This window comes from Hylobates moloch, unplaced genomic scaffold (assembly GCF_009828535.3).
Source record: "Hylobates moloch isolate HMO894 unplaced genomic scaffold, HMol_V3 SCAFFOLD_5, whole genome shotgun sequence".
Lineage (NCBI taxonomy): Eukaryota > Metazoa > Chordata > Mammalia > Primates > Hylobatidae > Hylobates > Hylobates moloch.
Window position 1 is genome coordinate 151326200 of NW_026652280.1, and position 144179 is coordinate 151470378.

A 144179-nucleotide genomic window follows, 5' to 3' on the forward strand; every position below is an offset into this window, starting at 1 on the left:
TCTACTCTCACTCCTCTCTCAAATTGTGATTCTTAGGTCTTCCAGGAATAAAAAATAAAACCAGCCCTTTAATAAAACATAGAATTTCTGTGGCTGTGCTTGCTTAGCTACATGAGACCTGACAGAAACTTTGAAATGCGCACATATTAAGGGCTGGATCAAGCACTTTCTATAAAGCCTCAACCTCCTTCCAGGAGGAAGGTAATGGGAGTTCCTTCTTCCAGGACTGGTCAAGGTTAGTAGGTTTTAATACCATCGTATAAACACAGAGTTAGTTTCCTAGAAGATGCCTTATAATTCATTAAGTTCAATATAACTCTATGCAAGGAATCCCTATAGAGTATTTGATTCCTCTTCTTGATCACTTCTAGAGATAAAGTATTTCTCTATCATAAATATTATCCATTTTTGGACTTGTCCCCTATAAAATGGGCCTAAAGTGTTAAACTATGCCCTTTCTCATAGGGTTTTTGTGACAAGATTTCTATTTGCTGTTTGGTTCTGGAAAGTTATTTCTTTTGCTGAGCCAAAACTCATCTCATACCTTCTCCTAATTATCTCCCACAGATCTTCTCAGTCTCTTCCCTCTTCTGCATAAAATCCTTTCTAATATTTTATGACATTGCTACTTTCCATGGTCCCGATCATGTTTACTTTAGACATCACCAGTTATTTCAATGCTTTCTCCTATGAAATAGTTTCTAGAGTGATCATCATTTTAATAAATTTATATTTTATATTGTGTTTTAAAAGGAAGTTCTTTTGTTTTGGAATGTTGAATGTCGTACCTAGCAGTAAACTAAACATGCTTTTTTCTATTTAATTTCAGGAGAGCTTGCACAGACAGAGAAAGTAATATATGCCAATAGGGCTGCTGAATTGCACAACCAGCCATGGGGGCCATCATTCCCATCATGGTCCATGTAAACAGTATACTCTGTAGTTGTGCATGCAGTGTGCAGCCTGAGTGACCCTACATGGAAGTCCCCGACACATCCCCGAGAGAAGTACCAGACACATATGCAGAATAAGCATTAGCATATTACCAATTTCCAGGGTGTAAGAAAGAAGGCAAGCAGTTCATTGCAAGAAGGAAGAGGTTGGTGGTATGGATTTCATTGGGGTGAGCTATAAATGTTTTGAGTTCTCCCTGTTCCTACACCTACCTGCTATGCATGGGAGGGAATGCTTCCCCCTCGCCTTAAACCAAATGAAGAGGGTTTTCAGAGCATAACTCAGAGAAAATGGTACTTGCCTCTGAATTTGGAGAATGCAGTGAAAAATATGTACTTTGAGATATAATAAGTCTGTCATATAAGCACAGTGTTCCAAACATGATCGGTCTGATGCAAAACACAAAGGAATTTTTATATCTGAGAGCATAAACCAGTATCACATTGATGGTTTTAGTCACCATGTCACAAAATTGCCTTATATTGAGTTTCCAAGCAACTAAAATGTCCAGGTATTTCCAGATGAACTGAAATTTGGTCACATATATTGATACTTTATATGGGCAAATAATTTTTTGAGAATAAAGCTGAAGCAACTTGCTACAGAAGCAGCGTCACTGAATGTGAGGATTTACAATGCCTTGGTTTGCATCTTACCTTGTTTACTTTGTTGGCCATTGATCTCTCTGAGCCTCAATATCCTCACCTGTACCATGAGAATAATACCCCCCCCAAGGAATTGTGGAAGTTAAATGAGACGATTTGTGTAGGTTGTTAGCACATTGGAAGCACTAGATAAGTACAAGCTCCCTTCTGCCTTCTTTGATGACACCCACAATTTGTGATTTTGCTCATCTCCAGCCACCCTCCATGGGACAATGTGACACAGGGACTGAGAACGGTTGCTAAGGAGGAGGAACTACTTAAAAGCATGTGACTTCAGGCAAGTTTCAATTCCCTGCTTCTCAGAACCTTTCTTCGTAAAAAGGGGGAAACAAAAGCATTTAAGCATAAGATGAGACGTGGCACTTGAAGCATCTGGGCACAGAGCCTGGCACACATCTTATGTTCAGTACTTTCTAAATTGTCATTACTCCTCCCCCAGCGACCATGACTATAGTGGGGTTTATTTGCTTTGATGGCAGGGCCCAAAACTGTCCTCCAGAAATCTGACTAAAGGGTGTCTTTGAAACACTATCTTTGTTTTGTTACAACTAAAGAGTCTTTAATTTAGTTAGTCTGGAAATCAATAGCCGATTTCTAGCAGGGGGTGGTAGAAGGAAGGATGGCCGCAGAACTCCGTTTTGAAAGTCTTATTCATTTTGACCCATGTCGTCTACAAAGTCTTTTGCCAATTTCTCTGAGAGACATCCTCCCCCAAATTCTAGGTGTTCTGTTCTGTTCCCCGTAAATGACAAGGTAACTTTGAGTCTGTCACTTTCATTTCACCTGTCAGCTCTTCCTTTTATGGAATTGACCTGAAGAGAAGTGGCTTTCCTCTTCTTTTCCCTGAATTCACTCTCTGGCTGGTTCCTCTACTAACACTGCGTTTTTTGCCATCCTCCCTTGGTCGTCACCTATGATGTTTCCTGCTGTGTTATTTCCCTGTACCTCTCAGGACTGCAGGGGACAACCTGGATTACTAGGAGCTAAGCTGCAAAGAGATGGAGAAATGAAAATTTACACTTGTACTGGCCAAAATTTAAGATTTGGGATACAGTAGTGTTTAACAACCTTTTTATAACTAATGGGCCCTTGTATAATTTTTTTGAACTACTATGAACGTAGTGTTTCGATAAAGATTACTTTTATGCAGGAAAAACAACAAATAATGTCTTCCTATGAGAAAGCCAAATGTACCACAATGAGATGACCCACTATAATTATTATAAAAAAGAAAAAAGCAATTTTTATTTGGCTTGGGCCATCTTGCCCTGTGTAACTCTCATTTCTTCTAGGCTTGTGGAAATCCTGAGAATAGGTTGCAAACCCATATTATTACCTTAATAAACCCTTAGGTGTTGGTAACCCTAGGTTGGGAATGACTGAGCATGGCTTTAGCTGGAATTATGAAAACAAAACCATTTAGTGATAAAGGTGCTTTGTCTGAAGAATATAATAATTTAAAATTCTAATTTATTTTCTTTTTATTTGTTTTTTAATGTTATGATGTTTGTCTTAATATTGTAAGTTCTCACTTATTTAATGATGGATTAGCTGCATTCTCTTAACAGAGGTAGCATGGTGAATAAAGCAAGAGCTTTGAATCAGAAAGATCTGATTCTTCCACCTATAAGCTGGTACCTTCATCAATCTGTAAACCTCTCTGAGGCGTGGTTTCATCATCTATAAAAAAGATCAAGAACACCTACTTTATAAGATTGGTGCGAGGATGAGAGATGATGTATGTACAGGGAAGATAGTGACTGGTACAGTGTAGGTGTCTAATAAAGTGTAGTTATTATCATGAAGATGGGTAAATTACCATTTTTGAATGCTTGCTATATACCAGATCCTCCTCATTTTCTGATTAGAAAATAGAGGCTTTGGGAAACTAGCTTTCTTGAAATCACATAGCTAATTTATGGCTGTATTCATCACCATAGGCCAGCTTTGCTGTGATAACCAGCAGCCCCCAGATCTGAATAGCTTTAATCAGCAAAGATTCATTTCTCATACATGTCATGTCCACCATGGGCTTGTGTGTGGCTCTGTGCCACATCATCCTCAGTGAGGAGGACAGGCTGAGGAAAGCACCACCACCTGGAATGTTGCTGGTCACTGGGGCCAATAAAAGAAAGATGAAGAATTCTGCGGGATCTTTTAAAAGATTCTACCCAGAAGTGACACGCGACACTTTTCATATTTCATTGGCCAGAACAAGTCACATGGCCATCCATGCCTAACATCAAAGAGGTGGAAACATACAAGCCTTCCCTATAACCCAAAGTGATAACATCTTTAAAGTGATTGAATTCTAATTCAAACCTAGATCACTGGTTTGCATATGGACAAAATAGGGGAACTGGAACCTCTTACTTCTTCTTAAATCCATTCTTCATAACATGGCCTTTTTGGTACATCTGAAAAAAATTCTCAGAATTTGCAATATCACAAGCATAACTACTCAACTCTTAAGTGCAAAGGTATAATGCCAAGCAAACTAGAGGGGATTTGTGGGTTTTCTACTTTTTGTGATTATGCATAATGAAACTATGCACCTTCCTTGTCGACTTTGCCTCTTTCTTTTTCATTTATTTGCCTTTTAAGTGAGTAAAGTTGTATATTCCCCTCTCGACTTCCTTTCCCTGCTTACAAAATATTTCTCCACATCATAGCACACTCCAGTGTTAACCACTTTGCTCTTTCCCCTTTGGCTTACAGCTTAAGAAATAGCCTTGGTTGCTGTGTATGAGTATGGAACACATTGGAAAAATGAGCACCATAAAATTTTGTGCTTCTCTTTCCAATGTTGCAGAACCTTGGCTCATCAGAGCATTTTTCTCACGTCCTATCTAACTGACCGTTTAGCGCAGGGATAAAAGCTCCCTAGGGTGACAGGCTTGCACAGGTGCAGAGAATAAACCCTGTAGTCATGATTCTTCCTCCTCAACCAAAAGGTGGATTTTGATGTGGCCTTTAAGTGAGAGAAAAACTTATTGAAAAAGAAGCCCAGAGGAACGAATAAACCCCACAATTCTGATCTTGGGTCAGCTATGGGGATCATATTACAAACTGTCAATTTATCAAGGAATCCCCAGATTTTTCTTTTCAAGTGAATCTGCGGAGCCTTAGGAGCAGGGTTATGCTAATTTAATCTGCCTATTTATTAATTTATTTTTACTGCTTTGGGATTTCTTGCAATTCACCAGTGAATAATCACTCTCTCCAAACTCCCACTCCAGAAATGTGTTTTTCTCTTTGTATTTTCTTTGATGTTTGTTTCACAACTTCCATTGAGTTACTGTCTTTATCATAACAAGAAATTCTCATTAGTTCAGAATTTCTTATCACTCCAACAGCAACAAAACTTTTTTTAACCTATGTTCCCTGAGGGAGGAAGTGTTGGCTAAGCAATTTACTGGTGAAAGCATGCTTGTCTGGAGAGTATTTAAGTCCTATGAGAAAAATCCAGGAACTCCTTTAAGCGTGCTTATTTCCATGAAACTAATATGGTCATTACCAAAAAGAATCTTTACCTAATCAATATCTATGTCTTAAAGTCCCATCAGGTGGCATTTCCTTAATCAAGTATGAGTTACAACATGAATGTGTAAGTAATAAAGTTATGTTTATTCTTTTTTTTTTTAAAGATAGTATAGGTCACATGGTTTGTTCTATGAGCTTGACTATCATCTACCTCCCAAATGAACAATCCTAGTCTTCTGTTCGAGACGATGAATCTACTTATAACCTAAGTTTAAGAATTGTAATTTTCTTGTCTATACAATTTAATTCAAAGGTTGTGGAGAGGAACAGAATAAGGCAATTCAGCCAGCAGTTTATGATGCAGGAATGCTTGAAGACCAGCGCTACTATGCTTCCATGGAAGAGCCAGCTCCAAAGTCATTTAAACCAAATGAAGCTATAAAAATATTTTGGAGATGGTGGCTCTTAAGGGTGAGAGGGCATGGAGTATACTATTTACTCTGTCAGAAAACAGATGTGTGGTAATGAATGAAATTCCTGCTCTTCAGTTTTGTTTTTCACCAGCCACATTATTCAGTCACTGTGAGTGATGAGGGTTGGGAGAAGAACAGTTGGCACAATTGAGAACAGCTTTTATTTGAGATCAGTGACCTTGCATTTATTACCTTCTCTTTGTGAGGTTATGTCTTCTTACCTCTTGGATGTGGGAAGCAATACAGCAAAGTGTTTAAGAGTGCGGGTTTTAGAAACATAGACAACGGGATTTGAATCTCAGCTGTGCCACTTAGTAGCTGGTATTTAATCTATCTGAACCTCAGCTTCCTCATTTGTAAAATAGTGATAAAAATAAAACCTACCTCACAGGTGCAAAGATTCAATGAGTATCTGATATATAGTAAATGGTCAATGGATATTTTCTGATCTTAGGCCAAGTGGAGCCTTAGTTCTGTGAATGCCAAGTGTAATGTCTATTTCTAATGGCAAACAGTAGTATCAGCCGTCTGTAGCTGTTTCAGAAACACTGGATCAAGTAAGCTAACCTACTCTTCTATTGGATCAGGCCATTGTGATGGCTCTACCAAGTTCCTCTCCCAAAATTCAATGCCTGTTGTTTAGAATGCATTTTTGGCTAGTGGTGGACAATCACAGACATGCTGAGCTCCTTAATATCTCTCAAGTTCACTCATACATTGGTGGCGCCAGAGCCAAAGAAATATCCTTTTATTACTCTTTTTATGTCACATTTTTCATGTCCTCTCCTCCAACTGGAGTGTCAAGGAAAACATGGATTACACTCTTTCTATCATTGTTCAAGAAATACTTGTTAAATACTTTCTAAATCATGGTAATTTTATTGATACCGAAGGAAAGAGCAGAAATTTATGCTAGGGTTGGAAGAGAGTAGACATGAACACCAACAACACAGTGTGTGGATAGGGGGCAAGAGTGACACAGACAATCCACAGTAGAAGAGGAGGCGACCTTGAAGCAGCAGCTTGACACACCTGAGCCCTGCTTGAATCCCATTTCCTTGATGAAGTTATCTCCGCCTACCACTTCTCTTTCTCCTCTCCTTTCCTCAGTTCCAAATCACAGCCTTCATTCATGTTCAGATTACAGAAGCAAGGGCAGGGTCTACAGAGACTAGTTGAGTCCACCCTCATCTGGAAAGTCTTTGATGGGGAGTCTTGGCTTGGGGGAGACTTGCCTCTTTTCCCCAACTTCCATCTCCCCAGCCAACTCTTACATATCTTTTTAGGCTCATCTTAAGCTCTGACTCTTCTGTGAGTTCTTCCTGAATTCTCTAGAGAAACATTTTGGGCTGGGGTGGGGAATGTATTCATTAGAAATATAATTATTGGAAAAAATGTAAAAATAAATGTCCCTTATTCTCCTTGGAGGTCTCTTAGTAGTTGTTTCTCTCCAATGATCTTTATGTTTCTCTCTTCTTTTCATCTTGTCCAGTCTCTTCCATCTCCTCGTATAGAATCTCTGGGACAGGATGGTAAGAAATAATCAGGGTCTCAAGGATAGAAGAAATAATAATGTGGTAATTGTGGAGTGATGTTTAGCATCAGAGTCAGTGGGTACATAGCTGGACCTGTTGTGGGGTGAGGGGGCAGGAACATTAATTAGAAGACACGTTACACACATTTGCATCACAGCATTAGGCATTTTGCTTTGTCATTCTTTGCACGTCATTTTACCCAATAGACTTCAAATTTGAGGGAAGACAGGAGTTCTGTTCATCTCTGAGACCACAGGCTTAGAAAATGTCATTGATTTCCCATGGCCACTAAATAAGTCAATTGACTGTCCCTATTCCAACTGATCGGTTTGCAGATTTGATGCAACTGAAAAATAGGGATAGAAAGATCTGGAGACAGCTTGCCATGTTGTTCAGAACTCTAAATTAGGGATGCACATTTGAGTTTGTCACTCTATTCATTGAATATGCCTACTTAGCCTTTCCTAGGTCTAATGCCATGCCTCACTAAATGGATCACTGGAATTAAGCTTATTGTCTTAGTCTGCATGTGCTGCTATAACAGAATATTAGAGACTGGATAATTTATAAAAAATAGAAATTCATTTCTCACTGTTCTAGAGGCTGGGAGTCCAAGATCAAAGCACTGGAAGGTTTGGTGTCTGGTGAGGGCTGCTCTCGGCTTCCAAGATGGCACCGGGTTGTTGTGTCCTCTGGAGTGGGGGAAAACTGGGTCTCACATGCCAAAATAGACAGAAGGCAGTGAACCCACTCTCTCAAGCCCTTTTATAAGGGCTTTATTCCCATCCATGAGGTTTCACTCTCAGGTCTTAATCATGTCCTAAAGACTCACCTGTTAATACTATCTCATTGGTGATTAAATATCAACACATGAATTTTGGGGGACATTCAGACAACAGAAAACAACTTCAGGGCAGTGCACCCCTTATTATCAAAGGTTGGAAGTTAAATTGTGTACATTGGCACTTCATTCTTCAGCCTCTCAATGTGATAGTTTTAAGCAACCCAAGCTAACATTGGGGGATGTAAGGTATTAGGAAACTCGCTCGTAAATTTAACCTTCTGCACAATGGAGCATGTCCTGATGAAATGCTTACCTTATTCGCCTCCTACTGAGGTTTTATATAATGCTGATAAAGAAAGTAGCTCTGGATCACATCAAATCATCATGCTTTAAGGTCCTGACACTCGTGGACTGAGATAGGAGTAGTAGCCTTGAAGATCTCCAAAATGCCTTTGGAATTACATCTGGGGAGAAAGTCTTGGTAACCTGAACTCTGTCTTTCAGGAGAATATTAAACACATGGAAAACTTATTTCTTCAATCTATTCATTAATTTCTTCATTTGCCTATTTATTCAGCACCCCTCTGTGAGAGGCACAGGGCATTTGGTACTGGGAATACAAAGGTGTGGTCCTTGTTCTCAAAGTCTGTGAGGGTAAGTTACGTCTCCAGTTGTGGTGATAAGTTAGGCCAGAGGTCAGCAAACTTCTGTAACGGGAAAGATAGCAAACATTTTAGGTTTCATGGGCCATAAAGTCACTGTTGCAACTACTCAACTCTGCCATTGTTACATGAAAGCATAGGTCATGTGTAAAAAAACAAAACAAAACAAAAAAACACCCAGGTGTGAGCATATTCTGATAAATATTTGTGGACATCAAAATGTGAACTTCATATAATTTTCATGTATCATATAATATTATTCTTCTTTTGATTTTTTTCCGAAGCATTTAAAACTGTAGCAGCCATTCTTAGTTTATAGACTGTACAAAAACAGGCAGTGGATCAGATGTAGTTGGCAAACCATACATTGCCTACCTCTGATCCGAGACATGGTCACTGCTACGGTTTGAATGCGTCCTCCAAACTTCCTTTGTTGGAAACTTAATCTCCAAATTCATATGTTGATAGTATTTGGAGGTGGTGCTTTGGGAGGTAATTAGGACTAGATAAAGTTATTAAAGTGGAGCCCCCAGTGATGACTCTGGTGGCTTTATAAGAAGAGGAGAGACCTGAGCTGACATGTTCTTGCCCTCTCATTGTGTGATGCTCTCCACGATGTCATCATGCAGCAAGAAAGCCCCCACCAGATGTGGCCTCTTAACGTCAGACTTCACAGCCTCCAGAACTGTAAGAAATAAATTTCTTTATAAATCACCTTATCTGTGGTATTATGTTATAGCAACAGAAAACAAATAAGACCGTCACCGATAGTTTAGATCTGTGATTGCTAAGTCCAGCTGCTGTTCACCCTAAATGAAGATCCAATCAACACTGTAGGTGTAATCCTTATCTCCCCACTGCCCTTCTACTTCTCTCAATCTCCTGACCCTGACTCTCACTCCACAGGTCTTTCTATAAAACTGAAATCTTTTTATAAATTTATGATACTTCTGGGGACATCTGGGGACTTTTTTTTCCCTGTGAGAAAATGAAAAGGATTCCAGTGACTATTTGGTCTTGAAACAGTTTAATTTAGTTTTTTTCTTTATTCCCTTTCCCTATCTCCATTCTAGAAATTAACATAAAAACTCATTCTGGCTAAATTCCCAATACATTTTCACAGGGAGCATTTTCTGAAGTGAAAATTGGTAGCTTCCTTGCAGTTTTCATCAGGAATGTGAAATTGTGGAGCTCACAGGGGTGGAGAACTCAAACCCCATTTATGAATTAATACATGCTGTTGAGGGTACCTCACTGTCTGCAGAGTGCTGGCGAATCTTTTCTACAGAATCCTGAGTATCTAAATAGTATGTTTTAATTTCCTTTCTCATTGAACGAGTGAGAAAATGCCATTTCCTCTTCGCAAAAATGAATTTTGTAACAACTAGTACCTATATAAGATTACATTATTTACACCATCCTTAGGGATTGGCAGCACCTGGGGCAAGTTACAATCTATCTTTCTAGTTCCTCCTCCTCCTTCCCCACTCCCGATTTTTATCCAGGTGAAATCTAGTTACAGTGAGCATTAAGGGCAACCTCAAATGGGAACCAATGTTAGTGGGGATAGACACACGGTAGAGGGGCACGGGGAGATGGCCTCTGCCTTAGTCTAGCTCTGGCCATTTGGGCTCTGAAGCAGCCTTGAATCCTTCAGTCTCAGGACCTAAGCTATTGAGCTAGCATCATATTTTTTTTTTCTTGGAATGGCTGTGGTCACTCAGGTCCAAAACCTGTAATGGTATAGAATATCTGGCTTCTCTGGCAATTTATAGGGGCCACGGAAAAGTAAATCAACTCGTAATTGTTAAAGGCATTTGTCGGCTGAAATCAAATAGATCTGGATTTGAATCCTAGTTTTTCCTGTTGGAAGCCACTGTAGATGTCAGAAAAAATAATTAATTTCTTTATGTATTAGTTTTGATAGCTATGAAATGGAGAAAAAAACTGTCTCATAAAATGAAGATGAGGATTAAATGAGATAGTAAATGCTCAATAAAAGGCTGAGGAGAGCATTTAGTAACAACTCATTACAAATGCTACCACTCAAGAGTTTCTTTTTTCCTTCACTCATGCTGCGAACATTTATTAAACTGTTGCTTCCTTCTGAGAATATAGAAAAATGGAATAGATGTACAAAATGAAATGGAGGAGCTTGCATTTGGGTAGAAAAGGCAGCATCTACTTCAGCAAGTGTTATACAGGGGGTAAGCATAAAACAGAGGCATATCCTGGCCAAGTGGCCCCCAGAGGCCAGAGTCATTAGCACACCTGAGGATGTCAAACAGGAAGTGTTCAAGCTAAATGTTCCAGGGTGAATAGAAGTTTTCCAAGTAGTCAAGGGTGAAAGTGTGTTTCCACTAGAGGGATAGTGCAAGAGTTTGGTTTTGCTAGAGTTTAAGGTAGTGGAGAAAGTGGTCACAGAGGCTTGGGAAAGACGCTGGGGCCAGGTGATGAGGGCCCCTGAATGTCACACCAAGGAGTTTGAACTCTGTCACACTCAGTGGGCCTTTACCACTTGAGGAAAAGCAGAATGATATTAACGAGGTGATGCTCTTCCCACCTCTAAATGTGGCTGACCCAGAATAGAGAACCTAGAAAGCTCAGTCACTACTGATGCGTCCAACCCTTCACTTATACGTGAGGAACCTGAGGCCCGAGATCAAGTCATTCTGCAAAACACCTGACCAAGCATGAACAAAACAAGAATAGGTTATCTGAGCCTAGTGCTTAAACTTGCTCACATGAAGATCCTCATTAAATCCAGGCTGCTTCATCTAAGCCCTGCATTCCATGTACCGGATTCCAATATAAGCACTGTTTCTGGGTGCTTTACTGAATAACTGCGTCTCCCCCATCTTCTGAAAGCCAGCACTGTCAGCCCTGCCCACTGGAAGTGGGGACCTCAGCTAGGAACAAGGATAGGGGTTTTCCAAGGAGAAAATGAGTCGATTGTAATGCCTTACAGATGCAGAAACAAATTCAAAACCCAAAACAGATTGAGATACGTCCTTCTTTCCCTCGAATTTGCAATCGCTGTTGTAGTACCATCGCATCACGCAGTAGCTGCTCCCTGCTCTTATTACCCTCAGCCGCTGCCCAGTCCTTCCTTCCCGAGGGCCTAGCAGGAAGCACGCCAGCCAAAATGTGTGCGTGTGCCTGTGTGTGTGCACGAGTGTGTTTGTGTTTTCATATTACAGATACCTGGGGAACTCGCGCCCCAGAGCAACGGAGCAAGTGCTTGCCTGGGTCTCCTCCGTATCAGGGCCCAGAAAAAGGAGTAGAAGCTGACTTCACTTCCAGCTTCCGCAGGCTCGGTTCCAGTAGCGCCTCCGCTTCTCCAGACCCTGGGCGCTTGCCTCTCTCCTCCCTTAGCAACCGGGAAGCTGTGGATACCAACGGAGGGTGGGAGCCCGGGAGGCTGCGGCTAGCCCGGGCGCTCAGGGGTGGCGGCGGCCCAGCCCAGGTGCCCGCGCACGGGGGACCTCAGTGCAGAGCCACCCCTCGAGCGCGACTGTCGCAGCGCCAGCGCGCACGGGGCCCCACGCACCCACCCTCCACACCTGCCGCGGGGTCCAAAAGGGATCCTGCAAAAATGAGCCATTCTCACCCCACTGGGTAAGTGACAACTGGAGCTTTTCCACGCTGTGGCAGGTGGCGGCTTCAGCCAGCTGCCCCTCCTCCTCCCTCCTGCTGCGGAGGGAAGGGGCGAGAGGGGAGCGAGGGGGAGGGCTGGGGAGAGGAAAAAATATACGAATTCTGGGTTGCAGCGAGGATGGCAGAAATCCCAGGCATCATGTCTCCTCCCTCCCCTTCTTCGTTTCTTTCACCCACGTTCGCCCCTTTTGAAATTTTCACCCTGGAAGGATTAAAAAATGGGTGTGAAAAACGCATACATTAAGCAAGGACCTTCGCTGGGATCAAGAAGATCCTGTGGTGTGGACCATGTGTGTTTAGATGCAAAAGAAGACGTTACCAAAATAAGCATTCGTTTGGAGATTTGAGACTGAGAGATGCATTCTCACCTTAGCTTACATATAAGCGAGGTGTGAGTTCATTCAGTATTGAAAGATGTTTCGTGGGGAAGAGGGGGTATTATTTCAGGGATTTTTTTCTGCCCAATCTCAAAAGGACCATAAGGGTCTTTAAAAAGTATTTTAATAAAGGAAGGTGATATGGCACAGGAAAAGAGAGGGAGGAGTTGTGTGCCTGTGCATTTTCTCATGACTTTCAGTTGCTTTAGGCAGGTGAACCCCTCAGAGGACGTATTTTGGCAATATTCAGTGTATTCTAGAAAGAACACCGTCATTATCAGCTGTTGCAAAAAAAAAAGTTTCTTTTTTTTATTGGAAGGGAGAATATCCAATTTCCTCCTGAATTAAACAATGTAATGCATATTAGACGGTTTTTTATTATGATACATCTAGTAAGAAGATAAATATCCTAGTCAATCTTGCAATTAAATTGAAGACAATTTCCTTTTTAATTGCATTTATTGCACATTTTTAGGAGGAGCAAATTAGCAGAGGACAACATATTTGAGATCATTTGGAGTTTGTGATGTTTGAAATACCACATTAGGCGTTGTGTTGGAACTTATACCCAAACTTCAAGATTTTACTTTTTAATGAATTCTCTGAGTGTAATGGCGTAAATGAAAATGTTTGAAAAAACTAAAGCCATATAAGTTGCCATGTTGGAAATCAGTTTCAGAACTTTTAGAAAAGTGATATAGCTATGACTAAATAAACTTTTTGTTTTATCTCAAGTTGAATTTAATTTAGGCACTTTTTAACATTTTGATGCTGAACTCCTGTGCAATTTTTAGTTATCTGTGGGTCATGTAAGACGCTACATAAGATGCAAATAGCACTATTTTTCAGCAGCTGATGTTTGCAGTATGTTTGCATTTGGGAAAATAAATGTGTCAGTCATGGTTGTCTTCCTATGTTTTTCAAGTTTTTGGCTAGTTAGAATCTGATTAGACCATTTAATCATCTATTTTAAAATGTGAAAAAAATGTAGCTATTTATTAAACTGTGCATGATTAAGATTTCAGAAACTGAAGTCAAATTTTTCTGAAGTTCCATTAGTTCCAAGCCTGTGGGGAAAAGGGAAATTTGTGATTTAATGCAAGAGTATGTTTCCTGGTACTCTTCAGGAAAGGTATTAAGATGGCAACAAATACCTTACACTTAAATGGTAAGCTCCTGAAAAGTAGGCACCATATTGTATTAATTTCTCTGCCCTCTTTACTTAGGACAGTGTTCAGAACAAAATAAAACTCAACAAATGTGTGTTGAATAAATGATATTGCTGGATGGTGCATCCAATCTAGAGATGTGTGTATTCAGAAATGAAAACTGTGTTAGAACTAAATATTTATTACGTGCATATGATGTGCCAGGCTCCATTCGAGTGTTTTATATGAACTACCTTATTAAATCTTCCCACTCATGCTGGTTTTTAGTCACCCTCATTATTACAGATAAGGAATTTGAGGACTTATTGGGGGAACCCACCCCCAATATTTCAACATACATTCTTTATATTTTCCATGAGTGTTGACCAGCTGAGAAATAGAGAGAGACAGTATAAAGAGAGGAATTTTACAGCTGGGCCACCAGGGTGACATCACATATTAGTAGGACTGTAATTCCCCCGAGTCTCAAACCAGCAAGTTTTTTATTAAGGGTTTCAAAAGGAGAGGGGGTGTAATAACAGAGAGTAGGTACAAAGATCATATGCTTCAAAGGGCAAAAAGCAGAACAAAGATCACATGCTTCTGAGGGAACAGGACAAAGGGCAAAAGCAGAACTACTGATAAGGGTCCAACAAAGATCACAAGGCAAAGGGCAAAAGCAGAACTACTGATAAGGGTCCAACAAAGATTACAAGGCAAAGGGCAAAAGCAGAACTACTGATAAGGGTCCAACAAAGATTACAAGGCAAAGGGCAAAAGCAGAACTACTGATAAGGGTCTCTGTACAGCGGTGCACATATTATCTTGATAAACATCTTAAACAACAGAAAACAGGGTTCGAGAGCAGAGAACCGGTCTGACCACAAAATTACCAGGGCAGAGTTTTTTCCCCATCCTCGTAAGCCTGAGGGTACTGCAGGAGACCAGGGCGTATATCAGTCCTTATCTCAGCCGCATAAGACAGACACTCCCAGAGCAGCTGTTTATAGACCTCCCCCCAGGAATACATTCCTTTCCCAGGGTATTAATATTAATATTCCTTGCTAGGAAAAGAATTTAGCAATCTCTCTCCTACTTGCATGTCCATTTATAGGCTCTCTGCAAGAAGAAAAATATGGCTTTTTGCCTGACTCCACAGGCTGTCAGACCTTATGGTTGTCTTCCCTTGTTCCCTAAAAATCGTTGTTATTCTGTTCTTTTTCAAGGTGCACTGATTTCATATTGTTCAAACACACATGTTTTACAATCAATTTGTACAGTTAACACAATTATCACAATGGTCCTGAGGTGACATACATCCTCAGCTGACGAAGATAACGGGATTAAGAGATTAAAGTAAAGACAGGTATAAGAAATTATAAAAGTATTATTTGGGAACTAATAAATGTCCATGAAATCTTCACAATTTATGTTCCTCTGCTGTGGCTCCAGCTGGTCCCTCCATTCAGGGTCTCTGACTTCCCGCAACAAGGACTGAGAAGTTTCTAGAGGTAGCATTGCTAGGAAGGGTAAGGGCTGGAATACAAAGCCAGACAATATAGCATCAGAGCCATTTCTCTTCACCATCACACTATGTTGCCTCACATGGTCAACAACTGAGATGTGCAGGAGCCTAAATATATAAAAATTTGTGTCTGGATCAGACCACCATCTGATAGAGGATGGCTGTATGTAGGTATCTAGTATTTTGATAGATGATTAGAGGCTAATTTTGTAATAGTGTGTGTATACATTTTTTGGTTGTAATTTATCAAAAGTAAATGAAAACAACAAGCATAAATACAACAAATCTAAATGTCTTAAAATTCACCCAAGAACAAAATTATTTGAAATGCTAAAGATTTTCCTCAAATAAAAGTAATGACTTTTTCTTGCTTATGTTGCCATTTGGAAATAATAAAAGTTTCAGTAGCAAATAAAAGATTTCATTAAAGCTGAGAAGGCTTTTCTATCATTACTGAAGCAGTTTGTACTTACTACATTTTAAGGGTAAAATGGTAATAAAGTGCAGTTATACACTAAAACAAAAATTTTAAATCCCTCAAATGCCACCAATCAATAAATGATGTCCTGATTCCTTCTCTTAGTGCTTCCTTTGATTTCCATTGCTTACTTAATTATAGCATGAAGCACTTGATGTAAAAATTGCAAAGGGCCTGTGCTGGCTTTGTTCAGATAGAGTTTGGAGTAAATAAAAATGGTTTTTAAAACTTCTGCCAAAGATAATAGAGATTTTGAATCTGAGCTGCATCATAATTTGGTAGAAGTCAACTATAAAATACCATTTCCAGCATTGCTATCTTGAATTAAATTGTTTTAGAGTGGAAAATTACAATTGATTGTCCTTCTAGTTTGCTAAATCTCACTCATGTTGCTATTTATGTGTGTGTTTGTGGGTTGTGCATGAGTTCTAGAGGTGGAATGGTGATTTTATATCCCTCAGTCATGCATGAGGATAAAATGATATGTCTCCTCTGGCTCCTTCAAAGGATCATCACTGAATTCATGTGAAGTTGGCTTTCTGTGTGAAAGATACACTTGAGTTTAAATAGAGATAGTCACACTCATCTGTAAATTTTCTTTGAGGAAGGAAGAATGAGAAGCATTATAGCTCATGACAAGAAAAAAATGCAGAAGACATATATTTTGAAAGACTGTTCAAAGGTTTAGAAGCATTTTTTGTTAGTTTAGACTTATTAGTTTATACCTTTTTAATGTAAAGAAGTGTTTCTGTAATGACAGAGTACACTGAAGCATGGTAAAGAAAGAATTGATACATCCTTAGTACATACTCCCTGATAACACAATCGTTTTTCATCAAAGGCAGATTAAAAACTACCGTTAGGTCAAGTTGTCAATTTTACATAGTATGTGTATCCAGGAGAGACAACAATGATAAACCCACCACATTATTTCCTAAAGAAACGTCCATTGCATTCTTAAGTAGCATACATTTCTTGCCTTCTGAGTTAGCAAACTGGGATGTACTTTGGATAGCTACAGTAACACTCTAGTCTGTTTGTTACCTGCTTGCACCACCAAAATTATCTCTTTCACACAGAATTTCAGACTTTAAGTCATTAAATATTTAAATTAAACTTTGGTAGTTTCTATTCACCCTCCCGTTAAATATTAACACATTAAAGGGTAAATTGATGGTGCTTAAATGAGTTGAACAGGCTCATTTGTTGTGGCTTCCTCTGTAAAGCATTTCATGTTATAGATTCTGCTCTTTTAAAAATATATATAGATGTCATTTCTTCTCTTACTCCTTTAACAAACATGTTCATGTAAGTAGATGGGAATGGAAAGGGGTTTGTTATGGCAATGTCATTTAATTCTTTCAATTCCTTCAGAGTTATAAGCCAAAAGTCACCTAGTGATCACACACAAAAAATGTTTTTGATGACCTTTCAAATGACAGCTCAATTGGTCCTTCTTCAACTATACTGAAAGCTAAGGATTGGAAACTACAGTGTTTGACTTGCAATTAGGTTTGTTGCCCAGTCATGAAAGTCATTTCTTGTATCAATACCTGTGCAATACTTCAAATTGTCTGTTTCTCAGATGTTTTTCTCAGCTCAAAACACTACCTAATAAGACCACCAGATGAAGAGAGATGTGTCTTTATGCTGGAAAATTCAAAGATAATTATAAAAAAGTAAGTGGAAATCAACATGACTGGAAGTGCATTTTTCAGGAAGATCAATTTTAGGGGAGTACAAAGCAAACTTGAGCAATGAAATTGATTCCCTTAGAACAATTGTATTGGCCCGTTCTTACACTGCTATAAAGATACTTCCTGACACTGGGTAATTTATAAAGAAAAAAGGTTTAATTGACTTATAGTTCTGCACAGCTGGAGAGGTCTCAAGAAACTTACAATCATGGTGGAAGGTGAAGGGGAAGCAAGGAACGTCTTACATCGTGGCAGGAGAGAAAGCAAGTGAAGGGGAAGTGCCACACTTTTAAACCATCAGATCTCCTGAGAACTTCCTCACTGTCACAAGAACAGCATGGGGGAAAGTGCTTCCATAATCCAATCACCTCCTACCAGGTCCCTCCCTCAACATGTGGGGATTAAAATTTGAGATGAGATTTGGGTGGGGACACAGAGCCAGACTATATCAACTATCCTTATCCAAGTTCCCCCAGGAAAGTCTTTGGGTTTCTCTCAGTTTCTGCTAAGAAAAAGCATCTCTAACTAGGAGGATAGGTGGAGATGTGCCTAACTTATTTTGATTATTAATAAATCCATGCAAGGTTTTCAGGGAGATGGGAAAATAAAACTTCTGATTTAATTCTGAATTTAAAAACCAGCCCCAAATATTCAGAAGCTGAGGTAAAGTTTAATTATTTTTGACATTTTTAATTTCCAGTGCTATCACTTTCAATTAAAACTTTAGCCACTGAAGGTAGTACTGAAATAATCTTCTAACCTTTAGTTATTCATTTTGGTACAGACCAAGAGAAGTGGTGTGCAGACTGAATTATTGGAATTTCCCTGCTATGGCTTACTCGCTTCCCCACACAAATAGTTGAGAATAGTGTATGTTATGGAATGACTCCATACATGTCAATCAGTTTAAATAAATCTGTCAAATTAGGTGGGGATAAAATTTGCAAAAACAAAAAATCTAAGATTAAATATTCATATTGGTTTGTAAGTGTCTTTGTCACCTTTTTCTAAACTGGAAATCCTAAATGATATATTATGTCAATGATTCATATAAAAAAAAGACAGAGGAAAATCAGCTGAGTCATAGACAAAATAAAGACCTTGGCATCACAAAAAATAGTGAACAGATATGTATTTATGCTTTTAATTAAAAAAAATTTAAGGTAAACGTATTCATATACAGTTATTTCATCAATTTTACTTTTTGTTTCACTGACTAGCTACTAATCCTGATTATATTGAATAGGAAGATTGTGCAGTGCCCTACTTGTACAATGTCTACATAATCAAGGGAGAATTATTTGAATCTGTGGGCACTGCATTTTGATGTTTCCTTTGTTTATTTCTTTGGCTTAGATCCATGGTTCTAAAACTTCAGCATACAAAAATTGCTGAATAGTACATTGAACACACAATCATGCGTATTACACTTCATGGGTTAAATAAGTGATTTTCAAGGATAGATTTTTTTTTTTTTAAACCAGGTAGTATATTTGCATATTGTGCTAACTAAAAAGTCGACCCAAACATAAGATAGGGTTTGCTATACCTCTGGGTTCCAGCAGAGCAGAAGTCATTTGGTTCTTTCACTGGCCAGAAGCTCTAAAATCACTCTCTTCTTACACAAGTCCCAGTAAGGAAACACATCCTTTGTTGACAACATCATTGCTGCAAATTGTCGTATCAGGAAATATACTTGGATTAAAGTAATTCACCTGAGAGCTTGCCTTTTTGGATTAATGTTTTTCTGGAGGAAAGAGAAAAAGATGTGACAAGTTGAACAGTGCAGCTTGACAAATCATACCTTACTGAGACTCTTTCAGTATTAGGATTAAAAATTTTTTGACAATTGTAAAATCATTGCTTTCACAGTGAGCCACAAGAAGCATACTTTAAAAGTGAAGAACATTGAAGAGTGTAGATATATAGATTTCATGTAGATCTGGATTCTTTAATAATTTCTTATTCTCTTGTGGGTCTACTTGCTCTTGCTGTCTTTGTCCCCTTGTCTCTTTTGTATGGTTAACTTTTTTGGTCGATGAGCAGGTTACTGTGAAGTGCAGTTTTTTTCTGACAGTGAAAGCATGGTTTCCCCATGCTCTGGGGACTCTCTTAGAGATCCTCATTATCCTCTTCTCTTTCTTCTGAGCTATCTACATGCACGTTCTGGGATGTAGAAGGTATCTATGCCCTTTTTTGATGGTCATCAATGATCTTTCTCTGTTTGCCAGCACAGATAATTCAGAATCAACGTATGGTATTTTGGGTTTTTATGTACTCAGAAAAGATGTCCCTTATTTCTTCTCTAAGTCCATGATACATACTTAGGTTGGTCACCTTTCTGGTTATTTCTGTGTCATGGACTTAATTGTGCCACCCTCCCTTCTTTCTGCCTCCCCCTCCCCCTGTAATTTATATGTTGAAGTCGTAACCCTCAGTTCCTCAGAATGTGACTGTATTGGAGACAGGGTCTTTAAAGAGGTAATTAGGGTTAAATCAGGCCAATATCTGGACCCTAATCCAATGTGACTGGTGTCTTCATAAGAAGAGAAGATTAGGACAAAAGCATGCTCACAAACATGGCCATCTGCAAACCAAAAAGAGAGACCTGAAACAGACTCTTCTCTCATAGCCCTCAGAAGAAACCAACCCTGCTGACACCTTGATGTCAGATTTCTAGAACTATGAGAAAATAAATTTTTGTTGTTTGAGCTACCTGATGCCTTGTTATGGCAGCCCTACCAAACTAACGCAACCTGTTTGTAGCTGTTGATGCTCTTCATTGCTTGGCTCTGCAAAGGCTGAAAGTGGTTTTTATGAGAAATGCAGGATCATTTAAAATAAATGATTGATTGATAACATATGGGAGTCTTGGTCAATTTGGGCTGTTAAAATAGAATACCATAGACTAGGTGGCTTATAAATGATAGAATTTTATTTCTCACAGCTCTGGAGGTTGGGGAGCCCAAGAGACATTTTCGGGGTCTGGTGAGGGCCTGCTCTCTGGTTCACAGATGGCCGTCATTTTTTTCTTTCTGTCGCCCAGGCTGCAGGTGGCCATCTTCTTGCTGGGCCCTCACATGGCAGAAGTGGGGAGAGAGCTTTCTGAGGTCTCTTTTTTAAGACACTAATTCCATTCATGAGGGTTTTTACCTACACCTAATCAACTCCTAAAGAACCCATCTCCTAATACAGTAACATTGTGGGTTAAGATTTCAACATATGAATTTTGGGGTGATACAGACATTAAATCTATAACATGGAGAATAGAGATTTGAAGCCAAAAGTTCAAAAGAGAGATAAAAGTCAAAGCTAACAAAAAATATGAGTAAAGGCTTAGTGAGGAGAAATAATTAAGGTAATAAATCAATGATCTCTACAGGTAAGTGTTGAACAGTTAAGTCTGATTAGTAATCAAATTACTTCCTACCTCTCGGTGCCTGATGCTGGTTGCAATAGAAAATTGAACATTTTAAGCTGGTGATCCATTTTTATGTGACTGTTATTATTTTTCTATAATAGTCATAAACATTTACAAATTAATGAAAATTCTTAGGGGAAAATATTGAAGCAAGGAAAGAAGCAGCAGGGAACTAAACAGACAATATAAATTGCACATAGTAGTTATGAAACAGCATTAAAAACTAAGGATTTTAAATTGAATCAAATCATAGTGTTTTATAGTAGCAGTTAATTTGGCATTCTCTATATGCCATGGATTGTAATATTTTATATTTGTGAATATTATTTGGCTCTCATACAAAGAAGCTGTTTCTCTTCATTGCTTGCTCCAAGATATTTAGCATGATATTGTTTCTGTTGTTTAGATTGAAATAAAATAATCTGCTGTAAATTAGAATAATAGAGTTAGAAGGAACTTCAACTCTCTGAGTACTAGGGATACAAGTGTTTGTTTTTTTTTTTAATCTTCCTCTTTGTATTTATCTGTATTCTGAATATTTTTTACTTTGAGCAGAAAAGTACCATGAGGAAAATCAAAATCATTTGAACTTCTACATCCATAAATAATTATAGTTTGCATTTTTATTATATTCCTGTGGATTATTCAAGTTGATTATTCTGTTTTTAGAACCATACTGATAAAGCTATACTACTTAAAGAGCTGCTTCTAAGACTATTTTGTCTTTAAAGTTATACCAACAAGTACCACACAGATACTTTCCTTGTAGCATTTGAATAGTTTTTATACCTCCCATGTAAATTGCAAGCTCCGTGGGGTGGAGACCATACGTGTCTACATCTTTGGGTTCTCATTGTATCCCAGGACTATGCCCCAAGCTTAGCTCAATAATTCCTACCGTATGTCTCTGACTTTAGTGACCTTAGGAATACATTCAGCTGAAAGTAACAGAAAGCCAAACTACTAGTGGCTTAAATAATAATAAAAGTTATTATTTATTTTACAAGTAGTCCTACCGGTAGGTGATTATATTTTTTAGTAATATCAGGACTTGGGCCTTATCTGTGCAACATTTTTTTTATTTTTTTCTATGTTAGCAAGATGACTACCCTAGATTCAGGCATTATATTCTTATCAAACCACTCCAAACCAAAAGGAAACAGATGCGTGAAAAGAAGGCTTCTTCTTTTTTTTTTTTTTTTTTAACAAAAATCAGGAAGGACACCATTTTTAGAACCCTTCCATTAGACTTTCCTTTATATGTCATGGACCATAACTGCAGCAATGGACATGCCTTGCTATAAGAGAGAGTAGGAAAGGGTGTATTTGACTTTCTAACTTCTACTATGCGAGATGGGCAAGGAAGACGAGTTTGGGAATGCCTTCTTGTAGCCAGTCAACCATGTCCACTACAGAGCTTTAGTGACTGGCTGCTACTGGACTTTAGCTGAGTTTTAGATTGTCATATTTGCCAGACAGTTGTTGTGTGACCCTAAGCATATTATATAATTTCTCTGATTCTTGTTTTTTTCCATCCTTGTGGGATTTATATCTGCTTTGTAGTTGTTGTTAGGGTTAAATTAGATGCTGTAGTACATTTAGCACAGGGCCTGACACATAGTATATGTCAATATGTTCGCTTGGTGTCTGGTAGCTTATAATACTGATGGTACATAAGCAGGCAGAGATTTCTATAGGACAACTTCCATACCTAAGTCATGAGCTAGATGCAGAGGTGGGTTAATTGGAGAAGGCATCCTGGAGAGATTAATTTGGGGAAAGAATGTTGAAGAAGGGGAAAGACATAAAATGATATATCTGGAAACATTTTTAATTTTTTTAGAGATGTGATTTCACCATGTTTGCCTAGGCTGGTCTCAAACTCCTAAGCTCAAGCAATTATCCCACCTTAGCCTCCCAAATAGCTGGGATTACAGGTATGAGCCACCATGCCTGGTTGGGAAACATTTTTAAATAGTAAAAAGCACTCTTTAAAAACATGGTATAATTTCTGTCATCACTGCAGTAGTCTATTGTGACTTCAAATAAGCGAGAGGAGACAGCAGCATTACTTGTTTATTTAGGTGACATGTTCTTAGAAGTAGGCAAGGATGCTTTAAAACCATGTGAAAGCTGGCCTGTAAGGAGAAGTTAATGCCTCTAATTAACTTTTGTTTTTAAGTTCTACTTACTTTGTGTTACTTAGTTTTTGGAACCTTGAGTAGAACACTAACTGTACATACCAGATTAGGATTTTTCCTTTTTTTTAACAAAATGATATTTGCCTTCAACTTTAAGTCATAAATTAATTTCAGATTTATTTCTGATCATCTCCTAAGCCTTTATAAAAATGAGTTTAAACATTTTTTTTTTCTGTTGAAGTCAATAGTTGGGAATCTCTCTGCAACTGCAACAAGTGAATATTTCACCACAATTCATAGGGATTTATGTAAGATTATGACTTTTAAAATCTTCTTTCCCATAGTTCTTCTTTCCTTTCAGTCAAGCTGGAGACATGGAACTTCAACTCATGCTGGAATCTTCCAGAACAAAAGCTTAGGGAGTGGGTGAGGCTGGCCTCAGGCTGCAGTGTGTGAAAAGGAATATTGAGATTCCAGTCCTTGGTGAGGAGATTGGCTGAGAAAAATTAATGGAAAGTCTGATGTTTTAGGGCCACATGCAAGAGCATGGAGCAGAAATCAAACTTGAGAATGCTGTGACAGGGAGAAAGAGAGCTCAGGCAGGGTGATTAAAAGACAGAGATATTCAGAAACTGTAGTCAGGAGTGTGGGCAAAAAATGGGAACACTTCAAAGAAGGAATGAATAAAATTCCAACTGTATGAAACTCATCTTTCCCATTTTTTTCTCTTCCTCTAAATTAAAAGGGTTGATACTCCAAAGAGAAAAAAATCAATGTCCAGTGCAAAAAACTATGAGATAAACATGCTACTTCAGAAGAGGATTTATTTTTGGAGTCAGAAGGATGTAGCTTTAAATTCCAGTTATGCTTTATGCAAACTCAGGAGAGTTAATTTCTGCATCTTATTTTCTTCCTTCAAAAATATGGGGCTAATAAATATTGATATACAATAGGTACTCAGTGAATGGCACCTATTGTGTATTTATTTTGATCTTTGTGTAAAGCATATGTTGCTTGAGTCTTTAGGATTTAATTCTTAAGGGACATAAACCCCAAATAAATAAAATATACAGTTCAAAATAAGCAGATATGTCCCAAGCTAATTGGAAGGGAGCATAGAGAAGGTGTTTCCAGTCAATAAATCACTTTCTTGTTCAATTAAACTAATTTCTTTTAAATGACAACCTGTTCTTAGATTCATGAATCTTTAGAAAGAAAATTAACATTGACCTACCAATTCATGACCCCTCAAAATGAGGTTGCTCCTTTAAGGAAATCATTCTCTGAACAACTGAGAACTTCAATAAAAATGGAAGCAATGACCCAGAGCATTTGTACCTCTCTAGCACACTTGCTCTTTTTATCAAATTTGAGAATTCAAGACAAACTCTTGAAACTGCATCATTGCTTTGACATTGACAAATGGTAGAAAGACTGGTGAAAATCTTATGGGATTATTTTTAAATGGTTGAGCATTTAAAATTTAGTCAACCTCTTTAACCTTTGCCCAGATGTCATTACCGTTTTAAATCTTACTACTGCGCATAAGAATTACATTTCAGGGCACTTAGGTTTTTAACATGGTTGATTATGTTTTCCTTCTCAACACACATAGTAAATTTATTGATTTGTTCCTTTTGGTGTCTGGCTTTTCTGTTTTGCTTTTTCTTCCCTTTTTCCTTTCCTTTCCTTCTTCTTCTTTTTTTCTTTCTCGTAGTACCTCACTCTGTGGGATCATTTCTGAACATTTTCCCATTGTACATTAAAATAGTACTATTCGCATTGAAAAGAATATGTGAGAGTTTTTTTTTAATTTGCCAAGTTTGATTCAGATAAGCAGATCCTATGACTTGCATCACAGAAAACTAGTGGAAATCACTGACAGCCATTAGGTACCATTCATAAGCATTTGTGGAAATACCCAAAGACTAGAAAATAACTGAAAATTATACATACATGTGTAAAAGTATTTATGTATATATATATATATATATATATATATATACACTTACATGTCTGAATGTATGCACACATGTATACTGAGCCTTCTTATAATCAATGGATGGTAGTTTAAAGAGTTTAAGTAGGCTATTCATATCTATAAAAGACTGTGTTCCAAGATCAAATGTAAATAAAGAGTGATCAGATTTCCAAGCCAACACAGCCCTCTAAAGTATATTTGACACATAATGGTAACTGCCTTAATCAACAATTTACAGTTTAATAATACTGTAAACTCAATTCCCTTTTATTATATTAATTTTATGTTAAATTGTATTAGTCTGTTCTCACACTACTATAAAGAATTACCTTAGAATGGGTAATTTACAAAGGAAGGAAGTTTAAAGAGGTTCCTGGTAAGGTCTCAGGAAACTTGCAATAATGGTGGAAGGGGAAGCAAACATGTCCTTCCTCACATGGTGGTGGGAAGGAGAAGTGCCGGGCAAAAGGGAAAGCCCCTTATAAAGCCATCAGATCTCATGAGAATTCACTCACTATCACAAGAATAGCATGAGTAGCATGAGGGTAACCCCACGATTAAATTATCTCCCACTGGGTCCCTCCCATGACACATGGGGATTATGGGAATTACAATTCAAGATGAGATTTGGGTGGGGACACAGCCAAGCCATAGCATAAATAATCAACAAATTCCTATTTGGGTGACAGAAACTTGTAATCTCTCTCTCTGAGACTTTGTGTATGATTTCCCTACCTCTTAGAATGAATCCAGACAGTACTTCTGTCCCCACAATTACCCACCCAAGTTTTACTTCTTCCCTCAACACTTGACTTGTCATTTAGGACCCATTTCAGATTTCAGTTCTTCTTGGATACCCTTCTTGTATGAGTATAATTTACTTATTTGTGAAATGGGATAATAATCTGATACATAGGATGTTGTGCAGATTAAGTGAGATTGTGCATGCTGCACACAATACACAGTTGCTGTTGTGATTGTAGCACACCATACTGCACTGCCATTCTTTCATTGGTTGGATTGTCCCTTCAGGGCAGGGACTGTGCTTATGCAGCTGTGCAGTTTTGTAACCTTGGGATAGTATGAGGCCAGGCACATAATAAGCACTTTGTGTTTATTGCACGAAATAACTATTCTAATCTCCTTTGTATCTGGCAGTAGGCATGCTGACTAACTACCCTTCTCTAAGTTTTACCCTCTGGCCTTTAAAAGACAGTGGGTGTCTTCTGTTTTTCCAACGGGGAATTTTGGAACTGTGCATGCGTGTGCACAGGCACACACACACACACACACACACATGCGCCTGTGCAACAGGGGTGGAGACAGTAGCAGGAGGTGCTTCTAGCAGGAGGACAGTGTAAAGATAGGCACCATAGTGCTCTCTTACCCCTGGACCTTTGCATATGGTAATCCCTCTTCCCGGAGCAAGCCTCTTGTAAGTCCCCGCACCTGCCCCTCAAATGGCCAGGCACTTATTCCGTTCTCTTCTACTGGCTCAGACTTCATTTCCTTCCTGATTGTTTAAATCATCCCCCGCTCCCAAGTCTCCTTACTGCACTTCTTCTATGATTCTAAACCATGGTTTATTTTCCTTTCAGAGCACAGGCAAATGTATATGTGGTTCATTTAAGAATAAAGCACTGCTAATAACACAATAGCAGCTAACAGTGTCATGCACTGCGCTAAGCTCTCTACTTGCATTATCATACTAATGCTTAACAGAAGTTCTATGATATAAGGCACAATTATTTTCCCCGTTTACAGATGAGGAAATTGAGCTTCATAGTGAGTAAACAATTCGTTGAAACTCATAGAGTACAAGTGTCAATAGAAGATTTAAAACTGGGTATTTCAGAGGGTGGGGGTAAGTGAACAACACACTGGTAAGATAAGATGATCTCAAAAATGGTTAGAAACAGCATGACTTTTTAAAAGAACCAGCTATTAGGAAATTAACCTAATCTTTAGTGGGAAAAAATGACAGGCATTGAATGAAGCTCTTTAGTACAATTTTGATTTTTTTCCTTGTATAATATATTCAATAATATATTTAGAAAATATAGCCTACACAGCAGCATTTTTTTTTCCAAATGTACAATTGCTGGTAGAACCCACCTATTAGGTGTTTGTTGATTGTTCATTGACAGAGAAGCACTACTTATTACAGAGTTCCCGATAGGTTGGCCAAGGGTTTGTTTGGTCTGTGTACGATGACTTCTCCCTCTGCTCAATGCTGCTTCCTCTCTTTTCCTTTCACAGGTGTTGATCACTAATAAACATCTTGTACCCAAAACTGCATTTCAGCATGTGTTTTGAACAAATCCGAGAATTGCTTTCCTCAAATTAGCTAAGATGGGAAAGGAGGACAAGGAATTGGGAAATGGAGGGGAAAAGGAAGAGCAGAAGGAGGAGGAATACCTCATAGAGAACATTCAGTTTTATGGTTAAAGCAGAACAATCCTGGTTTGAATCCTGGATCTGCTTTTAACTAGTTATGGACTAGTTATCTAACCATTCTACATCTGTTTACTCATCTTTGAAGAGGGAAGATAATGCTAATTCACAAGATTGAGTATGATATACAGAGTGTTTACGCACTACAAAAATTTAAGAAAGTACTCAATAAATGCTAGTGATAAAAATTCTTAGTTTCCAGAAGTTTCCATCCTGGTCACCTTTCCTCTGAACAGCCTCATTATCTCCCTTGGTTTGAATTTTTCTATTAATGCATATTTTTCAAGCTGCTACAATTTTTTTCTGTTCAAAGATGTAACATTATAAAGAGAAGAATTCACGGTATATGAAAGCATATACCATGTCTCATATGCAACTGGTCAAACTTAGTGTGTCTCAGGCCTACTGACTCCCATTCACTTCTTCCCCATTGCCTCATCTGTGAACACTGCAAAACTATCTTGCCAGCGGTCAGCACAGTTGGAGACCAGTCTTGTTTTTACTAGTCACTTCAAACCATCATATTAAGGCTATAAATAAAATAATATTATGGTTCTCATCTGGCTTCATTGTTAGAATAAGCTGAGAAAGATTGTAAATCAATATTTAGCATAATTGCTGAGATCTGGCAGGTTTGGATGCAAATAAAAAAGAATGAAGAATGTAATATAAAATCATTTATATGATATCATTTTAATCACCCCCATAAAGTGACAGGCTGTAGAGACTCTTGGTGTAATTGTAGTTGGCAGAGTTTTCTTATATAGGAATATAAAATAATTGACCCTCATGTCAATTGTTCTATATTTGTCTTTCATCAAGTTTCTTCAAAAGGACATATTTTTTCTGCCTCCCTGGGAACTATAGTTTTTTCTAATGCAATATGTAGCATGCCACAAAGGCACCATTTTTCAAACACAAGAAAAAACAAATGACAAAAACAAAGTTGTTAGTATGATCACTCAAAAAGCCAAAATACGTAAAACATGCTTCTGCCTTAGACTACTTCTATTTATTGTCCAGAAGCAGAAAAGAAAGGTGATTATTCTCACATGTGGATTTTAAAAAAGGATATATGTCAAGGAATTGGACCAATATGCTTCATTTCCATTAACTGATTTGTACATTCACTCAACAGATCTTGGCTGAGTTTGTGACAGTTTACTGTGTGCATGGCTCCATACAACACCTTGTAGGAGGGTGTACAGGAAGAGAATCTTACATGAGTCCGAAGAGAGTGATTAAACATGGGTGAAAGAAATTCTGGTGGAAGATGGTGAGACAAGGACTCTAGGAAAGAGATAGGTACAATTTTATGGCAACTCCTGTGACATTTTGGCATGTTCTTTATTGATTTATTGATGAACCCTTCCTACTTTTAGAACCTCAGCTTCCTGAATGTAAAATGAGGGAGTTTGCCAGATTCTATGTGGTTATTTCCACATGTGAATTTCTATATTTCCAAAATGATGAAGCTTTAAGCAAATATATTTCCAGACCAGTAAACTAAGATGTTCACTTCAGCGAGGAGTCCTAGCATTTTACTTGATGGATAATGGCTAGGTAAAGAAGATTGAATTATTGAGGCTCATGTATCTTATAAGGGGTAGAATTAGAATTGGACCTCAAGTCGAGGGCAAGGGGTCATGGGAATGGGTGTGCTCTCTTGCTCTTCCACCTTCTGCCATGTGATGACTATTTTGTGATGGAGTTGTTTCAAAAGTGGTGGTAGGGGAATTCCCACAAGGGAGGGCCTCAAAACATCTTGTGATGGGGCCAGTTGGGATTCCAAAGAAAGAAACACTAAACACCAAGGTGATCAGTCCGAAGCATTTATTAAGGAAACCTAGATGGAGGGTGCTGCAGCATATTCTCACAATGAACAGTGAGAGAAAAGGGATGTGCTATCTAGGTGTGTCCATGGTGAGGGGGCCAGGGTATATGGAGATTATATGAAATTTTAGGAAATTTGGTTCACAGCCCGGGCCAGTTTCTTTCTAGGAAACCCAGATAACTTTTTCAGTGCCTGGGAATGTTCAAGTCTTCAGTTTGAGTTCAGGCCTGCTGGGCAAAACCTACAGCTGGTTGGGTCATAAAGCAGTCAAGGCACTCTGATTTTTAGTCATGATACAGAAAAAAAGTGAAGTAACTGGGGAAACTTTCAATGACACAATGAGAAGGGAGAAGGCCCTCACCAGATGATGGCATCTTGATCTTGAACTTCTCAGCCTCCAGTACTGTGAGAAATAAATTTCTATTTTTTAATAAATTACCCATTCTGTGGTATTCTGTTACAGCAGCATCAAATGGGCTAAGACACAGTCCAATCACCATCACATTCAGTGTCCCATGTTTCTGCTCCTGGCATCAGGCTTATGGGAGAGACCTTGAAGAACATAGGAGAATGGCCCTCAAAGATGTCCATATTTTAGCCTTCGGAGCATGTGGATCTGTTACTTTACATGAAAAGGAGAAATAAAAGTTGCAGATGGAATTAATATTGTAAATCATCTGACCCAAAATAAGGAAATTATCCTGGATCAATGTGGGTGGGCCCCATGTAATCACAAAGGCCCCTAAATGGGGAAGAGGGAGGCAGAAGAGCCAGAACCAGAGAGATATCATTGTGAGAAATAGTTGATCAGCCACGGCTGCATTTGGCAATGGAAAGGGCCCTGGACCCAAGGCATGTGGGCAGCCTCCAGAATATTGAAAGGAAAAATAACTGAATTCTCCTTTAGATCCTGCAGAAAGAATACCACCTTAATTTGAGTTGTTTCTGTCTTCTGATCTCCAGAGCTATAAGATAATAGATTTGTATTGTTTTAAGCTACTAGTATGTGGTAATTTGTTACAGCAGCACTAGGAAACTAATGAACACTTTATTAATTCAGATGGAATAAGTAACAATTTGGGTTAAATAAAACTAACCTGCTTGAACCAAAATTATTTTTAATATCTCCTCAAACAAGTATGCTTTTGAGGAAATTTTTGGTGCAAAGCAGGGTGCAGGAATATATATTTAAGAGATTAGCTGAATTTAAGACTTCAGCACATTGCTTTTCTGCTAAAATCATGAAGGAAAGTTATGTATTTGTTAATATAAGTCTGTAAGAATTTTTATTTAAAAGGTTTCTATCTCTGTAGTGGAGAATTGGGTGGATTATATTTCTCTGTGAATATTTCGCCATTCACATTTTTCTATCATTATACTTAGCATATTGCAGTCCTCACATTAGCAAGACCTGATGAGTGGTGTTCACCAGGATTTGTTACATATTAGCAGGAATAAGCCTTAGGTTATATGATCTTTGGCAAGTGATTTAAACTAAGGCTTGTTTTTCTCATCTACAAAATGGGGACGATCATATCTTCTGTTATGGACTGCATGTCTGTGTCTCCCCAAAATTCATATGTTGAAACCCTAATCCCCAGTGTGATAGTATTTGGAGATGAGGCCTTTGGGAGGTAATTAGATCATGAGGGATTGGTGCCCTTATAAGAAGAGACACAAGAGAGCTTGCTTCTCTCTCTCTTCTCTCCCATATGAGGACACGATGAGAAGATTGTCATCTGTAAACAAGGGAGAGGGTCTTCTTCAAGAACGTAAACATGTTGGTACCCTGAGCTTAGACTTCCAGCCTCCAAAAATAGTGTTTGTTTAAGCCACCTAGGCTATGGTATTCTGTTAGAGCAGCCCCAAAGAAATTAAGAGAAATTGGTACTAACAGTAGGATACACATATCTAAAAATGTGGAAGTGGCTTTGGAACTAAATAACGGGTGGAGGCTGGAAGGGCTCTGCTGCGCATGCTAGAAATAGCCTAGATTGCCATGAGGCAATTTTTAAAGATGATTCTTGTGAGCACTCAGAAACGAGAGAAAACCTCCATCTTCTTAGAGAATACATAGATAATAATAAACAGAATGTTGGTGGAAATACAGATGGTAAAGGTCATTTTAATGAGGTTTCAAATGGAAATGAGGAACATGTTATTTGAAATTGGAGAAAAGGCGGTCTTATAATAAATTGACAAAGAATTGGCTGAACTGTGTTCGTATACTAGTGTTTTTGAAAGGCAGAAAAATTAAGGCAGAGCGTCACTTGTTCACAGTTATGGAGCCAGTAATGGTGGAGCCAGAATTGAAAGGAAGCTAGAGTTGGCATTTCTCTATCTCTTTTCATCCCCCAAGGTAATGTAGACAGTGTGGGGATGGGTAGTGTAGGGACAGATGAGGGTAGAGTTACAGGGTGCTTCAGGCCAGAAGAAATGACATTATCAATGTGATCCATAAAGAAATATTGCCTTAGGTTTTCCTAAAACTGACTCACATTAAGCAGTAATCTTGTTTTGGAGCTTTTCCACTTTAGTAAGATAAAAGAGCTGTAATAGTTAGATATTGTTCACATTATATGGGTCTAAAACAACTCGATGAGACTATGTAATCTGCAAAATGGAATATGGATATTACACTCCTTCCCCAGCTTAGCATTCAGTGCCTGACGTGGAGATACTTGGTAATGAATTAGCTTATGATACAGGAAGAACTCTCTCTCTCTCTTTCTCCTCTCTCTCTCTCCCTCTCTCTTTCTCTCTCTCCCTCTCTCTCTCACATACACACCCAGACACAGACACACACACACAAGTGCGCACACAGTATGTATATGTGTATCTCTCCACTAGATTGGGAGCTCCATGAGGGCAGTGTCTGTGCCATCTCTGTGTCCCCAGTGCCTTACGGAATAACCTAAAGTTAGTCATTAAACAATAAGAGTTTTGTGATTTAAAAAAGCTATTATAGTGCTTTTCCTTTTAGCTGGGATTTTTATATGGTAGACTATCTCTCTTTGGGATCAGGAGAAGGGATTGTTACGAATCACTGACTTCACTACAGAGCCACATTTATATATTACATGGTGGGAGGCAAGGGTTAGAGGGTCAAGTGCTGAAAGGCCGCGGCTGGGAAGGTTGCACCCCGGTCACTCAGCTTTGGCTCCTCCAAACTTCAGGCCCTGAAGGATGTGGTGTGTGCACTGAAGTGAGGCAAACAGGAACCAGCATGGAGACAAGGTTGCTCTGTTTTCTGGGAGACTGTTTTCCCCAGTGCACTGAGCCAGGAAGTGGGTTTTTCCCCACCTAGTGACCAGGGAATGGGTTTTTGTTCATCACATGAAGAAACAAACGTATTAGACTGGTCTGGCCAGTGAGTTGTGGGTCTTGGCATGACAACATAGCCTGCGAGTAATATGGTCACAATGCCCTGGAATCGATGAACAGGGTGCAGTGGAGGATCACAGGCCTGAGGCAGCACGACCAGGAAGTCTAGTGTTGACACTGGATGCAGAGCGTAACATACAAGCTGCAACACAATCACCGAGCCCAGAGCAAGGTGACCTTATTCAGCCCAGGGTTATGCCATAAGCAAGAAAAAAAAAAAAGAAAAGAAAAGTGAAGGGAGTAAGTGGCACTGAATGCAGAGGAAAGGGTGGAATTTCAGAAAAGCTCTACTAACCTGAGTTTGTGTTGGTCAGTGAGCTCTTGTAATTGGGTAAATGCAAAGGTGGGCTACAAGCCCATATCAAGTACAGGTGAAAAGGACCAGAACAGGGAGGATCAGCCAGACCACAGTGTAGCTGACACCGACCCACGCAGCATTTGACCATCTCCCTGGAAAGGAGTCTTGATGGTCAGAAAGATGGTCACATGTATATGTATGCAGTGGAAATGCTTGCACTGACCATCTTCCCAAATCTGTATATAATTTACTTTAGAGCAATTCCTTGATATCAAACAATTTAGTAATGTAAAGTTTCAGTTAAAAAAAATTCCGGCATTGTCTAAAAAGGAAATAACTGAGCCGGTTATTATTCAGCTGTCCTACCAAGCTAGTCATATGATGATAGCTGTGGAAGGAGTTGCTTACAAAGGGTATCCCAAGCAAGAACCCACATTTATTCCTAAATAGGAAAAGGTGATGTGTAAAAAGGTTTCAACCCAACTGGACCTGCTCAACGATTTGTAAGCCTGGACAGGCATCGTGCACACATTTGTTAGCAGAAGCTTGAGAGAGCAGAATTAAAATTAGGTGCTGTCAAAGCTGGCTAAGCAATTGTTATTAGGATGTAAATATTAAAGAAGTTACAGAGCCTGAATTAAGGAAGGGGTAATTTATCAGTCAATAGGGAAGTTGAGGTTTATGTGATCCCAACTTTTTGACCCCCACTTAATTTAATGGGGGTTTTAGCACTCCCAGCTATTCCAAAATTATTGATTTTTTTAAGAAAAAACTTGAGCCTGAAAAACAGACAAAAGACTATATATGATATCACTCTAATGATTTATCTTAAGAATCTGTGAACTGTGGAATCACGATTGTTAGGACTGAGAGACACCTGCTCACCTTTCTGAAATGAGGAGCTGAAAAGATATTCTGAGATTTAGAAAGGGTAAGGTATACAATGTTGACCTTTTGGAGACAGAAAACCTTTGATGAACTATAGGACACCAAGACAGTTCATTTAAAAGATGGTTTCAAAGCGTTATCCGGAGCTGGTTTTCTATGTGCCTTACTGAAGCTCTTGGGTTGTCTTTTTACATAAACCTAGTGAAATAATGGCTTTTGCAGTTGTTCATATGTCTGCAACCCTCATGTGGCACCTTGGTTTCTAAGCTTTGTAACTGCTTTTCAGTCTCTTTTGAGGATGAAATTAAACTTTTCTTACTGTTTGGCAGCATGGAACTTTCCTGCGATGGGCTGTTAAGGAGAAAAGAGGCATGAAGAAGTCACCCATATCATCTCCATATAATTAAGGAGTACACACTGTTAAATAAAATTGTTGCTAATGATATTTACTTGACTCTATGAGCCCCTGCTCTGATCTTAGAATGAATTAAGGATTAGCGGTTCATAAAATGTATAGATTATAAAACTTTGTTGCCAGTAATAGGGTATGCATTTTTTTAAAGACAGCTTTGTGTTTGGACTATCTTTAAGCTTTCTTGTTCTCTTTCTTTCTCTGCCTCTCCCTGACTCTGCCTCTATCTTCCTCTTTGTCTTTCTCTCTCTCTCTGTGTATATAAGTATACACACACACACACACACACACACACACACACACAGTAGTCCCCTCTTATCCGTGATTTCACTTCCAGTGGTTTCAATGACCTGTGGTCAGCCACAGTCCAAAAATATTAAATGGGAAAATTCCAGAAATAATTTATAAGTTTTAAATTGCATGCTGTTCTGAGTAGTGTTGTCAGATCCTATGCTGTCCTGCTCTGTCCTGCACAGGATGTGAATCATCCCTTTTTCCTGGGTATCCACGCAGTATATGCCACCCACCCTTTAGTCACTTACCAGCCGTGTTGGATATCAGATTGAAAAAAACCTAGTATACATAGGATTTGGTACTGTCCACGGTTTCAGGCATCCACTGGGGGTCTTGGAATGTATTCCCTGTGGATAAGGGAGGACTACTGTATATACTAACATGTATGTATATGTCTATGTATGAATGTGTATGTGCATGCACCATGTATACATACATATGTGCGTGCATGTTTTTGTAAGTTACTGAATAATTAATGAAGGATAGATTGAAACAGGAAATAGTGCTCAACTTTGACATACAGACTTAGATTGACAATTTACTAAGATATAGCATATAATCAACAAACCAATTTATCCTCTTTTAACTCTTAAAATAAAAGACCCTAAAAAATCAAAAATGATCTATGAATTATTGTTTTGGTGCTGGATGTGAAATTAATGCAAATGGCTAGATATATATGAGGAAGTTAACACTTCAAAATACTGAGCTTAAATTTAGTTAGGAACTTATAAGAATAAAAATAAGTCCCAAACAAAATCATATCTTTATTTACTGAGCACATTATTATTTCGATACATGACAAATAACATCAGTAGGGATACCAAGAATAATGCTCTATCCTGGCCTGGCCTTCAAATCTAGCAGAGGACACCAAGAAATAAACAATTACATATTATGTGATGAGACAGTAACTCAGGGTCTTATGGGGTAAGAGATGGGGAGCGGGAGTGGAAGGCAACACAGCACACCAGGATATATCAAAGAATGTTTCCTAAGAGAAGAGATGCTTATACACCACAGATATTATCTGCTGGCTGGCAGGTGAAGGAAGGGCCTTCACAGTTGGGAGACCACGTTGTATTCTGAACATGAGAGACAGCAGGTAAGTTTGAGTTACTAGAGTTTAGGGTATGTCATGAGAGGCTGGAAGAATCTGCTGAAGGAGCCCTTACTTTCCCATCAGGCCTCCTATGTGAAGCCCTTTTTGACAACTGGAGCTGGCGGCCTCCTTCTCTGTGCTGCCATGACTTTTTGCATATTTCTATTGTTGTACTTTCCCCATCCACTTTACTTGTTGATGTGTGATTTCCATACTTGTCTGTGGAATAATTGAAATCAGGACGATTTTCTAGGTCTTATCATAAGACTTAGAAAAGAGTAGGGACTCAATACGTGTTTATTAAATACATACATGAATGACTGGCAGGCTGCATGAGTGAATGATTTTCCACTATTTGGGGAAAAAGTAAAGAATTGCCTTGGTTATCAAACAACCCCTTGTAAAACCTTATTGGTTTTATTTTTGTATTTTAGGTTACTTGCTGCATATAATAGCCTTATGGATAAACACCTGGCTGGGTATTTTAACAATACAAGGATAAGGCGTCATCTCTTAAGATCAGGACTGGTAAGTTTTGGTTTGCTTTCCACTGACCTTCTTGTTTCATTAAGTCCAGTAATTCCCTATCTTTTCAGGCTTTCTCTTTGAGTGACATCTTCCACTTCCCCTCATTTTAGAAAAATTACTTTCTTTCCAAAGTTTTGATTTATGTATTTGAGGTAGTTTGAAAAGATAGGAAGGCAGGTCACAATGACTCCTAAGAAAACTTATAAATTATTGAGGAAAAGGCCCTGAGACTTTCCAACAGCATATTTCAATTGTTTGTTTATTCATTCATTCAACACATATTTATTGAACACATTGTATGAGCTAGAAACTGTTAGGAATTGAAGAGAGAGAAGATTTTACTGTCATCTTCGGAAAAAAATATTGCTTTTGATATTCACAGAATATGGTGTGGAAGACATGTACATTTCAACATTTCCACCAAATTTAAAAACAGTTATTTCCTGTGATGGTTTATTGATAATATTAGTGTATTTCATTAGCTTCACAACTGTTCTTTCCACAAAATTTCTATTCCTCTAAATGTATACAATGTGAAACCTTTTCAAAATGTTATAGTATTCCACGGAAAGAAAGAGATGTGGTTATAGAAGGTGTTAGCTGTTTACCTTCTTAAAACACAATGGGTTTCCTTAACTATTGTTGCCATGGTGTCGAAAGAGCACGTATTGCATTTCTAATTGTTGTTTCTGTGCTTGGCACTCTCGCTGACAGATCTCAGAGAGCTTGCTTTTCTCCTCCTGAGGATTTGTTATCAGACAGACCTGGCTGAAACCGAGCTTGCCATTTATAAGCCATAGAATCTTGAGTAAATCACTTTCTTAACTTTTTCAGCCCCAACTTCCTCAATTGTAAAATGAGAATGATGGCATGCAGCTCTCAGAATTGTTGTGGCAGTTAGAGATGTGCAATAAATGGGTGTTGTAATTATTGTTACTATTAACATCACTTCTTTGAATAACAATCTGTGAACTTTGCCTACAAACGGGAAGGACTTTGTATTTACTTATCAGCATCATTAACAAGCACTTATTGAACACTGGTTGCATGCATGGCAATTCAAATAAGAAAGATGCAGGCCTTTCTCTGGAGGTTCAAATACAGCCTCTCAGCTGGCAGTGTTCAGGGTCACTCAGAAACCTGACAGAAAATGCGAATGTGACACCTAACTGAATCAGAAGCTCTGTTAAGGGACCTATCAGTTTTTCACCAAGCCCTGCATGTGGTTCTGATGCATGGTCAAGTTTAAGCACCTTTGCCCTATTGGAGCTTCCCCTCTAGGTGGGGAGATCAGACATAGTTGCACAAAGACTGTAAGTGGGTTATTTGTAATTCCAAGCACACTTTCTATAGATATACCTCTTTCTTCCATTGGAAAATGTATTTACAAAAAAAGATTATCAATAAGCCATCACTTGTAGCACAACTCTGGTTGATCTTAATACTCCAGTGTGTTGCAACAGTAGTGTTAAAAACTGCAGTTAGCAGAATTAAGAAAAGTATGTGGCTTGCATGAAAGAGGGGAGCAAAGCTTAAATAAGTGGAAAAGAAGAAGGCGAACAATCCATATGGGTAATGCTCTTCGTTTACAGGGGATAGAGAACAATACAACAAATCAACAAACATGCCCACAGGAAGAATTAAAGAAAAGAAAAATAAGTAAATCCACAAGAAAAATGGCCACTCCTAGGACTTGTAATGATGCCAGTTGAGACCAATATTGAATATCTTCTATGTATGCTAATGCATCATCTGTAAAATCCTGAATCAAAACAACAAATTAAATTACACTTTGGGCTGGAGACTGGAGGGAAAAAAAAGCAGTAGGAAAACAAAGTAATGAAACCAATTATTTTTAAAGCAAACTGATGAGCTCCTCTGTAGCTCGCCTGTTTGCCCTTCAAAGTATTTCCTACAAGATCATCAGTCCTGTGATCACTGCTCCTGGTCATTGTTTCAAAGTAGTACCCCGCCCCCTTCCTCCAGGAAAGTGTTCAAAAGAGAAATGAAAAGAACACCTGGGTTCCATCAAGGGAAAATTGTTACTGTGATGAAAATCTTGTTTCAAACGTCAAGTGTACCACCTGTGTGTGTTTTCACAATGAAGGGTATATGAGACTGCCTTTCTCCTTTTTGCCTCACGAAATATTCATTAAAAGTGAAAGTTGATCAACCATAGTGATATATTCCTTTAGGCTTAAAAGCTACTGCTGCTTTCTCTCTCTTTCTCCCCCTCCTTGTTTTTTTTCTCTCTCCCTCCCTGCCTCCCCAATGCCTCTCTCTCTCTCTCTCTTTCTCTCTCTCTCTCTCCTTCTCTCTCTCTCTGTGTGTGTGTGTGTGTGTGTGTGTGTGTGTGTGTCTTCTCTACCCTCCAGCCTCCCTTTTTTGGAAACTAACACCATATTTTCTATTTTATATTTCTATGTATTTTATTTATTCATGACAGATCACAAGAAGTGGAAGAATACTTTCTGAAAAAGAATATAAACTAAATATTATGAAGCGGGATCATCAAAAATATATCCGGGAATGCTTAGCCCAGGCAATTTTTCATAAAGTTCTTGATATGGAGGTAAAAATATATACTTATTTTTTATTTTATTTTATTTTTTTCTACTTCCACATCACTGAAGATGGAGGTATAAATCTTTACTTTTTTTTGTAATTGATGTTGTCTAATATGATAATTAATAATGCTTTTGTACCTAGAAAAAGAGATACTCTTTCTGCATTTCATTAAAAAAGAAAATAAAACAAAGAAATACTCAATATCTCTCTGAGTAGCCAGGAGCCAGAAGTCTAGCGTAAGCTTTTCTTCATTTCAGTTGGAGAAAAATACGGACATCATTATATATTTTGTGATATTTAATTTTCCAAATGGGGATTTTTCATTCACAATGGCTACTCTAAAACATACCAGCCCTCACCATCTGTACCTCAATTTCCATTTGCTAAAAAAAGTGACATCTGTTTAAATATCAGTAATTCCATTGCCATGAATTATTTCAGATCTGTTATTCTTTTAAGGCTCTGAAGCTCAACCGTATGTTACATTTCAAGGAATAGGGATTTTAACATCTGCTGTCCCTCCTACCGCAGGCCACGCTGGTCAACGTAGATGCACAAACCAAGCATCAACAATATATTTTTTTAATCTGACAGGGTGTCTTAATGGGATATCTAGCTAATTTGATAAATTATTTCAGCCTTGCTCCATGGAACTTGTAGTTTCAAGCATCAACACCATTTTAATCTCTGTGAAAAGCATGTCACTTCTTGGCTTGACATACAAGCAGTAAATTAGAACACTTGGCTCATAAAACTATTGACCTGTGAGTGCAGTAAACATTTATGAACAACTGTAGAATCATCAGTAAACCAATAGTAAGTCTAGTGCCACTGAAAATATTTATTATTATGCTACATTAGGTAGATGAAGTGTTCACTTAAGATGTGTATGATCTGTTAACTTAGGAATTCACCTTGTGCTTCATATCATGCCCATGAATTACATAGAATTATTGTTTGTGGCCCTAAATTCTTGCTTATAAAAGTATTAGCTGTAATTTTTCTGTGAAAACAATAAGTAGTGCAGCATAAAATTAATACCTTGTTTCAAATTTACTGAATAGGTACTAAGTTCTCTGTTAGCCTTAATCCTTGAAGTCTAGTTTTCCAAAATCTCACTTAACACATTGTGACACATCGTAACTGTTGAATATGCTATTATTTAAGTCTTTGTGGATTCCTAGTTTTGAATAAATATTTTAGTTAAATGTTAATATGTAATATATTAAATAACATAATTGTTACATAATAGAATAAATAATATATAAATATAATAGAACAAACAATATTTATCTTTAAATTGTCACATTTGTCTCACATTTAGTTTATGCTGATGCTCCTTGCTAATACTGCTATATTCACACTCATGCATTCACTCATGCAACAAGCCATAATTGCAGGCTTACCACGTGCCAGTATGAGGCTGTGCGTTGAAGCTGCAAGGTAGAATTAAAAAAAAATACTGTAGAATGTGACTAAGTGCTAGAAGAGAGGAACAAATAGAGTGAGTTCAGAAAAGAAAAGGAGGATGACTTTTCTCTGTGGGAGTCAGAGGAAGCTGAACAGACGTCTTGCTGTTTGAAGACTGAGTGAGGGTTCCTGTGAAAACATGGGAAAGGTGTTCCCGACCTCAGAAGTTGCAGAGGTATGAAAGGACATGGTAGATGGAAAGGAACCCTCACTGAGGCCAGACAGCACAGTGGGTTAGTTGGCAGGAGTGGCAGGAAGTGACACTCTCCAACAAGTTGGTACCCAGTCTCTGGAGAGCCTTAAATTCCCAACTAAGTTTGGGGTGTAGGTGATGAGGCGATGAAATGCTTTTCAGCAGGGGAGGGAAAGAAATGAGCAGAGCTGTTTTAGAAAGATGATGTTGCTAAAAACGTGGAAGATGGATTCATGAGCTGGAAAAGATTGGAGTTGGGAGGTCAATCAGGAAGCTATTGCCAAAGGGTGTGGGCTAATAGCAGTAGGGGTAATGCTGGGAGATGCAGCTGTCTACAGAGAAGCTGAAGTGGGAGAAAGATTTAAGCTGACTGAATGGGAAGGAGTGAGGAAGAAGAAAGAGCTCAGAAGAAAGACTTTCTCACCTGGTTGGAGGTATGTGCACTGCAGGAGATCAAGAACAACAGCATGGGCTGAAAAGGAACCTTCAAGTGGTCAAAAACATGCCTGTTAGAATGGTATCCTGGAAGCTGGAAGGTTCTCACAAGCTGCAGAATGGTTAAATAAGACGAGCACTGGGGGAACAAAAGGAAATTAGGTTTGACCCAGAAGACAAAAACATTGGTGGACTTGGCAAAAGTAGTTTCAGCAGTAGGGAAGTGGCAAGTCAGTAGATGTGGATGACTACAGTGAGTTGGGAATAAATGGAAGGTGGAAAAAGGTTGATAGTGAATTGAACAGTTTGATGAAAAGTGGATAGGAGATCAGAGGAAGAGAGAGAGGAAAGGGAAGTGTTAAGAAGAGGACTGATGATAGGGAATTATTGAGTCTGCAGGGTTCCTAAGGCAGCAGGAGGGAACTAAGAACAGAGGGGAAACATTTTTTCAAAGGGCCAATGAATAAAACACTCTCATATATGTCTAATTAATTTCAATTTGCCTTTTAAGCAGGTTATTTTTACATGAGGCTTATTTTTAAATTATAGAATAATATATTACAAAAACTTGGGGGGAAGCATAAAAATGGGAAATAATTACTAAAATTCCTCCTTTCAGAGACAACTGCTGTTAACATGCATTTCTTTCTAGTCTCTTTTCTATTCATATTTCTACCTTAGTAAACTCATACTATGTTGTGACAGGGACAACAAGGTTTTGTGAAAAAACAAGCGGAAAAACAGGAAGTTAGTGTCAGATAGGCCAAGGTTGAAATTACAGCTCCTCCCCTGGCTGGGGATATGACCTGGAGCAAGTTCATTATCCTCTGCCTCAGTGCCTTTGTTTGTAAAATAGGGTGGCTTGGCAATTAGAGTTGTTCAAGAAGAAATAATGTATGTGAAGCACCTTCCTAGCACAGGGACAGATACACAATATGAGCCTGATAAATTAAATTGTATTTCTGTGAAATTCTGTATCCTGCTTTTATCCTGCATTATGTGCATTGTCCATTTTTTAGACAAAATCTGTGTGAACCTTGTTTAAATTATCAATTATATTTTATTCCATCATATGGATGTGCCAGAAATATAGCCATTCTCTTTATAGTTCATATTGTTTCTGCATTTTTTTTTTGCCTTGAAGAAAAAGGAAAAAAAATCTTTCAGATACTATCTTTGTGCATAAAACATTTTTAAAAATTACTTAGATTTCCCACAGGTTTAGAAATGAAATTTAAGGGTTAAAGGTTACGAACACTTTTAACTGCTTAATATATGTTCAAAATTGAATTTCCAAATAGTTGCACAAATTTATATTCCCACTTGTGCACTGATGCAGATGATTCTTCTCCATCTCAATGACAAGAGGAGTAATTGAGAATATAGTTAGCTGTTGGAATTGTTTTCCTCTAAACTGGTCTTTGCTATAACCGATATGGTCCTCTCCTTTATTCTTTCCTGTATACTTAGCGTTACCATCAGCTTGAAATAAAAAAGAAATTGGAGACCTTAGCTAGGAAGGAGCGAATCCAGAGGTTTAAGGTAAGGAGTTACGTAACTCTCTTTTACTTCATAGTATTATTTTATGATTTTAAAAAAAACAGTGAAACTATGATTCCAGTTCCCGGGGACACTTTACTTTTGGTTAAAAGATAGTTGAAGTCAATGATGGTTCCACCAAGCCTAAATCTTAGCCATCATCATTACAGAAGATTGTGACAAAAATAGGAGCTGTTTGTAAAAAATAAATTTTAATGAGGCACAAACCTTTCAAAGACAAACTTGAAAATGTTCTTGAAATTTTGCTTTTATATATTCTTGTGATAGAGGCCAAGGGATTTTTGTTTGTGTCTTAAAAAGGTAAAAATGGATGGTAATGTTTCCAACCTGATGGAAAACAGGGCTTTTTAAGAATGATACAATGACCCATTTTCATTTGAATGTGACCCACGGAAATACATGGTGGAAAGGATCCTCTTTAGCAAAAGAAAGCATGATAAAATGTAGATTTTGTAAAACGCATTGTAAAATTCCTTGTTTGTTTTCTGTTTTTAAAATATATCTTCTTTGCAGTGAACTCAGGAAATATAAACTTGAATCAAGAGATGAGATATTCAGTTAAATTCAAGATTTCCATTTAGGTTGGCAGTTTTACTCAGTTTCCTAAGTCATTTGTAATCACATGTTGTTCTTAATTTTCTGTGTACTGTAGTATCACAAATGTGTGGCCTAAGATACATTTCACAGACTGATGAATATTTGTAAAGCTTCTGTAGAATAACTTGCCATAAAAGACAGTAATTTTTCACCCTTGCCTGATGGACTCAGGTCTATTTTATCAGGGTGAGAAGATAATTTTGTTACGAAAATGTTTTCAAATGACAGAAGATGGGTCAGTTTTTCGAGATCAAAGAGTTGGTGTGTAGAGATTTGTGGTTAATCCAACTTTGCCAGTATTGCCCTACATCAAGGACTGAGTCATAGATTCTATAATTTATCTGCTGAAATGTTGATGGAGAAAATGTGGTTACTGGAAAAAAAAGAGTCACTCACACCGCATGAAGCAGGAAAAGTTGCTGTGTGTTATTCACCCTTGCCCAGGTAGCCAGACCCACTAAAGGAAGTACATGGGCATATTGTAGCATTGTCAGAGATTTGCTACCCTTGTGCCTCTTCATATGATTTTTATTTGAACAATTTTCACTTTATTACTGAATTTGGCACAAGATATATTTTAGCTCTCATTTTTTAAAACATGGGACACTTTTTGCCTAATGGAATTATTTATTTTTTAAGATAGAAAAGTACTATTTCTGGTAGTCTACTGATTGCAGTAGTAAAGCTCATTATGCCTTTTGTAGTGATCTGCTTGAAGCAAATTAACAAATATAATTGCTAAAATGGTGGATGCACTGCTTTTGTAGTTATTTCTTTGAGCACAACTAAAGCCAACTCAATTTCTTTCCTTTTACCACCACACTTAACTCCTTAACAAAAGTAACTCTTGGAAGAAATGAGAAAGAATTTCTTTAGTCATACAGTATTTCGTACATGTCATGCATAATCTAACCTAGATTACTAACTATGCATCTATTTGCTAAATTGCTTTCTTATTCTAGGGAGAGCACACAAGAAGGTCTGTTGAAAATAACATGCCAATCCTATCTCCCCACCCACCAGTTGGCCCAAAGACTAATCGTGGCCATAGTGTTCTGGTTGATGAAGGACATTCCAGTCCATTAGCACTGGTGAGTAATATTAAACACTTCGTCATGCAGTATCCCAGCTAATTAATTTATTATTTCTCATTCTCAGAAAGGATACTCTCTGGGAGCATGTCTCCATAATGCTGCCAGTTCTAGTGAATGAAAATATAGTCTTATATCTGTTCAACTCTGTGTCTTCTGAATATCTCACTTCTAGTCAATATCACTACTGCCAAATCAATTTTGCTCATTAATGCTAGATTAGTTTTCTGGAAGTCCAGATTACTTATGTTACTTACATACCCAAATACTTTCCCTGGCCTGTATTCCCTATAGAAAAGCTCAGACTCTCAGGTGACATTTAAGACCCTAAGCCATATGACCTCAAATTAGCTATTCCAAATTTTTTCTGCATGATTACTCTTTAGCACCCTTCAATGCAGCAAAATGGGACCACTATACATATTCTATATTTTCTGACCTCTGGATTTTTTTCTTGCTGTTCCTTCTGCTTCCACCTTATCTGTACATATTCAATGGTACCAAAAAGCATATTGGGCTAAATACTAACATTTGAGCTTGTGCTTAGAGTCTGTGCACATACTCTAAGATAAAAATAATTAAAGGTACAGAAATTCTATCTGAAGAAACTAAACACTGATATTTTATTCCAAGTTGATTCATTTCTAATCTAAAGGTGGTGTTTGCTTGAGGGAAGGTAAAGTACCTTGAAACAATATAGATACAGGAAAAGATTTATAGAACATTTGCTGGAGGTTGATGGTTTAAGTTGTAAATGAATTGCTTGATTATGTCTTTATTCTTGCTTTGTGTAGCCTAATATATTTCCTTGTTAACATGTACTTTTTCTGAATTGCAAAATATTTATGGAGAAATTGCAATGCTTTCACAGATTGTTGAAGTAGGTTCATCACATATAGTGTTAAGCTTTGACATTTTTCAAAGGGTAAATATGTTTTGACATTTCTTGATGAACAGCTCAAATGATGAAAAGCAACCATCTTTCCTTTGTTGTCACCCTATTTCCAGGTTTGATTTGAATATATATGTATACAAATTCTTTTATTGGATGGCGAATTAACTAGACTCTCAAAAGCTTAACCTGAGTGAAACAAAAGAAACAATCAAGTGCTGTTTTCTGTCTTCCCACCTGTTTCAGAGAGGAAAAATCCTTGAAAGGCTTTCTTTTCAATTTTCCAGCTGAACACCCTCAATAAATAGTTTATGATACATCCAGCAGATCTTAATGTAGTAGGAGTGAAAAAGTAATTTTAAAATTACAGGAAACACTGACACCAGCTTCAAAAACCTTTCTCTCTGGTAAGCCAGGATTCTTCATGTGGCCCGCCCTGATGGTGCTTTTACACTGTAAGGGATACCTATTGTGATCTTGGAATTAAATAGGTCCCATTTTACAGACATCCAAATCCCCCTCCCTTTTTTTTCCATCTGGATACATATTCTTTAAATTTGACTTATGATCTCCAAGTGTCCCTGAGATGAAGATAATAATCCTTTTGAGATATTGTCATTGATTTTTTTCTTTTTTAACTTTTTTAAGTGAATAAGGAAAGCATCCAATACAATGTTAGTGCCCTTGGTAACCTAAACTTTCAAAATAGTATACAGATTTTTAGCTGTACCACTCCCATTAAAACTATGGAAAATCATTTCAGCTAATTCTGCATATGCTTGGAACATTCACCCACACTGATCTACTAAGAATGAGAAATGCTCAGCTAAGCTAAGTAATCACCAGGTAGTTAATTTCAATTCATATTCTGGTATGGTTTTCAGAATGTTAAGCTACAATGCCATATTTATTCCAAGAAAATATATTACACACAATTTAAAATATAACAAATTTAAGGTGGCTTCTGATGTGAACTACAACAATTTGTAGCTCACAGCTGTTAGTTAATGGTGCAGATTTGCTTTTAGAGATAAATGTAATCAGTTAAACATTTGACTACCACATTCATCTAACTGAATGACATCTATATGCAAATGTAGGGAAGTAAAATTTAGAGAGCACAACAGCCAATAGATCATGTTCTAGTTTGCAGTAAACTGTTCTCTTAAATTTCTACCATAGATTTTTCAAGTTTTTGTGTTCAGTTGGATTATTTGACAGGAGAGATCCTTGAGGCATGTTTGTTTTACAAAGTTCAAAAGAATTATTTTGGGTGATTTGATTCCTTTGTTCAGAAACCTCTGTTCTAATTTCTCTTTGTGGGTTTTAAGACCTTTTACCTTTTGGACCATGTAGGCTTATTTTTTGTTTCTTTAAACCAAATCCTCCCAGCCTGACCAATATGGTGAAACCCCATCTCTACTATAAATACACAGATTAGCCGGACTTGGTGGCGCATGCCTGTAGTCCCAGCTACTCAGGAGACTGAGGCAGGAGAATCACTTGAACCCGGGAGGCGGAGGTTGCAGTGAGCCGAGATCGCGCCACTGTACTCTAGCTGGGGCAACAGTGTGAGACGCTGTCTCAAAAAAAAAAAAACAAAAAAAACCAAATCCTGCTTTAGTCAATCCACTTGGCTTCTCATACTGGTTGTGATATAGGTTTGTGTATGAAAACTGTAAATATAATAACATTGGCATAAACAAAAGGGTCTCCTCCCCATCTCAGCTTATACATGAGTCTCAGCTGGCATGCTATCTTAACTCTGTGAAGTCATCAAAAGCCCAGACTCCTTTTGTGTTGCTGATCTGCCACACTTAGGGTGTTGCTTTTATCCATAAAAGCCAAGATGGTTTATCACCATTTGGATGTTTCGCCAAAGAGAGAAGGGGTAAAGTGAGAGCACATATCTTCTCTCTAAGCACATGACCTGGAAGTGTCATGTGTCACTTCTGCTCTCATCTTATTGGCCAAAACTGAGGCATACATCTACACAGAATTCCAAGGGATGCTGGGAAATGTATCTTTTTTCATAATAACCATGTTCCCAGTGAAGAAAAGAAAACAGATATTGGGGAATATTATCTTTGCTACTCTTCCCATGTCTTGCTCACAACCAGCTTTCTTCCTGGTTGGATATTCAAATTTATCCTTCTTCTCTGCTTATCCACTTTCTTCTCTTGTTTACCATTGGGATAAAATCTAACTGCTTCTGTAGAACTTTAAGTTGTATTAGCCTCTTTGGCTTACCCTAAAGATTCTAAGAACTTTTACTTCTAAGTTCTGGTCTCAGGTGTTTTATTGTCTGTTTGGCAGTATTTGCGTGGTTAATTTGACACTAGTTGTTTTGTGTTGCCATTAGATGTTAAAAATTACTTTTTATGTTTTCATGGTTTCTATGGTGGGATTTCAATAAATGTTGACTTAACAAAATCAGAGATTTAGCAACATATGACATGCCTCTCAAGCCTAACTTCTAAGGCTGGTTTTTGGTAGTAGGAGCTGCCTTATCATCATTTTTTAAAGTATTTACACACACTTTTCCAGAGCTGAATATTTGTTGTTCACCATTCTTTAAAGTTAATGTATTAAACTCTTTTCATTAGTCACTTATATACCATCCTTGTCATCCTCCTTCCTAAATATGTATGTACTATTCTTGATAGACTTTCTACTATTTTATTGCATTCGAACAATTGGGTCAAAAGTCTCATGTATTCTACTTTGGACACATTGCTAATCTTTTTTTTTTTTTTTTCTGAGATAGCACCCCCCTCTATGGCCCAGGCTGAAGTGCAGTGGAACAGTCCCAGCTCACTGCCTGGGCTCAGGTTACCTCCCACCTCACGAGTAGCTAGCGCACATCATCACACCCAGCGAATTTTTGCATTTTTTGTAGAGACAAGGTTTCACCATGTTGCCCAGGCCGATCTCCAACTCCTGGGCTCAAGTGTTCTACCTACCTTGGCCTCCCAAAGTGTTGGGATTATAGGTGTGAGCTGCTGCACCCAGCCACATTGCTAATCTTTATACTAAACTAACAATATTCTTTCAATGCCCCAAAAGCACTTCTAATGCACTATAAAAGCACTTTTGGCATTTGCTGCAATATATTCTTGATTAGAAAATGCATCAGTCAGTGGTTCAGCAGGAGACAGACAGATGGCTCAAACAGTGTAATTAGAAAGTGTTTAATAAGCTATATGCAAAGAAGTAGGCAGGGCTAAGGAAAACCAACTAGGGATGCTAAGCATGCTAGGGTCAGCATATCAGGAGCCACAGCACCCAGGCCTAATCGGGGAACAGAGGAATTGGACACCAGAACCAGCTGCTAGTACCTGTAGCTGGGAGAGGGCTTCCCAGTAGGAGCTGTGGACTCTGGTAGAGGGACCCAGCTGGCCCATTATGACCCCGCAGGGTGAGTCAAGGAGAAGAAAGATCCTAATCTCATCTCCTGCTAGTGCCTGTCACTAGTGGACTCCAGCTGCAGTCCTGAGGTTAGTGGGTGTAGTCCCGAAAGGAGTGACCCCCAGAGTCTAGGTCAGGCCAGAAAAGGTGAATGGTAGATCTAGAGGGACAAATGGAAAATATCTAGCATACAAAACATATCCAATTTTATATACATTTTCCAAAGTTGCCAGTTACAATTTTTTTATTTTTGTTTTCCTAGTATTTCAAGGATGCCGTTGAATAAATTGTAATGCATTTCCTTTCCTCTTTTGTTTGAATTATACTGTCTGCTTTTACTTCAGCATCAGTCTTAAGGCTTAAAAGATTCAGAATAGCGTTTATATTGAAGACATTTAGACAGAAATGAGTCCATTCCAATAATATACTTTTAGACTCCTAAAATAGGAACATTATTCAATGTAACATTAAATTGAGCAAAGCCATTGTATGAAGAGCATAAATTAGTTATTGTCAGCAAGTTTGCAGTATGAATGAAAATACGGGAATGTAATGGAGGACATCTCCTTTGTCTAGAATACTCTATAATTGTGGCATTTAGTTATGTAGAGGACTTCAAAACCATATGTTTTAACAAATACTTTGGGTCATAAGGGTATGTATAATGGAAAGACATAATTCAAGTTTAATCTGTTCGGTAAAAAGGCACCATTAATTACTCTAGGCAATTTATTGGGTTATTAATTGGTTCTGGAAACATGTCAAGATACTAATTTAAATGGAATTTTTTTCCCCTAATTGTCTAGACAGCCCCTCGACCATATACTGCTCCAGGAAATATGCAGCCTCCAATTCGATTACAGCCTCTTCCCAGTAATCCTGCAGTAGAAACTCTTCCAAAGGTAACTTCAAGGTCCAGATCAAAAACCTCATTGCTGGAAAATGAAGCTCTGTTTCCCATTGGGGTAAATGTTATTTTTGTCAATAAATATATTTTAATTTTTGAGTAGATTATTATAGGTTATTACAGTGGTCAAGGTATTATGTTCGATTAAAATCTGCACAGTGAAAATTATATTGTATATGTATGAAACACTTACTACATACTTGTGATTATGTCTTCCTCAAATGAGAAGGCCTGTAATTTGTGTCATGGAGCGAAAAAGTAAAGAATAGATTGGTAATGATGCATGGCGATTCCTCCTTAGTTTACAAGGCTGATTGAAAAACAAAGGGGAAAACTTTTCCGAACCAGGTATGACTTCTATCAGAAAAGACCTAGTGTTGACTTCTTCCAAATTTTAAACACATGAAACCTAGAAAATGAAATTTTCCAAGAATAGGTTGGCATTTGCATGCCGACTTACTTTCCCATCAATGTATGAAATTGCTTCAAGTTTGACTTTTAGAAAGTTGAATATAGAAAGAATAGAATGTCCATCTTTAAAAAATGCTGAGTTTATCACACATAGGAGCTTGATTCTGCTACCCTCTCAAGGTTATATCTCAGATAATTTTCCCTGATTTTATTAGAGCACAGGAAGGAGGTATGGTAACCATGAAACATGAGTTACTTAAATAGGGAGGAAGAATTAGTACATTCACTAATTAGGGAAGGTACTGTTAATTTTTCTAAAATGAAGAAAATTTTGCCAGCTTAAGAAAATCCTGTGACATGAGTACAGTTGTCATTATGTTCAAAGGAATGATTATGTTTCATTTAAGAAACACAAGATATATGAAATTAAGATATTTTTATTTTTAATTGACAGATAACCTTGACACTAAGAAATTAATTCAGACAAGTGATTGTGTTTCACAGTAAAAGTATAAATACAAGTCTAAAAATAATAATATATTAATTTTCAGTTTCTGAAGTACTTTTCATAAATCTTATTTCAATTAATTTAAAAATAGTTTTCTAGAAACCAAGAGAAATTAATCCAAAAGTGGTGGTGCTTCATCCAGGGAAGACTGCTTACAGTCAGGCAGCAACTTATTGAGTCATATGTCAATTAGTTTGACACTTTCTAGGCTCTGGTCTCCACTTTGAAGATCCAGAGATTTCCTGTTTTAGCCAGGGTCCAGGAATAGTCACATCTTGTGAGATTGTCCAGGCTAACTAAAGGAACTCAAAACAAGCTCATTTCTCTCTAGATAATAAACGAAAATAGGCAACTCAATGATATTCAGGGGCTATTTATTCACCAAGAGATGTCATAGTCAAGGCTTATAGAAGAAGTGCATTATCCCCTAGTAGGCAGACATATATGAGAAGCCAAATCACAATGAGAAAGTTGCCTAGTGAGCATGGAATCAGAATGAGGGGAGATAGTGTAATAGAATGTTAATCGTATAAGGCCTATATGGCCTAATACACCCGTCTCATCTTGGGAATGCGCTAGCCAAAGGTACCGGAAAACTCAAAGGTCTTTGGCTAAAACCCTCTGTATCCTCCAGCGGTAACTTTGCCATCAGGACTAGAAATATTCAAAGTCCAATGAGTAGGATTTCCTCTTCCCTAGATAGTACTTGGATGGGTACTTTCCATGCTTGCCAAGGTGATTATATTATTTTTTAAGTAATATATTCCGTAATTATTAATGCTACTTTGATCAATACTTTGTCCCATTAGATATGTGAACACCATCAATCAGGTATTATTTAAGCTCTGCTGGCTGCGGAGCAATTGTTTTTTTTCCTTAAATGTGACTCTTCAAATCTGTTCTGAGCCACTGGATAGATTTACTAATTGAATCTTTACAGGGCCTTTTCCTGTTTCAAGTTTTTGGGGTATGTATTATTGAGAGACAGGCAGCTAATGGTAGCTCTCATGTGCTGACAAGATTGAGATAAATTCCACAATAATGTCAACTAGCTAAACTCACTTTTCATTTAGTAAATATTTATTGAGCATTTATGATGGCCTTGGTACTGCTTTAGGCATCAAGACAGACAAAAGTAACTTATTGGAGCTTACAGTGTAATGTTCACAGACAAAGTATACTGTGATTATGTCTTATCTGTAATTTTTTTCAATGGCATTGATGATGAAAATGATTTAATATAAAATCATACAAGAAGCTCCTAAAGAAGAATAATATCCTGTACATTGCTGAGTACGTAGCGAGCACTCAAAAAACTCTTATTGCTTTTTTAAAGAGTAAAGTATATACATATTGAAAGTACTTGAAGGTACAACAGATAGAAGTAGGTTGAACTTTGCTAAGTAGCAGGAGTGAGAGTCTTTAATTTAGGCAAAAGTGATTTGGTCAAAAACAGACTGGATGAGCTGCAAATGAGTAAAAATAATGACTTGATTGAAAATGAATGTTGTTAGAATGAGAGTTTCTCATGTATCATTGGTAGAAGTAGAAATTAGTACAAGTATTTGTGAAGGCAATATGGAAATATCTCTCACCATTTTAAATGAACATGCTCAAGCATTTTAACATGTAGGCATTTATCCTAGGAATACACAATATGGTAAAGAAACAGATTCAAGAATATTTTGTACTGTTGTGTTTGCAATAGTGAACAATTGGAAGATACCTAAGTAATCAGGTATTGTTTTAACTTGCTATGTTATATTAAAGTACATTTAAAAATATAATTACTTGCACTGGCATGAAAAGATGTCCAAAATGCTGTTGAACTAAAACAAGCAAGGTAAAGAACAACATGTTAATTTTTTTGAAAAACTGGTAAACCATTTTCAAAGAAGGCAGTAATTGATTGATGCCTACTCAGAAATAATTTTGTTTTAAATCCTTAAACACAAAAAGCTCTAGATTCATTGATTTTCTTGTCATTATTTTTTACTTATTTTTATTTTTTATTACAATATAAATGTACTCCATTACAGAAAAAATGGAAAATATAAGAAAAGAAAAATTAGAGCATGACAAAATGCAATATCAACCATTCTAACAATTATAAACTCCTTGGTGAATATCCACTTAAATCTCTTTCGGTTCATATGCTTTTTTAAATCAAAATATGGGCTATCCGTACCCTTCACTTACGAGTTCCTTTTGCTCATTTAGCAATGAGAGATATTTGGAGAGTGACTTTTCTTTCTACAAAATAATTTTTCACCAATAAGCATATTAAAATACAAAGTTGATCAAAACTTAATTAGAAATTTAAAAATAAACATAAGCACAATATAAATTCATATTGTAGAAATAGAAATAGACTGGTGCAAAATAGATAAACCTACTTAAATAGTCCTTAAAATTTGGAAAACTACCTCAGATACACAAAAATTACCAATTTGTGAAAATTCAGTGACTCACTTATACCTGACGAATGTAATTATTGACTATACCTTTGGTGTTTTTTAATGATTAAAATAACATATGCTGATTAAACTCTAAAACAATATGAAGGTATATCCCTAAAGGTAGCCCCACATTCAAATTTTTTCAGTCATTCTTGTTTTTAATCAGAATTCGCACGTAAATTATTTAAATTTATGGTCATACCATATGAACCTTTTTATTTCAGGATAAATAGATTCATGTTATTTTTGTTTAAGCCTGGTGAGATCTATCATAGGGACAAAGCAAGATTTAGTTAAACATCCTCCTATTGATGGACTTATATGATGTTACATTTTGTGCAACTAACTTCTTTATATATATGTGGGTGTGTGTGCATGTGTGTATATATATCCTTATACACATTTATATTAGCGAACTTGTATAGTCATCTGTGTAGGATTTATTCCTACCACTAGAATTTCTAGGTCAAAGGATATATACCTTAAAATTTTGATAAATATTTTAATTTTTCCTCTGTAAATGTAATAATTTACTCTAAATAGTACACGAGTTATTTATGCTAAACAGTACATGCCAGTTTGTTTACAGCTTTGCAAACCCTGCATATTCTAATACCTAGATGCTTGAAATAAGAATATGAAAAAAGTCCTAATTTCCTATTGCTAAGTGGACTAAAGGTCTGCTTTAAAGCACAACACTTCAAACTTCTTGATTTTAAATTGTTTAATTGTATTGGGTTTAATGGATTGTTGAAGAAAAATCCCAAAAGTACTATAAAAGTGTCATCACTTTATGTTAGTTAAAAAATATACCACATAAGGTTAGAATTTTTAATTTGCTGCAGATACTACAAAGTGTCATTTTTCAGCAGACTGGAGTGTTTTGAGTTTGTCTATCGATATCAGTTGTGTTTGCATGCAATGTCAATCATTTAGGCTTGTCTTTAAATTTGGATTACATTGAGTCACTGATTCTGTTTCATTGGTTCTTATGTGATGAAATATGATTACAGGGCAAGAAGGCAGTGATGAAGTTCAGGAACTCCATAGGCAATTCACAGAGAATGAATTCATATCAACTTCCAAACATTAACAGTTACATGATGCCTATTCCTCCTCCACTTCCCCCAAATGGGAAAATCACAAGAGAAAATAGATCTGACACATGGAGAAGGAGAAGATTTCGTCCAACCACTGCTCCAAATGGCTTAGAACCTCTTTTGACCAAGGTGATTATGGAACAAATTTTTCTTTTATGAATTTATCTCAGATTACATTGCACTGTTAGATTTCTAGGTTTGCAGTAAAAGAATTTGGAGGAAATTGCATGCAAAATGTTGTGTGTAAAGAAATACAATTTTATAAGTAAGCTTGAATGTATCTGAAACCAAAGGCTTGAGTAATTCAGCTGCATAATGAGTTTAGCACAATTAATAATAAAAGATTTAACAATTCTTGGGGTCAAATTTAATTTGACCAGTACCTATTTCCAAATCATTTATTTCCTTAAATGCACCTGTTCAATCACATGTTGTTAGAAATATCTTAACATCTAATTTGTGAAAATTCAGAAACCTTGATATACCTAAAAAACATAATATACTTTATTTGGAACAATTTATGGCGAATTGCTGTATCATACATAGAAAAATTATTTCAGTAATTTTTGAAGAGATTACAGTTTGTTGTACTGATTTCCTCAAAATACTAGTAGAATAAACAGTTTTAAGGCCTGTTGGACTTTATACACATACAAGCTAGTAAGAAGGCAAAATATCTCTTCATTTTTATTATGTTAAATATACAACCAATAGCAATTAAATGAAGGTTTTGTGATTGGCAAATAAGCTGGGTCAACATTTCACTGACTGACCATCAGGAAGTGAAGTGCCAGCGTGCACATAGATTCTTAAAAACCAACTTCACTTTCAGGAACCTTATTCACCCCATGTCCACATCTCACTCCCAGCAGCTGTCCTTACCTCTAACCTTCTCAGAAGATGGGGACCATCTTCTTCCTGCTTGCTTGAATTTCCTTTTTTCAACTCTACTTTTACCAATTCTCTCCCTTGGTTGCTGTCTTTGACAGGATGTTTTCTCTGTCATCCCCAAGGCCCACCCTTGCCCTGTGTCTTTGATCAGATACTCTTTCACTGTCGGTGGTAGCTCGTACTATCTGTCATTCTCTCTAATTTGGATTTGCTGCCTTCCTTTAATACTCATCTCTGTCTCTCAACATATCCAGGCCTTTGATAAAGGAGCAAATTATTTCCTCACATGCTGCAACCTTAGACTTCTGTTTTATCTTGTTCTTCATTAGTAAGTTCTCTATAGAGCAGTTCACTGGAGCTTAGTCTAACAACCCCATGCAACTCAACTTACAACAATATTCTTGCTCACAATTTTATCTACTGTTGGTCAGCTGTAATTCTAGGACCCAGAGTGGAGGAACAGCTCAGAATGAAGGAGTCTGGAATATGTTGGCCTCATGGGCAACAGAACCACAGAATGCTTTTAAGGTTCCACTCAGGAGTGGCACATGTCACTTACACTTGAATGCCATTTGGCAAGCCGTTGACCAAGACTGACCTCAATGGAGTAGGAAGTATCAGTCTCTCACAGAAAAGGGCAGTGAATATTTGGAACAATAATAGAATCTACTACATCTACTAACTTAATTTCTCACTCTGCATGCTGGCATTGGCATTGGTTTCTACCTGGCCAGTGAACATGCTCTCAAAAGATGTGGCTCACACTTAGCAAAAACAGTGACTTACTCATCATTCTCGAACACTTGGGGGGCAGGATTTGATTTTCTGATGTTAAAATATATTACTGGGATACATTCTACCTGTTCGTGCTCTTTTGAAACACAAGTTTAAATGTCTCATAAGCCCTAAGAGTATATAGTCTTATCTATATGTACAAGTTCAACAACGATAACCAAGCAAGCACCATGCACTCACTACACCTTCACGATGAACTCTACTATCATATTATATGCAAGAGCCCCCTTTTTCCTGCCCCATCATTCTTTACTTTTTTTCCAGAGCAGCCACCATGCTGACTTCCTTGTGAACTATGTCCCTGCTTTTCTTTAGAGTTCTATCGCTTATATGCATAAAACTTCAGAAATAAGCTCAAACCTATCATCGTATAAAAGGACACTATTTGTGGAAGAAAATAAGCTGAATAGAATCTTTGGGTCACCGCCTGGGTTTGGTTTTTAAACAGTTTTAAAAGCCCCTTCTGGGGAAGTCAGAGTGGTCAGGTCATGAGTGTGTCAAGGTATCTGGTGAGGTCCTAGTGTGAGCCAGACACTGGATGTCCAGCAGGAAAATGACCGGGAGAATGGGCTTCTGTAGCTGGGCATGGAGGAGGGAGCAGCAGCTTCTTCATCCCAGGGTCATGACAAGTGAAGCACAAATAAGCATCTGAGCCAGGTTCCCCTGGGATTCTGCATTCAGGTTAGAAGCACAGCATGGTGTCAGCAGGCATGCTGGCTTTGACAGACCTTATCATGTCTGTCTCCTGAGTCACAGGGCTTCAGTCTGACTTACTCTTTTTTTTTTCCAAGAAAAAAACCTTTTTTTCTCTCTTTCTGGAATCTCTATTTTGGGAATGTTAGAACTACTAGACTGATGCTCTAAGTTTCTTAGCTTTTCTCTCCTACTTTCTACCTCTGTGTCTTTTTGTTCTACTCGTTGAGAGTTTTTTTTTCAATTTTATTTTCCACACATTCTACTGAGTTTTTTCTCCTGCCATGTTTCAATTCTAAGAACTCCTTTTGTGCTCACTGAATGCTACTTTTAAAAATGCATCTTATTCTTGATCTGTGTGATTTTAACTCCTTCGTATTTGTGGAGACTTGCTTTGTGAGCTAATATCTGTTCAGTTTTGGGAAAGAATCATATTCTTTAAATGCTGAAATTAAGGTTCTATAAATGTCCAATAGATAAATGTTAATTATGTTACTCATATTTTTACATTTGTAGACTTTTTATGTGTTTAGTCTCTTAATTCTTGAGTTATAATGAAAATCCATTCTCTATAATTATGGATTTGTCAATTTGTCTTTGTAATTATGCCAAGTTCTGTTTTGTAAATGTTTAGAAAATCTTATATGCTCTCAGACTTAAGATTATTTTAATCTTACTGGTGAGGAGATCCTTTTTGTCATATTACTTTTTGTCTTAAAATCTATTTTGTCTAATAATACCTCTTATTTTCTTTAGATTAGTGTGTGTGTGTCTGTGTGTGTGTGCGTGTGTGTACTGTATATGGAGAGTTGACACTTGAATAACATGGGGGGAAGGGGTGTCATTTCTCTGCACAGTCAAAAATTTGTATATAAACTCTGACTCCCCCAAAACTTAACTACTTATAACCTACTGTTGACTGGAAGCCTTACCAATAACATAAATATTCAATTAACACATATTTTGTATGCTATTTGTATTATATACTGTATTCTTACAAAGTTAGAGAAAAGAAAATGTTATTAGGAAAACTGTAAATAAAAGAAAATACATTTATACTACTGTACTGTATTTATCAATACCATACGTTATGTCTTCTCTTTACAAAATGAATCGTCCACCTGTGAGGAACCTCAGCTAGAGAATTCAATTCAACCTTTTCTTGTAATGTCATGACTTTGCTTCTTGGAGTGCTTCTCCGAGTGAAACTTCATTGAGTCCCATGATGTTATTCAGTGTTTACAGTATTACGCTAAACACGATGGAATATATGTAAGAACTTCGAGGGATTACTTTTTACTCTGATAGGTGATTTACTAAAGAGATGAATTGCTCGTGTGGACATGACTGGTGTCACATGGCATTTTAAGTGGATACTCACAACACTTGAGCTCACTACAATGGCAACAGAAGGTGGCTATGAAATTATTACAGCAGTACAGTATGTGCTACAGTTAATTTTATGCAGTTATGATTTCATATTGCATCTTTATGTTTGTTTACATTTCTCTTGATTGTAAATGGCACCATGCATGGTCTGTTAAGAGTATGTGTAAGTTTTGATAAATCTTAACTTTTTATAATAGATTTCTGTGTATTTTATGGTAGTAAATGATAAAACAGACTAGCATCTACATATATTATATGCATTCATAACATGCATTTTTCTTATTTTTCAAAATATTTCTAGGCTATACAGTTTGTCTTCAAGTTTTTCAAATTGTTGTAAATCTCCAAAGAATTTTCCAATATACTTATTGAAAAAAATCTGCATATATGTGGACCCACATGGCTCAAACCCATGTTGTTCAAGGGTTAACCGTATATATACACATATGTATGTGTGTGTGTATGCATATGTGTGTACATATTCCTTTCACTTTTAGTCTTTTGGTGTCTTTACTTTTAAGCTTTAGGCTTTAAATATGTTTATGTAACATAGGGGTGGATTGTGTTTGATTCAATCTGAGAATCTCTGTTCTATTAATAAATGAGTTTAATCCAAGTATATTTACTTTGTTTAGTGATATATTTAGACTTATTTCTACCATCTTAGTTTTTTTTAACTTACCATAACGTTTCTTTGTAGAATTTTATGCTGTTAATTGCCTCTTCCTTAAACCTCTCCTCTCTTGCCTTCCGTGGCATTCTGTTTTCATGCTTCCTCGGGGTCTCCTTTTACCTCTTGTCCTACTCCTTTGCGATTATTTTTCATCTCCACCCATAAATCTACCCATCCCTAGAGGCTTCAGCCTTCACACTTGTTTTTCTATGCAAGATGTAGTCATCTTCACACATGATTCCATGCTAGATGTCTGCTGGAGTTGACTCTAGCCCTGATCCTTAGGCATCGAGTAAAATTGTCTCAGTGGGGAGAGTCACACACTTTTACATTAATACTTGAGTTTATTTAGATATAGAAAAGATTCATTTAAGGGGAGATGGCTGTTCTGACTAATTTACACATAAATTCATCTTTCCTTTTATGACTACCATCCAGCAAAGCATCTTTTAAAGGCTCTTTAAAAAAGGAAAGAAAGAGTAAAAAGCAATGAAATGTGGCTTGCTGGTAGCCACCACCTGCTCCTCTATGAAAGTGTAGAACAACGTGGTCTCTGGCTTCTGTGATTCATGTCTCTGGGGATGATCAGTAGAGCCAAATGGCAAGGTGTGGTAGGACTCACAGTCCAGCAAGTTGTCTCTGGACTCTGTTGCTTTGTCCTGTTTTGTTCTAGCACCTTCAGAGCTTTATACTGCATTTACAGAATCCATGAGACTAGTTACATTTTGCACTAAGGTTTACCTCACTCACCTCCAGACTTTTGTGTTCCCATTCAGGATTGAGGTAGTCTAACCTTACCAGTCACCTACTCTACACAGCAACCTGCTGAAAATGTGGATAGTTTCATATATAGCTTTTATAAAAGTGAAAGTACAGGCTTCCAAATAAGAACCTACTTAATGGTTATGTTTATCTATTTTAGAAACCAATAACAAAGTTTGCTTTTATTTTTTATACATTTTTTGAAAGAGAGGGCAAAAAGTTTATGACACTAGTTTGAGACTTTTCCATGAAAGCCCCCTCTCTACCTCCCAGGTACCAAATAAGCCCTATGCAATTACAGATGCCCAATTGATAGGTCCTACTGCTCCTCAAATTCAACATGGTTACAACTTAAGCCAGTTTCTCCATTCGGTTGCCTTACTTATCTTAAAGCACAAACTTTTGTCCTATAATTTGGCCTCAAAATCTATAATTTCTAATTCCTTGTGCATTGCACATCCAACTAGATGCTAAGTTCTCTAGATCAGAGATGTCCAGTAGAAACACAAAGCAAGCCACATATGCAATTCTAAAATTTTCTAATAGTCAATTTAAAAAGATAAAGAGAAACATGAAATAAATTTTAAGATTTTAATATATTTTATTTAATCAAGTATATCTAAAATATCATTTCCACATGTAATCAATATGAAAAATTTTAATTAAGTATGATATATTTTCTTATACTATGTCTTTGATATTCAATGAATATTTTATACTTACAGCAAATGAGCTACCTTTCAAATGCCCAGCATCCAAATGGGGGAAATAGCTGCTGTCCTGGATGGCACAGCTCTAGATGCTACCTGAACAGTGGCTCATGTACCTGATAATCCTTTTTCATCCTTACTGCTACATCTCTAGTTCAGGGGCTTGCTAACTAATCTCTTAATGGAACTACTGCAATCATCTATATACTTGTCCTGCCTCTAAATGAGAACATAGCTCAGTCCAGTTTTTGTTGATAATGGCAAATGATATGCTAGGTCCTGAGGTTACCAAGATGGGTAAGACTAAACTCTTTCTCTCAGAAAGATTGCAGTCTAGCAAGAGAGACAGATATATAGACAATTAACCGTGGTATATTGTGATGAGTACCATAATTGTGATATAAATAAAGCACAATAGAAACATAGAGGAAAGAAATATTAGTTTTGACTGAGGAGATTAGAGAATGCCTCCTAGAGAAGGTGGCATTTGAAATGGGCTGTGAATGATCAGTAGGAAGTTAGCAGATAGAACCAGGGAACTGAGATTGAAAAGCAGAAAGGGGAAAAAAGAATAAGCAAAATTCATCTCGGTTTTATTCGATTCTACATAATGGTGCTAAATTAAACTTTATGGAAAAACTCTCAACATGCTCCTCTACTGCTTGAAACCTTCACTAGTTGGCCCTTTCTTAATGAAAGTAGGTATATCGTTCTGCATGGCTATTTTAAAATGTGGGTTTTTAAAAATTATTCAGGTATGGTGAGACTTACAGATTAAGAGACAATTGCCATCAAAAAGATAGATTGTTACTCACAGTTCCTAAGAGGAGGGGACACACCACATACATTGGTCAGGGATCCATCCAGAATAATGTTTGCCAATCTGGGCATTGGAGTCCAGCTAAATTAATAGGTAAAATTAACCATCACAAGGCCAGGTGCAGTGGCTCACACCTGTAATGCTAGTGACTTGAAAGGCTGAGGCAGGAGGATCGCTTGAGGTCAGGAGTTTGATACCAGACTGGCCAACATAACAGGACCCGATCTCTAACACCTGTAATCCTAGCTATTAAGGAGGCTGAGGCAGGAGGTTGGCTTGGTCCCAGGAGTTTAAGGCTGTAGTGATTGCACCACTATGATTGCACCACTGCACTCCAGCCTAGGCAACACAGCAAGACCCCATCTTCAATAATATTAATAAGAACTCTTACACCACATCATGCAGAGCCACACAAGGAAGCACCAGAGTAGGTTAGGAAGCAGAGGGAGTGGGGAAGGCAATGTGAGCAGGAACCCTTTCTGTGGGAAGGAATAGGTGAGATAGACCCTGAAAAATGTAGAGCTCTGATGCCTCTGTGAGGATTGAGGTGTTTCTGGGCACGTTAGGAATAAGCATGAGATAAAGTTTACACAGTAGGAAGAAAAATGGCCCAAAAGGCAATGAAAAGAGAAACCATACTAAAGGCAAAGTGGGAGGCAAAACCAGAGAGAAAGAGAAGAGAAAGGAAAGAACATGTGTAATGTAGTGCTGTGAGGTTTTCATACAACCAGTTGCTTCCTAAGTCTTTGGGATATGAACACTCTTCCTCTGGCTTGTGTCAGATTTTCTCTCCCTATGGCCACCAGCATCAACATGAGGATTGCCACTCTTTATGGTCAGGTTGGTTTTGTATCAATCTTTATCAAGGCATGGTCACCAAATTCGGTGTTTGGTTTAACAAGACGCTGTGAATCAGTTTTCCTGTTCCGGTAACTATTGAGTTTCTATAAATGTAGCAAGCTTCCTATTTAGGGTAGAACCAACTTACTGCAGCTTTATCAGAATATGGAAAGGACAGAATATGGAATGCCTAATTATTCCATATCTGTGTCCAGTTGGATCAATGTTAATTAGGTCCTTACTAAGCATCAGAACTGGCAAGTTACTGGGGGCATGAAGATCAGCAGCACGTCCTCCTTATCTACGGAGAGAGAGATAATACAAGGAAATAGTTCCAATATCATGTGACTCATACAATTATAGAGGCCTGGGGATTAAAAGTAGTTGATAGTGTTTGGGCCACTACAAGCAGTTCAGCTGCTAGACATTTACATGTAGCATGAGAAATTGCAATCACTGGGAGATAGTAGGTATTAGAAAATATAACACATTTTATGTTGCCTGGGGAATGTTGGAACTTATCCCGTGGATAATGGGAATCACTGGACGGCTTTAAGCAGGAGAGTCACATGATCTGTTGAATAACAATAAATCACTCTGATTTCCAACAGGAGGGAGATTTTGAGGGATATCAGACTAGAAGTGGGGAGACTAATTCGTAGGGTGACCATACTTCTCAGTTTTCCTGGAATAGTTCAAAATTCTGCCCTTTTCCCCCCATTTCCTAATCATTAGTAACACTTCTTTCACTGTGTGTCCAAGTTTGGATGATAAATTTCACGGTCACCCTACTTGATGTCCAGAATTCACCAGGGCTTCGTGAAGAAGATGGAGAGGAGTTATTGCCCAACACTGTCGACAAGAACAGGCCCTTTGACACCTATACTGTTTGTGTGGGCATGGATAAAAGAGATTTCAGTGAAAACTTAGTATATCAATTGAATGCCAAATGTTGCAAATATATAATGGCTGATGAGTTAACCACTCAATGGGCTTGCTGTTTATTTATCAGCTCAGTTGTACTTGCCTGAGAAATCTGAAAAGAAATGAGAAGGAAAGTCATAAGCAACTGGTGAAGGAAGTCAGAAAGATGAGCTTTAGTTATGCAGGGGCATGGAGCCTTGCTCCTGTTCTTCAAATGGAACTGAATTTTCATGGAAGGTTTTGATACTTACTTGAGGATAGCAGAAAGGGCCAAGGAACCTTCTTAAAGTTTCGTTTGTCTCTGGTCATTATATCTTTGCAAGATGGTAAGTATAGAGGCAATTCAGTCAATTGAAAGAAACTACTGTTTGTTTCCTAGTGCATATGTTTAATCACGAGCTGTCACTTGGGCCTTCTGTTAGAACTCAGAAAAAATTTACTTGGTTGCAATAATTAGGGAATATTTTTTAAAAATAGAACAAAATAATGAGACCCAACGGAAAAGAGATGTTACTATCAGAAATAAGCTTTAGCAGAAAGAAATATGAAAAAGAGGAAATGAAAAGGATAAAGGGCTGCCTTTTCCTGTATTTTTCTCTTTAAAAGTTTCTCCTTCCAGTTTCTCATTTCATACACAGGACACAGGTCTTTCCGTGACTCTAATCCCACTATCACCTTGTATTTATATAGTGCTTATCTCCTGCAAACTCACAGGGCTACCTCTAAATCCATGCTGCTTCAGAAAGTATTGCTTAACAAAAGGGGGATGCTTTTATTTAATCAGTCACTTCATTAAAGGTGCTAGGCGCAGCTTGGAGCTGGATTTGCCTGAGGTCTGCTGATTGTGCAGTGGGCTGCACACAGGCATGTCACAGCTCCACAGTTGCCCAGGCAAGAGGAAACATGGGATTATGATTTTCCAAGTGGGAGCCAGACCTGCATCATCCCATTGCTTCAACTGTGATTCAGGGAGATGTTTCTAATCTGCAAGAAATTATCCAGTTTGCTGATTTACTTTCATGGCTCTTGATGCCCTATAATATGTCTCTTGATTATCTCTTTATTTGAGAGCTCTTCCTTCCAACAGGCAAGAAAATTTGCTTGAATTTTTAAATCTTGGACTTTCTCCCTCATTTATACTTTCAGACGGTTGCTAGCAGAATTTCATTCCATCAGATTTCTTTCCTCTGGTTTTTGCTTCAGAGAAATAGAATGAAATGGAAAAAAAAAATTATCTGAAGTGGAAGAGGATGAGTTTAGAGATGGAAATATTTTAGTAGTTCCTTGAAAAATGTTTGTTGCAGCTTTGTTATTCTTTAGAAAATGCGTGCTTCTCGTGCATCTATAATTTGACGGAATCAACTCAAATTACTGCCTTGGATCCACTTAAAGTTGGTCTCTGCACATTTTTTTCTAGCTTAAAATTGATTTTTAGAAAAGTGAAGTAGATGAGAAGGAAAGGCTGGCCTGTGTACAATTCTAGAGGCCTACAGTTTTCTTACTAGCCCCCCCTAAATTCTTTCAACCCTCTCAGCCTTTCTTATTTCTCTGCCTCTTCCTCCTTTCCTTTGTTCTGCTTCTACTTCCTCCTCTTCCTCGTAGAGGTCAGGCAAACACTGTGCTCATCCACTATTATGAAAATATTTCAAACAATTAATTAGGAGTCAATGCCTAGGACGTTGATTTTCTGGCGTACACATTTACTGCATATTTTATAAATAATTTAAATTGGGCAATGCCATAGGATATCAAATAGATTTTTGTAGTAATTTTAGAGACTTTGTTCGGTAGATTGTTTTGATACTATAAACAATATTGATATTGGATTTTCAATCAACTGAATGCCCCTGTGAAACTGGATAGTCCCAAGCACAAATTAGTGATGACCCCGACTTCAGAATGACCGTAGAAGAAATCATACATGTGCATCTCCCTCTCAGATGGAATAAGCCCAGGGAAGGATGTGTTGTCAGTGCTCAGTTGTAAAGATAAAGCAGCCAATTACAAAAACTGTTGCTGAATCTCTAAGTCAGTTCAAACTGAAACAAAATGATATTACTAATATTTATTTAGTTCATTTGTTTGGATTTTTATTGGAGAACCAGCTAAAAGAGCCAAAAGTTTCTTCTTGGTGTCATTGAAATTTTTGCTATATATAACAATCACACTCCCACACACCTCCCCACACACTTGCACTTAAAGCAAAAAATGACAAACTCTATCCAAATCCCCATTATTTACATTAAAAATACAAAGCCAAAACATATATGTTATAGTTATTTAGGAGGATTTATTTTGCAATGGGTTTGACTTTTTGTGCATTTGTAAATTGACACTTTATTTAGATTTTGTTGGTAGGTACTTAAAAATAACCTTCTTTATTCTTCATATTACAATGTCAGGTAAGAACTCTCATTAGAAAGTAATTCGTTCATAAGCCTCATTTTTTTGTTTATTTCAGGATTCAAGAAGGATTCATAAAACGTCCTTGCATAGTAATGCAGCTATTACAATGATCTATTTGGGGAAAAATGTGCACCTATCTTCTGATAATCCTGACTTCCGCGATGAAATTAAAGTTTATCAACAGCACTGTGGTGGGGAAAACCTTTGTGTCTACAAAGGCAAACTACTTGAAAAAGGTACACATAAAATGTGAATGTTTTTTAATTGCTTGGAGTTGATGCTATAGATAAGCTGCTGTTGATATAATATCAAAATGACTTCAATCACTTTATGAAATTATGCATATCCAGGGACTTATAAACCAGCTGCCTAAAAGTAAATCTAGATTTACTGCTCTATGATTGAAACTGAAGCAGCAATTACTCTCGCAGATTGTGGAAGAAAGGATTTGGAGTGATTTAACCTGGTAACAGATTAATTTTGGGATGGAGATATATGATCATTAAAATGTTGCACGAATAAGCTGTCCCCCAAATTACAAGTTAGCTATTTGGCTTGCCATAGTGAATTATACCATACATTATTCTAAGAGAAAAATACCAGATTGGCAATTTGTTCTTTAGAGGTATGTTGAGATAAAATCACAAATCCAATAAACTGCAGGGTGAATCACACCTAAATAACTTGGTGGAGAATTTGGCTAAATAGCTTTTTAGTACATTTTTGCTTTCATTTGATCATAAATCCACGTTTGTCAGCATAGGATAATTTTTATATGCAATATAGGTTTTTGCAAATTATACTGTAATGTTTTTCTTCAATATTTAGTTCAAGGGAGCAGCAGTGAAAAGAAATAGTGTTTACAGGGTTATATTGTTACTTCCCCGCTTAAGAAACTGGGTCCAAAAAGTAATAGCATTTTTACTAATTAAAAGAAATATATGTATTTGGATAATTTTGGTAGGAGTTAAGGGGAGAATTGGGGACAAACATGGAATTTTTACTTTTAGTCTTTCTGATTTCCCTCATTAATTGAAGACAGTGACTATTACTTAAATAAAATTCTAGTCCTTAAAGAGAGACTATAAATCCATATTGAGGAATTACATATGTAAAACTTTCCATCACAAAAATGGTAAACACTTAAATGCCAGTTTTAACTTAAAGTGAAACATAATACAATGCTCAATGATGTCAGAAACTGTTTCTTTCCATTTCCATTTTATATATTTGGTAGGAATGCAATTTACCTTGTTTATTTTGCTGTAGCATTCCAGAGTTCATTCCTTTCATTTTGTAGATGAGGAAAATGAGATGATTCCAGAGGTGGAGTGGCTCCCCAAGGTAACACCAGAGTCAAGAGCAAATCCCAAGCCCCTGGCTAGGTGCAAGGCCCTTGATCAGCTCCAGGCAGGCCCAGTGAGCTATTCTGAGTAGCATGGAGTTTCCTACATTTTCACGATACGAGTGGTATGAAACCCCTAATGATAGTGGCATAGATACATACACTTATTTTTTTAAAGTGTAACTTTCAGCTATTAATTTAGGAGAATGCTGAAATTAGCTGTAAAGTTGGAATTAACATGAAGAAAACTGTCCTGGACTTTAGATCACACTTTATTCAACAAAATGCATATATAACATCTATTTGCTGGAAAATGTGGTAGATACAAGTGAAAAAAGAATGAGGCTTAGCTAAGTGATTCTCTGGTAGACGACGTACACTCTGTGATGAGAGTGAAAAACCAAAGGTTATGGGAGAAAGGTTGTTACTTGGCTCAGTGTTATTTTGCATAAATATTGATGCTGGGACGTTTTGTTATGGCATTGGACAGTCTTGAATAACAGGATGGAATGGGGACTTAAATAATTGAATCCTGTCCATGCAATAATTTTGTCTCGGCTTGCCCTTGATTGCCAGGAAAGTAATTGTTCAAAATTGAAAAGTTGGGTGGCTCAGAGTTGACTTGTGCTTCAGCAATCTTAGCAATTTAGCTGGACTGAAAAGAATCTGCCCTTTCTACAAACCAAAGCTGTGCATGATTCCGTAAAATGTGAATAGGGTTTTAAAAGATTTCTGTTAACAAAAGTTGGAGGGGGAGCATTTAACATTGTGCTTGGAGCGGTAAACTCATTAAAATTTGGCTTTTGTTAATTCGTCTTGCCTTTTTATTAGAAGTAACAATAAAATTAATTATTTAGAAATGTGGCAAGTGCATCCTTTATTCCCAAGTAATTAATGATGTCTTGCAATTTGATTTTAGACTTCAAGCCACAAGCTGATTGTTTATTATATACACCTATGAAGTTACTGAATATTTTCTCCTACTCGTAGAGTACAATTTCTTCACAGGCATTTTTATTTGCCGTGTTTATCTTTTCAGACAATGCAAACCTTGGCTTCTTGGGTTCATTTTAAGTGCAAAAAAAAAAGTAACATTTTTTTTCTGGCTTTCTTAGAATCCCTTTCTTTTCTGCCCCATTTTCCTGTATTTCCATAACCGGATCCTATTGCATCTATCTGTGCATTCCTCATTATGCTCTGGCAAATACAGCTGCTTCACTGTCCCATACACACTATTATTTTGCCTCTGCTTGTGCTATTTCCCTTGTCTATAATACTTTCTCTTTTCTCCTTTTCAAATTCAAATCTGACCCATCTTTTAGGACTCAGATTACGGCTGTGCAGCTTTCTCTCTGACTTCTACTCTGTTTTATCCCAATAGCTTTCGGTCCACACTCAAAACTGAGGCAGTTCATTGTGCTTTGACTTACATTAACTGTTTTTCATTTTTTTCTTTTTTAAGAGACAATCTCTCTCTCACCCAGACTCGAGTGCAGTGGCACAATCATAGCTCACTACAGCCTTCAACTCCTAGGGTAAAGTGATCTGATCTCAGCTATGCCCAGCTAATTTTTAAATATTTGTTATAGAGATAGGGTCTTGCTATGTTGCCCAGTCTGGTCTCAAACTCCTGGACTCCAGCAATCTCCCTGCCTTGGCCTCACAAAGCATTGGGATTACAGGCTTTAGCCACCACGCTCAGCCCTGTTTCTTATTTTTCTTTTATTCATTGACTTTTTTTCAGTTTTAAAAAAATAGCTTTATTGAGGTGTAGATTAAATGCCATCAAATGTATTCACTGTAAGTGTATAATTCAGTTTCTTTTTGGAATTGTGCAGAGTCGTGCAGCCATTATCACAAACCAGGTGCAGGACATCTCCAGCACTTCAGGAAGTTCCCTTGTTCTCTCTGACAGTTGGTCCCTGTCTCGTAGCCAGCCCCAGGAAGACACTGATCTGCTTTCTGACTGTACAGATTTTCTTTTCTGGACATTTCCTATAAACACAATCATGCCATGGGTAGTCTTTTGTCTTTTTCCTCTCACTCAGCGTAATGTTTTTGAGAGTCACGCATATTTGTAGTATCAGTCATGGCTCTCTCTTTATATTGCTGAGTATGTTCCACTACATGGATATACCATATTTTAAAACATTTGTTCCCCAGTTAGAGGACATTTGTATTGATACTAGTTTGGGACTATGAACATAAAAACACAAGTTTTTGTGCAGACACATGTTGCTCTTGATTAGATTCCTAGGTGTGGTTTTGATTGCTTTTATTTCTAGGTATATGTCACATTTTCCCTTTTTTTTTTTTAACATGTCTTTTGATCTTTTGTTGAAAACTACATATTTGGGTGGTATTTTAAAGTTCCTGTGAATTCTGGATTCTGACTTTTCCCTATCAAAGGTTATTGTTGTTTCTGTTTTTTCCTTCTTTTTTTTTTTTTTTTTTTTTTTTTTATAGTAACTTACCAAAATTAAATCTGTGAAATTTAGCCTTCATCATCCTGGTGCAGAGCCAGCCATGTTTTGCTCAGATTAAAAAATATTATATTGCTATTTTTTAGTCTCGACTCTTGGGGTAGTCTCTGTATTTTTATAGCTCATTGCTAACGTCCCCAAAAGTATATCTGAAAATACCAAGAATTTATTCTCTCGTGGGTTTCTAGGCCAAAAGTCAAAAATGAAGGTATTGGCAGGGACACACTCTCTGAAAAGCCCCAAGAAGCATTCTTCTTAACTCTGTCAACTGGCCTTCCTTGGCCTGTGGTTCCGTCACTTCAATCTCTGCCTCTGTGTTCACATGCTATTCTTGTGTGTCTGTTTGTCCGCACCTCTTTTTATAATGACATCAGCCATTGGATTGAGGGCCAAACTTAAATCCAGGATGATCTCATCTTGATCCTTCACTAATTATATCTTTGAAAACCCTATGTCCAAACAAGGTCACATTCTGAGGTTCTGGGTGGTCGTGAATTATTGGAGGACACAATTCAGCCGACTACAGTGGGTTCAGGGGTACATTCAAACTTTGGGCAATTTTCAAGTATGCTCCAACTTTTATTTTCCACCAGGTTTTCTTGTGTTTCTTCTGTGCCTAAGGGAAAGCTACTGGTAGGCTGGAGATGTATGAAAAGGTTGAGCCCTCTCTGATCCATGCCACTTCCAGTTACCCAGGGAAATATAGGGAGCTTATCAAATGCTTCGACGACTGGCTTATTTCTTCTATCTTCCTTTTAAATTTTGAGTTGTCCACTGGCCTGTTGCTTGCCCTTATTAGAACTACAGTCATGGCTGGTTGTGATGGCTCATGCCTGTAACCCCAGCACTTTGGGAGGCCAAGATGGGCAGACTGCCTAAGGTAAGGAGTTCAAGACCAGCCTGGCCAGCAAGGTGAAACCCCATCTCTACTAAAAATACTATATATATATATATATAGAGAGAGAGAGAGAGAGCTGGCCATGGTGGTGTGTGCCTGTAATCCCAGCTACTCGGGAGGCCGAGGCATGAGAACAGCTTGAACCCAGGAGGCAGACGTTGCAGTGAGCCGAGATTGCATCACTGTACTCCATCCAGCCTGGGTGACAGAACAAGAATCCTTCTCAAAAAACCAAAACCAAAACAAACAAAAAAACCCAAAACTACAGTCACAGGCCCCTAGAACCTCTGACCTTCCCTGTTAGCTTGCCTCTGAGATTCCTGCTTATTACTGGTCGTACCACAGGCCAAGGGTTTTTCTCTTTGCACTCTAAATCAAGTCAGCCCCCACAGACAGCAAAACGGCTGGTTATCTGTGGCCTGGCCTACCCTGTTAGAACTGCTGTGATAAGGCAGTAGCAGATGCTGGGGATAAGAGCAGCCCAGGCAAAAATGCACAGATTCCTGTTACCTGAAGTTCAGTAATTTTTCCTGAATACATGCTTCTCAGTTTGTTTTAAGCCTTTAGTTCTTCTCCAGAGATAAAATTTCTTTAAAATCTCTTCTTTAAAGAGAGGATTTGGTGACTGCAATCCAGAAGACTGATATATTAATTTTGCCTCTCCTGTTTAATGATATCTTTTTGAGTGAGGAGAACACATTTGATATTTTTCAGTATTTTTGTTTCTCTTTTGTGCCTAAAATAGTGCTACCAACTGTCAGTGAACAATAAATAATTAACTGTACAAATATTATAATTATAATCATATATAATGCTTTCTAATATTTTACATTCTAAAATCTTTAAGACTGTGTTGTGGATAGACCAGCACATTCCACCCCCATCTCCGTTTTATGGGTGAAAATTCTGAAAGGCAACAAAGTTAAATGACTCACCAAGATACACTCACCTGTGCCATGGACCAAAACCTTCTAATTTCTAGACTACGTTCTTTCCACTGCTCCACGAAGAAATCATCAAGTCAGGATGGGGAGGTGTCACTGTATTTAAAATACAAAAATAAGTAAAGGAGTAAAGGCAAAGGGTGTCAGTTCTTGTTCTAGAAGTCTGAAAAACAATGAAAAAACAAAATGGAGTAATATCTGGATAGACCCTCCAGCTACGTGAGCATCCGATGGAAGGGCAGTCACTTGTAGGGGTTGATTTCCTGAGCCCATTCTCAACATTTCCTTAACTGCACTCTCTGCCTGAACTGAGAACTCAGGAAGTTATGGAGCATGATACTGCAGCAGAACGGTTTATATTACAGGAATGTAGAATCAAGCTTCCATAACAAAAACAATCAAACTTGCTTTCACCACCTGAGGAGTCCGTTCATCATTAAGATAAAAGGATTTTTAAATACATTGTATCCTAGTTTTCCCAGACTCTAACCTTTTTCAGCTTTCTCTTTCCTAGTTTAATTTTACATCAGAAATGCTAAAGTATAAATGACTGAATTACCTTTTTAATAAGTCTGTTCTTTAGAATGAGTTGCATCTAGTGTAGAGTTTTTTTTTTTTTTAGACGGAGTCTCACTCTGACTCCCAGGCTGGAGTGCAGTGGCGCGATCTCGGCTCACTGCAAGCTCCGCCTCCTGGGTTCATGCCATCCTCCTGCCTCAGCCTCCTGAGTAGCTGGGAATACAGGCTCCCACCACCACGCCCGGCTAATTTTTTTTCTGTATTTTTAGTAGAGACGGGGTTTCACCGTGTTAGCCAGGATGGTCTCGATCTCCTGACCTCGTGATCCTCCCGCCTCGGCCTCCCAAAGTGCTGGGATTACAGGCGTGAGCCACCGTGCCCGGCCGAGTTTTTTTTTTTTTTTTTTTAGGGAAAAAATGTGGTACACACAGTGTTTCTAAGTAACTGAAAAAAATAGATTAAAATAATAATTCACTCATTATTTTGGGGGAGCCTTCTATGCCATTGTGCTGCAATTTGGAGAAAAAAGATGCATCAACTTCAGCTCTTATGGATTTCACAAACATGTAAAGCAGCAAATATCTAGATTAGGATTCTTAGAAGGCGGTCCCTAGACCAATAGCATCAGCATCGCCTGAAACTTGTTAGAAATGCAAATTCTTGGTTCTTACCACAGACCTACTGAATCAGAAACAGAGGTAAGCCCAGGAATCCGTATTTTAACAAGCCCTCTAGGTGATGCTGATACACCATTAAAATTTGAAAACCACTGGTATAGCTACATCTTAATCTATTGTACTAAGTGCAACAATAGGAAATGTGTACATAGTAGAGAGGTGAAAATTGTTAACTTTATTAGTGGCAGATGTGGAAGGGTCCAGAGAGACTCTATTTCTTTTCTTTTCTTTTTTTAGAAAGTGACATAAGAAATATTCATGAGACACAGGATTTTGAGTCACTCTGTAGAGAATAAGGTTTCCCAGACTTAGGGTTTAGGACGTCTGTGGGGATAGGGTGGCAGGCTTTGCAAATAACATTATAAAGACTTGGAATGATTAAAAAGTATTAATTGTAAGCAGTGGTTCTAAATTTATTGGTGGGACTTTTGGGTGGATGGGGAAAACAAAGTGTTCTCAAATCCAAACAGAATTGTGTATAGCTTGGAGATGAAATAACTGCTTCATTCATGTATGTATTAGAATATTTAAAGTCACATCTAAAAATAAAAGCATTTTAAAATGTATTAATGAGCACACACTAGCCTTTTATTATTAACTGCTTTATCAATAGCACAGCAAGATAGAGGCATGGAATCTACAGAGATGTTTGGATTCAAACTCTAACTCTCCAACTCACTGTATGATCTTGAGTAAATTACTGAACTCTTCTAAGTCTTAATTTCTTGACCTAGAATCTAGTGATAGAAAAATTCCCACTTCACATGATTGAAGAATAACAAGATAATAAGGCATAATGCCTGGCCACAGTAAGTGCTCATATAACCTTAGGTATTATTATTTTATTACAAATCAAAGAATTTTTATAAAAACTTGGAGTATTTATTACAAATAAAAGTAATCAAATGCAATTTTATCATTAACGATTGTCCTCAAATTAAAAGATGATCTAGATCTAGCTTGTCCAATCCATGGGCCACAGGCTGCATGCAGCTTTGAATGTGGCCCTACACAAATTCGAAAACTTTCTTCAAACATTATGAGATTTAGGCAAGAACTTTTTTTGTTTGTTTTTAGCTCATCAGCTATTGTTCGTGTTAGTGTATTTTATATGTGACCCAAGACAATTCTTCTTCTTCCAGTGTGGACCAGGGAAGCCAAAAGATTGGACACCCCTGATCTAGATCATAATATTGTGTTTATCTAATAGAAAAACATGATTTAACAGATGTTAGTCCGAAGTCAGTTGCTTTCACTAATGTATTTCTATTTTAATTCCAGAGACCTTTCAGTTTATTTCCAAAAGGCATCAAGGTTTCCCCTTCAGTCTCACCTTTTTCCTGAATGGGATGCAGGTGAACAGGTTAAGCTCCTGTTGTGAGTACAAGCATCGAAAAGGTTCCAGGCTTGGAGGCAAACGAGGCTACTTTGGGTTTGTGTGTGTTGAGAGATCATCTCCTTGCTACAAGTATGGAAACAAATGTCCCTTGGTAGAGGGCAAGTTTTGCTACATTTTTCTTTGAATGCTTTTACTAATGCATTTCTCTTCACAGTTATTAAGGAAATTCAGTATAGATGGGCCTACAATATCTAGGTTCAGGGTTGTTTATTATAACATGGTGTGTTGAATTTGAAATTATAAGATATAAATCAGACTTAGAGGTGTTATATAAGGAAGATAAAAGCTAGTGCATCTTAAATTATTTCACTTTCTATCTCTCCTTTCTTCTCACTTTAAGAACTGTTTCTGAAGGGAAGGAGAGAGATATTTTTGTTTGCTTGTTGTTTTTGTTTGCGTGTCTGTTTTTCTTCATTCATCTTAGTAACTGGGTTTAGACTGAGCCTTAAAGTGTGTGCCAAGCATCTGACTTACATGACTGGACATTTTCGGTTATGCCTGTTAGAGGCTAGGTTTGCCTGCATCACTGTCTGACCCAATTTTCATTATCTCCCTTAGTTTCAATCTTGGGCATAACAAAATGCATGACAAAAGGTCAGTTTTGACTGTTACCAGCTTTCGTACTGAACATTCTGTTTGAAATCAGGAGTCTTGCTTGTGGGCTTTCACATTGTCTAAAAGTATTGGCTAGATGCCAAGCTAGAACACAAGAGTGAGTCAACTAAAGTATTTGTCTCCATGGAACTTATTCTAATGGAGGAAAAGCTAATAACATACCTACAAAGCAATTAATGTATGTGAGATGGTCAGCACGATGAGCACAAAACAGGGTCAGGGAGATACATGGAGTGAAGGGAGACAAGAGTCACAGGGAGTGTGTTATTTTATGCAGGATAGTTAGGAAGGGCCTCTCTGATAAGATGTCTTTTGAACAGAAACCAGAAAAAAAAGTTTCTTTCTTGAAATAGCTTTTGAGGTAGAGGAAAAGCATATACAGAAGGCATGAAGCAGGCACGTGTGTGTTGTGTCTTAGGTAGCTTGGCCAGCGCAAAAGGAATAGAACCATGAAATTGGAGATGAGGTCAGAGAGACCATGAGGCCAAGCCATGTAGAGCCCTGGGGTCATTGCAAGGACTTTAACTTTTATCTGAAAAGGATGGGAAGCTTCTAAGGCGGGTTTTGAGCAATGACTTATCATGATCTAATAGTAACTTATGGGAAAAATAAACAAGGGAGTGTGGTGAAAATGGCAGAAACTGCTTTAATCCAGAGAAGAGATAATGGTGGAATGAGTTAGAAGTAATTTTAAAGGTAGAGCTTACAGAATTTACTGATGAATTGGATGCAGGGAATGAGATAAAGAGCAGAGTCAAAGACGATTCAAAATTTTTTTCTTGAATAACTGGAAAGATGTCCAATTAACATGTAGTTAAGAGGAGACTGTGGAAGAAGCAGGTTTTTGGGGTGGAATGAAGCAGTTTTGGTCGAGGGCACGTTGAGTCTGAGACATGTATGAGATAAGCAAGTAGAAATGCTGAGTAGGCAGTTGGATATATGCCTCTGGGGTGAGGTGAGAGGTCCAGGCTGGAGATGCAAATCCGAGAATGGTTTGCATATAGATGACATGTATAAGTTTGCTTAAGAATTGAACATAGAGAAGATGTCTGAGTGATGAGTGTCACTCCATTTAAAAGGTGAGGGAGGTAAAGAGGAACTAGCCTAAGAAGGAAAGGCAGTGAATAGAAAGAGAACCTAGAGAGAGTAGTATCTTGGAAATAAAGCAAATGGTTAAAGAATAAGGACATGATTAATGAAGCTGAATGTGTGGATATGTGAAGTAAAATGAAGACTGAGGATTGGACATTGATTTGGTAGTGTGTTGGTTACTGATGATCATGGCACAAGTTGTAGTGCAGCAGCTGGGGTGTAAGCTTTCTTGGAGTGGGTTTAAAAAATAGTTGGAGAAAAACAAAGGCCAGAGACTATAGAGAAGTTTTTAAAAGAGTTTTGCTATAAAGAATGGTAATTAGGTGGTAGCCAGGAGGAAGAATGTAGTGGTTCAAGGAAGGCTCTTTATTTTTTAAGATGGGAGATACTACAATATGTTTATATGCTAATACAAACAATTGAATACAGAAGAAGAAACATGAAGTATGACATAAAGGGTGGAAATTTCTGGAGCTAAATGATTGGGTAGATTGGAAAAGATGAGATGTAGGACTCAAGTGGGGGTATAAGCCTTAAGAAGAGGAGAAACATTCTTGTATAGTAACAGGAGGAAAGAAAGAAGGCATACAAGATAGAGACGTGAGTCGCTATTAATAGATGTGCTGGGAACAACTGGAAGCTCTCTGCTGATTGTTTCTACTTTCTTAAACAATACATAAATTTATCAACTGAAGATAAGGCTGAGAGAAGAGGCATTGGGTGTTTTCAGAGAGATAAGAGCGTAAAAGAATCATCCAGAGAATGGAAGATTGAATGGCCTGGGCAAGATAGTATCAATGCCCAGCTGTACTTAGTGGCCACCTGAACTGCTTTCCTATTCCAACTCAAATATGCTGTCTCCGTATTTGAGGGCAGGTCATTTAACACAATTCTATTTAATTCCCAGGAAAGCTAATAAACATCTACAATCAGCCATGTGCAAATATATTGCATTCTTTGGGAGTTGTGGTATAAATCCAAGCTGTAACTTATTAGCCCTGAGCACTTTCTATGGCAGTTTAATAATCAGTACCAAAATCTGACTGATGGCATTTACTCTCCTATTCAACACCCACCAGCCTCTTTACAATTATTTCTCTGATGTCAACACTTGGTACCCTCTAGATTCTTTCTTCAACATTTTCAAATATTAGTATCAAAATGGTTAAAATATTAAAGAATAAGGCCTATGACTCTCAACTAAAATGCACAGTTCTTATAGAAGAATGGTTTTCAATTTTTTTGGTTAACTTCATAACCATTTTTCCAGTGAAATCTGTGAATGCCCAGAATAGAACAGTGCATTGTCATTGGATGTCTCCCTGTTGCAGGTCAGGTAAAAGCTGAGTGAGACTGGTTTAAATGGGACAGGGTTAGGTGAGGGAGTGCTAGAGCCTTGCTTGTTTGTCCACTTCCTCACCTGAGACTTTTCTGTTTATTCTAGAGACCATAACACTGCAGAACTCCATGGAGAGTTGAGAACTACCCCAAAGGAGACTGATAGCACTTATTATCTTCTGTAACCTTGGTTTTGTTGTCGCACCCATAATGATACTTTTAGTTATGTTAAGCAATGTACACTAATTCCTCCAATACATTCGAAATGAAATTAATTTTAATTTGTTTAAAAAATACCAGTCCCTGAAACATTTGTGATGAGATAAAGGAGGGCATGGTACAATAAAACAACAGAGAATTATATTTCTAAAATGATTAGGAATTACCTGTTTAAGGTCCTCAGAAAACAAGAAAAGCTGAGCAGTGGTCACTTCCAAAGTGTAAGGTTCCACAACTGTACTCATCTCTCAATTATAGGAACTGTTTGAAGAGGCATAGTAATTTTCAATTGCTAGCATGAAACATGGGAAGAATTGCCTAACCATGTAGAATGCAGACTGCTTTGAGCCTTAGTAATCATAATCAACACCTCAAATTATGTTCAGAAGTCAAATAGGTAGTCAGTGACGAGGACAGCACAGATGTTACTCACTTTGTTTGTCCAATTCCCTTCAGCAGATGGGCAATAAAAAGTCTGTGCATGCAGTAGGGAGGCATCAAAGCCTTTACACAGCCACAACATAAACTAAAAGTAACAGCATATCAGAGGCTCCAAATCAATGGATTTGGTGTTGCAATTGATAAGGGAAGAACAGCTTGAACAGAAGGCAATGCTAGTAATCATATTCTGTGATTCATGACACCTTTGTTCCAAGGAAAGCAATGTGCTAAGCACATCATCATTATAGTCAAGAAATATTTATCATGCTTAATATGGGTGAGATAAGTATAATCTCATTATCTCATTTTTTACAGCCTGATAGTTACTTTGAGTGCAAATCCTTTTAGCTTTGCTTTATGGGGAGATACTGAAAAGTTAAGTGATGTAACTCAGTTCTCATATTTGCTTGTCGGGAAAATTTATTAAGATCAATTCCTTTGCTATTTCTACACTGCAGATGGCTGAAATTTAGTGAAATCTTCAGTTTAAGAAATTGCCATTGGATTTGTTCAGGATGAGGCATTTTTCAGATTTTACATATTATTTCTATTCTTCTGGGACTGGCAAGTCTTGACTGCTTTCTGATCCCTTTCACCTGCCCACTATAAATTCAGTTCTCTGGTAGTTGTGTCACATGGAGAGAGGGGGACGTGAGTAGTTCTAGAGAAAGAAGACTGAAGAGACTGATAACTACCAGAAACATTTTTCAGATCATGGATTTTATCCAGGTCTTGCCAGAAACTTCTCCAGATTGTATTAGTGTCTGCTGAGAGAGTGTGAGTTCTTTCTTTGGTGGTAAGCTCAAAGTGTAACATTTGTCTGTGTAACTAGTCATCTCTACTAGTTATATCATAACTAGGAACTGGAGGCCTACACCTGTAATAGACCAATATGGTTGTGCTTCAGTATGATGTGATGGAGCCTAGCAGTCTTGAGCTAGAATCAGCTCCATCACCCACGTACTGGGTGACCTTGAGCTGCTAGAACCTTTTAAGCCTCGATTTTCTCATTTGTAAAGTGGTGATAATAGTTCTTAATTTATTGGTCTATGAGGTAATGAATTCCTTAAGATAATGGATACGGAGTACCCAGAAAAGAGCTTGGCGCAGAGAGAGTGCTCAATAATCTTATCATTATCATAATCATCATTTTTATTAATGTATATATTATTATCATTGGAATTCTTATGTTAATATCAACTTAAGAAATAGAAAGCTATAGAAGACAATTTATTCACATTACTATTGTTATAATTGATTTAAAAAGTTTTAATGTCATAATGCATTCAGATTATCTGCATGGTTCACCAGATTTGACTTGGAATGACTTCATAACCTCTATAAATTACTGCCATTTTTGAGGAATAAGAACTTATTACCAGCAAAAATCACCAGAAGACTGTAGTACAGACTTCAAAAGGCCATTCTAAAAACAATAATGACAGTTCTATGAAAAGTGAACAAACTCCTGAGTTATTTACTTAAAAGACGCAACAACATTTGACTGTATATATTTCTTTAAAAAATCAATCATATGTATTCAGAGCCAATCTTGTAAGTCTTTCGTTACTGTTGTTGTGTTGCTAAAATATAACTTATCAGGCTGAATGGCATGTTGCTTCTTCTGACCATTTTTATATCAGCTTCTCTATGTTTGTGAATCTGCATGTTCTATTATAATTCTCATTTAAGGACTTGAGATATATCTTCATGTATGTAAAATTATATACCTGCCTATATTTCTGTATCTATGGTACGTGTTACTGTTTAGGACCAAAAATATACTTGAAGAGACAGATTTTAGTCTGAAACTATAGTTCTTGGTTGATGAGTTATTTCATTTTATTATTGTGGATAACGTTATTAAGAATTTGTTGTTTGTTTACAAGATTTTAGTATCAAAAAAGAATAGTATATTTTTAATTAGTTTTTTAAATTGTTTATCTTTATTAGTGTATACTGTAATCAAAACATTTTTGTATCTTTTTTTACTAGAATAAGAGATAAGTGCTTTCAAAAGCTTTGAGGTTCCATTGTGCTGTCTATAAGGGTTAACAAACACTTCCTGTTAATATTTTTCATAGGTGCATTATTGCAATGGGCCTTGACCAAAAAACATCGTTGCCAAAATCTAGGAAAGAAAAGAGCACTGAGAAAGGAGAGGAACTGAAGAAGGCTGAGGGGAAAGTGAGGAAAGAGAGAGAGTATGTGATACCAAAAAGAAACGAGATCAAGGAGAACAAAACCTCTGTTTCAGCCAATTTTTCAGCTCAAGAAATAAAAACAGGGCTCAAAGAAGTGACAACTGCTGTGGAGGAAATGACAAGTAAAGGAAAACCAGGACAAGACGTCTTGGAAGACGACCAGGAAAATACTTTAAAATATGGTAATCAACAACACAAGTTTCTTTTGTAGTAGCTGCGGCTGTTTCGTTTGTCTTTGAAATGTGATTATCAAAATTTTCAAAAATACCCATTAAATGTTACCCAGCTGTGGGCTTTAGGCAGCTGTTACATGTGGGGTGCCCCGATCTCCTTCCTCTGCTGTTTTGTATGGAGTCCTGTGTCACCTACCTTAGAGGAGGGCACATCTAACCCCAGAAAGGTTAAAGGTTCTTGCTGCAAAGATGAGGAGAGAGAATGGAGTATATGTCAATATGAGTTAGAGACTCTATTGACTTCTGCGGAGACCATTTTGACCAAATAGAATTTTACCTATTTTAAAAGTTTTTGGATGTACTGTTTTTCATGAAATTGATGAATTGCTTTGACATCAGGTAGGTACAACCTATATGATTATATGGTGATTATATGGAGTATTTCATAACTAAAAGCAGTTGACTATAGGCTTAGGGTTGTGGAACCTATCTGTCTGCTGTTTTATGCTTTCTTCTTTTTTCTCTGTTCTCTCCTTCTTCCTCTCTCCTGCCTTCCCCTGCTTCTCTGTCTCCCTCTCTCCATACAAATACACCCACCCAACCACACACACACACACACACACACACACCCGCATTCATATATATACATACACACATACGTATGCAGGCACATCTCATTTTATTGTGCTCGCTTTATTGCACAAGCTTTGCAAATATAGCACTTTTTGTAAATTAAAAGTTTGTGGCAACCCTGCATCAAAGTCTATCAGCATCATTTTTCCAACAGTATGTGCTCACTTCATCTCTGTGTCAAACTTTGTCAATATTTCTAACTTTTTCATTATTATGATATCTGTCATGGTGATCTGTGATCAGTGATCTGTGTTGTTACTATTGCAATTGTTTTGGGGTGCCATGAGCTGTACCATGTAAGAAAGTGAACTTAATCAATGTTCTGACTGCTCCAGTGACCAGCTGTTCTCCAGTCTCTCTCCCTCTCCTTGGTCTTCTCTGTTCCCTAACACACAACAGTATTGAAATTAGGTTAATTAATAACCCTACACAATACACTCTAAATGTTCAAGTGAAAGGAAGAGTCTCACGTTTTTCACTTTAAATCAAAAGAAACGATTCAGCTTAGTGAGGAAGGCATATCAAAAGCCAAGATAGGCTAAAAGCTAGGCCACTTGTGCCAAACAGCCAAGTTGTGAATGCAAAAGAAAAGTTCCTGAAGGAATTAAGAGTGCTACTTCGAGTGAACATGTGCATAATAAAAAAGAAATCCTTATTGCTGATATATAGAGAATTTTAGTGATCTCGATAGAAGATCTAACTAGTCACAACATTCTCATAAGCCAAAGCCTGAGTCAGAGCAAGGCCCTAACTCTCTTCAATTCTATGAAGGCTGAGAGAGGTGAAGAAACTGCAGGAGAAAAGTATGAAGCTAGCAGAGGTTGGTTCATGAGGGTTAAAGAAAGAAGCCATCTCCATAGCATAAAAGTGCAAGGTGAAGTAGCAAGTGCTGATGTAGGAGCTGCTGAAATTTTATCCAGAAGACCTAGCTAAGATCATTTATAAATGTAGCTACATTAAACAGCAGGTCTTCAGTGTAGATGAAAAAGCCTTATGTTGGAAAAAGATGCCATCTAGGACTTTCATAGCTAGAAAGGAGAAGTCAACACCTGACTTCAAAGCTTCAAAGGATAGGCTGACTCTTCTTTTATGGGTTAATGCAGCTGGTGAATTCATGATGCTCATTTAGCATTCAAAAAATCCTAGGGCCCTTAAGCGTTATGCTAAATTTTATCTGCTTCTGCTCTGTAAATGAAACAAACAAAGCTTGGATGACAGCACATCTATTTACAGCATGGTTTGTAGAGTATTTTCAGCCCACTGTTGAGACCTACTGCTCAGGGAAAAAGATTTCTTTCAACATAATACCACTCATTGACAATGTACCTGGTCACTCAAGAACTTTGATGAAGATATGTAGTGCGATAATGTTGTTTTCACGCCTGCTAACACAACATCCATTCTCTTGTTATCCTTATGGATCAAGGAGTAATTTCAGATCTCATTCTTGAAGGAATATATTTTGTAAGGCTATAGCTGCCATATATAGTGATTCCTCTGATGGATCAGGGCAAATTCAATTGGGAACTTTCTGGAAAGGATTCACAATTCTAGATGCCGTTAAGAACATTCATGATTAATGGAAGGAGGTAAAAATATCAACATGAACAGGAGTTTGAAAGAAGGTGATTTCCTCATGGGTGGCTTTGAGGAGCTCAAGACTTTGGTGGAGGAAGTAATTGCAGATGTGGTAGAAATAGCAAGAGAATTAGTAGTGGGGCCTAAGATGAGATTGAATTGTTGCAATCTCATGGTAAAACTTGAATAGATAAGGAGTTGCTTCTTAGGGATGAACAGAGAAAGAAGTTTCCTGAGATGGAATCTACTCTTGCTGAAGATGCTGTGAACATTGTTGAAATGACAACAAAGAATTTATCATGTATAAAACGTATTAGTTGATAAAAGAGTGGCAGGATTTGAGAACATTGAGCCCAATTTTAAAAGAGGTTTTACTGTGCGTAAGTGCTATTAAACAGCATTGCGTGCTACAGATAAATCTTCATGAAAGGAAGAGTCAATAGATGTGGCAAACTTTATTGCTGTCTTATTTTAAGAAATTTCCACAGCCACCCCAGCCATCAGCAACCACCCACCCCGATCAGTCAGGAGCCATTAACATCAAGGGAATATCCTCCCCCAGCAGAAAGACGATGACCAGCTAAGGCTCAGATGATTGTTAGTGTCTTTTATCAATAAAGTGATTTTAGTTAAGGTGTATACATTGGGTTTTTAGATATAATGCTGTTGTATACTCAATAGACAGCAGCATAGTAGAAACATAATTTTGGATGCACAGGGAAACCAAAAAATTTATGTCACTATCTTTATTGCAATGGCCTGGAACTGAACCTGCAATATCCCTGAGGTATACCTGTATATTGAATATATATAGGTGTACATTCACAGATATAGGTATGCTTGTATATACTTACACGTGTATATAGGTATGCCTGTATATAATTATACCTAAAGCAGTAATAACAACAATAACAAAAGTGCCAAGCACTGAGCACTGAACTAGGCACTGTGCACACACTGTCTCATTTTATCGTCACCATTCAACATGGTAGGTATTATTACTACTTCAATTTTACAGGCTGGGAAATTGAGGCTTAGATACACAAAAAGAAAGTAGCAGAACAAGAATTTGCACCCAGGTTTGTCTAATTCCAAAGCTCAGTCTTTCAAACACTGTACAACCTTCTATTCTGTACAAGTTAGCCTACCCACTTCATGGTTGTGGATAATGTGTCCAAAGTACGAGAAAGGGAGAGCTGCCTGTGTGTCCCTCATACTCCAGAGACAAAGCTTGGATAGGGGGCACAATAACCATGGGTTGGGGTACCTGTGGAAGGGCTGGCTTCGGGAAAGGGACAACTTCTAGATATCTTCTTCCCCACCTCGTATTTTTGCAAATGTTTTGCAAGTGTTTCATAAATCCAAGAGAATAATTACAGGACTGTTATAGCACTAGACTTCATGTCTGATTATTACTGAATAAAGTGAATCTTTTACAAAAGATTTCACTTAGAACACTTTTACCAGCTCACCATTCTTCACAATCTCTTCTAGTCTTTGTCTTATCTTGGGATGAGAATTTTAATATATCTGCAGCAATAGTAATCACAGAGGTATTAACAAATAGGATGTGTTTTCATGTGTTTTAACTTTGAAGCATGGTGGTTTATGAAAGTCATGTTCAATGAAAGCTTTTCATTTTCTTTTTTTTCTTAAACTAACATAACTAGTGCTATGAGTGATGTACTTTATACTCATGATACCTGTGATAAAGCTTTTCCTGGAGTCTTTCTTCTGTGTTGGCTAGTTAATGGACTTTAAATGTCCATTTCCATTTTTAAAAATGCAGCCACAGCAGCAAGGGTTTAGCTCTCTGCATAATAGTCGCTGATGTAAGGGCAGCAAGAAGTTTGAATCGAGGTCAGCAAGAGAAGGTTGGGCTAGATTGATGTTGACCCAGTGTTGACTCACGTCCTCATTAGTGGGGATGGTAAACAACAAGCTAATTAAATTCTCTAGAAGAAGGCAAATGGGATGGGGAGAACAGAACAAATTATGTAAAAGATTTTAGAAAGCATGCCGCTGGTTTATTCATATCAAAAACATGAGTAGATGACACAAAGGTGGTGTGCTTTGAGCTATAATGACAGTTTGGAAGGCTTGTGGTTAACAGAAAGTTAACACTTAAATGTGATGATAGCAGGGATAGAATAAAGCCAGGGCAGCCTCGACTTTCATATTTGAGAGAAAACACAAAATACGATGCTGGGACTGTTCTTGTGGTTCACTTCGTGTTCCTTCACTTTCGTGCTGTGTCTCAATTATATAACTGTAGTTGTGTCCTAATTGCGGACACTTGTACTGCTCTGATTTTAATCAGGTGCCTCCACTAAAGTGTGTTGTTGTCAAAGGAGTACATATCGTGTGTGATTTCTCCTGTTCTATAATCTACTCCCTCCACTACCCAATCACAAGGACGATTACTACTAATCCATAATATTTATTATGCCGCTGCTATTCATGCACTGTGCTAAGTATGTTCCAGGGATTATTGCTCTCAATACTCACCACAGCCTTCTATTACCCGTGTTACCGATGGAGAAACTGAAGCTTAAAGACAAATTACCCAAGGTCACATAGTAAGTGTTTTAACTGGGTCTTGGGCACATGAATACCTGATTCCCAAATCCTCACATTCCACTACTATGTAACTCTATGCCTGGAGTTGCAGCAATCCACTAATATTCCTTCTGCTTATCTTATGGTCAGTAGCAAACCCCTGTAGTGTGATATATGTGTGTGTATTCTGCAGCTAACCTCACCTTCCTCTTTTGGGAAGTCTTCCATGAGCCCCTAAAATGACTTTCCATCCTTTCGTTCCATTCTGCTTACTTGACACTACTTCACGTAATTAATTATATGTCCTATCTAAAAATCCATAGCAATCCAGCCCAGTTGTATTGAGAAACACTACTGAGGATCACATATTAAAAACTACTATAAAGTGAGTACAGTATTTCTTGTGTACCTACATCTTATTTCCTCAATAAAAATTGGAGAGTCCTTCATGGCCGGGATTGTCTTATTGTAATGTCTTCTATCTTCTAATTTTATCCTCTTAAACATAGAAGATTCTCAAAAAATAGGCTTATTGACTGATAGTTAAAAGGGTCAGGTGAGGAATTATCCTATACCTTGGCAGGTAATACTTGGATCAAAATATTTACCTGTGGCCAGGCGCGGTGGCTCACGCTTGTGAGTCAAGCCACGTGAACCCCATCTCTATAAAATAAAAAATTAGCCGGCTGGTGGGGGCCCGGTCCATTACGAGAACCCGGGAGGCGGAGCTTGCAGTGAGCCGAGATTGCCCCACTGCACTCCAGCCTGGGCGACAGAGCAAGACTCAGTCTCAAAAAAAAAAAAAAAAAAAAAAAAAATTACTTGTTTTTATTAGTAGTTTCTGTTTGTGTCTAGCAATATAAAGCAAATTCTTCATCTTCTTGCTTATTTTACAATTTTGGTTTACTGATACGTATTTTGTATTTAAATGTATTAAATCTCTTTTGTGGAAACATTTTTGTGATTATCTAATTTTCTTTGTTATAGGTTTTGATTTCACTTTTCCCCTTACATCTCCCTCACCCTCTGTATTTACAGAGCTTTCTGCATATGCACAGGGCACACATTTCTAGATTAAGTTTCTTTCACTGGGTGGACAGCTCTCAAGTAAATTACCCGAGAGGCCCCCCACTCCCCCACAGAGAAGCCAGAATAGCTAATAACTAAAACACACAAAATTGAGAAACCTTTATTTTCACGGTAATTTTTATTTTAAGGATAATTGTTTATTCGCTTAATTGGTTCTGCATGAGATCCTTTTGCTCTCTGTCCTTGGCATGCTGTCACTTCAAGATTTTTAGTTTTTGGTGGAAGAAAAAGGGGAACAATTAAATATGAAAGGTGAAAAATTATAACCACAAGGGACAGCTGGAGTTTATCTGATGTGACAGTTTCCTTTTCCTGCTACAGATTTGTTGCACCTCTGCAGGGAATAAAGCAAATATGTGACTGTGACAGGAATATTCTATTTTGTATAAATTTTTATCATTGAAATGTAATTATTTCATTTCTTGTAGGAATGAATAATGCATGTGATTTCATTTCTGGCCTACGTATAGAATCCTTCATAATGCCTTTTCTTGATGTCCATTTGTTTCTTAAAGAATATGCTATTCACAGTGTTACTTCTCAGGGCTTTTGGAATTGATTAATTGAATTTTTCCACTTCACTATTCATTAAGTTGATATCCAAATATTTTGAACATTTTTCATATGAAATATGACCTCGTTGGATCTCCAAATTAACTTTCATTATTATAATCCTGTTCTCTTCATTTTTAATTTATTTCTAATTTATTGTTTTATATCAAGTTCTTCTCTTTCCATTTTGGTTATTTTAGATGATGATGTTCATTTGTAAATGAACTTTTATTAGGTTTCAGCCTTGTCATTTGGAGCTTCATTTCTCTTGTGCTCTTGTGTATGTAACTGATTGGAATCTTTGATCATTTGCTGTTAGTTTTCCATGTTCACTAATTGAACGAAAAAGAAGAAGCAAAGAAAGCCTCAGAGAAGAGAGGATAATGGAGTCAAAGTTCTCATTAGAGAGAAATAGGTTAAGTATAAGGGGTTCTATTTTCATTCTTATAGTGGAGATTTTCTTTTTTCAGAGTATGAAGAAGATTTTGAAGTAGATGAGGAGAAACAAGGTGAAAAAGCTAATGAAGAAGGACAGGCTGATGTTCAAATGAATGGAATACCACAGTCACCTTTGGATGATAAAAAAGATAATTTAGACCCTGAAAAAGAGAGTGAAACCTCATCACAGAAGGCACCAGATGCCCATGACAACGTGAAAGATGAGAATGATGGATGCTCTGAGAGTGAACTGGAAGAGGATAAACAAGGCGAGTTGTTCAACTTATCATGTAACATAGGCTGTTTACTGAGTGTGTTTACTGCTTTTCTTTGTTTTCTATTTAATGAGATAATCCTTTTTTTCTCTTGAATATATATTTTTTAACTTTTAAATAAGGGGTACATGTGAAGGTTTGTTACACAGATAAACTTATGTCATGGGGGTTCATCGTACATGTTATTTCATCACCCAGGTATTAAACCTAGCACATTAGTTATTTTTCCTGATCCTCTTTCTCCTCTCATGCTCCACCCTTCAATAGGCCCCAGTGTTTGTTGTTCCCCACTATGTGTCCATGTGTTCTCATCATTTAGCTCCCACTTATGAGAGTATGAGGTAATTTGTTACCTTCGCACTTTATTAATGCAACTTCAAAAACCTAATGAAAGAGGGACATAAAACAAATGTGTCTGTAACTATTTTAGAATGAATGTAAAGGAATCTTAAAAAGGACATTTACGACTATAGCCATATCCATTTCAATGTTCCAATTACATTGAAAATGTAACAAATTGTTTGGAAGGAAAAAGTTAAAAATTCCCTATTTCCACAGTTTGGTGTATCTTTCCATTGCATAAACTTACGTACAAATATTTACGTAATTTTTTACAAATATGTAAACATATAATTCATGTTACTCTTGAAATTGTTTTTTCAGTTTAACTGTGCACATATTAAGTATCCTAAGAAGTCAATACATGTATGAATAACTTATTATTGCTAACAGCAATATGAAAGTTTGTGGTATGCCAATTTATTGTTTTGGGTACTGATATTTCTGTATCTTTAGGCTAGATTTCCTTAAGTATTCGCTTATGTTAAATTTTAGTAAATCTTGGCAGATTGCTTTCTGAAAGGGTCATATAATTCACATTCCTAACAAGGATATAAGAGAAAGCCTGTTTTGTGATACACCCACTCACCTGGATTTCATTAATCTTATTTATGTTAATCTTATGGGCAAAAAAATTACTAGCTTCTTGTTTTAGTTTTTGTTACCCTAACTCCTGGTGGGTTGAGCATCTTTCCTTATATTCATTGTCCATTTATATTTCCTTTTCTGTGAATATATTGCTCGCTTTACTCATTTCTCTATTGGATATTATGGCTATTGGGGTGCTCTTTATTAGGGATAGTTTATCACGTGCTGTCATGCTTTCATTCAATTTTTTTTACTTCATTAATATTTGGTCATTCAGAACTTTTTGATTTTTATTACTCTAATCTATTAATCTTGTTTGTTATTGCTTAACAGTTTCCTTTCTAATTAAAAAGCCTTTTCCTAATCCAAAGGTTAGGGACATATTCCCAAATTTTCATCCATTTTCATTATTTAATTTTAATTCAGATACTTAATCCCTATGAAATTTATAAGTTTTTTTAAACGACTTGAGGTAAAGACTCTTTTCAATGCAAGACCATGAAATCCATGTAATAAATAGTACTAAATTTCGCTTTTAGCATAAGTTGAATCAATGATTTTTCACACATACCTCAGCATTTCAGAAATATAAGAAAGTATAATTTTAGTATTAGGTAAGATGGGAGAAAGAGAGAAAGCTACATATAAGAAAATATATGGAAAACAGCAGTAGGTAGACTTTCATGGTAAAAGAAAAAGAAATAAAAAAGTCCTAAGTTAGAAAAGAAAATGCAAGAGGAATAGAGAATGTTGGAGAGGATTGAAACACCAGTGGCAGATTACAGCATAAGTAAGTAATGTTCTCACTAGATGTTAGGAGCTTGGAAACTCAACAGATGTTCAGAGGATAGATACAGGAGAGGAGACAAAATGTCTGACTCTTTTTTGGTTCCACATGAATTTTAAAATAGGTTTTTCTAGTTCTGTGAACAATCTCAATGTTAGATTTAGGTTTTACTTTTAAGTCTTTAATACATCTTGAGTTGATTTTTGTATATGGTGTAAGGAAGGGGTTTAGTTTCAATCCTCTATATATTGACATAGCTGATTTCTCAAAAGATATTTTTTAAATATTAAGCAACTACTTGAATGCTAACACCAATAATACTAAGATGTTTTGGTTAGTGCCATGATATCTAGCTACATTTATGCTTTACAGTTATTGGAATTTTCAATGGAAAAAATGTATAATTAGCAATGTTGTATAGATATATAATATATAATATTTTAAATAGATATGCAATGAAAACTATAAGAATATATAGCTGGTTCACAAATTTTGGGAAGTTTAAGAGCCAAAATTAAATTGGCTAGCTATTTTCTTTTGTTGTTTCATTAATGATGTTATTAAGCTATGCTTTTAAAGGGCTCTTTTGCATGCTTGGTGTTTTAAAACAGTGTCATTCTGAAATCAAATCTCATTGCTGATTATGGTTTTTTTTTTACTCCATCGTCAGACTTTCTTATTTTCCATTCCTTTATTTTGATAACTTGCCTTTGTGTTATTCAAGGCATAAACATGCCTTTTAGTATGTGGAGTATCAGCATTAGAGATTTTATCCACCGAACAAGTAGCATGTATTAAAAATGATAATGACATGATGGATTCCTTGGAATACTCTGTTGAAAAGCCAGACAGCATTTCATTTTCAAAAGGGTGAGAGGCATATGTGACCACTGAATCCCAGACACCAGTACATCCTTTTTATTGACATGATTAAGAATCTTGCTGTTAGTATTTGGATGTGTTTCATTTGAACCTGCCTGCACCTGTTCCCAGAGGGCAAACAATTGCCCAGGCTGTCACTCTTGTGACAAGTCGGCCCCATTTGAACTGCCGGCTAACAATTGCGTCGGCCCGCCTTGATGAATACAGTGTGCTGAGCAGCCCGTGAGTGACAGAGTGCTACTGGCTGCAAGCTGACTAAGAGAGGACCCTGGTTTACGAATGATGTGTGAGACTTCCTATCATTTAAAAAGAACGACAGCTTCCTTTTCTCTGCATTTGTGTTGGCAACCCCAGGCACTAATTCACCAGTTGAAAATATATTGTCATAGATGAATATTATAAGGTTGAGGGGAAAAGTATCATGTCACTGAGAATATACTTTTATGGACAGTTTGGATGATAGCGTCCATGAGTAAGAGGTCAACGGGTATAAAGTTACAGTTAGACAGGAAGAATCAGTTCTAGTATTTTACTACACAGTAGGGTGACTATAGCGAATAACAATGTAATATATATTTCAAGATAGCTAGAAGAGAAGATTTTGAATGTTGTCGCCACAAAGAAATGATGAATGCTTAAAGTGATGCATGTGTAATTACCCCAATTTGATCATTATACTATGTGTACATGCATTGAAACATCACATTGTATCTCATAAATATATACAAGAATTATTTGTCAATTATAAATTTAAAAATTAGTAATGAAAAAAAGACTAACTAGCTCCTTTTGAGAAAGATTAGACAGATTGAGATAGAAGTAGAGATAAAGAGACAGAGAAGAGACTTCTCCCAGAATATGAAAAAAAGAAAGTAAGACTTCAAGTAATTTTTTTCTAGTAAGAAAGATGATTTCATTCATGCTATTTTTCAGTCTGTTGAAGAAGTAAATCTTATAAACTTTTAAAGTCCCAGAATCACAGCAATATTCCACTTAATTGATTTATGATTTTAAGAATCTCACCCTTAATCTTTTGGCTTCAATAGGGTTTGAAAAGAAGTATAGGGGTGTAGACTTCTTCTGTGTTGAAATTCTATGTGCTGTGAGACGCACCCTTGGACTTCAGTGCAATGTATCTGTTTCTTGGATCAGAGAAGATTATGGGAATGTTATAAATGGCTTCTGATCAAAGACTATAATACGTGTGATTTTTTGCATGGTCAATCAAACTTATATGTTTCTTAATGGTAATAATTCCCCAATCCATAGTCACTTTTCAATTGTCGAAGTAGGAAGGCATAACTTCAGGTGAATTCTTAAATGTAGAACCATCCTTTAATTCACAAAAAAATACTTTTCTATGAAGTGTTTCTCTGCAGTTTGAATCTGCCTTGTAGAAAACAAAGGCATTACACAGACACTCAGTGAACTCTTATGAATGAAGGGCTGATTGAATAGATCAATAGATGAATGAAAATAATGTATGCAGCACAATGTGACACATGATTTGATTGTATTATAAATATTTTAAGTTTATTTTAATGTTTAGAAAGTGAAATTAAAGGTAAATATGGAGAACATTTTATTTGTTTTATTCTCCTCCTGCTATATCTGCATTTACCTGTGAATATGTATTCTTGCATATACTTGTCTCCCTGATGATTTGAGACATTTCAACTGATAATACTAACTATCAGTATGCGGGCATATGTTCCCTCTTAAGACTAAATACCAGTTACTGTTCATAGCTGAAATTTGATAATTTATACTTTTATTTTCATTAAGCAGGTTCATCCTACAATATTTATTGAGTATAAAGCACTTGTCTAATTAGCTATTACTGTACATGAAGATATTGATTGAACTGACATATAATATAAACAGATTTTCATGAACTTGTAAGTATCATTAAGACAGAACTATTTATACGACTAATAGTAGGATATATAAATTCGTGTGTCATGGCTAATTTGAAGAAATTAAGAGCAGCGCATATGCAGATTTTGCTGTGAACTCTTGGGCTAAGGAATAGGAAGGAGAGAATTGGATGGTATTGGAGTTGAAAAGCATATAGGATCCACTGGGTTGGGATCCACGGTTACGTCACTGAGATCATTTAAATTTTTAACTTAATTTACTCATTTTAGTTTGTGAACTTAAACTGCAGTTTCTGTAGGTGCTTCCAGCTAATAAGCCAAAAACAAAGTAGTTAAAATCAGGACACTAATTAAGGAAATGGTGAATTTAAACTGTGGTAAAATTATGCTCCTTGCTAGCAGGTGAGAAAATGATTGAAAACTAAGGTCAGGTCTGGTCATTGGTTTAAAACAGACAATTTAGCTACTGATTGCAATAAGAGTATGGCAATAGTTTCTGAGAGAGTTATCCGCAGTCACTGTCAGAGTGAACCAATACCTTTATGAACGTGTGCAGCAGGTCTATTGCCCTCATGTGAAAGGAGGTGGGTAATTAGTCAATCTCTGTTTTGAGTGTGTATTATAGGTAGAAGCAAGGACCAAGGTTTCTGTTTTCTTGTAGAACATTGCCTGGCACATAGGAAGTTCTCAATATGTACTTAGTGGACAAATGAATCTATGTAAGTTGGAAGGAAAGTGAAGGACAACTCAGAACCTCAGTTATGAAGAGGGAGAGCAGGCTTTATCCTGGATTTGCTGGACTGGTGTTGACTTTGGATGTGTGTGTGGCTGGTGCCCTTGGTCAGGCGTATCAACCTAGCAATCAGGCAGTATAAACAGTGAGGACTGCTGGCATACAAAGCATACACACACACACACACACACACACACACACACACACCATTTGTGTGAGTGTCCTCACAGTGTTCCACAGTTATTTGGTAAATAACTGAATAACATGTATATTTTCATAAAATAGCATATGACCAATGTTATAAATAAACTAGGGAAGACTTTGATTGCTACCTTTTGCTTTTGCTTTGTATTCATATTCTGTGCCTCAGAATATTTTAAATGGACTCTGAGCTCTAGAGTGGTGGACAAAATTAAGAATGACCAGTAGAGATAAAAAAGCAAGGACAGACTACACATTTCAGGAGTTCTGATTTTGGAAAGAGAACAATTGCCTGTCTGTCAGTCTTGAGTGGTAACAGTGGAAAGTTAGCTAAGAGGAGCAATGGTGGGTCCATGGCTGTGGGTACTTCCTGTCTGAAGGCCTTTCAGCAAATGGAAGGGTCTTGGTTTTATTGCAGTGTATCATTACAAAAGAAGCATTTACAAAAACTTTCTACTTACTAGCTAATGGACATTGGGTACTGTTGAACCTCTTTGGACCTCTCTGTCTGGATCTCAAAATAGAAGATCATTATTATTCCATAGGATTAAATGACATGTTTGTAAAGTGCTATTTCATGGTTTGGTTTATAGTAGGTGCGTAATCATGATCGGTTTTATCTTTGTCATGGTAGCTGTGATATCACTCAGTATCACAAGAAAGAAATTACAAGAGAGAAATTTATTAGAATATGCTACATGTGTGATGTCATAGAGGAAAAAAGACTATAAAGAAATAATTATTTCATTTGATTAGGTTAAATATTTTTCTCATGTAATTTCTACAATTATGTAAGGAGAACAAGTAGAATTATCCCCATTTTACAGTTAAGAAAACAGAGGCTTAAAGAAATTAAATAGCATAACGAAAGTCGAAACTATTAAGTAGCAGAGCTGTGATTGGGACACCAGGGTTTGTTGTACAGAAGAATATGGTATTTTTTCTCAATCTCGTGCTGTGTCAAACAAGATTTTAAATATAGTGATGCCAAAAAAGAAAGAAAGCAACAGTTATCACTGACATGAAAAGGGAAGAAGGGCCTGGAGAGCTCCTGATTGTGGAAAGAGAAAAGTCAAAGTTCTTGCTTAGGACATGGAACAATGGCACCAAACTTGCTGGCTTCGGCCGAGACCTCAGGCAGTGAGTGCAGGTCTTTTCTTTGCCAAAACAAGCAAAAGCAGGTTCTTATAGCATCACTACCAGAAGGGAATACACGAACAAATGGAATTGGGTAGGAGGCATAGCTGTTTATCAACATGCTTCCAAGATAATTTTTCCCTCCTAATGACAAAGCAAATTTACATATGTGCTCTCAAAGTTTTTTTAATATAAGCGGTTGCTTTATTTCTAAGAGAATAAATAAAATTAGTTTAGAAAATCCTATTCCATAACCCTGAAGCTTTTTTAGCTTCTTTATAGGCAAAGTCTTACTCCAGTGTCTGTGTATGTAAATGAGAGAAAGAAATGAGAGTGAAACTAAATTACAGCATGAGATTAGGAAGAAATTTGAAAACTGAAATGAGTTTGTATAGGAGGTCAGGTGCCCTGGCCACTTCGAGGCCATTCATTCTCCTGATCTTTCTTCTCTGAAGGACTGACTCAGCCCTTTGAAATAAAATAATACGATTAATGGAAGCTACTAAAGAAAGGCAGAGGAGCACTCATTTTAAAAAATTCTCTCAGAAGCCAAAAGTAGGAGACATCATTTCCATATTTAGATGGTAGATATATTTTTGGAGTTCAGAAGGAGTATAACATTGAGTCCTAGCTAACTATGTAATTAATGAAAGCCATTGATTAAACCGCTAATAAATCAGAGCTGATGTTCTTTTTTAAAGAAGGAACATAAGACTCTGAAGGGAAAGGAGAGTTCATAGACCCTAAAGTTTCTGAACGGATACAAATAAGATGGAGAAGAACTCTCCTTGATCTGCTACATTTTCTACCAGAGAGATGGCATATCCAGATTTTATAAAATGGAGAATAAAGAATGAGTAGCTAGAGTATGTGATTTATTTGAAAAATAGTGGTCATCTGGTGTTTGTCAAGGTATCAGGAGATAAAAGCAAATGGAATTAGACTTCAGGGGCTCTGTTGCTGAAAGGCTTTTTGAGTTTGTTTTTTACTGCGGTGTAGCATCTCTCAAATCTTTGCGGAAACTCTGATATGTCTCTGAGACTATATTTAAAATGCTAAGACCTGTCATGGGGAGCCGCCAGGGCTGGAGGCATGGAGAGAAGAGGATAAGGGCAAAGACAGGTATTTTTTATCTTAAACTCTGCATTAGCTGCTACAGCCATCGGTACAGCTGCCAAATGGAACTGAAAGAAATAAAGAAACAGAAAAAAGAGTAAGGAGTACAGAGAAAACGAAAAAATAGGCAGCATTTAAATGTAGGATATTTTATTTGAAAGTATATTTATAAAAGAAACAGTTACAGACCTAGACCTATTGGTTAGAAAAGCAAGATTGTATTTCTCTGGCCTATAGCAATGTATGCAGTGATTTTTTATGCTGTCCAGCTTCCTTATTGAGATTCAGTGTGTATGGTACTTTATTGGAAATTGTTAAAACCTTTCTAGGTATTACATAAACCAGCTGTGGCTACCGTAAGTTTCTAGACTGCATATCTAGCATCCTGTCGTCGCACTGCCTAGATCTCCCAGAATCTCTTATCAACTATGTTCACCCATTTCCCATCTTCTGCTCCCTTCACCTTTTTCAGAGGACTGCCCTGGACTACTGGTAGTGCTTCACCCTCAGACTCAAAGAGCCTGGAAATGCCAGAGAGTTAACATTCTCGCTAGGGTGGTCCATAGCCAATGTCTGACTTTTCCAAAGTATGAAAGCCCAGCTCCTGCCTAATATAAATTACATCCTAATATAGCTTACACGTCAGAAGTGCCCATGGGATCAGGTTGAGGTTGAGATGGCGCTTGAAATACCTCCCTTGATTGATTTCTGCCCTTCTTCCCTTGCTTCCCCTACTCCCTTAAGAGTTCTCCTGGAGCACATCTTAAATACTTTTCTCACACATGAATCTTCATCTCAGCTTCTGCTTCTGCAGAGCTCAAAATAAGATAAAATCTCTGTCTATGTACACACACACACACATGCAAGTGTCACCTAAAAATATTTGTCTATGTACTGGCCAAATATGCAGATCTTACTGTGTCCATATACCAAGATATACTAGGATTGTGGATGGCACAGTAGATAAAAATTTAAGTTTCATACACACAGAATACTGTGGTGATAGAAGGAAATAAATTTTAAAAAATGGTTTTGTTGAAGAGACAAAGGATTATTCATTTTTTTCTATAACAAAGTGGATATTTACAGAGGGTTTTCAATAAAAAACAGCTTTCAAAAAGCAACAAAAAACCAGGGATGGTTGATAGTTAAATGTGATCTATTGAAAATCTCTATATACTCATATATTCCATCGATTCGATAGGTTTTCTTTATCTTAACAATGATTTAGACTAGGGGTCTAATCTCCCGGCCACAGACTGGTACAGGGTCCATGGCCTATTAGGAACCAGGCTGCACAGCAGGAGGTGAGTGGTGGGGAAGCCAGTGAAGTTTTACCTGTGTTTACAGCCACTCCCCATCCCCCATCGCTGGCATTACTGCCTGAGGTCGGTCTCCTGTTAGATCAGTGGAAGTGTTAGATCGTCATAGGAGCAGAAACCCTATTGTGAACTGTGCATGCCAGGGTTCTAGGTTGTGAGCTCCTTATGAGAATCTAATGCCTGATGGTCTGCCACTGTCTCTCATTATCTCCAAATCTGACCGTCTAGATGCAGGAAAACAAGCTCAGGGCTCCCACTGATTCTATGTTATTGTCAGTTGTATAATTACTTCATTATATATTACAACGTAATTATAATAGAAATAAAGTGCACAATAAATGTAATGCACTTGAATCATCCCAAAACCATCCCCACTTAACCCCAGTCCATGGAAAAGTTGTCTTCCATGAAACCAATCCCTGGTATAAAAAAGGTTGGGGACCGCTGAGTCGACTATATGGGAAAAGGGTATCAGGTCTGTTCTAAACTATGTTTTAAAATTTTTAGTATTATTAATTGCTAACATAATTTTTACAATTAAGCCAATTGCTTTACAGAACAACAACAATGTCATCACTTTTATTTTTTGTAGATATGAAAACTGCTTCATCAACCTCATCCAGAAGTCACCCTTATTCTAGTGACAATGAGGATGAATCTGCAATGGGGGACAGGGAAGCCCATGCTGACAGCAGCATAGATGAAAGTGCCAGAAGTTCATCTTCTCAGGAGCTGAGTGAAAATGATGAGCCAAGAAAGTCTCACCTTCCAGTTGAGGAATCCTTAGAAATTGAAATTGAAGACCAAGAAATAACAAAAGCAGATGTGGAGACCAAGCCAATGCCAATAGAGGAAAGCTTTGAGAATGTTCTTAAAGAAGGAACAGAGAAAGGAACCCAAGGGATTGCAGAGGGTTTATCTGAGAAGTCCAGGAAACATGTTCCTGCAGAAGAAAAGGAAAAGGATAAGAGTAAGCTCTGGGAAGAAAGCACTGCTCAGGTGAAGGACAAAAAGGCAGGTCTCCCTGGGGTGGAGGAAGGTGGTAAGTATGGCCGTTGAGTTGAGCTGCCATCATCCTCATGCATGGAAGCTGATTTTGGTCATTGCATTATGCCAAATCTTGGGAATTACTATTGTGATAATGCTTTAGGATTCAAGATTTTTCCTGTGTCTCTCTTTGTTACATAATCATACATGTATTTTCAGTTTGCTGTTTGCCTTCTCTTGCACTTAAAAAATTACTTGATAATTTCTATCCAGCCTGTTTCCTATTTTCGGTAAATTCTCTCCTATGGGAATTCCATCTCAGGAATGAAATAAAGCACAGTATGTGTCTGAAGGCAAGCATGTGTGTGGCTTTTAGAGATTATTTAATACAGAAATACTATTTGTTTTTAGCTATATATGGAGTTTCAGATATATAGCTAATGTTAATAGGTGCTTACTACATTCCAGGCATGGTTCTAAACACTTAGATATATTAACTCATCACATCCTCACAAAAGCCCAATCTCCCTCTAAGTTACATTCTTTTATCATCATCTCTTTTTTACAGATGAAAAATAAAACGTAGCTTCAAAAGGTTAAATAAGTTACCAAAGATTACACAGCTAAAAGAGGCATTCCTAGGATATGAATTCAGGCAGAGATGTCCAGAACTTATAAATATTGCCTATCGCGTCTGTGTAATACGAATTTAGATTTAGATAATAGTGTAACATTTTCTTACAAGATTCCAAACTTCCCTTTGAGTTCTCTGAAACTGAGTTGCTTTCTGATCCCGGGGGCTCCTGAGTGTGTAAGATTGTTCATTTGATGTGGAAAGAGTAAGGAGTGTCAGGATAATCAGGCCCCAGACCTTAGACACATGGAAGGTCTGATGCTTTTCTCAACTTGAGGAGCACAGTGAAAGGGCTGAGGGGTGTCCCGTGGAGAGCTGGATTGTACCTGCCCGACGCTTGCCTCTCACATAGCCTCCTGTGCCCTGGATCTGGTTCACGGTCTTCTTGTTGCTCTCTCTCATCTGACTCCCCTGTCAATGCAGGAGCCATTCTTCTTGATTTTAAGATAAAATTTATTTTCACATTTTAATATTACTAAAATTCAGCTGCATTTTAAAAGCATATGAATACTTTTAGTGTCTATGTTACTTTTAGACCCTTAAAAACTACTGTTAAACCACTGGGGTCTACTTCTAGGAATTGAAGATGTTGAATAGTTATCTATTACTTCAACCAATATTATTAATCTTCTACTATGCACAAGGCACCATAGTCAATAAAAAATGTGTAAGAGAGGGTTTCTCTCATAACTTGCCGAGTGGAAGCCTTGGCACACCAGTGGACAAAGGTTAGTAGTCCTATGTAAAATAGAGAAGGTACAAAATGCTATGTGGCTTCAAAGGAGAGAAGTCCTGTTTGTTAAAGGACATCTTGAAAGTTTTCATGAAGAACATATTTGAGAGATTTTAAAGGTTAAATACAATTTTGAAGGTGGAATACAGGAGGATACAGGTGTTTGAGATAGTGGAGTATAGCAATGCATATGACCTTTGAATAAGTTACCAAAAATAACTCTAGAACAGAATTTGACAAACTTTGGCCCAGGGGCCAAACCACTACTATTTTGTCTTGTTTTCTAAATAGCCTGCAAGCCAAGAATGATTTTTGTATTTTTAAATAGCCCACAAAATCCTAAGAATTTACAAACTGGGAATTTAGAGATAAAGTTCATCAACCCCTGCCCTAGAATTAAAATGCAAAGACCCTGAACATCTTCAAAAGGATTTTTGTCATATATAAATCAAGATTCTAGCTCCAATATATTTGAAACCCTTCTATAAAATAATTCAAATCTTTGATCTTGAATTTCATTACGAAATTTTCGTACATGTAAGGTATCATCTAGAAAATGTGTACAAGCTGACAAGCTGCTAATCAAAAAAGTAGAGGTGTTAAAGGTCAATAGAAACACTAACATTATTTTCATTTTTTAAATTTTCACTTCAGAAAACTAGATTGTTTCTCTGAATTTGTGTAAGTAGACATCTTTTTGTAAAGTAAGATATACATAATGAGGGTCACAATTAGGCTGCAGAATATCAGAGATGTAGCACTATGATCATGTCATCTGGAAGACAGTAGTTTTTGTTTTTCTCTGAGTTTGTAAAATGAAAAGTGTATTGGCTTATTAGTTTTCTCAAGTATATTGGGAAACTTATGGTCTTGACTTGATAACATCTATAATTTTAAAACATTTTGTTATCTTTTTATTAAGGTGGATTCAACACAAGGTGGCAAGGTTTGGGACTGTTTATCTTTGATTTTAATTTTTTTTTTTTTTTTTTTGAGATGGAGTCTCATTCTGTCACCCAGGCTGGAGTGCAGTGGCGCAATCTCGGCTCACTGCAACCTCCGTCTCCCGGGTTCAAGCAATTCTCCTGCCTCAACCTCCCAAGTAGCTGGGACTGCAGATGCTCGCTACCACGCCTGGCTAATTTTTTGTATTTTTAGTAGAGACGGGGTTTCACCGTGTTAGCCAGGATGGTCTCGATCTCTTGACCTCGTGATCCACCCTCCTTGGTCTCCCAAAGTGCTGGGATTACAGGCATGAGCCACCGTGCCCGGCCTATTTATCTTTGTTAAGCCGTAATATATGTGCTATTATTAATTTTTTATTAACAAACAATACACATGGAATGACATTTAGACAGTAAAGTAATTTTGAAAAATTACTCAAAGGTTTATCACACACAAAAAGATCACTTTTAACATTTAGTCAGGCTCTTTATTTGTCAACTTAGGATTTACGAAGTTTTGTTTTCATATTTTGTAAAATATATCCTGCTTTATATCTTAACATTATACCGTGATCATTTTTCACATCTTTAATCTTTATGAACATAGTTAATCTCTGTGTGTTATGCCATTCTGTGGTTTTCTTATAATTTAGCCATTTTCTTATAGTTGGACATTTATATTTTTTCTTACTTTCACTATTGTTATTAGTACTTTAGTGTCTTATTACTAAGATTATTTCAAATTTATAAACATTTTCTGAAGATAAATTTCAATAAGTATAATTTTTGTTCAAAAGTATAGATATTTTAAGGTTTTTGATAAACTTTTTTCTCCCAAAAATTTGGTTTAAAAGTTTAAACATTACAAAACAGACAAGAATAAAGTGAAAGTGAAAGTCTTTCTTGCCCAACCTTTACTCTTTTTCTCCAGGGATAACGGTGGATAGCAGTTTTTTTGTCTGTGTATGATTATAGAAATTATAGGTAGGTAGATAGATATAGATATATTAATATATATTGATATATTACAAAGATACATATACATATGTTATTTTTATATATAGATGGAAACATACTATACATTTTGTTCTGAGACTTGCTTTTTTTCACTTAACACTATATCTTGAATGTCTTGTCACATAAGCACACTTCTCTTTTCTTCTTATTCACCTTATCTGTTATTCTTATATTGCCACAGTATTGTATAACTGCACATTTTCTTTAAAATAGGTTGCCTTCTGTGTAAGAACTCATAGTTTTGTTCTATTGTTCATCTTCCACAAAAGAACAAAATTTGAGGGCTGTGGAAGCCAGGAAATATAGAGTCAGGGAATATAAAGCATAAGACATTAACAGGTAAAACAGAACAAAGACCACGTATAATATTCAGAATGATGTGGAAGGATTAATGCTATCAAAAACCTGAGGCTGAGTACATTATAACAGTTGGGGGCTAATGTTTTCAAAATACAAATACTCAGGGAAATGATTCAATAAATTCGTTAATATTTTAAATAATAGATTTAAAAGTCAAAAATATTCTTGAAATTTTTTGTATGAATAACAATTTCTAAGAAAATTCCACATAAAATCACAGAATATGCACACGTATATATTGTACTTAGATCCCTGACTGGAACTGTAGGTAGAAATGATAGAGGGCTGAGAGAATGTGTAAACGACCATGTCTCACATTTATATGGTATTTAATCATTTTTCAGTTAGAATAAAAGCTGTTATTATGTTAAAGAATAATTTATGTTACAAATAAATCTGTGGGCTAAAAATCATATACAATTAATGATGTTTTATGGACGCTAAGCTAACACAATTTAATTTGAATTGTTTTTACTTGAGAACATAGCAGTGGATAAATGAGTAAAGTACAGCCATTGCCTTCATACCTTTTAGGTTGATTGCATAAAATGGTATTTTCCTTCTCACTATTTTATAGTATGTCGTATTTAATTGGACTTTGTCCAGTCCATCAACAAATCAGGTGAACTGAATAAAAGATGTACTGTACACAGTGAAGCAGATAAAGTAAAAGATTATAATTGCTAGCTACAATGAGACAGTGTTCTTGGGTGTTAATCCAGTATTACAGGGCATAGTGTTATTTTAATGTTTATTTTTCTGTTATTTTCAGCTTAAGCTGTCATGCATTGTGACACAATCTTGGCAATATGTTCTAATAGTGGAATAACTCAAGTGCATTAATTTGTGAAGTTAATTTGTACATCATAAATATAAATGAAATAAAGAGTAGTGTATTTAATGTAAATTATAATGTAAAATGTATATGGGAATAAGCATTTTTTATTTTTGTATGTGAGTCAGGAAAAGTCATAGTGCTTGACCAGGCAATTTGAACTTAAATAATAGTATAACTAAAATGAAATGCAATTTTGTCATCAGGCAGGCAGGATAAAATGGTCCTGATGAAAGAACAAGAAAGTCAAGTGTTAGGAGTTGAGGTCTAAATACAACTTCTGAATGACCTGTGGAAGCATGTGGTTGTGCTAGTAGACCTCTTCGGTCCATAAATATTTGCTGAGGATCTGCTTTATGCCACACACTGTTCTCAGTGTGAACATAACAGTCCCTTTCCACATGAATTTTATATTCTAGGAGGGAGATGTGCCTGCCAAGTGAAAAATAAGCATGTGATGGGGTATTTGGGCTAAGTAATAGAAGGAAAATAAAGCAGGGTAAGGGCATAATAGAGTGATGGTTTGAGGAAGGGGTATTATTTTCGGGATGGCCTCTCTAATGATCGGACATGTGAACAGAGATGAATGAAGTGCAGGGGGAGGCCACTCTGTCATCTGCAGAAAGACCACAGGGAGCAGGAGTCCAGCAAGTACAACGGCCCCAAGTTGGGAGCATAACTGCTGAATGAAGGATTTGGAAAGGAGGCCAGTGTGACAGAGTCTAGTAAACAAGTGAGAGAGTAGTACAAGATGAGGTCAGAGGAGGAAGCTCATAGGTCATGGGGAGGAATTTATTCTGAGTTAGGAAATCTTTCCTCTAGAAAGGTGTGAGACCACAATGGCATGATCTGAATGTTTCGAAAAGATTATTCTGGCTACTATATGGAGGCTAAACTTTAGCATTCTCTGCAACTGTCTTTGAACAGCTGTGGTCTTCGGTTTGTAATTAATCCTCGTATTCTGTGGGCCGTGCGTCAATGTCAAAGGTGACACAAGAACATCTTCACTGTGTAGGTAAATGATGTTAGTCATGAATTTTGTCATGGTGAGTTGTTGGGAAGATAATCGACTGGCTACACAAAGAATGATGAAAGCACAGGGATACTTTTCAAGGTCACCAGAAACTTGGAATAAGCTTGGGCATATCTTTATGGTGTTTTTACGGCCTTCGTACATTCTTAAAATACAGATGAAAATTCTTGACAAAACCCTCTTCTGATATTCAGTTGCTCAGGATTCTTAACATGTTTTAAGATGGGATCAATTTGGTTTGTTTAAAACAGTATAGGAGAAAGAATGAATTAGACGTCATTGAGAATACACGATAGGGAATGTAAAAGATGTAATATATACCAAATTAGAGCATTTGTGTTTTGACATTTGAGAACCTGGAAGAAAGAACAGATTATGAAGATTCAAGTAAGCATGAGATAGAATAACCAGTATTTTTGTGTCATGGCATAAACCATTTATTAAGGTTTTATGTATTAGTGGTTCTACTTCTCCTACTGCCCAAACCCCTCAGCCACTATTGGCTAGAAAATACGTAACACAGTTGACCTGCTTATCTGAAGTTTCAGTTACTCATGGTTAACCTCAGTCTGAAAATAGGTGAGTACAGTACAATAAGACAGACAGAGAGAGAAGGAAAGAGAGAGAGAGAGAGAGAGAAAGAGACCACATCAACATATGTTTTATTATAGTATATTGTTATAATTTTCTATTTTATTATTAGTTATTGTTAATCTGTTATGTGCTTAATTTATAAATTAAACTTTATTATAAGGATGCATGTGTAGGAAAAAGCATAGTATATATAGAGTTTGATACTATCTGCTGTTTCAAGCATCTGCTGGGGTTGTGGAATGTATACCCTGCAGATAGGGGGAGACTCCTACACTGTAAAAACAAACAAACAAACAAAACCCCTGAAGCCCCCAAGGTATACAGTACATTGAAGTTCTTGGATGATTTCTTGAACTTTCCTTCTTATTCCTCTGCACATTTTCCTCTTCATCTGCTCTGGCCAACAATGACGTCTAAAGCTTTACCATGGAGAACAGGCAACTACAGGAGAGAAATACTGTGGCTTTGTTCTGCCCCCTTTTCCATTGTTTTAAAGGAGAAAAATGGCCTAGAGGATGTGTAAAATTTTGGGAGGGTCAGGGGAGAGAATAGAAAGAAAGAAACAAAATAAGCACAGAATTACAAAAAAATCAGAAAAGAGAAAATGCTACCTTGCAACTATGTTTGGCCTGAAAAATTACAACCTTCATCATCATCATTCTAAATGTTTTTTTGTTAAATCAAAGTTTACGGTAAAGAATACCTGAAAAATTCCAAATTATTCATTTAAACCACATAAATAATGCTTCAAAATGATCATAAGAATGTTTTTTATTTAGTAAATATTTAATAATTCAATTTGCATCTTGACTAGTAGATATTAAAGTGTCAACTTTTACATCCCACTTGTGATGGCCTGAATTTTCGTATGTGATTTGATTTGTTTCCACAAAAGCAGTTGAATTATTGCAGTGAGTTTCTAAGTTTCTACATTAACATAGCAGCAAGTGATATGAAGGCTATAAATCGACTTTTAAGGAAAATGTTAATTAGAAACACTGTGAAATTTACCTCATTTGGTAATATGAATTCAGGTACCTGATTTCTTTCTCCCTGTTCTATTTTAAATGAGGAAGAAAGTATAAAAATGGCAGTTTAAATGTTTTACGAAGTTTAAAAAGTGTGTTTTTGTATCTAAGGAAGGTACCATCCAGATGTCACAAAATCCAAGGAATTTGCTACATGAGGGCAAATTAGAGAAAGACATCAGGAGCTACCTTGTGTTTGTTTCCCACGAGGAAGAGGAGCATCCTCATAGAAGTTAAAAAAGAAATCATCCTAGACTTAAAGGATTAGAAGAGGCTGGAAGCAGGGGTGAGCCGTGAGGAAGCAAAAAGCCGGTGTGCTGGCCTCTAATTGTTCAGTGTTCTCCACTGTTGCCACCCCCCCAGGAAAGCTTGTGAGGCAACACCAACAAAAAGTCAGCTGCACTGATGGGTAGAGGGTCTTCTCCCCTGAATTCATAGAGGCACTTCCCTAACAAAGAAGATGGCAGTGTCAAGACTAAAGTAGCTGTCTAACCAAGCCTGGAAGCTCTTGCAACCATAGAAAAGTAACGCAGTGAATTATATTTCTGCTAAGAGGGTTCAAAGCCCCACTTTACTTTCCTTTCTCCTCTAGCTCTTGGGTCCCTGAATTGGAATTGGAAACTATTTCAGCTTAACGTTTTTGAGGAGGATCTGCATCCCAGTGGGATTTAAGAGCATTCAAGAAGCCATCCACTCTCTTAGTGGAAAATACAAAACGAATAACTCTCATTTGTATTGAAATATAAACACCAGTCCTTTTCATAATACATAAGGACATAGAAAAAGTGATTAATATAATTTAGAAGGTTGGTTTATCATGTAACTATTCTCCGTGTGCCTTTTTTTATAGCAGCACAGAGCAGAATTTGTTGAATCCACGTTACATAACAGTGCAATAAAGCTATAAATTATTTACAAAATATAATTAACTCTCACCAGAAAAATTGAAAATTTAAAAGCAGTACTCAAAATAATTCTTGGATCTAAGAGAAAAATTCACTGGAGAATTAATTAATTGCAATTATTAGTGCCAACAAGTGGTATTTGTAAGGTGACCGATTTCTCACTATAGCCTCAAACAACCACCCCACTCACACTATAACGACAACAAAAGTAATAAACCACAATGGAGAAATACTCATAATCAGACTTTAAGAAATGTTTAAGAAGGAAAAACCTAACGCATGGACTTAATAAGAAAAATATGCTATTCCACACAAAGAGGATGAAAAAGAAATATGATAAATGGGAAATCGCTCCAACTATTTGAATAGAAGACTAAATATAAAGATGATGATAATTTTTGCCAGATTAAATCCAAAATTTGATGTAGAATGTCTGCAAATCCTAACAATAATAGTTTGGGATTTGAAAAAAATTCATCAGTTTGGGAGAAATAGTACTGAGTAATGTGAAATTCTTTGCAATAACACCAATAACATAGGACTATACAGGAAAACAAACTCTGGAGGAAATGTTTGCCAGATGGATATGACAAAAAAATTTATGTTTGTATGGACATAAAGATGGCAGCAATAGACATTGGGGACTACCAGGTAGGGAAAGTGAAAGGGGGCCGTGGGTTGAAAAACTACTTATTGGGTATTATGTTCACTGCACGGGTGATGGGATCATTTGCACATCAAATCTCAGTGACATGTAATTTACTCATGTAGGAAACCTGCATATGTACTCTCTGAATCTAAAATAAAGCCTGGAAAAAATGATTGATGTCTGTAATACATAAAGAGTTCTTACAAATCAATGAAAAGGCAAACATCGTAACAGAAAATGTACATTGTATAGCAGGAAATTCACAAAAGGAAAGCTTGCTACTAATATTGAAAGCTCTATCCTTGCCACCACTTTTCAATTATTAAATTATCAAATAAAGAAAGAATTGGTGGAAATTGTGAAAATAGTGCAGGTACATAGGCCTTTCAGTCATTATTGATGACGTTGTTCATCACACCTCCTTTTTAAAAGAACATTTAGAAATATGTATAAAAAGCTTCTAAAAATTCATAGCAATTCATATTCCAGGAATGCGTCCTAAGGGAATAGTCAGAAATATGTGCAAAAATGATTATAAGTAGTGTTTAAAATAGCTTTATAATCACAATAGAAATAGCTCAATATTTGACAATAGACATTGATGAAGCAAAATTTAGTAAGACTTTGTTATAATGTTTTATGTGTTATTGAAGAGTCTTTTAAATTTAATGATATGGGAAAATAGTCACAATACATTGGTAAATTAATAAAGTGGGATATTAAGTGCTATCTTTAGTAAGAATCCAGTAAAAAATACTTGGAAATATATCAAAATGTTAACTAGTAGTCTTCTCTGAGTAGTGAAACTATGATAATTATTTTCTTCTTTGTATCCTTTAGTTTTTTCAAGCTTTGGATAATCTGTCTAAATACTGTCTCCATATTTAGGGAAAATACAATACGTATTATTTAAAATATATTTGTTTTTATACTAAAAAGCTGACATTGTAAAATAAGAATATTTTGATATTTTAAAAAAATAACTTAAAGTATCATTATATCATTTGAGTGAAAAAAAGAAAGCTGACTTTCTAAGAAATTTTCTGTTTGTGACAATTCCATTTTGCAACTAATGCTGTGAGAACTGACAATCACCTTTGCCTCTAGAGGTCACCTTTATTGATAGGTAAAAGACAGGAGCCTTAGGGGATGAAGGGCTAAATAGAGAGAGGCAACAAAGTGATATGTCACATTGCTGAAATGGGAGTCTCAGCATGCACAGTCCTCTTTTACTATGGGTGGAAAACAGTTGAGGTTAGACGCCAGCCAAGTTCTTGCTTTTAAGTTTCAGTTTCAGAAGAACATCTGAGAAAAAACGACCAAGTGAAGCCTTTTCTGGTTTCACACCTAGTAAGTCCTTGATACTTAGGCCAGCATCCCATTCTTGCTGAATCTGAAATAGGCAACACCTAACTATACAGGCTGTCATCTACTTCCGAAGGTCAATCCTCCAGGGGCAAGCCAGCAGACGTGGGCAAGTGGTGATAACATCCCTGAGACAGAGGGACTACAAGCTTCACTATCATTTCTGAGTGAGTTTTAATTTTCAGATGATGTTAGTATCGTTTGGCTTCTTATAGTAGTCTTTTGGTTCAGTACCTGCTAATTGCTTAATTATTGTTTATTATTAATACTGTAGACTATATTTTTATACCCTGTGGACTACTTGGGAAAAACTTTGATGTCTTAGCACTGATGGAATGAAGCTTCATGTAATTGCCAAATAAATTTATATGCAAAACCTAAAACATTGCTTATTTGAACTCTCTAGATACACAGTATTCACATTATTATAGTAAGATGATATTTAACTCACATGTATTATGTTTGTCAAGTTTCTAAAATGAAAACTTGATAGCAAATCCAACTATCACATCATTGTAATGAGTCAATATCATCTCTAAACTCTTATTGTAAAAATCTTTTGTTATATTGGATGAATGAGGAAAACTGATGTTCAAATATTTTTAAAAGAGAATATATTTGAACTATATTATTCCCCTTTTCATTTCTGTTTGTCCTCCTAATATTGTTAAGTCACAATTTTCCCTCCAAAACCGATTTAAGGCAGTTATTTCACTATTTGTTTCCAAATACAGAGGGGTCAGTAAGTATTACCCCTTAGCAGTTCACTTTAAACTAAGCAAGAAACGGCATTCTACTTCTGTTTTCTCAAAGTAAAGTCGTTATATCTGCTGTAACAGAATATCGGGGGAGAAGGAAGGAAGGAAGGAAGGAAGGAAGGAAGGAAGGAAGGAAGGAAGGAAGGAAGGAAGGAAAAAAGGGAGGAAAAAAGGAAGGAAAAAGGGACAGAAAAGGGGGAAAAAGGAAAGAAAGGAAGAAAGGGAAGGAAAGAAGTTAGTTTCAAAAATACTATGTTCTTACCCCAGAAGACAGATCTAACTCTAGTTTTATTTGAAATAACTTTTGTTAACAAGGAGGTGATATAATGGTAATGTCAGGGATTTATGGGACTTACGATATGGGCAATCAAATGATAAGCAAGGGATGTAGAAAGGGAATTGTCAGAAACTAAAGACAAACTTAATTGGCTTTACACTTTGGCCTAGAATCATACCACACTGGGTGATGACACTTAGAAATGCCCATCATCATCACCATCATCATCATTGCTGTTATTATTAAGTGCCTAGACACTTGCTAATAAGTGGAAGATGAAGATGCTCTCTCTATATTATTTCATTTAATCCTCTCAAGAACCATTGAATAGATAACTCTTTTTGACAGATGGATAAACCAAGGCGTTGGCTTAGGCCAAAGCATTTACTCAATGTGATACGGTTAGTATGTAATATGAGACTTGAATTTAGGTCTCTGTAATCCTGAAGTCTATGCTAGTAACCAACTACAGATAACAGGAATTTCTACAATAGCTTTTACTGTCAAATTTATAGGAATCGTGTAATAGCTTTTTTGCTTCTGCCCGCATGGAGTGAATATTGGGGTCAAATCACTAAAATCTACTAATGGATGAAATGCTCATAGTGTAGTCAGCTCTAGTAGTTTTAGCAATTTAAGAAAGCAGTGATGATTGGTGTCATAAAAGCCATAGCACACGTTCCTAGAAGGGAAAATGCAACTAAACTGCTTTTTTCAATCATTTCATTGCATGTGCATTTGGCAAATCTGTCACTGCTCCTGGCTGCTCTCTCTCTCTTTTTTTAATGCAAGTATTTCTCTGCATGGATTTCTTTACTCCATGATCTTCTGCTGTGTATTGTGTTTTCTTTTTGAAATCATAGCTTGGGAGTTGTTTATGCTTCAGAGATTTTTAAAACAAGGCTACATTTTAATGTAAATGCACTTAAATTGACCCCACTTATTTAAATGATGTGAAATAGCTCAGCAATGTTCCCATGACCTGTTTTTATACCTTTTGATATTTTATGTGACCTCCAATAAGCTGGACAGATAATAACAGAAGCCTTGGCATTGGGCTACCACTGCCACTATGATGCTGAGTCTGGTGTCAGCAGCAAAGATGAGGGTGGGAAGCCACGGAGGAAGCTGAAGGTTGACACAAGTGGCAGTAGGGGCACACCATTACCTAGGAAGAACCTTCAGAAATCCTCTGCAAAAGACAGCCTGTTTCCACCCTTCCTATACTTGTTTCTTCCTTCTGCCACTTTTTTTTTTTCTTTTCAACTAAGGAATAGCATGGCCAGAAGTAGTTGACAGGCCCTAAGGAGAGCTTTACAGTTAACATCAGGTATAAATTTATTAATCTTTTTTGAATATATTGATGTATAGGATTAAATAAAAGAACATTAGATTATACAATACTGGTAGGAATTTTCAGATCAGTCTTCTTTCAATAGCCTGCCTCCCAGATAGTTGAACAGCTAGGTGAATTTGCCTTAACTGACCCAACCGGAGAGATGGAGAACCATGGTACAATTCACAGTGATTCATTTGACCTTTTTTTTTTTTTTTTTTTTTAACTAGGAAAGGATTCATTGCCATTAGCCTATGACCTGGCTCTCTGTGGTAAGTATTCCATCTGCAAGGGTTCCAATTAGAGTGATCCAACAGACCATGACTCATATAAATCTCATCAAACTTCCCATGTTCTTGAAGTCACTAGGCTTTCTAGTATTTATTGAATGACTTTTAAGAAATGTCCTTATTTGAATATATTTATGTGTATGGGGGCAGGGAAAGATATTCATTTATTCATCATATGGTCGCATTATCCCACCTTCAATTTTAGTAATTGTCATCAAGCACTGTGAGGCATTTGAGATTTTACCCTTCTTTCAAGCAACAACCTAGCCAGCCACAGTTTTATGAATCATGGCAGAAGACATAAGACACCTGGGTCAGAGAAAAAGGACTTTATTGCTCATAGCAAATAGCAGTAGCCAGAGTACCTGTATTTATGCTGGTTCCCTGAGCTCCATTTCTCACTTGGCAACATGAAGAGGGCCAGGTAACACTTGATTGTGCAGTGGCCTGAGTTACAGGAGAGGGACCCTGATCTTAGAGAACCCATATATTTATAGTGGGCATTCAACTAGAGGAACTCAGGTACATCTTCCCAAACATTTATTCTGCAATGCAGAGATACTGATTATTATTGACCAAATTGAATTCAAGCAAGAAAATCTAATTATTTGTAAGCAATGAAAGGTGTGTGCGAGGAAGATTATTAGGGCTTTCTTTATGCCAGGCACTGTGCTAAGCATTTTACATAAATTATCTCATTTACTGTCAAAGGATTCTGTGAGTACAGCATTGCTATTCCCATTTCATGGATAAGAAAATGAAAGATTAGAGAGGTGTTATTTCTCAAGTTTATATAATTAGTAAATGGCAGAGCTGGCGTTTTTTACCCAGGTTAGTCTGACTTCCAAGTACACACTCATTCCATTACATCAAATTTCCACTGTTTGTGAATATTGCTTGCTCTCTTATATTAAATATTTTTTCAAAAGCCCATGGGGTTCCCATAAAAAAAGTCATGTTTTTAATACTAATATTTCTTAGAAAAGCTTCAATTACTCTTTCTCCCTGGCTTGAGGAACGTCATGTCTGACTTCCTTATACTGTGTGTGTGTGTTCATATAACATCTCAGCTGGATGCCATTAGCACTTTCTCTCCTAGAATTTAGGCATAGTATATTACTACATGGTGGCTAGGAAATTTTATTTCCCTGTTTCCCTGAATGCTCTTTAATTAATCCATAAATTTAGAAACCAGATTAGAAAAACAGAGGACTTTCTTTAAATGTTTTTATAACTGACTTTTTAATATACTTTCATGCAGGAATTTGAATCCAACAGATACACTATTAAAGAGACTTGACACACATTATTGTTTCAATTTAATTTTGTTTCAAATCCGGTAATAATCTATAATGAAATAAAATGGACCATATTCTCTCAGGTGAATTGGCTATATGTGCTGTGAACAAATATTTGATTCTACATTTCGCTTTGGAAGCTTTTAGGTAAAAGTTAGGAAATAACTGCTGTGATAAGCAGAGGATGACCTGTAAAGTCAACCTCAGCCCTATTGATAGACCTGAAATTTTTATTTTACTCCTTTGAAAGGAGACATGACAAATTACCTTCCAAACACATTTTAAGGGAAATGTAATATCAGCTACTATTGCTTTACCTCAAAATGTTTTATCATAATAGCTGGCAAGAGACCGAGGAAATGCAACAAACGATAACCATGTTTTGTGTTAGAAGGGGTAATGAAATGGTAAGACAGTCTTGGATGGGTTATAAAGTGAGAAGAGGTGAGTAAGATCAGGACTTCAGGCTTCTGGTAGGTTGTTGGTGATGGTGTTGGGGGTAAGATGGCTAGCCAAGAAGGCAAGCAAGTAAAAAACAAATGAGGAACATCATACTTGCCTACTTTAAAAGTTTTTTTTTTTAAAGTTAGAGTTTGACATCTTGGTATGATAAATTATTTTATAAAATCTAGTCCAGTGATTTTTTTAATTAATGAAAAAAGATTAAATTGACATAAATTATTAAGATGAACAACCTTTTCAAAGCTTCTAGCTCCTTAAGTGCTATTCTGCAGTTGGGAAATTGAAATGCTTTAGGTGTTTGGCATGACATGCCTTTCTTTACTTATTTTACTTGCAACATATATATAACTTTATTTAATAGTAAAAAAATCCACTTGGTGCCATTAAAAAACATATGAAACCTGTATTTATTGAACTATGAACTATGATAGCTTGTGCACCCAGGTTTGCCAGGAAATTATGGGCGAGAACTTGTACTTCAAGAAGATTATTTTTACTGAAAACTGTCCCAGTCTACAAAGTCCTATCTTGCTTTGTGATTCTGTCTTGCCAAAGGCAAATCAGCTTCTGAACACAGGTGAGAGGTAATGCAAATTGGTGTCTTCAGTAAAAAGTCTTACTTTGAGCTACAAATGTAAGACTTTTTACTAATTGACTCAATTTGTGATGACTAAATCTAGATATAGTAGCTTATCATCTGGGAGTGAGAATCATCAGTTCACACTGTATAATGATTGTGCTGCTAAAGGCCCATGTGAGTACCAGAAACATAGGCAGAAGACAGACATATTATGCTGCTACAGAAAATAATGAGCTCAGGGCCAGGTGCAGTGGCTCACACCTGTAATCCCAACCCTTTGGGAGTTTGAGATCCAAGAGTTGAAACCAGCCAGGGCAACATGGAAAGACCCTGTCTCTACTAACAAAACAAAACAAAACAAAACAAAACAACAACAAAAAAATTAGCCTGGCATAGTGGCATGCACCTATGGTCCCAGCTACTCGAGAGACTGAGGCAGGAGGATTGCTTGAGACCAGGAAATCAAAGCTGAAGTGGGCCATGTTCACACTGCTGCCCTCCAGCCTGGGTGACACAGCAAGACCCTGCCTGAAAAAAAAAAAAAAGAGAAAAAGAGACAAATAAAATAATAACTTATATGAAGATTAAATACTATTTTTCTTATTGCATAATTTTTTCCACTTATTATTATTTCTAATAAAGGAAGCTTGTATGTATGTGAAAGAGAGAGAGAGAGAAAGAGGAAGCCAAGAGAAAGAGTGAGGCGGAGACTTTACTGATTCCAAGACATGGGGACACGAGAATTTTTTTGCTTATTGCTGCTTATTTTAAACATCTCTGATGATCAGCTTTTCTTTAATATCAGTGTGTTCCTTAAACTTGAAGACATTTCTTTTCATAATGAAAAACCGTTATTAAGTCATGGTGCATGTTATAGTCAGCATCCTAGAAACAATGAAAAAAGTGTTTTATATCTAATACAATGGCCTCTTGATACCACATATAAATATCTCACACTGTAAATAAGTGTTATATAAGATTATAGTGTCCCCTCCCTTGTTCACTTGGATTAAAGTAACCTTGATTTCTAACCTTATTTTTATAGCGCCAACAATGAATTTCGTGGTGGATGAAACAGCAGCAATCAACTCAAATAAGGAATCCCAGCAATTGGTACAAAAAACGTATACACTGGAGAAGAAAGAAGCAATGGAGGAAGATGAAGCGCCCCAGCACAGAGACGCTGACATAGTGCAGGGAAAAGGGGAGGCAGCACTGTGGGGAGAAGCAAGAGTTGTTCATGAGGCTCCCTTGAGGGCGTGGAAGCCAACAGCAGAGCAGCCAGAATTGGCAGAAGAGTTTACAGAAAAAAGGGACATCCCTCCAGGCATAGAAAGGGGGGCAGAGGCAGCAGCAGAAGCAAAAGGGGCCAGAAGGCTGGGTGAAGGGGGGTCAGACCCCACAGGACAAGCAGCAGCAAAAGATGCTGTGGGTCTGAGTAAAGATGAGGCTCCCGAAAAGCAAGCCTTGGTGCTCACAGTGCTTGAGACAGAGAAAGCAGCTGCTGAAGGGGAACAGGGTTTGGAGAAGGCAGTGCTTGCAAATGAAGCAGCAACCCTGAACTCGGAGCATCTTCATGAAGTAGCAGCCCTGAGAGAGGCAGCGACATCGGAGGAGGGAGAGGCTGAGGGTGGGGTGGCTGTGAGTGATGTCGGAGAAAGTGAAGAGGAAGCATCCATAGACCTAGAGGACAAGGGACCCATGGAGGAGACAGCATCAAAGAGAGAGGATGGTTCTGAAGAGGCAATTCTTGGGGGAGAGGAACCAGCCAAAGAGAGAAAGGAGGTTATGAGAACAGAAACACCCTTGAGCCCCTTCACAGGAGAGGCAGAGGCAAGCCGGATGCAGGTTTCGGAGGGCAGCCCTGAAGACCTTTGCAAGCAAGACGTGGAAGGGGAAGAGAGGGTGACTGAGGCAGAAGCTAATAGGGAAGATGATAGGAAAGACATTTTACCCAAGGAATTAGATGCAGCAAGAGAGCGAAGGAAAGCTGAGAGGCCAAAAACATCTCTGAGGAAAACTGACTCTGAGAGAGTAGAGGTGACGAGGGCAAATGCACTCAAAGATGAAGACGCTTTTAAAGAAGAGCAAAAACTTAAAGCGGAAGAGGGGAAAACAGAGACGGAAGTAAGATCTGAGGAAGGGACAAAAGCCCCCCCAGATGAAATGGGATCTGATGCTGAGAACGAAGCACCTGTGGAGGCATCTGAGTTGTCTGACAATCCAGGGCTTCTAGGAGAAGACTCACTAAAAGAGACAGTGGTTCCCATATTTGAAGCAACGCCTGGATTTGAAAAGTCGCTGGAAAACGTAACAGCTCTGAGGAAAGAAGGAGGAGGGGAAAGACTGAGCGAAGCCAGAGACACAGAGCACAGAGACAGAGAAGAGCTGTCCAGCAGGGAGAATAGGGCCCTGAAGGAGGGGCCCCGCCAAGATGGAGAGGGGGCCTTAGCAGCTCCTGAAGGTGAGCCAGCAGCAAAGGTGCAGGCCCCTGAGGCGCTGATGCCAGCCACAGGCCAGGCAGAGGAGCTGGCAGCCAAAGATCACGACGCCTGCGCAGGACTGGAGGGGAGGGCTGAAGGGCAAGGAGGAGCGGATGTCGTGCTAAGGACCCAGGAAGCTGTTCCTGAGGAAGATCCCATGATGGCAGAAAAGTTCAGGGAGGAAGCGGTGGATGAGGGCCCAGAGGAGGAAGAGGACAAAGAGTGCACTCCGGAGACAGAAGCGATGCAGGACAGGAACTCGGAAGGGGACGGGGCCGTGGAAGGAGGAGGAAACACAGAAAAGAATGAGGGCATGGGAGGAGGAAGGGTTGTGGCTGAGGAAGTTCTACACGGAGGTGGTGAAACGGCAGAAACAGCCGCAGAGGAGAGGGAGGTGTTGGCAGGTTCGGAGACAGCCGAGGAGAAAACAATAGCAAATAAAGCCTCCTCCTTTTCAGATGTTGCTGAGGAAGAAACCTGGCACCAACAGGATGAGCTGGTAGGAAAAACAGCAGCTGCAAGGAAGGTGGTGGTAGAGGGATTAGCACGGAGTGGGGAAGAAGTGCCAGCTGCAGAGGAGATGACAGTGACATGTACGACAGAGGCTGGGGTGGGCACTCCAGCAGCCCTGGAAGGGAAGACCTCAGGGCTAGGACAGGAGCAAGAGGGAGGGTCAGAGGGCCAGGAGGCAGCCACTGGGAGTGGCAATGGGAGGCAGAAGTCGGGAGCAGCTGAAAAATTCCGATTAGGATTATCACGGGAGGGAGAGAGGGAACTGAGTCCGGAGAGTCTACAGGCGATGGCAACACTTCCTGTGAAGCCTGATTTCACTGAAACCCCAGAGAAGCAACAGCATATGGTGCAAGGAGACAGCGAGACTGCAGATGTTTCTCCCATCAACATGCAGGTCTAGGAGACTTGCTGGCAGACGGTGAGTTTAAGCGTCATGTGTTTGTAGGACTAAATAAAATAGCAACCCTGCGGTGGGTCTCCTCCCCCTGGGGCTGGCTTGTCCCTTTATTGGTGTCTGTGCACATATAAACACACAGGCTTCAATTCTGTGTCACTTAGCCCTAAGCCTGTCGGGAAAGGGGCTGGGAAAGATGGAGGAGGGGCCAAAGCATGCACAGGGACCCACTGCTCTTCCCGGTGTGACAAGTCATACTCAGTCTTTGCAAGGCAGCTCCCTGAAGTAGTGAGATGTGTGTCTCCCAGACAGGACCCCAAAGAGAAAATACAGAGGAGAATGTGCCACAAAGGACAGACCACAAAAGTAAAGAATCAAACTATATTTCACAATTCATTTCCACCTTAGTATTTTAAAGGATGAGATGAAGGTTGTTTGTTATCATTTGCCTTTAAGTGGGCCCTATGCTTTCATTTCTGCAGTTTTGCAAAGATTTTACATATATAAAATATAAGCATTCTATATTTAATATTTTACATATATAAAATATTTTACATTCTATATGTAAAATATTTAAATATATAAATCTTGAGTCGAACTAAAGACTAAAATTATTTTTTGCATATTCTGCTATTTCCTTTAGGCCCTCACATTCTTAGTCCAGTTTCTACAATTGTGAGTGATTTTATCCTGGTACTACTATCTTTTTTATTGTTTTTCAGGATAATTTAAAGATGTCTTCTGAAGATGTAAAGAGTGGAGAAAGATTCACGCAAGCATCTCACCAGGATTCTTGATTTTCTCTCTCTCCTTCTTTTTAGTTGCTGGTTGCGCTTGTCTGAGATGATTCCCAGTCTGTCAGCCCTGGTCAGTAGCTCAGTAAGCACCTTGAGAATAGCTCAGGTAGATCTGTGGGACCCTTCTTAGGAGCAGTGGTTCCTCATGGAGAAACTTGTGAGGGTGTTAGACATTCTACACACCTAAAATTATTTTCAAACAAAAACGATAATTTTCAAATGCTTGACTTTTACCAAAGATCACTGGAAGGCCCAGTCCTAATGTTAGGGGTTTGTTTAAAGTCCTTTTTTATTTTACAATACAGAGCCCCAGTCAATTCCACAATCTCAGCTTCATACCTGGGAATTTTATTTAAAAATCTGTGGTTTGGGGCTTTAATGAATTGGCCTGTGAAAATGAGCTCTAAAGTTCCTCCCACGTACACTCAAAACTCAAGATTGCTCCAAATCTCTAAGTTCTTCCAGCAAAAGATTTCTTGGCATGTATATTCACTTATACTTAGAAATATTCATTCTTTTAATTTATGCCAGAATAACAAAGTGGAAATCCTATTTCAAAATGCTCTTTGTTTTTTTTGTGTGTTTCTGTAGTTCTGCTTTCTGGGGTAGACTAGTAAAATGGTAGCTTCCAGCATTTTGTCCCTGGGGCCTTATTTATAGGGCCACTCAAATTTAAATAAAAGTAGCAAATAATTTAGCTAAGTGGAATAAGTATAATAATTATAGCAGTAGGCATAGCACATCAGCATTATGCCAACATTCTAGACTCTTTAGTTGATGTCATTAAATGGAAAAGAAACTTGGATTAAATGAGTGTGCTGCTCACCTTCCCAAGTTCTGTTATTTCAAACCTATGAGCTAGCCTTGCAGTTCATTATAAATCAACAGTAACAATTGCATTCTAAATTACTCCCTGATATTATTTTCTAGTTGTGTATCAGCCTGTCTCCTAGGGGTTTTCATTTCCTTGAAGACATACCAGTGCCCCGGAGCGCATGTGTATATCTACCATTTCTCTATGTGAGAAGGTAAAAAAATTTCCTTAAGCAGTGATTTTCCAGCCAGAATATACATTAGATTTTCATGGGACACTTTTATAAATGACTCAACCCTTTTCCCCACCCCAGAGATTCAGATTTAATTCGTTTTAGATGGATCTACGCATCAGTATATATATTTTTAACTTTTCACTTGATTCTTCTCTGTAGCCAAGGTTGAGAACCGCTGCTCTAAATCGTCATATAATCCATGCTGGCCACATTACACTCAAGGTCCCTAGGTACCAGGCATATTATCATAATAGGTATTTTCCATTTTAATGTATAATGGAGCCATTCAATGATCAAAAATACACTGGGCCAGATAGAAGAACTGGTCCCTTGATCAGAAGCATCAGCACATCAGCATCACCTGGAAATTGTTCCCAGCCTTTGTCTCCTACCTACTAAATTAGAAACTCTAGGTGGGGTCCAGTAATCCACAGCTTAACAAGCCCTCCAGGTAATACTGATGTACACTGATGTCTGAAAACTGCTGTCATGGACTATTGATTGTATTGAGGATTAGTCTCAGTTGGAAAGCCAACTACAGAGGCATTTTGAACTTTCTTTCTCTGCCTGTGTCTCTGTCTTTTCCTGTCTTCTGATTTATCTGTCTTTCTTTCTCTAGTAAATGGCACTCAATATAACAGTAGTGAAGTCAATCTTAAACTTATTTTTATTGTGATTGTATTGATACATGCACGAAGTCCCTCTGCCCTACTCCCTATTCAAGGATATTACTCACTGCACATCATAAATCTCCATCATCTGTCTTAAAGTTTTACGAGTAGATTTCATCTACATTATATTCAAGTTCATTTATTACTGAGCTGTATTACCGTGGAGCTCTAACAGTATTTGTTTCCTGATTTCAAACTCAATGCTACAGAGCACTTTGAATACATCACACCTTATGGGAAAGATAGTAAACTTATTAATCCCATTAAAAAATTAGTTTTGTACAATGTGCTAAATGGTATTGCATTGGATTACTTTTATATTTAACACACTCCATCAAAACATCCCATAATGTAATTCTACAATCTGCATGTGAATTTAACTGTGAAATTCAGTATTGTGATATTTTGAATAAGTGAATTCTTTCTCTGCAAATACTATGTTGATAAAATTACTTGTGTGTTCACCTGAAATGGTTTGTTTCCTGTTTCTTCATTATTAAAACATAAATCAATCATATGTTTACAGATACATCTGAATGGTTCTTTGTAAATAAGACTCAACTTTTAAAATCTCTGTGTTCTTCCCTTACAATATTTGAACTCCACAGAGCAGAGAAGTTTCACTGGGCTGTATTTTTGAGTACAGTATATGATATACTGACTGTCTACACTCATATGTGTCTTTCACACACATAAGATAATTTCAGGGAGAAAAATTATTATCGCCTATCACCATTTTATAGGTAAGTGAACAAAATCTCAATAAAGTTAAGTGGCTTGTCGAAAAATTAGTCAATCTCGGGTCATCTGACACAAAAATTGGACTTTTTCTTATCATATACACTACTTCTAAGAAGAGGTATCTTAAATAGATACTAAGATATTATATGTGAACATTTACTTGTTTTTGTTTACTTGTAGAAGGGGAAAAAATTAGACTTCCTCAATATATCTGCTATCAGTGAGAAGGGAGTTATATTTCCAGATAATGTCAAAGAACAAAGGAGATTATTAAAATAGTTCAAAAGAAAAATAGGCAATCAAAGGAAATGTAGGTAGAATTAGGTTTTCTGCTTGTACTTCTTGAGTTAAGCCTTTTCTAAGAGTGTTGTAAATTTAAAGTACAGTTGAGTTCCTTAATCCTTCTAAGATCAATAATTTTGCCAAAATTATTGCCTTTGGAAAAATGATTGTTTGAGAAAAGAAAAGAAAGCCTTAAGGAAGATTCATCTAGTAAGTGAAATATTCCAACAGACTCAAGGACAGCCCAGGAGAGGCTGCTTCTGACCTTGGGTAATACTTCCTCTCTGTTTTCTGTACCATTTGATTATGTCATTTAAAAAATAATTCCCTGACACTATGGCCAGCAGCAAGAGGTACAAGAGAACAGGGAATAAATACAGCTGGAATTCTTTAAAAGTTGCTCTGAAACTCACCCCTCTTTTTTTTTTCCTTTGCTTTTTTGTTCTTTATTCTAATAGCATGCCCTGTGACAGGGAAACTAAGCTCTTCAAAATAATTGGAACTAAATCTGTAAGATAAAATGCTGGAATTTGCAAAGGCACATGCCTTTTGTAGTTTTTTCCAGAAGGCTCAAGGTGTTCAATAATCTGCAGAACTCAACAATAGTTTGGAAAGTTGAAATACCCTCATTTTTAATTAGGGAAAATGCCGTACACAAGATTCTTGGAACAGAGAAGCCGGTGTCTAAATCTTGCTGCTTTGTCATATGTTTCCTGGTCTTTATTAAATATCTACTTGTAATTAAATATTATATTAGGGACCCATAAATTATGCGAGGAATCTCACAGTTGTTCAGGAGATTGGTACTAATGAGACACAGAGAGTTTCAAACTGGTGTAAATGTACCTCCCAAGGAAGATGAAGCTTTTCATGGGATTCACTGGCAAGGCTAGTTTGCAGATGCTTAACCTCCATATGCACTTTATCTTAAAATGGACTTGAGAACTAGCCTGCAGTCAATGTTTTTTGTCAGTCCCCCACTTCTTTTCACAATAGAGGCCAAGTCTTCATTCACTTACCAAGTTTACTGTGATACAATGAGCCCTAGAAATACACAAATCAGACAAAGGAGCAATGTGAAATGTGGCATAGGGGAGGACTTTCCTTCCTGGAAATGACTGGGTAACAAATCTCTCTGCAAATCAGGTGGCTTTCAATTCTTTGTTTACAACAAAATTAAATGAAGATGTGATTGAATCGCCAACTGATAAGTCATTGAAATATTTTTGGTATATTATCAGCCTGTAAATTTTGGCAAATCGGAAGGAGTTCAAATAGGAACATTGTTGTACAATATAACAAAATGACTTCCATTCCCATCCACTTATTTATGTGACATGCATAATTACTATATATTTGTATCTATGAAAATAACATAGAAAGTGGAATAGAACTGATGTTGAACACTGTTATTCCAGCAGTAAATAATATTCGTTTGCAGACATACAAATTAAAAACAGAAATCACTGTCTTAGATGCATTTTTGCTTTTACTTTTTATGTGTAATATTTGCCAAAATTTATAGTATAAATGTTGTTTTGATTAAATGTGTATTACTAATAATTGCAATGATAGCTCAGTCCAGGAGAGATTTAACACATAGAGTCTTATGGTCACAAGAAATTTTTTAAATTAAAATTTAATTTACATAATAATTTAATGGCAGATAATTATGACAGAGTGAGAAGTAAAAGACTTTCAAGTATAAAAATATACCGAAGTAGCACAAAAATCTGTGGGCAAAGTGGAACGGAAATGTAAGTATAAGAAAATAAAAAACATGAGATTTTTCTAACACTAAAGTAGAGCTTAGCAACGTATTTTTGAAAATGGATGTCTTAGGTCAGGCTCCCCCAGAAACACTCTGGATTAGAGGTTCGTGTGCAGAAGGGTTATTGGAGCATGCCCTGGGAACAACACTGTAGAGAACTGAAGAAGCAGAAATGGGCCAGGATACAAGATGGATAGAGATGTAGTTGCCACAGAGGTGCAGCTCATCAAAGGGGAGCTCTCGAGGTGCGATTGCCAAATGCAGATGAAGGACCAGGCCTCTAAGTCCCCACAATAGGACAGTCGCTTGATGTTGGCTTCCTACTCAGGAGCAAGCATAATCTTGGTCTGGGTGGTACCTTCAGTGAAAAGCAATTCCTGTGGAGAAACTCAGATTAGCGTACCCCACCCCAGGCTGCGGGAGGGTGATCGCATCCACTGTGAAGAGACTATCAGGGTGGCACTCCACTGCATCCACGACATGGATAAAGGTGATATGGAATTGCTATGGCATTTTCATTTCTTTGGATACATGTAGAAAAAAGATACAACAATTTCATATTCAAGTGTCTTGTTTCATAAAATAATAGAAGTTATATCTGTAACTACTTAAATATATAAAAATGTTTACATGTCAATATAAAAATATATGAGGGCATATTGTTTTTCAAAACCCTTTCAGAGGTATGTGAACAGAAATATTGGGAGTCCACTAGTGTAAAGGACAAGATGAATAGCTGAGGGCCATGTTTCTTGTGGCCTGGCAGTCATCCCGAGTCAGTAACCAAAATTTTGATTAATGTACAAAATGTGTTTTGTCTGCATACTACTAAAGTGATGTCGGCCAGTAAAATAAATAAGTGGGTTATCCAGCTTGGTGTTGCTCTAAGGAAGAAGAGTCCTAGCATAACGTCTAGCTGTTTCTAGGAAAGGAAGCGGGCCCCTCTGGTGTGCCTGAGTACACCATCAGGGCATGATATGGTTTGGTTCTATGTCCCCACCCAAATCTCCTCTCTAATTGTAATCCCCACATGTTGAAGGTGGGGCCTGGTGGGAGGTTATTGGATCATGGGAGTGGTTTCTAATGGTTTAGAACCATCCCCCTAATGCTGTCTCATAATGGGTTCTCATGAGATCTGGTAGTTTAAAAGTGTGTGGCAGCTTCCCCCTTGCTCTCTCTCTCTCCTGCCACCAGGTAAGATGTGCCTTGCTTCCTCTTCACCTTCTGCCATGATTGTACATTTCCCGAGGCTTCCTCAGTCATGCAGAACTGTGAGTCAATTAAACCTCTTTTCCTTATAAATTACCCAGTCTCAGGTAGTTCTTTATAGCAGTGTGTAAACGGACTAATACAGGGCAGTTAACAGTTGCATTCAAACAAAATCTCACTGCTAATGAGCAGGGATTCGCTAATTTTTCCTGTAAAGAACCAGGTTGTAAATATTAAATATTTTAGGCTTTGTGGGATATAAAGTTGCAAATATTCAACGCTGCCATTTTAGGATGAAAGTCGCCATAGACAATACTTACAAGAATTGGAATTGGTATGGGTGTGTTCCAATAAAACTTTATTTACAAAGAGAGGCAAAGTGTCAGATTTGGCCTCAGGACTGTGCTCTGCAGACCTCTTCTAAAGCGCCTTCAACTTAATAAATAGTTCTGTAACTATGAAGGATAATCCTCATTCTGCCACAGAAATTTTAATTTCCAAAAATGTGCCTTAAACACAAATATTTGGAAAGAACTGGAGTAAGGAACTAATGACCTTTAATCTTTCAGTGGAATGGATGATTTATTAGAATTTGCCTCTCCTTTTGAGACTATTATTTTAAAAGCTTCATTTTAGTCAGGTTTTCAATCCTTCCTTTCCATTCCCATCTTCTCTGTTACATCTGTTAGAATGCAAATGTGAGATGTTGTGACGAAGGGAAAGATAACTTTAGAATTCTGACAATTACATTTCATGTTAACACAGGCTGACTTGTTCTTCAATAGAACAGTATTAGCCCCACAAGAGAAGAGATGTGATCTGTTCTGGTCCACATGCAATCCCCTGTGCCAAGAGCCGTGTCTGGCACACAGTACATGCTCAATAAATATATAGAAATGAATGAATACCTGAATTAACATACAGACTGGGGGAGCATTGTTATATGCTGTTCTAAACATTTTTAAGCCCAGATTTGAATGATGCCGATAGCATGCATGGAGTATCCGACTTTGTTGGCTGAAGAGAAAAACTAATAATTTTCATAATACGTTAGAGTTGGTAGGGACATCAGATATCACACATTCTACCTGTTCCCCTTTATGTATCAGATTGAGAAAGCAGAGAACAAGAGGGTCTGAGGAGTGGGTTACACACTGATTAGGGACAAAAACGGAACTGGAAGTTCTATCTTTAGTCTAGAGCTTGTTTCACTTCAAAATGCTGTTTCTCATTAGTCAGATTTTCTTTTCAGAGACACAGAATCCTAATTTCTAATCAAACTTACTCTCTAAAACTCAGTGTTTTTTTTTCTGTTTGCTGTTTGTTTTTTTTTTAGAACAGCTAATTTTGTTCTTGCTTTGCAAACATGGAAACACAAGTTTTCAAATGCAGTATAAAGTGAAACATTTTGGTTGTCTGGATCTTAGAGGTCACTGAAATTGGTCATTGCCCTTTTATAATCCCCACCGAGACTGTCAAGATCAGTTAGAGATAGACAGTGGTTATTTTGTACACACACATACACACACCCGTGCATGCACACACACACACCCGTGTCATTAACTTAAAGAAAAGAAAATCTCTGAGAATGAATGGAAACTCTTCCCACTGAACTAATCATAATGTTAATGGCTCCCTACTTAGCACTGAACTCTCCAGTAAAACCCAACAAATTACAAACCTATCTAAGCATACACAAATTGGCTTAACAAACTCAAATCTAAATTCCTGCATATTAACGGTATTGGTTGTATATTAGAATTTTCCTGAAGAGATTTTTTTTAAATCTCGGGGGGTAGAAGTTGGGTATAAGAACAACAAAAAAATCTTCCCAGGTGATTGATACATGCAGCTAAACTGTCCCAACACTGACTTCAAGTTTGAATAGCTACTGTGATTAAAAAGTAGACCTAAATGTTATTTCACAAGCCAATTTAAATCAGTATAACACTCCTTAACCCATTATGCTTTACTCTTTTACTCTTTACTTTTCCTCTTTTTCTCCTTTACTCTTTAAACCTCAGAATGCTATGAGGAAGGCACTATTAGCCCATTTTATAGATGATAAAATTGAGGCACAGAAAAGTGAAGTAACATATTCAAGACACAGGGCAAGGGAATATGACAGCTGATATTCAGATCAGGCAAAGTGGCTCCATCTGGAACAGGAGTTCTTGAAGTTTGGTCTGTGTAAGACTGAAGGGCTTAGTAGGATAGAATTTGCTGGGCCCTAGAATTTCTGATTCAATAGGGCTGAAAGCCACCTGTAATTCTGTATTTCTAACAAGTTTCCGTGTGATGTTGATGTCGCTACAATAGGGACCAGATTTTGGGAACCTAGAATTCAGATTGTGTTGGTAATATGGATGTAAGCTGGAGTTTGAGAATGACTAGTCAGTGGTTCTCAGCCTGGGCTACACATGGAGTCCTGTGGGAAGCTTTAAAAATCCTGATCCTCATTCACCCCAGATAATTTGAATCTCTGGGGTAAGACCAGGCCATCAATACTTTTTAAAGCAATCTGTGCAGCCCTGATAAAGAACCACTGATTTAGAGTACACTGTATTAGCCACGACATTCTATCCCGCCCTCCACACCACTGAAATTCATCTCTAATACATAATACTGCTACAGTTACAAGGTTTCCAATGCACAGTACTACTACAATTACGGGAGTCATGGTAGGATCATTGTTCTGTCATCCAAGACACAGTATTGGATTACTCTGTAAGATGCCAATAAATATCCTTCCATTCACCACTGAGGCCTCTTCTGGAGTAGAATGTTTCTCCCATAATAGTTAGATTCTATTGGTTTTCAGATTTTCATCACCTTTTGCAAACCGTAAGATCTGTGAAGCCAAGTCCTGGTGGATGTGGGGCTGATGTTGCCTCTGGACGGCCACGGCGTGTTAAGTGCTGTGTCTAAGTAGAGAGCCCATGTTCGTGGCAATCACCAGCTCATGTGACCCCTGACGCTTAATGTAAGATGGTTGTGCACCCCAATCCACCCAAGTCAAGGGGACTTCTCCAAGCTGAGCGCCTCTAACCTCCATGCTTGTCCAGTCCACCCCTGAAAGACATCTGCCTCAGCTGACCCTAAGGAGGTTGGGAAGGGTCAAATCACAGTGTGCATTTATCTTGTCTGCCAAAATTCATCTCCAAGAGAAATCAGGGTATAAGAAACAAGAATGGTTTTGAGAAAAATAAGTTAGACAAGAGTAGCCCGAGGAGAAGAGTTGGAAAGAAACCACGGCAGTCTCATGGATTATACCTGTTGGTATGTAATAGTGGTTTCCATTTACAGGTTATTATCACACATACTTTGCATTATTCTCATGAAGTAGAATCTAGTGGCAAAGGAAAGAAGATAGGGCAGGTATTTTTGTTCCTCACAGGTGAGGCAAAAAAGCTCTGAGATTTTTCCCTACCCTTTTTGTTCTCAAATGTTACATTCTATGTAATTTTTTTCAGAGTAATCTGCCAATTTGTTTTTTTATTTATCTGTTTCTAATTTTCTGTTTAATGCATCCATTGAGCTTGTGCTTTCAACAATTTTATTTTTTGTATTTTTCCTTTTTCTTCTCTTTTTTTTTTTTTTTTTTTTGAGATAGAGTCCCACTCTGTTGCCCAGGCTGGAGTGCAGTGGCACAACCTCAGCTCACTGCAACCTCCGATTCCCAGGTTCTAGCGATTCTCTTGCCTCAGCCTCCAGAGCAGCTGGGATTACAGGTGTCAGCCACCACGCCTGGTTAATTTTTTTGTATTTTTAATAGAGACGGGGTTTCGCCATGTTGCCAAGTCTGGCCTCGAACTCCTGACCTCAGGTGATCCGCCTGCCTCAGCCTCCCAAAGTGCTGGGATTACAGGTGTGAGCCACCACACCTGGACTCTTTTTTTGTTTCTTTCTTAAGGTTTTATGCAGTCACTAATCCAAATCTACCTGATCATTTTTGATGGTCACAGGCTGCTTGTTTTCATACTTCACGTCATTTCATTTAAAAAATTTCTTTAAATATTTTACACTTAGCTATTTTCTGTTCTGAAATGGATTCTTCCACTATCTGGAATTCTTAGTGATCTGTTTCTGCAGTTTGTTATTTCCGCTGACTTTTATTCATGATGGTTTGTTTCTTAATTTGCATGTCTATTCAGTTAATCTTAATTTGTGAATAATTTTTTGGAGTCAGTTTAATGTATGAGTCTTTAATAAATCTTCTCTTTCTTGTGGTCTGAAGGCTTAATCTCCAACTTTAGTGCTAATATTTCATTGTCCTCAGGGAAACCTTGATTTTCCATTGTGCTTACCAAGATCACTGCTGGAAGCTCACTTTTTTTAGAATGAGTTTCCTTATTTCCTGCAAGTTCAGCAATAAAAAAAATACGCTTTATGTAGGCTCTGCTAGTGTTATAATGGAAATGCCCTTCAAAGTATAAAGTCTCTATATTCTAAAAGGCAGACTTTTGACACAATCTTTAAAATAACTGTATCATTTAATTGAAAAGTAAGAGAATACATATATGTTTTCCAAATATTCATAGGTACCAATATATAAATAGGTATGAGGTCCCAAGAATAAGGTTTGAATTTGATTATAAAGATACTAGCAATTGAGACAGTTTTTTCACAACCGAAGCTTCTCACATGATGGTTTAACACAATTGTCTTTAAATGGTTATGAAGAGATTTTAAAATCGCAATGCTCTTGTTATTGGCATTTAACATTGTAATATTCTTTTTAGTGGCATTCAAAATTGCAATGCTCTTGTTAGTAGTATTTCTTCTCTTATTTCGACTCCAAGGCAGGGTTCATATATGGGTCAAGGAAACAGCTAGATTGTATGAAAGTTTAGAGAAGCAAAGGACTTAAGTATTTTGAGAACCCTATTTTATTTTTATTTTTTTACTCTTTTGTAGCTTGTCTGCTGTAGCTGGTAAAGTAAGATGGACTCAGAACCTCTACTTAGCAGTAAGTAATAGGACCCTTTACTAGGGGAAGTGGGTTGTCTTAGTCTGTTTATGCTCCTATAACAAAACGCTCTCACACATTGCTTAATGACAGGGATACATTCTGAGAAACATGTCAAGCAATTTTGTTACGTGAACATCGAAGTGTACTAACACAAACTTAAACCTTATAGCCTGGGCTAGATATATGGTGTAGCCTATTGCTCCTAGGCTACAAACCTGTGCAGCATGTTACTGTACTGAATACTGTAGTCAATTGTAACACAATGATAAGTGTTTGTGTATCTAAACCTAGCAAAGATACAGTAAAAATATGACATAAAAGATTTTTAAAATGGCATACGTGTATAGGGCACTTACCATGAATACAGCTTGTAAGACTGGAAGTTGCTTCGGGTGAGTCAGTCAGAGAGTGAATGTGAAGACCTAGAACATTACTATATCCTACTGCAAACTTTAGACTACACTAAATTTGTTTTAAAAACTTTTTCTTCAATAAATTAACATTACCTTACTATAATTTTTTACTTTATAAATTTTTAATTTGTTGTTGACTCGTAATAACACTTCGCTTAAAACATAAACACAATGTATATGATACACAAATATTTTATTTCTTTATATGCTTATTCTATAAGCTTTTTCATTTTAAAAATTTTCTATTTTTTAAACATTTTCATTAAAAACTAAGACACAAACACACACATTAGCCTAGGTCTGTGCAAAGTCAAGATCATCGCACATTACTAGGCAATAGACATTTTTTAGCTCCATTATAATCTGATGGGATCACCATCCTATATGCAGTTAGTCTTTGACCAAAACATTGCTATGCAGCACATGACTGTATCTGAGATTTGGTCATGTATAAACAACAGAGATTTTTTTTCACAGTTCTTGAGGCTGGAGAGTCCAAGATCAAACTGCTGGCAGATGCCGTGTCAGGTGAGGGCTCATTTCTCATAGGTGGCACCATCTTAGTGTCCTCACATGGCAGAAGGGACAGAAGGGAGAAGGAAACTCTCTTTTTTTTATTCTTTTAAAAAATTATTATTATACTTTAAGTTCTGGGTTACATGTGCAGAACGTGCAGTTATGTTACATAGGTATACACATGTCATGGTGGTTAGCTGCACCCATCAACCTGTCACCTACATTAGGTATTTCTCCCAATGTTTTCCCTCCCCTTGCCCCCCACTCCCCATAGGTCCTGGTATGTGATGATCCCCTCCCTGTGTCCATGTTTTCCCATTGTTCAACTCCCACTTATGAATGAGAACATGCAGTGTTTGATTTTCTGATCTTGTGATAGTTTGCTGAGAATGATGGTTTCCAGCATCATCCATGTCCCTGCAAAGGACATAAACTCATCGTTTTTTATGACTGCATAGTATTCCATGGTGTATATGTGCCACATTTTCTTAATCCAGTCTATCATTGATGGATATTTGGGTTGGTTCCAAGTCTTTGCTATTGAGAATAGTGCCGCAATAAACATACATGTGCATGTGTCTTTATTGTACAATGACTTATAATCCTTTGGGTATATGCCCAGTAATGGGATTTTTGAGTCAAATGGTATTTCTAGTTCTAGATCCTTGAAGAATTGCCACACTGTCTTCGACAATGATTGAACTAGTTTACCCTCCCACCAACAGTGTAAAAGGGTTTCTATTTTTCCACAACCTCTCCAGCATCTGTTGTTTCCTGACTTTCTAATGATTGCCATTCTAACTGGTGTGAGATGGTATCTCATTGTGGTTTTGATTTGCATTTCTCTAATGATCAGTGATGATGAGCATTTTTTCATGTCTGTTTGCTGCATAAATGTCTTCTTTTGAGAAGTGTCTGTTCATATCCTTTGCCCATTTTTGATGGGGTTGTTTGCTTTTTTCTTGTAAATTTGTTTAAGTTCTTTGTAGATTCTGGATATTAGCCCTTTGTCAGATGGATAGATTGCAAAATTTTTCTCCCATTCTGTAGGTTGCCTGTTCACTCTGATGAGAGTTTCTTTTGCTGTGCAGAAGCTCTTTAGTTTAATTAGATCCCATTTGTCAATTTTCGATTTTGTTGCCATTGCTTTTGGTGTTTTAGACATGAAGTCTTTGCCCATGCCTATGTCCTGAATGGTATTGCCTAGGTTTTCGTCTAGGATTTTTATAATCCTAGGTCTTACATTTAAGTGTTTGATCCATCTTGAGTTGATTTTTGTATAAGGTGTAAGGAAGGCTTCCAGTTTCAGTTTTCTGCATATAGGTAGCCAGTTTTCCCAATATCATTTATTAAATAGGGAATCCTTTCCCCATTTCTTGTTTTTGTCAGGGTTTGTCAAAGATCAGATGGGGGTAGATGTGTAGTGTTATTTCTGAGGCCTCTGTTCTGTTCCATCAGTCTATATATCTGTTTTGGTACCAGTACCATGCTGTTTTGGTTACTGTAGCCTTGTAGTAAAGTTTAAAGTCAGGTAGCATGATGCCTCCAGCTTTGTTCTTCTTGCCCAGGATTGTCTTGGCTATGCGGGCTCTTTTTTGGTTCCATATGAAGTTTAAAGTAGTTTTTTTTTTTTTTTTCCAACTCTGTGTAGAGTCATTGGTAGCTTGATGGGGATAGCATTGAATCTATAAATTACCTTGGGCAATATGGCTATTTTCACAATACTGATTCTTCCTATCCATGAGCGTGGAATGTTCTTCCATTTGTTTGTGTCCTCTTTTATTTCGTTGAGCAGTGGCTTGTAGTTCTCCTTGAAGAGGTCCTTCACATCCCTTGTAAGTTAGATTCCTAGGTATTTTATTCTCTTAGTAGCTGTTGTGAATGGGAGTTCACTCATGATTTGGCTCTCTGTTTGTCTATTATTGGTGTATAGGAATGCTTGTGATTTTTGCACATTGATTTTGTATCCTGAGACTTTGCTGAAGTTGCTTATTAGCTTAAGGAGATTTTGGGCTGAGATGATGGGGTTTTCTGAATATACAATCATGTCATCAGCAAACAGAGACAACTTGACTTCCTCTCTTCCTATTTGAATATGCTTTATTGCTTTCTCTTGCCTGATTGCCCTGGCCAGAACTTCTGACACTATGTTTAATAAGAGTGGTGAGAGAGGGCATCCTTGTCTTGTGCTGGTTTTCAAAGGGAATGCGTCCAGTTTTTGCTCATTCAGTATGATATTGGCCGTGGGTTTGTCATAAATAGCTCTTATTATGTTGAGATACATTCCACTGATACCTACTTTATTGAGACTTTCTAGCATGAAAGGGTGTTGAGTTTTGTCGAAGGCCTTTTCTACATCTGTTGAGATAATTATGTGGTTTTTGTCCTTGGTTCTGTTTATGTGATGGATTATGTTTATTGATTTGTGTATGTTGAACCAGCCTTGCATCCCAGGGATGAAGCCAATTTGATCGTGGTGGATAAGATTTTGATGTGCTGCTGGATTCGGTTTGCCAGTATTTTATTGAGGATTTTTCACATTGATGTTTATCAGGGATATTGGCCTAAAATTCTCTTTTTGTTTGTGTGTCTCTGCCAGGCTTTAGTATCGGGATGATGCTGGCCTCATAAAATGAGTTAGGGAGGATTCTCTCTTTTTCTATTGATTGGAATAGTTTCAGAAGGAATGGTACCAGCTCCTCTTTGTACCTCTGGTAGAATTTGGCTGTGAATCCATCTGGTCCTGGACTTTTTTTGGTTGGTAGGCTATTAACTATTGCCTCAATTTCAGAACCTGTTATTGGTCTATTCAGAGATTCAAATTCTTCCTGGTTTAGTCTTCGGAGGGTGTGTGTGTCCAGGAATTTGTCCATTTCTTCTAGATTTTCTAGATTATTTGTGTAGAGGTGTTTATAGTATTCCCTGACGGTAGTTTGTATTTCTGTGGGATTGGTGGTGATATCCTATTTATCATTTTTTATTGCATCTGTTTGATTCTTCTCTCTTTTCGTCTTTATTGGTCTTCCTGCTGGTCTATTTTGTTGATCTTTTCAAAAAAACAGCTCCTGAATTCACTGATTTTTTAAAGGGTTTTTATGACCCTATCTCCTTCAATTCTGCTCTGATCTTAGTTATTTCTTGTCTTCTGCTAGCTTTTGAATTTGTTTGCTCTTACTTCTATAGTTCTTTCAATCGTGATGTTAGGGTGTCGATTTTAGATCTCTCCTGCTTTCTCTTGTGGGCATTTAGTGCTATAAATTTCCCCCTACATACTGCTTTAAATGTGTCCCAGAGATTCTGGTACATTTTGTCTTTGTTCTTATTGGTTTCAAAGAACATCTTTATTTCTGCCTTCATTTTGTTATGTACCCAGCAGTCACTCAGGAGCAGGTTGTTCAGTTTCCATGTAGTTGTGTGGTTTTGAGTGAGATTCTTAATCCTGAGTTCTAATTTCATTGCACTGGGGTCTGAGAGACAGTTTGTTGTGATTTCTGTTCTTTCACATTTGCTGAGGAGTGTTTTACTTCCAATTACGTGGTCAATTTTAGAATAAGTGTGATGTGGTGCTGAGAAGAATGTATATTCTGTTGATTTGAGGTGGAGAGTTCTGTAGATGGCTATTAGATCTGCTTGATGCAGAGCTCAGTTCAAGTCCTGGATATCCTTGTTAATTTTCTGTCTCGTTGATCTGTCTAATAAAGACAGTGGGGTGTTAAAGTCTCCCACTATTATTGTGTGGGAGTCTAAGTCTCTTTGTAGGTCTCTAGGAACTTGCTTTATGAATCTGGGTGCTCCTGTATTGGATGCATATATGTTTAAGACAGTTAGCTCTTCTTGTTGAATTGATCCCTTTACCATTACATAATGGGCTTTGTCTCTTTTGATCTTTGTTGGTTTAAAATCTATTCTAACCAGAGACCAGGATTGCAACCCCTGCTTTTTTTTTGTTTTCCATTTGCTTGGTAGATCTTCCTCCTTCCCTTTATTTTGAGCCTATGTGTGTCTTTGCACATGAAATGGGTCTCCTGAATACAGCACACCGATGGGTCTTGACTCTTTATCCAATTTGCCAGTCTGTGTCTTTTAATTGGGGCATTTAGCCCATTTACATTTAAGGGTAATATTGTTATGTGTGAATTTGATCCTGTCATTATGATGCTAGCTGGTTATTTCACCCATTAATTGATGCAGCTTCTTCATAGCATCAATGGTCTTTACAATTTGGCATGTATTTGCAGTGGCTGGTACTGGTTGTTCCTATCCATGTTTACTGCTTCCTTCAGGAACTCTTGTAAGGCAGGCTGGTGGGGACAAAGTCTCTCAGCATTTGCTTGTCTGTAAAGGATTTTATTTCTCCTTGACTTATGAAGCTTAGTTTGGCTGGCTATGAAATTCTGGGTTGAAAATTCTTTTCTTTAAGAATGTTGAATATCAGCCCCCACTCTCTTCTTGCTTGTAGGGTTTCTGCAGAGAGATCTGCTGTTAGTCTGATGGGCTTCCCTTTGTGGATAACCCGACCTTTCCCTCTGGCTGCCCTTAACATTTTTTCCTTCATTCCAACCTTGGTGAATCTGACAACTATGTGTCTTGGGGTTGCTCTTCTCAAGGAGTATCTTTGTGGTGTTCTCTGTATTTCCTGAATTTGAATGTTGGCCTGCATTGCTAGGTTGGGGAAGTTCTCCTGGATAATATCCTGAAGAGTGTTTTCTAACTTGGTTCTGTTCTCCCCATTACTTCTCTGAAGCTTCTTTTAAAAGGGCATTAATCACATCATCTTCCAAGGTGCCCAGTTCTTAATACCATCAACTTAGGGGTTAAGTTGCAGCCTATGAATTTTGGAGGGACACATACATTTAAACCATAGCCTGGACGACTGTCAATTTCCTGGTTTTGGAACTGTGCTATACTAACACAAAATATTCCATTTGGGGAAAGTGAGTGATGAATATCAATACCTCTCTGTACAGTATCTTGCAAATTCCTGTGCATTATTATATAAAATAAAAAATGTCTTCTAAAAAACCAAAGTGGGGGCCTAGCACAGTGGCTGTAATCCCAGCTATTTGGGAGGCTGAGGTAGGAAGATCCCTTAAGTCCAGAAGTTCAAGATTGGCCTATGCCAGATAGTGAGATTCCAGTCTCAAAAGTGAAAATAAATAATAATGTAAAAATTTTAAAAAAATCAAAGTGGAAAGTAGGGTAAGGCCTAGAGGAAGGGAGGCATGAAGGAGAATGTTGTACCTGTCTCTGACTAGACCTGAAAAGAATGGAGAAAAACGAGTCTTTGTGACATATACAGTTTGCTCTAGTTCTCCAAAGGCATTGTGGGCCAAAGCTCTAATTAGTGATAACAAACATTCATTTGCCTGCTGTGTACTCTGTTATGAAATCCCTGAGTGACCCGGCAGGGTGACATGCAGCTATATAAGGGTACAGAAAACCAGTCATCTTCTCCTTAGAGACATGACTAATAGCCCCTTTTAAATGAATAGTGTTATTTGGATAGTTATTAATGCCATGCTTTACAAACATACACCATAAATTAGCACCACAGGAAAAATGAACTCTATGGAATATATAAAAATAAGTGAAAACATGACTGTTAAGGCAGATTATTTAAAATTATAAGAGGATGAAAGAGGATCTTTTAACCAGAGTAAGAACATTTGTAAACACTTGTAGACACTCCTATTTTTTGTGCAATGTGGTTCTGATTAATTACAATGAAGGCTTGTGTTATGAATAATCATTTTTGATACAGCAGTAACATTTGATGGAAAAATTGCAAACAGGAGGTATCTTTCTGTGATTCTTGAGCTGTATTAATATAAATCAATTAACAGCTTAATGGACAGGGTGGGGAAAGGAACATACGAATTTAGCTTAGGCAAGCAACTTGAACAGTTTCCACTACTCACTATTTTACATTATGCAGAATTTCCATTTGTATTAATAACTTATTACTTCTATTAAACATGCATTTTCCCTAAAGTTTAATGTTTCTTCAGTGGACACCAGTTAACTGAGACAGTCTTTTCTTAGCTAGCCAATTATTTTAATTACTAAAATTTTTAAAAATGTGCTTGCTTTGCATAGATTTGACCAGTTGAACTTGGCCATAGAATGCATTGACTTAGGATAGTAAGAGGTGAAAGGTTTTTTGTGAATAAGTAAATGCTAAAAAAAACTTTTAGACAGTTGGGTTCCACCGAGCATAACAATCCTGTGTTGCTATTAGTTTGCATTTTAGTATTTACCAATACCTTTAACGTGGTACCTTTCCAATCCAGCAGTTTTTTTTGTTTGTTTGTTTGTTTTTTTGAGATGGAGTCTCACTCTGTCGCCTAGGCTGGAGTGCAGTGGCATGAAGACAGAGTTTGTTTGGGGGGTTAGTATCCTCCAGACCACACCAGGAATCCAATTATTTTCATGCAAATAACAGAAGATCCTGAAAAGCAGGTAAAAAGTCCTTGCTACCTTGTGGAGACATGGATCAAGCAAATCAAGAATACTATTAATAGTGTGAAGTTTAAATATTAATATTCTAATAAAGTAGGAAAGTGAGTAAGCAGATTAATAGAACAAGAGCTACAACAAAGAGGGAGAGAGAGGAAACAAATAACTTCATGGAAATACATAGAGCAAAGGCAGCAAATTCCTAGTAACACCCCCTAATTTTGCTGATGATAGCCAGACTGCAAAGGGGTTGATAAAGCACAGCAGTGCTGAGTACAACATGCCACATGTAAGAGACTGTGAAACAGTGAAAAAGAGACAACAGGAGACGTCACAGGGGCTGAAAGAAACAAGACTAAAAATATAATCTCATCTTAACATCCAACTAAACCCATTCATTCATTTATTGATTCATTCTTACTCTCATTTGAGCATTAATTCACTTATTCCTGCATTCCACAAACCGCTCCTTACTAAGGAGGTGAAAATTTATTTGTATACTGTCTATCCTAGTTTGGTCCCACCTGAAAGCAGAGCCTGAGGCAAAAGTTCAGAAACTGCTACTTTTTAAAGGCATGCCATCCTATAAAAGTAGGATTGAAAGGAGGAAAGTCAGAGTGAGAAGGGAGAGGAGGGAGAGCACATCTTAGAATGTGTTATTGAGCTAGATGCTGTTTGGGACCCAGGGCAACTGATTGTCAGTCTCAAGGAATTGTCTTCTGAGGCTCTAAACCTGACCGTGCCTCAGGACAACAGGGTGCTGTGGAGAAGGGAAATAATTTATTCCCTGGCTTTGGTCTCCACAAGGCTGGGAAGACTGGAATATTTCTCCTCAAGGCAACAGGAGAGCTCCAGGGAACAGGGCAAGAGGCAATAGGGACCTGCCTTGCCCTTAGGTGAACGTGGTGAGGTTGTGTCCACATGAAGTTAGTTATGGTAATGGTGGGTGGCTTAATGGCCAAGGGCATAGGTGATGCCAAGATCTGAGGTGGGATCTAAAAGATGTCTACTATAGATTCCATCAAGATATTAGCAATTGTTTAACTATATTGCAAATCTAGTTATAATTGTGTCCAGATAAGATTGTGCTTTTGTGTTATTTTCATATTCTTTTTGTTATAGAGCCTCCATTGCAGCACCCTACTTTAGGGCTTATCTTACGAACACTCAAATTTTCTCAAGCCTTAATGCTTTCTTAGCATCCAGGAAATAAGTAATTAGCCCTCGGGGCTTGGTTGATTCCTCTCTCAGTCATGTTATAGCAAGCATGGCCAATTGTTGTGGAACATTTATCATGTGCCTGGCCCTGTGATAAGTGATTTTCATGCATTATTTCACTTAATCCTCTCTCTGAGGTAAGAATCATTATCTCCACTTTACAGATGAGGCGTCTGAGGTGAGAGAAATGAAGTAACTTGCCCATGTTTGCACAGGTCACATACACAGTGATGGGAGGAGCCAGACATTCACTCAAGCCTAACTGTAAAGCTCGTGCCCTTGACAACTATGCACATGCTTTACGAGTATGGTTCCAGGACAAGCAGCATCAGCATCTTCTGGGAACTTGTTAGAAATGCAGTTTCTTGGGCCCCACTCCAGAGCTTCTGATTCCACAATGCTAGGGTGGGCCCAGCAACCTGTGTTTTAATGAGCCCTCTACAAATTCTGCTGTAGGCTAAAGTTTAAGCACTGCTCTATGCTATTCCACCTTTTATAGTTTCATAACTGTACAAGGCAAACATGTGTCATCTGGTGTTCATTCACTTTTATTCTGATCACCTCAAGGTACCCTCAATATTAACATTAATTCTTATTCCTCAGATGATTTTGAATTTCAGGAAAGGAAAAAGAAATAGTCTTAAAGACAAGCCTGATATTCTTCACTGTGGACTAATTTTCGAAGTGGTGTTAAGCAGACCATGGATTATTATAAGTAAAAAACTAAAGGGCAAACCTACATTCAAATTATTTTTATTGCATATCATGGTCCTGCTTCAATCTTACCCTTCCCTGATTAGTTGAGAGAAAAGAAGAGTTGGAGGTCAATGAAATTAGTGCGCTTAAAAACCTTCTTTAAAGACGGTAAAGATACCTTTCTTCTGCATATGAGTCCATTGGTTAAAAGACAGATACTTGAGATAATATTCCTTTTATCTCACTAATTAAACATAAAGCTAGGCTGGGAGTGCTTTGGAGACATGTCCTCATCAGCAGGGCCTGGTCCCCGTAGCAGTGTTTTAATTCAAGAAGCCTAATTTAATTAGCACCCTGCCACTGGGTCGGCTGCTGTGCCGCCTTGGATCTCTGGCCGGAGGAGAAATGTGCAACCCCTGCTCTTTTTACTTCTAGTTAGCATCATAAAAGTAGGATGTCCAAGGAGAGAGAGGAACTTTGCTTCTCCATCATGTTTTTCATATAGCGCTAATTGAGCTGACAGTCTTGGACCACAGTCTGTTATTGCTGCAGCTGAGTCCTGTGCTGATACCCAGTGAAGGGATTGCACATGTCAAATGGCTCATCTTTGCCCCTGTGGCTCTTGAAATATGGAAGCAAATTGATCAGGGAGAGCTCTTCAGTCTGCATGCATGAGTAACTGCAAGCAAAACAAAACTAGGAAAAAATAAGGTATTCAAATCCTACTGGTAATGGCTACACCCTCTCTCCTCACTTTCCCTACCCAGTGTGCTAATGAGGAAAGGAAAATGTGAAACTCCTTGGCTTCCCTAATTGCTGTGCTTTGCCCTTATAACTTTTTTGTTCTTGCTTATCATGGTGAGAGTCCTGTTTCTGTCAATCATTTTTGGTTCTTTCTGCCTAGAAAATAACAATGCATTTTTTTTTTTGAGCCTTGAGATTATTCCAGCCCCTTCTCTTCCATAATTACAACAGGGAAAATAATGATTATTATTTTTTTGGTTTTACTTTGCAATAATAAGCTGTAGCAATCAGGAAAAGGTTTTTCTGGCCCCTGAAACTTCTCCTGTGATAGTTTCCAAATTTTCCTCAGGACTGTAGAACTGCGGAGTTGTTCATTTTTATCACAATTCTGGATTGTGAGTATGTGCTATTTTTCTATCTTTTCCTCCCTCACAGTGGAGGCTGTATTGTGTAATGAGCACATCATGGACATGAGTGCAAGACAAAAGTTGTTTGAAACCTGCCTCTATTCTATACGAAATTGGATTCGTTACTTTGCTTCTCTGATTCCCCACTTGAATAATAATAATAATAAAAATCTCCTCTTCCCAGGGCTATGCAGAAAATTAGTCCAAATACTATATTTTAAGTAATTTTAAACCATTTTTGCCGCATAATACTGCTCAACAAGTGTATACTCTTTCTGTTTTCAGTTAGCATCCCCCTTGCTTGGGGAATCCTTTCTGGTTCTTGTATTTGGCTGAAAGGATTTGATTTGTCTTCTAATTTAATTTTAGGATAAACAAGGCATTGCTGTCTAAGGTCTGCTGGATCTTGGATCAAACTGCCTCAGAGGTGCAGGCTCTCCAACTTGCTGTTTGCAAAGATGAGGTTTTTAGGGACATCGATAGTTATTTTTACAATGGAGAAAAAAATCTTCACTGTTTTCATGCTCTCCTTTTATAAGATAGTTCTTTGGATGCATGGTCATGTCACAATAACACAAACAACAACATATGCTGGCCAGGTCTGGTGGCTCAGGCCTGTAGTCCCAGCACTCTGGGAGGCCAAGGCAGGCAGATCTCTTGAGCCCAGGAATTCAAGACCAGCCTGGGCAACATGGCAAAATCCTGTCTCTACAAAAAAATACAAAAATTAGCTGGGTGTGGTGGTGCATGCCTGTAGCCTCAGCTACTTGGGAGGCTGAGGCTGGAGGATTGATTGAGTCCAGGAGGCGGAGGTTGCAGTGAGCCGAGATTGCGCCACTACACTCCAGCCCAGGTGACAGAGCGAGACTCCATCTCAAAAAAAAAAAAAAAAGAAAAGAAAGAAAATTGCTATGGTGTTTTGGGAACTGTAGTTTGAAACTACATCATTTGAAACCCTTACAGCAAATCTACAAGATAAATTTTTGTTTGTTTGTTTGTTTTTGAGACAGGGTCTCACTCTGTCGTCTAGGTTGGAGAGCAGTCGTACAATCACAGCCTTGACCTCCGAGGCTCAGGTGATTCTCATACCTCAGCCACCTGAGCAGCTGGCACCACAGGTGTGCACCACCACATCCAGCTAATTTTTTTTTAATGTAATTTTAGTAGTTACAGGGTTTTACCATGTTGCTCTGGCTGGTCTCAAACTCTTGGGCTCAAGTAATCTGCCTGCCTCAGCCTCCCAAAGTGCTGAGATTGCCACCACATCCGGCCAAAAAGATAAATTTTATTATTATCACCTTACAGATAATAAACTGGAGCTCAGAGTGGTTGAGTGACTTGCCCAAGGTCACACAACTACTGTGACAGGTCTGAGTGACTCCAAAGCCACTGCTTATTGTTAAAGAAAGAGAGAACAAATAAATAAAATAGGAAAGAAGGAGGAAAGGGAAAGGAAAAATAAAAAAAAGAGAGACAAAGAAACAGAGAGAGAAATCAGACACTTCATTTTAGACGGACTGTCTAGCATTAGCCTCTTCTCCCACCACAAGCACCCATTTTTTCTCTTTCCTAGGGAAATGTCAGCTTCAGAAATAATTTAACCCACATAATCACTCTGTTGGAATAACTCTCCCCTGGTGCTGCTATAATTTGGCTTACAATTACAGTTAATTGAACATCTTCGGAGTGAGCACTGTGCTGAATGCACATAGAAAGAAATTTAATGTGCTAAGCATGCAAAAACATGATCTTAGAAGTTCATTTTTTCTGAGAGAAAAAGAAAGCAATTAGTGCGACATTTTTCAGCAAGGAAGACAAAAACCTCATAAAACCCATGGTCTTGAGACAAGCTCGAAGATGATCCTTGGGCTCCATTAAGGGGGCAGTAATGAAAAGGGTTTGTGAGCTACAGGTAGTAATCTGCGAAAAGGTTCTCCTTCTCGGGACTCAAGACACATTAGTCTCATCTGCAGATACTTGACAAGACAAGAGCCAGAGGGAAGCAGCAACGTCAGGAAATGCAGTGTGAAGAGAGGAGGTGGCTAATTAGAGGAAACAAAGAAAGAGATGTTGACGAATCTGTTCGGGGCATTTCAGAAGCAAACAATCCTCCCTCTCGATATGACCTGGGAGGACACCTGGCTGGGGTTACCTAAGCAGGTATGCCTCAACGCAGCCAGCCAGAGTTACCCCAGCACTGTCTACTGCCCAGACTATACACACATTTGGCGTTATGTATACTGTGATTCTTTTGGTTAAAACTATCTTTTGAAAAAAACTCTCTAAGGTATTTCTTTCAATTCAACTCATAAAAGGATTAAGCCCCAAAGTATCCCAGGCTAAGTGCTAGTTCATTTCCTAGAGTAGCTAGAGCAAAGGAATAGAGGGAAAGCTATGGAGACAGGTGTTCTTTAATCAGCTCCTTTTTCTCCTTCTCTGTCTTTGCCAGAAGGGTTTATGCCTGAGCAGTCACTTCAGGTTCCTCAGTCCTGCTTATTATAAAGTCCTTTGGGAATCTGATTGGTGGGATAGAGTACCTGTGACTCCAGAATAATTGGGTAGTGAAATGGAAAAGGCTGGAGGCTAAAAGAGGATAAATCTAGTTGGAAGTACCAAGTTGCTTTTAATTTCTGTCTCTGAACCTATACTGGGCTATCCACAAGCTAATCAGAGCATGCCAGGATTTGTGACTTTGCAACCATAAGTCATAAAAAGAGGCTCAAAGGGATTTTAAAGGTGGTGTTGCTGTTCTTCTGATAGAAATTGCCCTGTAGAACATAATTTCTAACTGGCAAGGGGGAAGTGGAGGAGAGAGGAGCTTACCACAGATATCTAAGGAGCAATCAGCACTTCTACTATCCAATTATCCAATTCCATTTAGATATGCACCCACATTACTTCAGGAGGAGAAGAAAGCAGGTATGCCTAAATGCAGCCAGCCAGAGTCAGGCTGTAAATTCCTTGTTTGCTCTTTCTTTTTTTTTTTTTTTTTAGGGAGGAATTTTCTTACTTTAATTAAAAATAATCTCAAAGAGCCTATAATTAACATAATAATTTATTATTATTATTAGACTTTAAGTTTTAGGGTACATGTGCACAACGTGCAGGTTTGTTACATGTGTATCCATGTGCCATGTTGGGGTGCTGCACCCATTAACTCGTCATTTAGCATTAGGTATATCTCCTAATGCTATCCCTCGCCCCTCCCCCGACCCCACAACAGTCCCTGGTGTCTGATGTTCCCCTTCCTGTGTCCATGTGTTCTCACTGTTCAACTCCCACCTATGAGTGAGAACATGCGGTGTTTGGTTTTTTGTCCTTGTGATAGTTTGCTGAGAATGATGGTTTCCAGCTTCATCCATGTCCCTTCAAAGGACATGAACTCATGCTTTTTATGGCTGCATAGTATTCCATGGTGTATATGTGCCACATTTTCTTAATCCAGTCTATCATTGCTGGACATTTGGGTTGGTTCCAAGTCTTTGCTATTGCGAATAGTGCTGCAATAAACATACATGTGCATGTGTCTTTATAGCAGCATGATTTATAATCCTTTGAGTATGTACCCAGTAATGCGATTGCTGGGTCAAATGGTATTTCTAGTTCTAGATCCTTGAGGAATCGCCACACCAACTTCCACAATGGTTGAACTAGTTTACAGCCCCACCAACAGTGTAAAAGTGTTCCTATTTCTCCACATCCTCTCCAGCACCTGTTGTTTCCTGACTTTTTAATAATCGCCATTCTAACTGGGGTGAGATGGTATCTCATTGTGGTTTTGATTTGCATTTCTCTGATGGCCAGTGATGATGAGCATTTTTTCATTTGTTCATTTGTTTTTTGGCTGCGTAAATGTCTTCTTTTGAGAAGTGTCTGTTCATATCCTTTGCCCAAGGTAATTTATAGATTCAGTGCCATCCCCATCAAGCTACCAGTGACTTTCTTCACAGAATTGGAAAAAAACTACTTTAAAGTTCATATGGAACCAAAAAAGAGCCCGCATTGCCAAGTCAATCCTAAGCCAAAAGAACAAAGCTGGAGGCATCACGCTACCTGACTTCAAACTATATTACAAGGCTACAGTAACCAAAACAGCATGGTACTGGTACCACAACAGAGACATAGACCAATGGAACAGAACAGAGCCCTCAGAAATAATGCCGCATATCTACAACTATCTGATCTTTGATAAACCTGACAAAAACAAGCAACGGGGAAAGGATTCCCTATTTAATAAATGGTGCTGGGAAAACTGGCTAGCCATATGTAGAAAGCTGAAACTGGATCCCTTCCTTACATCTTATACAAAAATTAATTCAAGATGGATTAAAGACTTACATGTTAGACCTAAAACCATAAAATCCCTAGAAGAAAACCTAGGCAATACCATTCAGGACATAGGCATGGGCAAGGACTTCATGTCTAAAACACCAAAAGCAATGGCAACAAAAGCCAAAATTGACAAATGTGATCTAATTAAACTAAAGAGCTTCTGCACAGCAAAAGAAACCACCATCAGAGTGAACAGGCAACCTACAGAATGGGAGAAAATTTTTGCAACCTACTCATCTGACAAAGGGCTAAAATCCAGAATCTACAATGAACTCAAACAAATTTACAAGAAAAAAACAAACAACCCCATCCTTGTTTGCTCTTTAGGCCTGTGGTCATCCTCTTTGAATTTAGAGAAATGGGTCTCAACTTGGGGCAATTTTTTCCCCCATGGCATATGTAGAAATGTCTGAAGACACTTTTGATTGTCATAACTCGGGAGTGTGTGCATTAGTGTTCTCTGTTAGGGAGTGTTCTCTGTTAGGAAGAGAACCAATCAGATATAGATATAGATATATGAAATTATGGAGGCTGGGAAGTCCCATGATCTGCTCTCTACAAACGGGAGACCCAGAATAGCCAGTGGTAGAGTTCAAAGGCCTGAGAGCTAGAGAACTGATAGTACACATTCCAACCTGAGTCTGAAATCCTGAGAACCAGGAGCACCAAGGACAGGAGAAGATGGATGCTCCAGCTCAAGCAGTCAGGCAGAGAGCAAATCCTCCCTTCCTCCACCTTTTTGCTCTATTCAGGCCTTCAATAGATAAGATGATGCTACTCACACTGGGAAGGGCTATCTGCCTTTCTCAGTCTACTGGTTCAAATGGTAATCTCTTAAGAAAACACCCAGACACACCCAGAAAGAATGTTTAACCACATATCTGGGCATCCCATGGTCCAGTCAAGTTGACACATAAAATTAACTATCATAGGGGATGTTACTGGCATCTAGGGGGTAGAGACCAGAAAGCTGCTAAACATCCTACAATGCATAGGACAGCCCCCCATCCTCTCAACGAATGTCAACAGTGCCAAGGTTGAGAAACCTTGATTTAGAGGATATCCAAGATTCCTTTGCTAACCTTATTTCTCTTGCCAAAATCAAAACACACAATTATCCTTCAATTTTCATGGTTTCCTGCCTGTTTTTTCCCATCTGTCTTTCAATGGCAAAACTATTTTGTCTCATAGAACCATTCCTGTCTTCCAACTAGGAACCAGTATGGAGGGCGGATTTCTCATTTCTCGAAGGCAGTAGGCACCTTAGGTATTCTCCCACCACATTGTGCAAAACTCTAGTATAAAAAAATGGCAGGTTTGCATGCATAGGCTGGTTTCATAACTGACCCAATAGCATCTACGACCTCTTGTTCTGACAGCGACAGGTTACCTAAGTAGATCACAGAGCACTTGGTATGACATGGAAAGGGGACTAAATTAGTGCTATATTTTTGCAAGCTTCTTGACCTAAAAGTTGCTACTGTTTTTACCAATATGGCTGGAAAAAATATATACTCAGTGGAAGTCTTGTTGAAATAAAATACACTCCTAAATCAATTTTCTATTTCACCAAAGGATCTTTAATCACAGAGGTGAACACTAGAAGTAACATAATGAGAAAAGAAAATGAACAATGTTCTAGGAAATAAACCCATAGCTGTCAAACACAAGTCTACATAATTCAGCCCAGGAAAACGTAATTATTATCTGTCCACCACAGACTTAGGCTCCATCTCCAAGTAACGATCTAAATTTTTTTTTAATTTAAAAATTAAAAAACAATTCTTCATGTACATTCTGTCTTGGTTCTTTTGCATATTATTCTTTAGGCACAAATCCAAAGCCTGCTAATAGTGGGGAATTAAATAGGGCCAGTAAAAACAAGCCCAATTTAAGGAGACCTTTGAGAGTAAAAGGTTATAGTTGGAAGCCAGCTTGCCGTGGTTGGAATCGTTGCTGTCAGTTTGGGGAAAAAGCTCTCCTTAGGTGTACGCCGAATGCCGTCAGCTGCTGTCCTCAAAGCTGCTACTATTTCGGCAAGAATGAAAATGCATGGGGCTCATGGGATCGGATACATAGCCTGCGTCAGAAAAAAAGTTCAGTTGTTACTTACTAGTCTCTCAGTACATCCCCCAATTTTTTATAAGCAGCCTGAACCAGGCAGGTCTTCCAGATCATGTGAACAGAGAATCTGGACAACGGTTGCTGGTGAGCGGTTGCAAAGCACAAGCAACATTTACAATGAAAACAGAGAGCTGAGACCAGGCAAATATGAATGATGAATGTCTAATTTGGACCCAAGCTGGCCAGGTGGCATTTTGGGTTTGGAGTAAAGAGGGGTACAGCTCAGGCAGATGTATGTCATCTGCCTGATGTATGTCAGGATGGCTAAAAGCACAGGCTTTCACGTCAGGCAAATCTGGGTTTAAGCACGAATTCCACTACTTGCTGGCTCTGTGACTTTTGTCAGCTTAACCTTTCTATGCCTCGGTGTGTTCATCTGTAAATGGGAGAAACAATAGCCCTTATTCATAAGGTTGGCAATTCACCTAAGACAATTAGCACTGTCTGATACCCAGTGAATGCTAAACAAACGATGGCTATAAAAAGGAAGGTAAAGAAAAAGGAGAGGTCAGGTGCAGTGGCTCATGCCTGTAATCCCAGCACTTTGGGAGGGCCCAGAGAGCGAATCATGAGGTCGGGAGATTGAGACCATCCTGGTCAATATGGTGAAACCCCGTCTCTACTAAAATACAAAAAATAGCTGGGTGTGGTGGCATGTGCCGGTAGTCTCAGCCACTCAGGAGGCTGAGGCAGGAGAATCACTTGAACCCGAGAAGCAGAGGTTGCAGTGAGCCGAGATCGCACCACTGCACTCCAGCCTAGCAACAGAGCAAGACTCCGTCTCAAAAAAAAAAAAAAAAAAAAAAAAGAAAAAGAAAAGGAAAAGGAAAGAGACTTTCTTTCTCAAACCAGATGGCTTTGTTTTCTTCTCCCTGGTAGCCCAAATTTTAAAGGTACATAAAATTCTTAGGTCTAAATACCAGTGGCATTTGATGCCCTTTGAAGCAATAGCCTTGGATGTGTCCAGAGAATGAACCTAGTGGCTCAGGATCAGGCCACTGTCCGAGAGAACCACAGGGCTAGGTACAGGGAAGCAGTTTTCTTTTCACTGTGAAGCAAGAAAGCCATTCATTGCTTCTGTGAAAGTGAGTACATTTGTCAATAGCTATTGCTGCTTTTGCTCCCCTTTGATAGCCAAGTTTTCATAACCAACCCAGTCATCTACATTTTCATTAA

General features: G+C 37.6%; 2 protein-coding genes across 5 annotated transcripts in view; one reads left to right on the forward strand and one right to left on the reverse strand.

Moving 5' to 3' along the window:
• Nucleotides 1-11878: 11878 nt before the first annotated feature.
• On the forward strand, nucleotides 11879-117639 carry ERICH3 (glutamate rich 3). Of its 4 annotated transcripts, none has more exons than XM_032155572.2 (15): nucleotides 11879-12174; nucleotides 36082-36175; nucleotides 38622-38747; nucleotides 42312-42383; nucleotides 43961-44089; nucleotides 49196-49354; nucleotides 53688-53903; nucleotides 64733-64913; nucleotides 72825-73011; nucleotides 78732-79033; nucleotides 85906-86142; nucleotides 95723-96172; nucleotides 108816-108857; nucleotides 112261-114629; nucleotides 115328-117639. In XM_032155572.2, the coding sequence occupies exons 1-14, from the start codon at nucleotides 12152-12154 to the stop codon at nucleotides 114609-114611; spliced, it is 4569 nt and encodes a 1522-aa protein (XP_032011463.1). In that variant the 5' UTR covers nucleotides 11879-12151; the 3' UTR covers nucleotides 114612-114629; nucleotides 115328-117639. The 4 variants fall into 4 exon arrangements, with proteins under 4 accessions (XP_032011463.1, XP_032011464.1, XP_058295647.1 ...); XM_058439664.1 differs by lacking the exon at nucleotides 11879-12174 and adding an exon at nucleotides 34868-34928; XM_032155573.2 differs by lacking the exon at nucleotides 108816-108857 and having other exon boundaries at nucleotides 11950-12174.
• A 24797-nt stretch (nucleotides 117640-142436) lies between these two features.
• LOC116469888 (fucose-1-phosphate guanylyltransferase) overlaps nucleotides 142437-144179 on the reverse strand; it is a 341977-nt gene continuing 340234 nt past the window's right edge. Inside the window, exon 27 of the mRNA XM_032155579.2 lies at nucleotides 142437-142959. Coding sequence (XP_032011470.1) covers nucleotides 142883-142959 — 77 coding nt within the window. The 3' untranslated portion in view covers nucleotides 142437-142882. The remainder of the gene's footprint in view (nucleotides 142960-144179) is intronic.

Excerpts from the sequence above, each read along its gene's own strand:
- ERICH3 (XM_032155572.2), top strand. The coding sequence starts at position 12,152 with ATGAGCCATTCTCACCCCACTGG. Across the intron at positions 44,090-49,195 it reads ATTCCAGTCCATTAGCACTG|ACAGCCCCTCGACCATATAC; the intron begins GTGAGTAATATT and ends CTAATTGTCTAG. Across the intron at positions 86,143-95,722 it reads ACTGGAAGAGGATAAACAAG|ATATGAAAACTGCTTCATCA; the intron begins GCGAGTTGTTCA and ends TATTTTTTGTAG.